General features: G+C 40.8%; 4 protein-coding genes and 1 pseudogene across 7 annotated transcripts; 3 read left to right on the top strand and 2 right to left on the bottom strand.

Moving 5' to 3' along the window:
• Positions 1 to 17,664: 17,664 nt before the first annotated feature.
• On the top strand, positions 17,665 to 71,480 carry LOC115103062 (sickle tail protein-like). The gene is given in 21 exon segments (XM_029623665.2): positions 17,665 to 18,247; positions 42,199 to 42,503; positions 45,606 to 45,801; positions 46,016 to 46,214; positions 46,839 to 46,935; positions 52,695 to 53,500; positions 54,768 to 54,895; positions 55,057 to 55,226; positions 56,030 to 56,214; positions 57,841 to 57,977; positions 58,257 to 58,404; positions 58,496 to 58,545; positions 58,548 to 59,026; positions 59,268 to 59,559; positions 59,765 to 60,021; positions 60,287 to 60,457; positions 65,102 to 65,221; positions 68,155 to 68,238; positions 68,833 to 70,464; positions 71,098 to 71,235; positions 71,392 to 71,480. Coding segments are annotated over 21 exon segments (5,829 nt in total). The 5' UTR covers positions 17,665 to 18,021; the 3' UTR covers positions 71,401 to 71,480.
• On the top strand, positions 71,246 to 73,510 carry LOC135563035 (sickle tail protein-like; annotated as a pseudogene).
• Positions 73,511 to 78,600: 5,090 nt separating this feature from the next.
• On the bottom strand, positions 78,601 to 88,775 carry LOC115103061 (PAX-interacting protein 1-like). Its single transcript, XM_065005726.1, has 20 exons — positions 88,551 to 88,775; positions 87,537 to 87,671; positions 87,372 to 87,415; positions 87,190 to 87,253; positions 86,958 to 87,068; positions 85,787 to 86,416; positions 84,834 to 85,626; positions 84,533 to 84,627; positions 84,312 to 84,407; positions 83,865 to 84,002; positions 83,530 to 83,651; positions 83,143 to 83,327; positions 82,901 to 83,012; positions 81,302 to 81,404; positions 80,948 to 81,116; positions 80,416 to 80,516; positions 80,091 to 80,225; positions 79,906 to 79,981; positions 79,732 to 79,791; positions 78,601 to 78,990 (listed from the first exon to the last, which is right to left on the bottom strand). The coding sequence occupies exons 1-20, from the start codon at positions 88,629 to 88,631 to the stop codon at positions 78,974 to 78,976; spliced, it is 3,267 nt and encodes a 1,088-aa protein (XP_064861798.1). The 5' UTR covers positions 88,632 to 88,775; the 3' UTR covers positions 78,601 to 78,973.
• A 2,859-nt stretch (positions 88,776 to 91,634) lies between these two features.
• LOC115103058 (homeobox protein engrailed-2b-like) lies at positions 91,635 to 102,031 on the top strand. Of its 2 annotated transcripts, none has more exons than XR_010460068.1 (2): positions 91,635 to 91,889; positions 101,339 to 101,426. XR_010460068.1 is itself a non-coding variant. In XM_029623657.2 (2 exons), the coding sequence occupies exons 1-2, from the start codon at positions 98,911 to 98,913 to the stop codon at positions 101,665 to 101,667; spliced, it is 798 nt and encodes a 265-aa protein (XP_029479517.1). In that variant the 3' UTR covers positions 101,668 to 102,031. The 2 variants fall into 2 exon arrangements, 1 of the variants encoding a protein (XP_029479517.1); XM_029623657.2 differs by lacking the exon at positions 91,635 to 91,889 and adding an exon at positions 98,911 to 99,379 and having other exon boundaries at positions 101,339 to 102,031.
• A 1,970-nt stretch (positions 102,032 to 104,001) lies between these two features.
• LOC115103060 (protein canopy-1-like) lies at positions 104,002 to 122,490 on the bottom strand. Of its 3 annotated transcripts, XM_029623659.2 has the most exons (8): positions 122,382 to 122,490; positions 122,171 to 122,273; positions 117,584 to 117,686; positions 114,708 to 114,823; positions 110,907 to 111,116; positions 109,927 to 110,023; positions 108,033 to 108,099; positions 104,002 to 105,891 (listed from the first exon to the last, which is right to left on the bottom strand). In XM_029623659.2, exons 3-8 carry the CDS (start codon positions 117,675 to 117,677, stop codon positions 105,867 to 105,869), a joined length of 609 nt encoding a protein of 202 aa, XP_029479519.2. In that variant the 5' UTR covers positions 117,678 to 117,686; positions 122,171 to 122,273; positions 122,382 to 122,490; the 3' UTR covers positions 104,002 to 105,866. The 3 variants fall into 3 exon arrangements, with proteins under 3 accessions (XP_029479519.2, XP_064861797.1, XP_029479520.1); XM_065005725.1 differs by lacking the exon at positions 108,033 to 108,099 and having other exon boundaries at positions 122,382 to 122,482; XM_029623660.2 differs by having other exon boundaries at positions 104,002 to 109,037; positions 122,382 to 122,480.
• Positions 122,491 to 144,179: the final 21,689 nt, after the last annotated feature.

The raw sequence follows: 144,179 nt of genomic DNA, 5'->3' as shown, positions 1-144,179 counted from the left end.
AACAACGACCCTAAGCACACAGCCAAGACAATGCAGAAGTGGCTTCGGGAGATGTCTCTGAATGTCCTTGAGGGGCCCTGCCAGAGCATGGATGAGAACCTAATCGAACATCTCTGGAGAGATCTGTAAATAGCTGTGCAGCGACGCTCCAAATCCAACCTGACAGTGCTTGAGAGGATCTGCAGAGAAGGATGGGAGAAACTCACACCCAAGAACAGTCGAAGGCTGTAATCTCTGCCAAATGTGCTTCAACAAGGTACTGAGTAAAGGGTCTGTATGTGTACGTAAATATGATATTTCAGTTTTTAGCTTTGTCATTATGGGGTATTGTGTGTAGATTGATGAAATGTTTTAATCCTTTTTAGAATAAGGCTATAACATAACAAAATGTGAAAAAAGTCAAAGGGTCTGATTAGTTTCCGAATGCACTGAACAAAAATATAAACGCAACATGTTGGTCCCATGAGCTGAAATGAAATGTTCCATACATTTTCCATATGCACAAAAAGCTTATTTCTCTCAAATGGTTAGCACAAGTTTGTTTACATCCCTGTTAGTGAGCATTTCTCATTTGCCCAGATAATCCATCCACCTGACAGGTGTGGCATTTCAAGAAGCTGATGAAAGATTTTGACAGTACTGTACATCCAACCGGCCTCACATCTGTAGACCACGTGTAATCACATTTACATTTACATTTAAGTCATTTAGCAGACGCTCTTATCCAGAGCGACTTACAAATTGGTGCGTTCACCTTAAGACATCCAGTGGAACAGCCACTTTACAATAGTGCATCTAAATCTTTTAAGGGGGGGGTGAGAAGGATTACTTTATCCTATCCTAGGTATTCCTGAAAGAGGTGGGGTTTCAGGTGGGGTTTCAGGTGTCTCCGCCAGCCCAGGACCTCCACATCCGGCTTCTTCACCTGCGGGATCATCTGAGACCAGCCACCTGGACAGCTGATGAATCTGATGACTATTTCTCTCTGTAATAAAGACCTTTGTGGGGAAAAACTCATTTTGATTGGCTGGGCCTGGCTCCCAGTGGGCGGGCCTATACCCTGCCTAGTCATGTGAAACCCATAGATTAGGACCTAATGAATTTATTTCAATTGACTGATTTCCTTATATGAACTGTAACTCGGCAAAATTGTTGAAATTGTTGGCTGTTGCGTTTATATTTGTGTTCAGTATATTTTCTTCAGAACATGGTCATTATTTATATAACAAAATACATTTGAAAAATGAATCAATATCTCTCACGTCCTTATGATGATTCACCAAACTCTTCACTGCTGTCGTTGATTCTGGTATAGCCTACAAGGACTCTGCCTCTTGCTGAAGCCTGGGCTCATTGTGTGCCTGTATGAACGTCATTTTCAAAACAATCTCTTTTTTCAGGCTATCTATATCGTAACAAGCAAAGGGGGAGACATGAGACATGTAGACATGTTGAGCAGGAGTACATTCAAGCACAATTCATCAACTGAACTGCATCTAGCATTATTGTTCTTCTTTACTGTAAACTAAATGTTGTTTAGTCGACATATCGTATAAATTGAATAGGCCTCCCCAAATAATGAAATGTTCTTACGTATTATAGCCTTTAACTTTAAAATACAAAATGCACATCAAGACTGTGCTCTTGTCAAACTAAAGGGACATGCATCTAACTGAGCTGCTAGCATAGTCAGACTAAATCAGCTACTGGCTGAAACCTGGTCTTAGAGCATTTCGTATTATTCTGTACGTAAATCCAAGATACCCAGCTGGCTAACATTAGCTAGACTAGGGGTTAGGGTTGGCGCTTAGGGTTAAGGTTAGAAGTTAGGTTAAAGGGTTAAGGTTAGGGGAAGGGTTAGCTAAAAGGGCTAGGGGAAAGGGTAAGGGTTAACTAACATGCTAAGTAGTTGCAAGGTACTAAAAAATTGTTAGGAGGTGCAAAGTTACTAATTAGATACAGTTGTCTGTGATGAGATTCAAAAACGCAACCTTTGGGTTGCTAGATTCTGTGATATATGCCCACCCATCCACCACGACCAACCACCCTCTTCATTTTTGCTTTAAATAATGTTCTGTCTGATGTAACCATACCAAATGTAACATATCAACTAATTTGAGTGTGTCAGGATTTGGCCAGGATTGTTCCGGTTTTGGCCACTAGATGCCCCCATTGTGCTTTTTGACCCTTTTGTTTTCCCTTGTTTCCAGTTATTATTTGCACCTGTGCCTCGTTTCCCTTGAATGTATTTAAACCCTTAGTTTTCCTCAGTTCTTTGCTCTGTGTTTGAATGTTAGCACCCAGCCCCAGTGATGCTGTGAACATTTGTTGCGCCAATTGGACTCTCTTGTGGTACTCTGGTTTTGTTCTTATTTATTTTTGATTATCTTTTGAGGCTTTTTCCTGCTGTACCTACCACCTTGTGGATTTAACTTTTGACTTGGAGGATTACCTTTTTCTCTTGGAATTACTTTTGACGTTGTGGATTTATATTTTTGCCTGAACTTTCCTTTTTACTTTATTAAAACACTGTCTCAAGTACTGCTGTGTCTGCCTCATCTTATGGGTTCTGCCGACTATTAGTGGCACAGTTTGCTAAGTGACTGTTTCTCACACCGGAGACCCGAGTTCATAACCGGGTCTTAACAAAGTGTCCCAGTTACATCTAGTCTAGTGTGCCAATCAATTTGCTTAACTCTGCAGGCAAGGTTAGTCATTGCTGCTCCCTTTCTAACACTCTCGTCCCCACAACAAAGCCTCCATGTGCCCTCTCTGCGGGGACTGGGCCAGATATAAGACCCATGCATTTAGGCCTAAAGTTATAGGATTTTTTAACTAATGAGATGAAAGGGGATACTGAGTGAATTTAATCACTGCAAATGTAGAGGAATGCACAAGTTTCAGTCAGTCATTTCACATTATTTGGTGCGGGTCTTATTGTAGTGTTTTGTATCTAAGACAAAAAGCACAAGATTAATAATTGGAGTTGTTTGAAAAGAGAAACTTTTAAATTGTATAAATCTATTTTGTAATATAACATGTGAATGTAGCTATTGTATGGAGAAACAAAAAGTTATGTTATTATGCAAGCAATGTACAAAGTAAGCTACCTTTATGGAGGGCTCTCGAGTGGCACAGCGGTCTAAGGCACTGCATCTCAGTGCAATAGGCGTCACTACAGTCCCTGGTTTGATTGCAGGCTGTATCACATCTGGCTGTGATTGGGAGTTCCACAGGGCAGCGCACAATTGGCCCTGTGCGGTCTGGGTTTGGCCGGGGTAGGCCATCATTGTAAATAAGAATTTGTTCTTTTTAAAAAACATGTTTTAAATTTAACCTTTATTTAACTAGGCAAGTCAGTTAAGAACAAATTCTTATTTACAATGATGGCCTAGGAACAGTGGGTTAACTGCCTTGTTCGGGGGCAGAATGACAGATTTTTACCTTGTCAGCTCAGGAATTTGATCTAGCAACCTTTCGGTTACTGGCCCAACGCTCTATATATTATTTTTTTTTCATATCAACCAACTGCTCTTAACAGCATGGCATTATAAAAATAGTCATATTTGAAACTGCAACTTTCAGATGATGTGCATATGTATGATGACTGCATTGATTCAGACAGGCTTCACTGTTAGGTATTTGAGCTTGTCATATTGTATTTGGATGATTGAAATCGGGCCAAAATGGGCCAATTACATTGTGCACATTTTACATTTAATGGATTTAAGATTAGTGAAAAAGGTTTATCTCAAAAGGGATCGCTTTACATCTGTGTTGTTCTTTGATGCCTCTAATCACAAAGCTGATTGTTTTCCCACAATGTGAAAACTATTCAAATAGTCTGTCTAAATAGCATAATCTCTTAGTCTGATTGAGCAACATAATCCCTAAATCTGAAATGTATTCCCCTGGTAAAGCCCCATCATAGCCAGTCACGGAGGCAGCAGACTCTAGGTATGTTCCGTCCCCTCCCCCCTTTGCACAGCGTTGCTTTCTGTACTTCTGAGTCTGCCCTGAGGGCCAAGGCAATATGTCACTTTAATTAATAAAAAAAACTGTTTAGTCCAATAAACGGAAGGTGATGATATTTTAATTTTTTTCTGTCTTCACTAGTGAATATAATCCTATTTGTGTGAGATATTCTGTATGCCGTGCCTCACTCACAGCTGTGTGGTTCCGGAATGGAGACACGCTGAAGATCAATACCACACACATCAATAGGGATCTATCCTAACTGCCGTGGAGATTCAGAGTAGTGTGTATACAGAAATCATCTTGTTCATTCATGGTTGTTTGCGTATTTGGAAGTTGTACTAACTTAAACAGAACTTAAACTATTGTTTTTTCAGACAGTTGGTTTTGAGGGGCAACTTGTCAGAGTCCATTTGTCCTGACCATACTGGGTGAGAACAATAGGACATCTGCGGCCAAGAACAATGTCACATTTTTAAGGAAGAGAAACACAGGGGTCACCGTTCAGTAACACTGGTTAACGACTACGACTGGAAATATGAGTGTCTCATTCTAGCATTTGTCACCATACATTGGAGATTAAAAAAGTAATAATTATTTCAAGCAAGACTTTGTGCTAAAAAAAATCATTTTGATCAAATGATGAATTTTGGAACACATTTGTCAATGTTTGAAAATAATGGATGTAAAAAAACGTGACCTAAACCTCACAGGTTAGATAGTGCATTTATCAATATATCTCATTGCTCTATCAAATACATGTTGAACAGCCTTCATCCCATCAGCTCCTTCAGTAATGCTGGCGATTTCTATTGATGAAGCACACAGGTTACCCATAGTGCATTTAGTGGAGAGAGCTGTACCAGTCATTTGATTTGTTGACTGTCACAAATTAGTGCACCAGTGGAACAGGGCTAGAGCTGAAGGGCCCTTGTGGAGTATTTTGGAAGTGTGTTTCTTCAATAGAGAAAACGCAAGACATTGTGAACACTTTGTCTCTAATTTATATAATTGTTTCTAATGTCATTCCGAGGCATGTAAGAAAAGCATGTTCACTGCAGTTTAAATGCTTTAATTGCAATTGAAAGTTTAAAGACGTAAAGATGTTGTTTGGCCTTTGCATAGGCCCTGTTGCAATGCCATTAATAGACTATGTGTTATAGTCAAGTATATTCATAGGCCAGAAGTGTCAGCAACTTAACACATTATACACAAAATAAACAACATTGTCAGTCGGCATACATTTCAGTTGTATTGGTTGATTAAGCAGGGGAGAAAGAATGTACTGTGGTCTTTCCATTGTGTTGTTGTTTACCTTTACATTTTCATGGAATTTAAATCGGTTAGGCCTATGTCACGAATGACTGATATTTTGTGAGATTCTCAATTGGCAAAGTCTGTCCTCTCCTCGACTCCTACATCCTCCTCTCCGAGACCCGGAAAAAGCGGAGAAGTGATCACCTAAACCCTCGTGGACAGATTAACTTTTACTTCTGGTTAATCGAGATTAGTTGTCGCCATATGTAGGAGAGTGTCAATTTGAACAGAGGAATTTGCTCCTCTCCCCCGGCAGAGGATGCTCGGGTATATCCTCGCAGCATTTTGAAAAAGGTCAAGGGTAATCGGAAGCGAGGAGAGGAGAGGAAACGAATGTTCTTGTATGAAATGAAAGAGGACGAACCTGAGGACGCAAGGAATTGAGGACAATTTCCCACAATGATGTCATGGTGCAGAGTTGTAGGATACACATTGCCCTCTGGTGGTAATAGGATAGTGCCTCTTTGGGGAATTAGATCATGCAGTGATAAACTGCCCATCTATCACATTCATATTTTAGGGAAAGGCCACATTAGTCAATCTGTTGATGCAGGCTAATTGCAGTAATGTTACATTGTGTATCTAATTTTACAACCCTGAGCTGGAGGCCTATGTAACACATTTGTAATAGTAATAACCAGAGGCTATTTTAGTGTGTAAATCTTGGTAGGTTAAATCATACATTTGGGGGGGATGTATGACAGCAAAGCCACTGCACAACACAACACTAAACAATACATTAATTGCACTATAACGGTGACAAAAGGTGCCCACATACTGTTACGGCCTAAAGCTGTCCCAACAGCAGAGTCCCAACAGCAGTCCCAATACCTTACCACTGCTACACCTGCTATCAGAGAACATTGTCTCGCAGCGAAACAGTTCATCCAGACTCATTTACTGCCTTAAAAAAAACATATAATTTGCTTAAACAAATGTGGTTCCTACTGACAATTGAGATGTACAAACTACGGCATGTTTTTAAAAAAAAATGTTACCTTCATTTAACCAGGTAGGCCAGTTGAGAACAAGTTCTCATTCACAACTGCGACCTGGCCAAGATAAAGCAAAGCAGTTCGACAAAAAAAAAACACAGAGTTACACATAAACAAACGTACAGTCAATAACACAATAGAAAAATCTATGTACAGTGTGTGCAAATGTAGAAGAGTAGGGAGGTAGGCAATAAATAGGTCATAGAGGCAAAATAATTACAATTTAGCATTAAGGGGACGACAAGCGGATAAGAGGCAATCCGTAATTTCGATTAAAGACATTAATAGGTGAGCTAGGACAGATGTATTCAATGTACTATTTGTTCAGCACTTTTGAGATGTACAGTGACAGAATTCAGAACATGGGCCATTCTTACAGTATTCTCCCTGTACACCAAGTCAGAACCATAGGATAAATAAAGGGGTCATATAAGCAGACAATGAAAGCTCTTACAATATTCAATGATTACATTTCTCTAAAACAGGATATAGGCTACATGTGCACTACCAACTTCAGAAGAGTAGGCTTCTAAATAGACCAAATGACTAGGGGGAGGCTCATGGGCTACTAACAGCTTACTACACAACATACACTTAATATTACTTTCTTAGCTACATATACATATCTCCCTGGCATATTACATCATTTATGCAGCAGCATACAATACATTTTTTTGACGCACCTTGTTGTACTGTACTCACTTGAACAGGAAGGTCCTTCGTGGGAAAGAATGTGTCATCAAACTTTTTAATCAAATCTGGCATTCTCTGGATTTATGGTGCATTCAAGACAACTGGGAGCTCTAAAAAAAAAACGAGGTTGAATCATGATGACGTCAGTAATCTTCAGGTCGTAGCTCTAGAAAGAGGCCTGAGTTCCCGACTTAAAATTCTGAGTTGGATGACCGTTCAAGACAATTTTTCCCAGTCGGAAATCGTTTCTTCCCAGAGTTCCCAGTTGTCTTGAACTCACTGAAGTCAGATTTCCCAGTTCCGGGTTAACAGTTGTTTTGAGAATGGCATACATCTTGCTGGATTGACAGCATGGCCAATGTTGAATGTTAATCATTTTAAGCTTGGAAAAGAGACCCTTAAATCCAGACTTGGGACCACACACCCACTCCACTGAATATCAGGTTAGTGAATGCTTTGCGATGCTTGCAGTTAGCCACTGATTCCTTCCAAATCACGCATTGATGAATTTGTGGTTTACAACTTGTTACATAATGTTTATGTCCAATGGCCAATGAGCACTGATACATTTTATCAATGATTTATCTTCATTATTTATCTTCATATGACAAGGATTTAAAAGGATTTGACAGTAGATTAGATTAGATTGTCAACTTCATTCATGATTATGACTGCTAACTGAAGATTTTGAAAGTCCAATCAAAGCTACTGCAGATATAACGTGATTTGACGTAATTTTATCTGTGGCCAATGATCTTGAGCCTTCTTGGATGGGCACTTCTAATGTAACTCTTTGGCAGCAACCAAGGGGCTTGAATTTTCGAGCTCTACCCTTAGATTTGGCGTTGGTGTAGTGTCCCCATGAGTGACAGAACACTGAGCCAATTACAGCACAACTAGAGAACATTACCTAACCCCTACGCTCTGGATTTTCCACTGGCTGCCCCTCTGCCACAGAAAGCACTGAGCTAGGCTGAAACACCTGCCCTGAATGACGACAATGGTAATAACCACAATAGTTCAAATGGCATTTGTAATGCAGTACCCCAGTAAATAATATTATTAGTACTTTGGGGTAATCAGGTCAGCAAAGCTGTTGTTTTTTAATCACCCAACCAAGGCAGCGTTGGGCACTCAGGCAATTATTCAACAGGCTTTTGCCATAATGTAGACTCCATATAATCTGCAAGCAGCATACACATAGCATGCGTATTGAATTTTGATTCACAAAAAAAGACAACATTCTAAGAAATGTAAAGTTATATTATAATATTTTTCATTTATTGCTAAAGGATTTAATCAGAATCAAGCGTCGTCTTGCTTTCAGCCCACAAAATCTGGAACGTCCAAAATATCACCTCACATTGCTGTAGCTTCTAAAATAGAATAGAGAGTAAAAGTTATAGCTCACGTGGGGGAAGCCAAGGCCTGATGAATTCACTAAATACCCTGGCCACAAAATAGATTAAGCCTGGCAGCACATGACGCAATCATTCAGAGGCAGCCAGAGCCCACAGCAGGCGACTTGTTAAGGGGACAGACAGAGTCAGCAAATTAACCCCATGGGATCACAACATGGTCCACACACAGAGAGAGCCAGATTGGACAGGAAAAAAATCTAAACAAAGCTCTTATAGGCCAACCCACCCAGGACAGCCAACAACAATAACATCACGCAGAGGAAACTTGAATATTTGGAACAAATGGCGTCCCGTACTGAAATAATCCGAACTGCGACGCCTACATATGCAAATAAATAAAGTCATTAATTACTCAGAGGTTTAGCAGCATCTGACACTTTGAGGTTTAATCAGACATATGATTTGTTTGTGGGAGCAGAGAAGTGTTGTAATACAAAAGGTTTTAAACCGATTTTAGGGGCCAGAACACTAATTGTATATTATTCAGATTACAGATATTTTACTTCCATAATATTATCATCTGTTCCCACCAACATCATCTCTGATCTCTTATGTGATGACATCACACGCATAGAAATAGCATCTCTAATGGTCACAAGCCTTTTGAGGAGAGGAGCCTCAGCCATATTATATCCCGTCCTAGTCGAGACCATTACAATGTGCCTCAATAACAGTAAAAACTAGAATGGCTCCTTTATGATTATGACACACAACCACTTTATGCCCAGTCTGTGGAGATAATGACTGTCATATTTCATGCCAACCGTGTGTGAATTGGCAACACTTTTATATCAGGGCCTAATGGAGAGGAAACACCTGAAGGCCTACAAGGATATTTTAGTAATTTTCCTCCATGTTCTCTGTCATTTCTCTGTGATAGTAAACTCTCCATAAGTTTCTGTGGCCAAGAGTGGCAATAAAATCAATAAACCATAAGTCACTTGGCAAACCTCTCTTATTCACCTCTCATTGGATGTTCTATATCAGTTCAGTCACACTGCCAAAGGACACAAGATTGTCCTTTCACGTGCCTCTTCTGCTGCTTTCAGGGAAGCACAACTAAATGAACATGACAAAATCACATTTCCTGATAACTCACTCAGAGAAGCAGGAATAAAGGGCCCTCTCTGAGCCCTGCTGAAATGAGCTGCAAGATTTGATTCATTCAGAAACATGAAGCAAACATTGCTTGTTTTTTAATGTTGAATGTCATGTGATGTTCTGGTCCTTAAAATGTTATGTTACATTGACTGATGAAGCATAGTATATGACTTACTCTACAGTAAAAAAAATGTTTAAAGTTTAACGAATCAGTGTCTGAAAATGTTCCCAAATATGATATCCATGTATGGCCACACGAGGGCGTCAGAGAGAGCTCCGAGGAGACACTTGTTCCTTCACCTTGTTCCAAACATTTAAATAAGTCATCATTCAGTATCAATAACAGCACCAAAGTACAGCTACAATTATCTGGTTATACACAATACATTTGGGATATTAAAGAAGAATACAGTATTGACATTCAATACATCGAAAAATTCACCCTATAGCCTGTGCTGTGAAAAGCACAGAAAAGCACCTGTCATTGGCTATTAGCTACATAATCAGTTATGTCTACCTCATCGCTGTACCCCACACATACAATTATCTGTAAGGTTCCTCAGTCGAGGAGTACATTTCAAACACAGATTCAAAAACAAAAACCAGGGAGGTATTCCAATGCCTCGCAAAGAAGGGCACGTATTGGTAGATGGGTAAAAATACAAAAAAGCAGACATTGAATATCCCTTTAAGCATGGTGCAATTATTAATTACACTTTAGATGGTGTATCAATACACCCAGCCAATGGTGACTATAAAACAGTTACAGAGTGACTGTGATAGGAGAAAACTGAGGATGGATCAACAACATTCTAGTTACTCCACAATAATAACCTAAATGACAGAGTGAAAAGAAGGAAGCCTGTACAGAATAATAACATTCTAAAACATGCATCCTGTTTGCAATAAAGCACTAAAGTAAAACTGCAAAAAAAATGATGAAGAAATGTACTTCCTATCTTGAATAAACATCGTTATGTTTGGCGCATATCCACATCACAGAGAACCACCCTTCATGTTCCAAGCATTGTGGTGGCTGTATCATTTTATGAGTATGCTTGTCATTGGCAAGGACTAGGGATTGTAAATAAAAATAAATGGAATATAGCACAGCAAAATCCTAGAGGAAAACCTGGTTCAGCCTGCTTTCCAACAGACACGGGGAGACCAATTCACCTTTCAGCAGGACAATAACCTAAAACACAAGGACAAATCTACACTGGAGTTGCTTACCAAGACGACATTGGATATTCCTGAGTGGCCTAGTTACAGTTTTGACTTAAATTTTCTTGAAAAGCTATGGCAAGACTTGAATGATCTAGCAATGATCAACAATCAACTTGACAGAGCTTGAAGAATTTTAAAAAGAATAACGTAAAAATATTATACAATCCAGGTGTGCTAGGCTTTTACACTTCCCCAGCTGTAATCTCTGCCAAATGTGATTCTAACATGTATGGACTCTACTTATGTAATCAAGATATATAAGTGTTTTCTTTTGGGGATTTGTTTACAAATGTTAGAATTTTTCTTCCACTTTGACAATACAGAGTATTTTGTGTAAATCGCTGACAAAAAAAATGACAATACATTTTGATCCCACCTTGTAACACGACATAATGTGGAATAAGTCAAGGTGTGTGAATACTTTCTGAGAGCACTGCATATTTCGCAATGTTTGACCATTTTCTTTTCAGGACAACCAGGGATACAAGTAGAACACAAAACAATTTGACATAAACAGTTGCATTCATGAGTTTTATTGACAATCAAAAAAATAAGGTCCATCAAAGAAAAGCCTGATAAAAAATGAATTTATAAGAATGATGTAAGTACAGGAATTGTTTGCTCGGTGGGAAATGAATATCCAACTAGTCAGTGACAACTGTGTGGAGTTTGGAGTTTGTCACAGAAACTATGTGAGCTTATTATAGTATTATAAACACTACTGTATGTCCTAGGATTTCCAATGATCTTCTATGTTGAGGAACCCATTACCTTCTAACGACTCTTTGTAGCTTGTGAGAGTCGTAGAAAACAATCTTGTAGCTCAAACAATTCGGAATCTACAGATGTTTTTGTAGAAAAGATCCGGCCAGCCGAACCACTTTGGGATCCGCCCTTGTCTCACAAACACCTCTCTAGCTCAGTCCCCGTTAATCAGTGGTGTATATCTTCAAGCATTTCCTCTAAGTTACTGGTGTTTCTCTGCAAGGCTTTAATCTGGAATTGATCAATTTACCCCACTGTAAAACAGTGCCCTCTCAAGTGCCCACTAAATACTGGTCATACTGCTTGTGCCAGGTCATATTCCCATAACCCTGAAGCATAGCTAGGAACCTCTGTGTGCTTCCTTGCCTGCGTATGTGTGCTATTTCTCAGGGCTAGGGAAACCCCCTTGGCCAGGCCCTTTCTCAGGACATGAAGGGACAGAGCAGAGCAGAGCTTCTTAAAATAAACCCCTATTAAAGCCATTTTTTTATGCTTCAGAGAATCATGACAGCAGAAACTGTCTCCCCCTGGAACATGTGGTGGGAGACATTTTTGAAGCCTGCAACAGAGCAGAGCAGACAGTGATCTTAATCATTATGATTTTTTTTTTATTTTTTTTTATTTCACCTTTATTTAACCAGGTAAAATAGAACAAGTTCTCATTTACTATGGCCAAGATAAAGCCAGTTCGACACATACAACGACACAGAGTTTTAAAACAAACATACAGTCAATAATACAGTAAAAAAAAACAAGAATCAATGACAGCAGCAAAAAAACTGTCTAGCAAGTAAAACACCTGGAAGAACAAATGTGGCAAAGGAGCAAAATAAATAAATAAATTAAATACAGGGAAAGAGGTAGTTGTTTGGCTAAATTATAGGTGGGCTATGTACAGGTGCAGTAATCTGTAAGATGCTCTGACAGTTGGTGTTTAAAATGAGGGAGACCACACTCCCATATATGAATTGGTTTTGGGGGTGACTAGAGAGATACCTGCTGGAGCGTGTGCTACAGGACAGTGATCTTAATCATGGAGCCAGTATGATGACCAGGGTCGCAATGGTGGGTAGTATATGGGTGACCAGGGTTACCAAATGGACACGCAGGGCATGTGCCCCAGGCCCCCTGGGCCCCCAACGCAACAAATAATATATATTGTATATTTTGGGAGGGTTGGGGCCCCCAGATAGCATATGATAGCACAATGTGAATGATATGAACAAAAACATGAGATGAGCTATAAAACAGAAGAAGAAAATCCCTGCCTCATGGCAAAACGTGTAGAATTCCAGGAAATTAGCTTTGTAACTGCAAAACACGTATCTTAGCCATATCTTAGTCTGGAATGCAGTAAATTAGCTGATTTCCCCCCAAATAAAAAATAAATCCCCCAAAATGGTTGCGGTTCTCCGGCCATGAGGATGATGACAGTTAATGATGCATCTAATCTACACACTCCTAATCCTCTGTATGCATGTACTGTCTGTACAGTTAATGATGCATCTAATCTACACACTCCTAATCCTCTGTATGCATATACTGTCTGTACAGTTAATGATGCATCTAATCTACACACTCCTAATCCTCTGTATGCATATACTGTCTGTACAGTTAATGATGCATCTAATCTACACACTCCTAATCCTCTGTATGCATGTACTGTCTGTACAGTTAATGATGCATCTAATCTACACACTCCTAATCCTCTGTATGCATGTACTGTCTGTACAGTTAATGATGCATCTAATCTACACACTCCTAATCCTCTGTATGCATGTACTGTCTGTACAGTTAATGATGCATCTAATCTACACACTCCTATGCCTCTGTATGCATGTACTGTCTGTACAGTTAATGATGCATCTAATCTACACACTCCTAATCCTCTGTATGCATATACTGTCTGTACAGTTAATGATGCATCTAATCTACACACTCCTAATCCTCTGTATGCATGTACTGTCTGTACAGTTAATGATGCATCTAATCTACACACTCCTATGCCTCTGTATGCATGTACTGTCTGTACAGTTAATGATGCATCTAATCTACACACTCCTAATCCTCTGTATGCATATACTGTCTGTACAGTTAATGATGCATCTAATCTACACACTCCTATGCCTCTGTATGCATGTACTGTCTGTACAGTTAATGATGCATCTAATCTACACACTCCTAATCCTCTGTATGCATGTACTGTCTGTACAGTTAATGATGCATCTAATCTACACACTCCTATGCCTCTGTATGCATATACTGTCTGTACAGTTAATGATGCATCTAATCTACACACTCCTAATCCTCTGTATGCATGTACTGTCTGTACAGTTAATGATGCATCTAATCTACACACTCCTAATCCTCTGTATGCATGTACTGTCTGTACAGTTAATGATGCATCTAATCTACACACTCCTAATCCTCTGTATGCATGTACTGTCTGTACAGTTAATGATGCATCTAATCTACACACTCCTATGCCTCTGTATGCATGTACTGTCTGTACAGTTAATGATGCATCTAATCTACACACTCATATGCCTCTGTATGCATATACTGTCTGTACAGTTAATGATGCATCTAATCTACACACTCCTAATCCTCTGTATGCATGTACTGTCTGTACAGTTAATGATGCATCTAATCTACACACTCCTATGCCTCTGTATGCATGTACTGTCTGTACAGTTAATGATGCATCTAATCTACACACTCCTAATCCTCTGTATGCATGTACTGTCTGTACAGTTAATGATGCATCTAATCTACACACTCCTATGCCTCTGTATGCATGTACTGTCTGTACAGTTAATGATGCATCTAATCTACACACTCCTAATCCTCTGTATGCATGTACTGTCTGTACAGTTAATGATGCATCTAATCTACACACTCCTAATCCTCTGTATGCATGTACTGTCTGTACAGTTTAGAACATAGTGTTTTAGCACGTTGTGGCCTATAATGTCATGTATACCGACGCTTTTTAGCAGACGCTTTTATACAAAGCGACTTACAGTCATGCGGGCATTAATGTTTCATGTATAGGCGGCCATGGGGAATCGAATCCACTAAGTGCCATGCTCTACTGACTAAGCTACATTTAAATTGGTCTCCGGAAATTTGCATGATGGCTCTTTTTGGGGGCATTGATTTGAACAATAAACATGTTCTACATTTGAAATGTTCTGTAAGTAAAATAATATACTTAGCTGTCTTATTAGATTGTGAATGTCCTTTTGTGAATAAACATTTTATTTATTTATTTGGATGTGTTTTAGATAGTTTGGGGGTCTACTCTAAATCAAATCAAATCAAAATCAAATGTTATTTGTCACATACACATGGTTAGCAGATGTATATACTGCACTCAATACCATCTACTGTATCTTGCCTATGCCGCTCTGTACCATCACTCACTCATATATCTTCATGTACATATTCTTATCCCCTTACACTTGTGTCTATAAGGTAGTAGTTTTGGAATTGTTAGCTAGATTACTTGTTGGTTATTACTGCATTGTCGGACCTAGAAGCACAAGCATTTCGCTACACTCGTATTAACATCTGCTAACCATGTGTATGTGACAAATACATTTGATTTGATTTGATTTATCAGTGAAATAATCTGTCTGTAAACAATTGTTGGAAAACTTACTTATGTCATGCACAAAGTAGATGTCCTAACCGACTTGCCAAAACTATAGTTTGTTTTAACAAGAAATGTACGGAGTGGTGAAATGTTGGCCTTGAGATAGAAGCTGTTTTTCAGTCTCTCGGTCCCTGCTTTGATGCACCTGTATTGACCTCGCCTTCTGGATGATAGCGGGGTGAACAGGCAGTGGCTCGGGTGGTTGTTGTCCTTGATGATCTTTATGGCCTTCCTGTGACATCGGGTGGTGTAGGTGTCCTGGAGGGCAGGTAGTTTGCCCCCGGTGATGCGTTGTGCAGACCTCACTACCCTCTGGAGAGCCTTACGGTTGTGGGCTGAGCAGTTGCCGTACCAGGCGGTGATACAGCCCGACAGGATGCTCTCGATTGTGCATCTGTAGAAGTTTGTGAGTGCTTTTGGTGACAAGCCGAATTTCTTCAGCCTCCTGAGGTCCTCTATTGACGACAAGAACAGTCTCCAAGGCATTGTTAAGCCTACGACTTCAAGGTAAGAATTTCAGCAAGCCAAAGTTTCACCCTACAGAAATTATTATGACAGGACTTCTTCTCAACGTTTCAGTGCCATACAAATGTTAAGTCACCAATATTCAGGGACTTCTGTGATCAGTGCAAAAACTCCTCATTAACAAATACCATGGAACCCCTCAGGGCTGTTCCCATGATGATGAAGTTTTACCATCCTGTGTCAGTATCATGGTGAGGGAACAGTCCAATGGAAGAGTCTTCATCCTCCATCACTACAGAGAGAATCGGTCCCTTATACTATAGGATTGAACTGGGTCATTTAACTGTGAGGCGGCCAGGACTTAATAGAGGATTGTAATACAGATCATTTAGTTTAACTCCTGGAGGTCTAGTAGGATAGGGAGAGTGGAGATCAGTGGTTTAGTGAGAAGCTGAACCACATTCCATTACCCCACATTTAACTGTTGGAGAACCTGTACTGTGGGTTTCTATGGCTATGAGAATGAGGTTAGTTCCAACCAGCACCACAGACAGATGAATTTTAACACAATACCCTATGTGTACTCTTTTATTAGAAGGGATTATATACAAACTTAATCTATTATTATGTAAAAAAAACAACCCCAGCCAGCCTTTAAGGAGAAATCATTACATACGTAAGATTCTAAATATGGCCACAAAGAAAGGCTTAGGGAAAGGGTGTTTAGTTGACATGATGGCTTTCATTTGGGATTTCCTGGCTCTGTTTATCTGACTGACACATCTCACATCCTAATCCTCTTGAGGCAATGGAGGCTATGAGCGTTGGCGTCTGAGAGCATCGGATACTGGGAGGATCACTGGGTCAGTAATACTTCCTGAATTCTCCCGACTCTTCAAAATGAGGCAGGAGAAAGGAAAGGGAAAGGGGGATACCTAGTCAGTTGTACAACTGAATGCATTCAACTGAAATGCGTCTTCCACATTTAACCCAACCCCTCTGAATCAGGAGAGTGTCTGGCACGTTTCAGTGTCTGGGTAAGTGTGTTCTGCTGGGTGTGACTCTCTGTAGAAGCTTTCATGTCATGTTATTCAGATGGATTTTGACATGCACGTGCTATGCTACAGTATGGTGTTTTATTTGATCCATACCCATTTTATTTACCCTGTTTCTGTCATTGTAATATATTATATTTATTTGTATCCACCTATATTTTAGTTGTTACTATTTTCTGCCATGGCATTTTCTAACACATCCAATCTCTCCTGTCATCTAAACACACATCAACTGTTTGATTTTGTCCAAAGAATCCATGAATTATTCAGAGATATTCTAACAATGAACCAAATCCCTGTTGCATCTAGGTAGCCTACCATTATCTTAAATTACAACTAGGCTTATCTGTTAGTTTGTCTGTCCGTACACCTGTATATCTGTAATATCTGATGCTGTGAACTTGGATGTGTCATAAAGGTTTTGTATCATTTCGGCCAGTCGTTTTGAAAGTAGAGCTCACGAGACAAAACAGCTCCCCAAAAATTGTGCACGTCTCAAAATCCATCTGAATATCATGACATGAAAGCTTCTATAGAGAGTCACACTCAGCAGAACAAACGTTTTCCACTCAATCTCTTTAATACACCGCTTCACTAATCAGCAGCTGGGGAGGGCATGCAGATTTCCAAGAGGCAGCCTATCAGAGAGCAGAGCTCACTCCTCTACAGAATATATCTGCCTCTCTGTTAGTGAGGCTGTAGCTGCCTGCCTGCGCTGGAATCCATGCCTTCCCAGCAGAAGCATTATAACTGTCAACTGTAATCATCTGTGCTGTTTGCAGCCTTGTGAATTAATATGGTGTAGGCTAAACATTCTGCTCTGAGATTACCTTCATATTGATGATGGGTTTAACTTTTACCCCTGGCAGCCGTCTGACTAGATTAGGGGTCATTTGTCAACAGTGTGGGATCATTTAAGGATCGTTTACTATACGCATGTGAAGAGATTAACAGAGAGAGAGAGAGAGAGAGAGAGTGAGAGAGAGAGAGAGAGAGAGAGAGAGAGAGAGAGAGAGAGAGAGAGAGAGAGAGAGAGAGAGAGAGGGCTTGTGACTCTCCCAATGCAGACCTTACTGCAAGGCACAGAACAGCGCGGCAGAGTGCACACGTGGAATCGACTCTCAGCTGATGACCTACAGTCTATCTAACTAAGGAGCTGGGCTTTGTCTTAAAATACATTTTTCTTGTAGGCGACAGACAGCTCAGCTTTCGTGTCCAGTTAATACTTGACACTCACCCAGAGAGTTTGATTACCAACTGGATTGACTGACTGACAGAAGTGTGTGAGAGAGAGAGGAGAAAGCCGGAGGGATATACAAGACGCCCTGGAGTATCTGACCGGTGGAAAGATGACATCCAAGTCATCCAGGCAGGGCAGACCCTCCTCGGCAGGGTCCAAGCAGCCCTCTCAGAGGAAGGAGTGCCCGGCAGGTAATCGCTCCTGTATGCTGCGGGTCGGGGAGAGGCTTATGAGGGCTGGGAGTGAGGGGAACCTACATGCTGTGAGACCCAAACCCGCCCAGCAGACACCACTGGAGGGGGGACACCAAAAGTCCGGCTCCATCACAGCCAAAGGTAGGAAGGTCCAATGCAGCTGATTTTATTTCAACAACAAAACATTTTTGGCTAACAATTAAATTCCTTACTGTGATTATTTTCAATTAAAGTTTCAATTAAAACAAAAATATCTTCTTAGTAAAAAGCATTTTCTCAAGCAAGAATTTTGTTCAACTGTCTGGGAGCGGTCTGTGTGGGGAGGGGAAAACTTATTGCAGAAAAGGTTTGGAACTATCTTACTTATTGTTCTATTAACTCATTTACCACCTGGTGATGTCACCGTGGAGGTTAAAACTCCATCCCACCAAAAATGGAGAGAAAAAAGTCTGGAGTCACTTAGAAATGTCCTTGTTTTTCAAAGAAAAGCAAACATTTTGTCCATTAAAATAACATCAAATTGTTCAGAAATACAGTGTAGACATTGTTAATGTTGTTAATGACTATTATAGCTGGAAACGTCAGATCTTTAATGGAATATCTACATAGGCGTACAGAGGCCCATTATCCGCAACCATCACTCCTGTATTCCAATGGCGCATTGTGTTAGCTAATCCAAGTTTATAATTTTAAAAGGCTAACTGATCACTAGAAACCCCTTATGCAATTATGTTAGCACAGCTGAAAACTCTGGAGCTGATTAAAGAAGCTGTCACGTCCTGACCATAGAGAGCCCTTATTTTCTACGGTAGAATAGGTCAGGGCGTGACTAGGGGGTTTTCTAGTTATTATTTTCTATGTGGGGTTCTAGTTTAGTTTTTCTATGTTGGTGTTTGGTATAATTCCCAAATAGAGGCAGCTGGCTATCGTTGTCTCTAATTGGGGATCATATTTAAGCAGCCTTTTTTCCACCTGTGTTTTATGGGATATTGTTTTGAGTTAGTGTATGTTACACCTCTTTGTTACGGTTTGTTGTTTGTTTTGTTCTTTCTTTGTTGTTTTCTGCGTTTCTAATAAATAATATTTGGAAACCATATCGCGCTGCAGCTTGGTCTGATAATTATTCAGACGACTGTGACAGAAGCAATAAAACTGGCCTTCTTAAGACTAGTTTAGTATCTGGAGCATCAGCATTTGTGGGTTTGATTACAGGCTCAAAATGGCCAGAAACAAGAATTTTCTTCTGAAACTCGTCAGTCTATTCTTGTTCTGAGAAATTAAGGCTATTCCACGCGAGAAATTGCCAAGAAACTGAAGATCTTGTACAATGCTGTGTACTACTCCTTTCACAGAACAGCGCAAATTGGCTCTAACCAGAATAGAAAGACGAGTGGGAGGCCCCGGTGCACAACTGAGCAAGAGGACAAGTACATTAGAGTGTCTATATTGAGAAACAGACGCCTTACAAGTCCTCAACTTCATTAAATAGTACTCGCAAAACACCAGTCTCAACGTCAACAGTGAAGAGGTGACTCCGGGATGCTGGCCTCCTAGGCAGAGTTGCAAAGAAAAAGCCATATCTCAGACTGGCCAATAAAAAGAAAATATTAAGATTGACAAAAGAACACAGACACTGGACAGAGGAACTCTGCCTTGAAGGCCAGCAATCTCTTCACTGTTGACGTTGAGACTGGTGTTTTGCAGGTACTATTTAATGAAGCTGCCAGTTGAGGACTTGTGAGGCGTCTATTTCTCAAACTAGACACTCTAATGTACTTGTCCTATTGCTCAGTTGTGCACCGTGGCATCCCACTCCTCCTTCTATTCTGGATAGAGCCAGTTTGCAAACCAACAAATGCTGATGCTCCAGATACTCAACTAGTCTAAAGAAGGCCAGTTTTATTATTTCTTTAATCAACACAACAGTTTTCAGCTGTGCTAACATAATTGGAAAAGGGTTTTCTAATGATCAATTAGCCTTTTAAAATTATAAACTTGTATTAGCTAAAACAACGTGCCATTGGAACACAGGAGTGATGGTTGTTGATAATGGGCCTCTGTACACCTATGTAGATATTCCATAAACAATCAGCCGTTTCCAGCTACAATAATCATTTACAACATTAACAATGTATACCAAACATATACCGGACAAACACCCCTTTTTGCCCTCAGCCTCAATTCGTCAGGGCAAGGACTCTACATGGTGTCGAAAGCGTTCCACAGGAATGCTGACCCATTTTGACTCCAATACTTCCCACAGTTGTGTCAGGTTGGCTGAATGTCTTTGGGTGGTGGACCATTCTTGATACACACAGGAAACTGTTGAGTGTGAAAAATCCTACAGCTTTCTGGTTCTTGACACAAACTAGAGCACCTGGCACCTACTGCCATACTCTGTTCAAAGGCACTTACATTTTTTGTCTTGTCCGTTTACCCTCTGATTGGCACACATACACAATCCATGTCTCAATTGTCTCAAGGCTTAAAAAAACATATTTAACCTGTCTCCTCCTCTTCATCTACGTTGATTGTAGTGGATTTAACAAGTGACGTCAATGAGGGATCATAACTTTCCCTTGTATTCACCTGGTCAGTCCATGTCATGGAAAAAGCAGGTGTTCTTAATGTTTTGTAATACTCAGCATGTAGTCTAAGGCGGTCACTGCTGTACTGCAAGCCTTTAGTGGCAATTTACTAACTCTTTGTTTTCTGTTGATGTACTTTATCAATCATAGGATGCTGTATCGGAGTTCTGTAGAACTTTCTCTGCACCACAAATGAATAATAGATCTGATGATGTACAGCCAGTGTTACAGTGCTACGGTAGCCGACAGTACAGTCGTGGCCAAAAGTTTTGAGAATGACACAAATATGAATTTTCACAAAGACAGTTTGTATGATGGCAATTTGCATATACTCCAGAATTTTATGAAGAGTGATCAGATGAATTGCAAAGTCCCTTTTTGCCATGCAAATGAACTGAATCCCCAAAAAACATTTCCACTGCATTTCAGCCCTGTCACAGAAGGACCAGCTGACATCATGTCAGTGATTCTCTCGTTAATACAGGTGTGAGTGTTGATGAGGACAAGGCTGGAGATCACACTGTCATGCTGATCGAGTTCGAATAACAGACTGGAAGCTACAAAAGGAGAGTGGTGCTTGGAATCATTGTTCTTCCTCTGTCAACGATGGTTGCCTGCAAGGAAACACATGCCGTCATCATTTCTTTGCACAAAAAGGGCTTCACAGCAAGGATATTGCTGCCAGTAAGATTGCACCTAAATCAACCATTTATTGGATCATCAAGAACTACAAGGAGAGCGGTTCAATTGTTGTGATGAAGGCTTCAGGGTGCCCAAGAAAGTCCAGCAAGTGCCAGGACCGTCTCCTAAAGTTGATTCAGCTGCGGGATCTGGGCACCACCAGTACAGAGCTTGCTCAGCAATGGCAGCAGGCAGGTGTGAGTGCGTCTGCACGCACAGTGAGGCGAAGACTTTTGGAGGATGACCTGGTGTCAAGAAGGGCAGAAAAGAAGCCACTTCTCTCCAGGAAAAGCATCAGGGACAGACTGATATTCTGCAAAAGGTACAGGGATTGGACTGCTGAGGACTGGGGTAAAGTCATTTTCTCTGATGAATCCCCTTTCTGATTGTTGGGGCATCCGGAAAAAAGCTTGTCCGGAGAAGACAAGGTGAGCGCTACCATCAGTCATGTGTCATGCCAACAGTAAAGCATCCTGAGAACATTCATGTGTGGGGTTACTTCTCAGCCAAAGGAGTGGGCTCACTCACAATGAATAAAGCATGGTACCAACACATCCTCCGGGAACAACTTCTCCCAACCATCCAGGAACAGTTTGGTGACGAACAATGCCTTTTCCAGCATGATGGAGCACCTTGCCATAAGGCAAAAGTGATAACTAAGTGGCTCGGGGAACAAAACATCGATATTTTGGGTCCATGGCCAGGAAACTCCCCAGACCTTAATCCCATTGAGAACTTGTGGTCAATCCTCAAGAGGTGGGTGGACAAACAAAAACCCACATATTCTGACAAACTCCAAGCATTGATTATGCAAGAATGGGCTGCCATCAGTCAGGATGTGGCCCAGAAGTTAATTGACAGCATGCCAGGGTGGATTGCAGAGGTCTTGAAAAGGAAGGGTCAACACTGCAAATATTGACTCTTTAAATCAACTTAATGTAATTGTCAATTAAAGCCTTTGACACTTATGAAATTCTTCGTAATTATGCTTCTGTATTCCATAGTAACATCTAACAAAAATATCTAAAGACACTGAAGCAGTAGACTTTGTGAAAATTCATATTTGTGTCATTCTCAAAACTGTACATGACTCTGTGCCGTAGCAGTCATACACCCCGCCCCTCCCCCGTTTCATTCACACACCCACACACAGACACACACACCCACCCACCCACCCACACCACACACACACACACACACACACACACACACACACACACACACACACACACACACACACACACACAATTACTGTACTGTATGCAGGGGGCTTAGATCACCCTGTCAGAGGGTCATTTTGTATTGTCATGCATTCCTGGGTGAAGCACATGAGTCTGACCACATTGTTCTGCCTAGGCCCCCTCAGCGGCCAGTGGATTAAGCCCTCGGGTCAATCCTTGTAGCTCTCATTGTGCTGATTAGTTACATTTGCCCTCTTATCATCACATTCCCTTTCAGTAGAGTTGAGCTAATCTCCTGCCCCTGTTCAAAAGCAACTGCTGCAGCAGACCGTCTGGTTGCAAATTGAATTTGACTTTGCCAACTCTGCAGCTGGAATCAGTCACAAAGAGAAAAAACATTTCTCACACTATCCAGGGTACAAATGAGGGAGTGAGAGAATTCAACTCACAGCTATAAAGTAAAGTATAAAAGTATAAAAGTATTTTTGCTTTCCACTTTCCTTTTTATTTTCCTTTTCTTTGCATCTTTTCATTGGGATGTTTTTAGTCAAGTGGGATGTTCCAGAAACATCCTAACAAAGTCATAGGAAAACTCGCTCACTGTCATAATTCAGCATTTAAGAAACTTCCTCTTGGAGTTCTGAAAATATTGCTAGACTTCCAAGCCCAGTTCTCAGTGTATTTTACAAGTAAATTTAATTCTGGCTTCATGCATGCACGGAGAGGCTGGTTCCCTAGGTCGTTTGAGCCGACGAATAATGGCTGGCATACATGTCCTATAACTAACAGATTACATTTGTTGTGGCTGTCTATCTATCGTCAGCTGCTGCCAGTGGCAGACTTAACACCAGCGGCTCCATGAATTCGGAGAAAGATCTGAACACTAATCCTCTGTTCTCCACTCGGGACATGATACAAGACTGTTGTGCTGAACCACGCTTAAACCATTGCTATTCAAACTTTTTCAGTGGGGACTCAATTTTTTCCGCCAGAATTTCTGGGAACACCATTTTTCCCCCAATAATTTCACCTCGCTGCAAATCTAATGACACAACCTTAAAATCTGTAATTTTTCATTTTTACATCAATCATTTTTACTCAGTGAAATTGTATATTTCCAATTATATTTCTCTAAACATTTGTATATTGACTCATACAATAATCTATATGTACTTCTATATTGTATTTTTTAAAAACATTTTGGCAACCCCAATGCCATTCCACCGCCAGGGGTAGAGACCACTGCCTTAAACCATCCTATTTTTGAAATGTCTTCCCTTTCTCCTTACTTTGTGATGAACTATCTTTCTCACACTGAGCCCTCGGCTTCAATATTCTCACACATCTTCTCGCACTTGCTGTGAAATGCAAATGACATACAGTAGAGTTAAAATAGGATACAATAGAATAGTACTGGTCTTCTATTGTGAGTGATAAGGTATTTTGCTATTTAGTTTGGAGTAAATAACCTGTTGCGTTTCTTGTGTGTATGATTAATTGTCACAGATTTTTGATGTTTCACGGTTATTAGAGTTAGCATAGAGTGTAATTGTATCTCTAAACGGTGGCTTGAGGCTCGTACCTGCCCATTTCTAATTGTTTGTCCGGCCTCAACACTCCCAGTAATCTGTGAATGGTGTATATAATCATAGCTGTCGTTTTCACTTTTAATGTACTTTTTTTTGCGCCTCACAAAGACTTGCAGTGGACACTGTCTGGTGGAAATCATTCCTGCAGTTTAAGCGTCTGTTTCTGATGTCAGAAAGGGGGGTTTAAGTGAATCTCTAAACCACAAGATCACCCAAAACTGTAGTATTAAAGCAAAAACAGATCTCAAAACTCTTTCACAGGTTTCAGCTTCAAAGTGATGCCTATTTATTTCGATAAAGTTGATGTTGTCCATATCAACACCTTGTTTCCAAAGATAGAGATCTGTTTTTAAGTATTGACGTGTGTTGAAAGTTTATGCTTTTAAACAGCAACATTCAGTAGGCTAGATTAAATTGATGGCCACATCTGATGGTATCACTATCAGATTAATGATCCACATAATGTGCAAACCTTGTGAAATTGTACCCAAATGCTCTCTGTCAATGGAAACATGAAGAACGTTTTTTATGATGTGGGGTAGAAATGGATTCAGGATGTGAATAATATTTTCTGCAAGACATTACATTGTATACCTTATTGCCTTCAAAATGACTTATCTGTGCCTAATTAGACATAACAGACTTTTTTTTATTTGGACTAAGTCACTTCATTTTCAGTTATGTAACCCTTGTGAGTGTGCTTCCAAAATTGTTAAAAATGTTCATTGCAGGCAGCAGCCTAGCTAGCAGTCCCTGATTTGCTCTGACAGCTGCGTGATTTGAGATCAGACGGAATTCCGCCCCATCCTATCCCGTCAGTCCCAACCCCCACCTCCCACTGCTACAGCCTCTATACTACAGGTCCAATGACATTTGTCTTTTTATATAGTCACAAACTGTGATGCGTGAAACACAGTCATACACTGGCTGATGAACACAACACAAAATCTGAAACAGCTGCTCAGTCCATTTAGACTTCATGTTGAGCCCTTGTTGAGAATGATTTAGGTGATACTGGCATGACATGGCTTTGGTGTAGTCTTGGGATGAGATGCATACAGTTGGCATCGTGGACGCCAGTGTCCCCGTAAACAATATGAATCATTCCTGCTCTCCCATTTCCTGCTCTCCCATTTCCTGCTCTCCCACATCCCCATCCTCAATTCTCCAAACGACGCACTTATCACTGGAACTATGTCTCCTCTCTTCCAAGTTGATGGTTGACTCAGATTGATTTGCAGTAGCTACCCATCTAACCTGCAGATATGTACCTATTTAACTTGAAAATAACCCTTTTGAATGAAAGTTGTCTTTGGCGTTTGCTTATCTTTCCTCTGGTAGATTGACAGGCCAATAGAGGAGCATAGACACAGCCTTTCATTATCTGTAGCTATATGTTATGGCTAAAGTAAAGTTCTGTTGCGCGCCACATGCTTGACAGCCCCCACCAAGCCAGTTATTGAAAACACTCCCCCGCACATTAGTACATTAGTACTGAGTACTGATAATATGAGATGTAAATCATGCAACAAGGGTGTCTAAGCTAGGGGGAGAAGACGTAAGCGCATTCTGTATGAGCTGATGCTAATAACCCATTAGATTAGTGTACCCTAAAGCCATGTTGGGGCAAGTTCACACAAGGTTACTGAAACTATTGTAATTAACCTAATCCTTCTTGATAGCATGCCAAATGACCTTATATGCAAGAAAAGCACAGCAAAAGAAGAGCAGTCATTTGGAAACGGTTGTTGGCAAAGTTAATAAAAGTGGATATTGAGCATAATAGGGCATGTCTTATTATTAAACAGTACATAACCAGGTTAGACTTTCATTCTATTTATAGTACCCTGAACCAAGCAACAGGTTGCTGTCATGTGAGGCAGCTATTATTGTGAAAGTCTGTCTGTGATATTAGGTGTTTTATTGCTACAGGATGCCATCAGTGTTATATATAGGCCTAGTAGGCTATACCAGGCAGCACATTAACACCACCCTCTCAACATCTTTCAAAACTGACTGAAGGGTCAAGTTAATGACTTTGAACAGGTTTTGATTTCAAGTGGGTGAGGCGTACCTCCCCACATCTTTACATGAGATGGATACAGGGTTTAGGTTTTTTGATTAAGTTGCTGGGCAATCTAGATAATTAAAAGATAAGTGAATTTTCAGTGTCAGCTCTTAACAGGCACGCCACCGTCCTTCGGGAGTTTCAAAAGGTGGGGGGGGGGGGAGCGACATAACTTCTGTTATTGAGTCAGTGATCAGGAGGGCTGTAATTCTTGACTGAGCGAGGTGGTGTCCCAAATGGCACCCTATTCCCTACATAGTGCACTACTTTGACTAGTAAATGAGGAGTCTGAATAGGATGGCATTGTAGCCTTGGGAGCAGATAGAAATGGAGTGTAAAACATTATTACAGTATGGCTTTGCTCTCCCAGGACTCCTTCACAATCATCTCATACGTTTTTTGAGGTCATATGAACGTTGTCACATACCATTTCATAGCATATTTTCAAGGCTGAATTTCTCAGCCTTCCGACTCCGTGAAGTGCATCATATAAAAAAACATCAACAATATGTGGTCTTCCTCCTCTAGACCGGACACTTTTATCACCACCTCCAACTCTGATTGTCGTTATACCCTCTAATGTTTAGAGTGCTTTTTCATTTTTACCTTGGATTTATTTTGTTTGGAAGTCCACATTTGTGAGTAAAGTGTCCATGTGTTATTGTCTTGGAATATGACATGCTACTCAACACATTGAGAGTTACTTTTACGAAAATCTGTGTACTTCTGGCCCACCAATAGGGGTCTTTTGCCAGAGCAAACCATCTCATATTGTGCAGGGACAGCCACGGGCTCTGGGGGCCCCCACCCAATGGTTTGCCAGTGCTGTGATAAAATATTGCGTTAAAATAATGAATTTGAATAATTTATCTGTACTGTATGTTTGTTAGCTAGCTAGCCAGGCAGTTTTAGAGGAAAAATTCCATACCTTTTTCTAATTAACTGCCAATGTGCCAACATTCTATTCAAACAATGCTGTCCATCCACAGTCATACACTGGCTGAAATCAGGACTTAGACAAGTTGTAAAAGCAACTAAAACTGATATTGTATCATATAATAGCATTCTCAGCCTTCCAAGAAAACAAAAATGTTGACATTATGGTCTGTTTGCATATATTTTAGAGGCTATAGAGAAAATGTGTATAAAACCTACATAAACTGTATTTATGATTATATGACAATATTTTAGGTTACAATAAATGTATTTCATCAGTTCTGATATATCACATGCCTTTGTTGTATTTTCCTGCGTAAGTAGAATCAGGGTTATGCCTCTACTGCCATTCATTCCAATTAGACTGATTTGGATTTCTCCCTGACCAATATGGCTCCCATTTTCACCCCATTCTGGAACTTCGAGGCAAAAATCTGAGGGGGCACAAACTACATGAGGATGGTCTGTAGGGGGGCTAGACTTCTAACCCCTGAAACAGCCTTTTAAATGCAATATAGAACCATAATCATTATGTTTAATCAATTATACGTAAAAAAATGTACAGTATCTTTTTCTGCGTATCTAAGCATACATCTTGAGCTGTCTGTATCCTCTTGACTGGTGGTTCTTTTTTTTAAAGAAACTAAATATGCTTCTCTGCATCTCTGCTCAAATCTGGGTAAAAGATTGAAAGGACTGTGAGTCTTATTCAGTATATCTAGTTATTGCTTGCTTATCTATGGTCTATTAACCTTGCCAGCAGGCATGCCAGCTAGCTGCTCTAACTTGATGGATAGCCTGAAATGACTTATTTTATTTATGTGTTACATTTTTTATTTTACCCTTATTTAACCAGCTAAGTTAACTGAGAAAACATTCTCATTTACAGCAACAACCTGGGGAAGTTACAAGGGGAAGGAGAGATGATAAATGAGCCAATTGGAAACTGAGGATGATTAGGTGGCCATAATGGTATGAGGGCCAGATTGGGAATTTAGCCAGGACAGTGGAGTAAACATCTCTACTTGTACGGTTTGTACCATCTTTAGTGACCACAGAGAGTCAGGACACCCATTTAACATCCCATCCAAAACACATATTACAGGCTTCTTTGTAGCTTGTTATGAGATTCTGAACCTATCTGGGCTAGCTACAGATAACTTCATAACATTGCTAGGTGGCTAGTAGTATTACAGAGAAACAACAAAAACTGAAATTAAATTAAAACAAATAAAATAAAATAAAATAAAAACAAATATTTGTTAAGCATGAACTGCCTCTGTGCCCCCTATGGGCATGACACCTCTGCCTCGGGGGTTTATGACATAGCCCCTCTAGTATGTTCAAGCCTAATAGGGGCCCCACAAAAAAAAACTGCAGTACGCCACTGGCATTGAGATGCACATCTCAGAATGTTCATGGTTGTGCCACACGACCCTAAGATAAGGATACAAAAACCCATCCAGAAAAAAATCCTCCTTATAACCATAGTGGCATTTTCCAGCATTGTACAAAGCGATATGTAGTTGAAGCTGAAGCATTCGCTTGCTGGCAGTGTAGAGTGTAGTCAGTGAACCAATGCATCATGGCAGACCAGAGATCCACCTTCGGGGCTGAAGTGAACTAGATCAATCAGCTCAGCTTTGTCAAAAGGAGAGCGAAAGACTAGGCTTCCTCTCTTCTTCGCAGCTCTATCTGCTGCTTCCCTTACTCTCTCTCTCTCTCTCTCTCTCTCTCTCTCTCTCTCCCTCCCTCCCTCTCTGTCTCTGCCTATCTCCACTTGTGCGGACTGTCACACAGTGGACCTTAAGTGACACATTCACTTGGCAGGCTTTTCATGTTGAATCAATTCAACTGCTGAACAAAATGTGTCAGGTTTTTTTATATATTTTTTAGTTTTTTTTAGTTACCATATACAGAATGTGTTAGCTGAAATGTCAGATGTTCTGCTATAGGAGAATTAAATATTATTTATGAACATATAGGCTACATTTCCAATCATCATGATGATGTGATTATAGTAATTTGCGCTTTTTAAATAACCTAATACAGTACACACGTATATAAGCTTGTGCACCATGCAAAAGCATTACTATTTGAAATTATAATTTTATAATGTCAAATTTTGTTCTGTTCTTATGAACAGTCAAATATTAAATGTGACACGTCAAATATCATAGCCTGATGCTCAGTGGTGGAAAAAGTACCCAATTGTCACACTTGAGTAAAAGCAAAGATACCTTACTAGAAAATGACTCAAGTAAAAGTGAAAGTCACCCAGTAAAATACTACTTGAGTAAAAGTCGAAAAGTATTTGGTTTTAAATATACTTAAGTATCAAACGTAAATGTAATTGCTAAAATATTCGGGAAGTATTCAGATCCCTTGACTTTTTACACATTTTGTTACATTACAGCCTTACTGTAAAACATTTTTTTTTTAAATGCATCAATCTACACACAATAACCCATAATGACAAAGCGAAAACAGGTTTTTAGACATTTTTACAAATGTATTAAAATAAAAAACAGAAATAACTTATTTACATAAGTATTCAGACCCTTTGCTATGTGACACGTAATTGAGCTCAGGTGCATTCTGTTTCCATTGATCATCCTTGAAATGTTTCTACAACTTGATTGGAGTCCACCTGTGGTCAATTCAATTGATTGGACATGATTTGGAAAGGCACACACAGTTGACAGTGCATGTCAGAGCAAAAAGCAAGCCATGAGGTTGAAGGAATTGTACGTAGAGTTCCGAGACAGGATTGTGTCAAGGCAAAGATCTGGGGAAGGGTACCAAAACATTTCTGCAGCATTAAAGGTCCCCAAGAACACAGTGGCCTCCATCATTCTTAAATGGAAGAGGTTTACAACCACCAAGACTCTTCCTAGAGCTGGCCACACAGCCAAACTGAGCAATTGGGGGAGAAGGTCCTTGGTCAGAGAGGTGACCAAGAACCGTATGATCACTCTGACAGAGCTCCAGAATTCATCTGTGGAGATGGAATTACCTTCCAGACGGACAACCATCACTGCAGCACTCCACCAATCAGGCCTTTATGGTGGCCAGATGGAAGCCACTCCTCAGTAAAGGCACAGTCCGCATGGAGTTAGCTAAAAGGCACCTAAAGGGCTCTTAGACAATGAGAAGCAAGATTCTCTGGTCTGATGAAACCAAGATTGAACTCTTTGGCCTGAATGCCAAGTGTCAATTCTGGAGGAAACCTGGCACCATCCCTACGGTGAAGCATGGTGGTGGCAGCATCATGCTGTGGGGATGTTTTTCAACGGCAGGGACTGTGAGACTAGTTAGGATCGAGGGAAAGATGAGCGGAGCAAAGTACAGAGAGATCCTTGATGAAAACCTGCTCCAGAGCACTCAGACTAGGGCGAAGGTTCACCTTCCAACAGGACAACGACCCTAAGCACACAGACAAGACAATGCAGGAGTGGCTTCGGGACAAGTCTCTGAATGTCCTTGTGTGGCCCAGCCAGAGCTCAGACTTGAACCCGATCAAACATCTCTCGAGAGATCTGAAAATAGCTGTGCAGCAACAGTCCACATCCAACCTGACAGAGCTTGAGAGGATCTGAAGAGAAGAATGGGAGAAACTCCCCAAATACAGGTGTGGCAAGCTTGTAGCGTCATACCCAAGAAGAGTCGAAGCTGTAATCACTGACAAAGGTGCTTCAACAAAGTACTGAGTTAAGTGTCTGAGGACTTGTGTAAATGTGATATTTTATATTTTATTTTTCAATTTAAAGTTTTATTAAGTTCTTGTTTTTCAATCAACCAACAAAACACATTCCACATTCCCAGATGTGACAGGCTTTAAAAAAATAAAAAGTCAAAAAATAACAATACATTTGAAAAAATTAAAATTAAATTAAAATGAATGATAAAGTCAAATAAAGCATTTATTTTTCTTAATCTATATATTTTCCTTGGTACATATATATATATATATACATACATACATACGTACATACATACACACATATACATACACACACACACATACGTACTCAAAAACTAAATTAAAATGAAAACACAAAAAAAAAACATATAACACTTGCAGCAGCACTATCAAGGTTCTTATCAGCTATTTCAAGCATTCGCTGAGACGACGGGCCAATAATTCGCTTTTAGGTTTTACAGTACCTTACACAACATGTATCTGCGCATTTCCCTAGTCACCCCGTTCACTCTGTCCAGTTTGAAAAATAGTTGAATAGTGGAGACCAGAGTCTATCAAACTTGGGCTGTCTCTAGTGGAGGTCATAAGTGAGCTTTTCAAGAGGAAGAAAGTCAACAATCTGGTCAATCCACATTTTAAATGTAGGGGGGTTATTAGAGGCCCACAATAGAAGAATACATTTCTTAGCAAAGTATGTAATAGTCATAAGCAAATTTTCTCTGTCAGGATCAAGAACAAAGTCCTGCTGGGCATTAAGAAGATAGATACACGGGGTCATATCAAACTGTACCTCTAGTATTTTCTGTGCAGCAGTATGTACAGATTGCCAGAACCTCCCTACAGCTCCAAAATACATGCATATAGGTTCCACTTTCAGAGGTACATCTTTTACAGTTAGGAGACATATCTGTTTTCATTCTATGGAGTCTCAAAGGAGTATAATAAAATTTGGACAAACATTTGTAATTAGATTCTTTCATTTTTACACTGGTAGAGGAGCAGTATACCCTGTCGCAAACCTCCGCCTATAACTCATCACTGATAGTCAGACCAAGGTCCTTTTCCCAGATTATTTTCAAAGGAGTAAAGGAGGAGCTTCCTTTCTCAGAAAGGAGTCTATAGATGTAAGATATTTTGCCTTTAATGGATTGTGCTGTGACAAGAAGGGTTTCAACTTCATTCAACTGAGTTCTAAACGTCCTCTTGGAGGTAAATGAGGAAATTACATATTTAAATATTTAATAAATGATATTTAAAAAAATGGGATCTTGGCACATCGAATTCACTGCAGAGCTCTTGAAAGGATTTCAGTGTAGTGGTTTTCTGATGAAATAGGTCTGAAAAGCGAAATCTTGTGCTGCAGGCCACCTGCAGAAACACCCATAATACTTGGATTGCTCCTTATCAGCTCTGCCAGAGGCTCCGCCCCCAACAAGTAGAGCAGCGGGGACAGCGAGCACCCTTGTCTTGTGCCCCGTTCCAGAGGGAATCTGTCAGAATTCAGTCCATTAGTAGTCACCATGTCATTTGGATGAGAGTATAGTGATTTGATCCATTTAATACAATTTGGACCCATATTGAACTTTTCTAAGACTGAAAACAGAAAGCTCCACTCCATCCTGTCAAACGCCTTCTCAGCATCCAGTGAAGCCAGCAGGACAGGGGTCTTTTGTGCGTTTGCTTGATCAATAATATCAAAAAGACGGCGAATGTTATCAGAAGAGTATCTGTCTCTAATAAATCCAGTTTGGTCCGCTTTTATTATTTTGGGAAGAAGAGTGTTTAGTCTTTTGGCGAGCAATTTGGTAATTATTTTATAGTCGAAATCCAACAAGCTTATGGGCCGGAAGGACGAGCAGGATAGGGGGTCCTTGTCCTTTTTTAGCAACACTGTAATGCGAGCTGTGTGCATTGAGTCTGGGAGAACTCCGTTTTTGCAAAAATCCTCCAGCATTGGCATGAAGATAGGGCTGAACTGGGGCCAAAAAGCTTTGTAGAACTCTCTGGGGAATCCATCTGGGCCTGGGGATTTTATATTTTTTATATATTAGCGACATTTTCTGATAACCTGTTTTTGCTTTGTCATGAAAAAGTAAAAGTCAAGAGGTCTGAATCATTTCTGAATGCACTGTATACTTAAGAATCCAAAGTAAAAGTACAAATAATTTCAAATTCCTTCTATATTAAGCAAATCAGATGGCAAGATATTCTTGTTTTTTGAATTTACGAATAGCCAGGGACAAACTTCAACACTCAGATATAGTTTACAATCAAAGCATTTGTGTTTACTGAGTCCGCCAGATCAGAGGAAGTAAGGATGACTAGGGATGTTCTCTTGATACGTGTGTGAATGAGACAATTTTCTTGTCTTGCTAAGCATTCAAAATGTAACGAATACTTTGGATGTCATGGAAAATGTATGGTGTAAAAAGTTATTATTTATTATTTTCTTTAGGAATGTAGTGAAGTAAAAATAAAGTTAAAATTTAAATAGTAAAGTCAAGTACAGAACAATTATGTAAAAACATATATATACATGACAAAGAGAAATAGACGGTAAATTAATATTATAAGATATATTTGTTAAATCTTTGACCATCTGGAACATGTTATGTTGTATTCAATCAATCCCTATACCAGTCTGCTGTTCCCACATGCTTCAAGAGGGCCACCATTGTTCCTGTTCCCAAGAAAGCTAAGGTAACTGAGCTAAACGACTACCGCCCGTAGCACTCACTTCCGTCATCATGAAGTGCTTTGAGAGACTAGTCAAGGACCATATCACCTCCACCCTACCTGACACCCTAGACCCACTCCAATTTGCTTACCGCCCAAATAGGTCCACAGACGATGCAATCTCAACCACACTGCACACTGCCCTAACCCACCTGGACAAGAGGAATACCTATGTGAGAATGCTGTTCATCGACTACAGCTCGGCATTCAACACCATAGTACCCTCCAAGCTCGTCATCAAGCTCGAGACCCTGGGTCTCGACCCCGCCCTGTGCAACTGGGTACTGGACTTCCTGACGGGCCGCCCCCAGGTGGTGAGGGTAGGCAACAACATCTCCTCCCCGCTGATCCTCAACACAGGGGCCCCACAAGGGTGCGTTCTGAGCCCTCTCCTGTACTCCCTGTTCACCCACGACTGCGTGGCCACGCACGCCTCCAACTCAATCATCAAGTTTGCGGACGACACAACAGTGGTAGGCTTGATTACCAACAACGACGAGACGGCCTACAGGGAGGAGGTGAGGGCCCTCGGAGTGTGGTGTCAGGAAAATAACCTCACACTCAACGTCAACAAAACTAAGGAGATGATTGTGGACTTCAGGAAACAGCAGAGGGAACACCCCCTATCCACATCGATGGAACAGTAGTGGAGAGGGTAGCAAGTTTTAAGTTCCTCGGCATACACATCACAGACAAACTGAATTGGTCCACTCACACTGACAGCGTCGTGAAGAAGGCGCAGCAGCGCCTCTTCAACCTCAGGAGGCTGAAGAAATTCGGCTTGTCACCAAAAGCACTCACAAACTTCTACAGATGCACAATCGAGAGCATCCTGGCGGGCTGTATCACCGCCTGGTACGGCAACTGCTCCGCCCTCAACCGTAAGGCTCTCCAGAGGGTAGTGAGGTCTGCACAACGCATCACCGGGGGCAAACTACCTGCCCTCCAGGACACCTACACCACCCGATGTTACAGGAAGGCCATAAAGATCATCAAGGACATCAACCACCCGAACCACTGCCTGTTCACCCCGCTATCATCCAGAAGGCGAGGTCAGTACAGGTGCATCAAAGCTGGGACTGAGAGACTGAAAACAGCTTCTATCTCAAGGCTATCAGACTGTTAAACAGCCACCATTGAGTGGCTGCTGCCAACACACTGTCATTGACACTGACCCAACTCCAGCCACTTTAATAATGGGAATTGATGGGAAATGATGTAAATATATCACTAGCCACTTTAAACAATGCTACCTTATATAATGTTACTTACCCTACATTATTCATCTCATATGCATACGTATATACTGTACTCTACATCATCGACTGCATCCTTATGTAATACATGTATCACTAGCCACTTTAACTATGCCACTTTGTTTACTTTGTCTACATACTCATCTCATATGTATATACTGTACTCGATACCATCTACTGTATGCTGCTCTGTACCATCACTCACTCATATATCCTTATGTACATATTCTTTATCCCCTTACACTGTGTATAAGACAGTAGTTTTAGAATTGTTAGTTAGATTACTTGTTGGTTATCACTGCATTGTCGGAACTAGAAGCACAAGCATTTCGCTACACTTGCATTAACATCTGCTAACCATGTGTATGTGACAAATAAAATTTGATTTGATTTGATTTGATTTGTAAATATATGTACAGTTGTAGTTGGAAGTTTACATACACCTTAGCAAAATACATTTAAACTCAGTTTTTCACAATTCCTGACATTTAATCCAAGTAAAAATTCCCTGTCTTAGGTCAGTTAGGATCACCACTTTATTTAAAGAATGTGAAATGTCAGAATAATAGTAGAGAGAATGATTTATTTCAGCTTTTATTTCTTCCATCACATTCCCAGAGGGTTAGGAGTTTACATACACTCAATTAGTATTTGTTAGCATTGCCTCCAAATTGTTTAACTTGAGTCAAACATTTCGGGTAGCTTTCCACAAGCTTCCCACAATAAGTTGGGTGAATTTTGGCCCATTCCTCCTGACAGAGCTGGTGTAACTGAGTCAGGTTTGTAGGCCTCCTTGCTCGCACACAGTTTTTCAGTTCTGCCCACAAATTTTCTATGGGATTGAGGTCAGGGCCTTGTGATGGACACTCCAATACATTGAATTTGTTGTCCTTAAGCCATTTTGCCACAACTTTGGAAGTATGCTTCTGGGGTCATTGTCCATTTGGAAGAGCCATTTGCGACCAAGCTTTAACTTCCTGACTGATGTCTTGAGATGTTGCTTCAATATATCTGCATAATTTAAAATTCCTCATGATGCCATCTGTTTTGTGAAGGGCACCAGTCTCTCCTGCAGCAATGCACCCCCACAACATGATGCTACCACCCCAGTGCTTCACGGTTGGGATGGTGTTCTTCGGCTTGCAAGCCTTGCCCTTTTTTCTCCAAACATAACAATGGTCATTATGGCCAAACATTTCTATTTTTGTTTCATCAGACCAGAGGACATTTCTCCAAAAAGTGCGATCTTTGTCCTCATGTACAGATGCAAACCGTAGTCTGGGTTTTTTATGGTGGTTTTGGAGCAGTGTCTTCTTCAATGCTGAGCGACCATTTCGGTTAGGTCGATATAGGACTCGTTTTACTGTGGATATAGCTACTTTTGTACCTGTTTCCTCCAGCATCTTCACAAGGTCCTTTGCTATTGTTCTGGGATTGATTTGCACTTTTCGCACCAAAGTACATTCATCTCTAGGAGACAGAACACGTCTCCTTCCTGAGTGGTATGACGGCTGCATGGTCCCATGGTGTTTATGCTTGCGTACTTTTGTTTGTACATATGAATGTGGTACCTTCAGGCGTTTGGAAATTGGTCCCAAGGATGAACCAGAGTGTGGAGGTCTACAATGTGTTGGCTTTTGATTTTTCCATGATGTCAAGCAAAGAGGCACTGATTTTGAAGGTAGGCCTTGAAATACATCCACAGGTACACCTCTAATTGACTCAAATGATGTCAATTAGCCTATCAGAAGCTTCTAAAGCCATGACATCATTTTCTGGAAGGCACAGTCAACTTAGTGTATGTACACTTCTGACCCACTGGAATTGTGATACAGTGAATTATAAGTGAAATCTGTCTGTAAACAATTGTTGGAAAATTACTTGTGCCTGGCGCAAAGTAGATGTCCTAACTGACTTGCCAAAACTATAGATTGTTAACAAGAAATGTGTGGAGTGGTTGAAAACGAGTTTTAATGACTCCAACCTAAGTGTATGTAAACTTCCGACTTCAACTCTATATTAATTGGTTCAGCCAAGTATTCCCCAACACGCAGGCAAGGGCTGGAAAAAAAGGTGTCTGGAAAAAGTGAGGACAGCTTTACAATGGAGCTTCCTCAGGAACACACACAGACACGTTTTAACCATAACTTTCCATGTATGAACTTACACAAAAGAAAGACCTGAACACTGTGTGCTCTGTCAATGTAGAGTTCATATTGTTTAAGAGAATAGGGCACAAAGTAATGGAGTATCATGACATTAAACATCACTGGAGAGGGAGAAGAGGTAAGGCCGTAGCGTCATATAATCGTGGTGAAGACTAAATGTTCTTTTCATGATTTTACTTTCTCTGCTGATTCGTCTCTTGCTGCGTGTGGACTGTGCAATATTCTTCTGGTGGATGTGTTTTGATACTGTCACTGTCATGTTAGGGAATAATTATCCAAGGTGGCATTGAGGAATCCCCAGTAAACTAAACCTGAACAAAAGCAGCAGCCAGAGGTTGCTATAGTTATAGAGATACTTAATAATATTCCCAGTATTAGCTGACTAACACCCAGTTTTAGCCTAATTAAACACTCTCAAGTGGGGACCGCTAAGCTTAAATATTTGAAACAGGATAAAAGACAAGGGGGAGGACAAGGTTCTCGAGTGGTATTACTATACAAAACGCTATTACATAAGTGGATTACAAACCCATTTCTCGTAAACTCATCAATTAGTCAGCAACTTTGATAAGCAGAGAAGATGTCTGAACTCTGAAGTGTTTAAGTCTTACAACAAACACTAAGCATATTTCCTGACAACTATGACTACATCATGATGAACTGTAGGTCTGGGCTATAATCCAGAATAACATACTATACACTATAGTGTCAGATTATATTAGGCTATGTGTGGACTTTCTGTATCGTATTTTGTTTCTTCAAGCAGCTGCACATCGAAGTAATAACATCATGTGAGCTGAGATTTGATACAGCACACACCCCTAGTGAATAACAGGTGAATAACTTGATACCAACTGACCTAGGGTCTATTTTGGGTTTAGGAGCTACTGTGCACTCAAATGATACAGCAGAAAAAAAATATTCCTGCCTATTTAACTGGTTATGATAAATCAACAATGAATACATTTCAAATCCAAGATAGAAGCACTTGGGTGAAATTCTCAACAGCTGTGTACATGTGCATCCCTGCCTTCCCCACCCTCCTCCTGAGGAGGCTTCACAGCACATTGCACATGCCAGAATGGGTTCCCTCTCGCCCTTGGCTCCTCTTACCTAATTCCAGTAAGGTAAATAGTCCAGCTTCACTACAACAGGACTCGTACGTGTACATGGGTCTCTGACATGTCACTGTCTCTGCCTCCTGTCTCATGCTTTCTTCCTTTATAACCTGAGTATAATAGGACGTCTTGCTGATTTAAACTCACACACAGTTGATATCTAACTGGGTTGAAATTAGAAAAGCTGTTGTAGAGAGGACCTGAATTAGCTATATTCTGGTTACAAGCCCAGCTTTCCTCTGGAATCAAAGAAGGACCCTCCTTGAACTTAGTCTGTGTCACACCCTTTGTTGATGTATTTTTCCTCCATGCTGGGTAGAGGACATCCTCTGGGCTATGCTGCTTGTATCCCCTTTGTTTAAAATCTGAAAAGGTTAGGGGACCATTTCCGGACTTGCTCCGGACATGGCTGATTACTGCTTTAGGGCTGCCTGTGTTAGATTGGAAAGATAGCAATCATATCCCAGCAAACATCACATGCATATGGGAGTCTGTTTTCCAGCAGAGCCTTAACCAACGAGGGATGGCTTTCTCGTTGGATAGGCATTGTTTAGAGCAGGAAGGAAATATATGTTGAACATAACCTATAAGAGTCTTCTCTTGGTGATGCTTTTGTCCCATCATTGAATTCTTTCCTATATAAGATTTGCAATTATACTACAACAGGTATGTTCTTACGACACTGCAGCTTTGTGTAAATCTATGCCACTTGTTTCCTGTGACATCATCTCCCGTACAACCCGCGCACGCACACTCCGCCCTTCTAGCAGAATTCTAAAAGTCATTTCTGCTTAACCAAAATGGCCTTCATCAAAGGCATACCTTTAGGTCCACTTAAAATGTCAACTTCAATGTTTCACAGCATTCTTTGCCTGAAGTTGTGCTAAATACTACACAATAATGTGGACAGGGCATTAGTCATTAGTCAGGATGAAGTAAACACAGCTTTTGCATGTTCTGATTAAAGCATTTAAGGCATTGTAAGTATATTTATAATTTTGTCAAACTGCTCACCTACACAGCCTGCAATCTGTACGGAACATAATGTTATCTACCTTACAACAACCTCTCTAGAGACGTTCCAAAGTCGAATGCCTGATGTAGGGCAAGTGTTCCGTTTTTACTCAATCATAAGAAGGATATTTGCTATTGATAAGTAGACCTATTGCATTCACATTTTGTCAACTCACAACCAATGAACGTGGCATATTGACCATTGCATATCATAATACTGTGGAGTGCTGTGGAGTGCTGCAGAGATTTTTGTGGAGTGCTGCAGAGATGGTTGTCCTTCTGGAAGGTTCTCCAATATCCACAGAGAAAATCTAGAGCTCTGCCAGAGTGACCATCGGGTTCTTGGTCACCTCCCTGATCAAGGCCCTTCACCCCCGATTGCTCAGTTTGTCTAGGCGGCCAGCTCTAGGATGAGTCTTGGTGGTTCCAAACTTCTTCCATTTAAGAATTATGGAGGCCACTGTGTTCTTGGGGATCTTCAAAGCTGCAGAAATGTTTTGGTACCCTTCCCCAGATCTTTGCCTCAACACAATCCTGTCTCGGAGCTCTACGGACAATTCCTTCGACCTCATGGCATGGTTTTTGCTCTGACATGCACTGTCAACTGTGGGACCTTATATAGACAGGTGTGTGTCTTTCCAAATCATGCCCATTCAATTGCATTTACCACAGGTGGAATCCAATCAAGTTGTAGAAGCATCTTAAGAATAATCTATGGAAATAGGATGCACCTAAGATACATTTTTGAGTCTCATAGCAAAAGGTCTGAATACTTATGTAAATAAGGTATTTCTGTTTTTTCTGAGCGAGTGGTCGATATAACTACTTATTCAGCACTTTTGAAATGTACAGCGACAAAATTGATAACACACTGTATTCTCCCTGTACACCAAGTCAAAACCGTAGGATAAATTCTGAGGGGGAAAGGGACCAAATTCTTAGGTTAAGACACATGGGCTGCTAACAGCTTGCTACACAAATTACACTTAGTCTTTCTTTATTAGCTACTGATCACCCTGGCATAATTCATTTAGCAGAATACAACACATATTTTTGGACTCACCGTTGTTGTGCTGTGCTCAGTTGAAAGTGGTGCGGCGGTCCTTCTTGTGTGCAACTTTGTCATCAAAGTTTTAGATTATCTGGTGCTTTCAAGACAACTGGGAACTCGGAAAAAAACAAAGTTGAACCATGTCGTCAGTGATCTTCAGATCGGAGCTCTAGAAAGAGAACAGAGTTCCCGACTTGGAATTCCGAGACGGAATTTTCCCAGTCCAAGTTTTTTTTTTTTTTTCACAGTTGTCTTGAAAGCACTGAAGTCTAAGATTTCCCAGTTCAGAGTTTCCAGTTGTTTTGAATGCTGCGTGTGAATTTTTAAGCTTGGAAAAGAGACCCTTTCAGACACGTTTTAAATCCTTAAACCCAGACTTGGACCACATACCCTCTCCATCAAATAGCAAGCAGGGGAAGCAATATAGTGATTGCTTGCAGGTAGCCATTGTTTCCTTCCAAACCCTTCATTGTTGAATTTGCTATTTCCGACTTGTTGTGTAATGTTTATGTCCAATTGACAATAAGCACCGATACATTTTACTCATAACTTCTCTTCATCTGACAAGGATTGAAAATGATTTGCCAGTAGATTGTCAATGTGATTCATGATGATAATTGCTTGTTTAGCTTGCTAGCTAAGATTGTGAAAGTATGATGTTGACATGATCAGTCCAATCAAAGCTATGGTAGATATAATGTGATTTGAGGTAATATTATCTGTGGCCAATGACCTTGAGCCTTCCTGGATGGGCACTTCTAATGTAAATCTATGGCAGCACCCAAGAGTGCTTGAACTGCCCAGCTTGCCCTGTAGTTTCTGCGGTGACGTTTTGTCCCCATGAGTGACAGAACACTGAGCCAATCACGGCGCAACTAAAGAAGATTATCAATGCCTCTGCTATGTATTTTGGCTGGCTGCCCTTTTACCACAAAAAACACTGAGCTAGGCTAAAACACCTGCATTTTGGAGCTACCTTACTCACGAAAGACCACATTTGTATGCGGCTTCATTAACTCAAGGATTTTATTTTTGTTTTACATTGTTTGCAAACTGATATGTGACACAAATGAATGCCTTGCAAAACAGGTGGGGCTCTGCCTACAGACAGTCTGACTCCAGACTAAATCAACACTGAGTGATATAATGAATAAAGTGGATTAGCACTGCTCTCTCATTGGGTCTGCCTGCTTTGAGATTCTAAGCCCTCATATTCAAGATGTTTAGGTGATAACACCTTTCATAAAATCAAACTCCATGGTAGCCTTATCATTCTTAAGCCATACATAGTCAAATGTTTTCTTTTTCTATCCACATTTCTGGATTCTGGATTTACAACATACGTAGTAAGGCACATGCCTGAGTTCAGAGTTGTGTGTTGTGCATCTTCAGGCTTCTTGCTGATGGAGGTAATTTAGGTAATATATATACATACCAATGCTGAAGTGGTCTGTACTGCATCTTTGAATACAGTATACAGGGACAGTTAATGTTGCTTTTGTATTTGTGTGCTCGCTGCATGAATAAATAAATGTGCTGAGTTTTGAACTCATGACCGGAGATGAGTGCAGCTTAGACTGTCACCCATTGAATTGTTCAGGACAAAACAACTTTCTGAAGGTTCATGGAACAAGACAGCTATGATTACTCATCACGTTAAATACTGTTGTACACATCATGCATGATCATCAAAATCAAATCAAAGTTAATTGGTTGGTTACACAGATTTGCAGGTGTTATAGCAAGTGCAGTGAAATGCTTATGCTACTAGCTCCAACAGTAGAATGGCTCACAAATACACAAATAATCAAAAATCGAAACAGGAAATCAAGAAATCACAGAATGAGTCCAATTAACAATCCAGGGGTAGATATATTAGTGAGCATGTGTCAGAATCCATGTAAGAATGGTTGATGTTGTTTTTTTAAACTTCATAACAACATAATGTGTTTGGTGTGTTTGAATCCAGATATCTTCATATTTAATATCTGTTTTACCAATAGAGTCAGGAAACAACAACCCAAGACTGTCATCACCTGAGGATGTAAAGCGCCTCCACAGACATCAGAACCTAGAGAACCAGAACCACCACTCTGAGCCACACTCCCCTAGCACTGTCCCCAGGAGGTACACCATCGGAGGGCAAGGGCACCGCAGCACCAGGGACCCCCTGACCATGCAGCACGCTGACATAGAGAGGAAGAAAGAGGTGTTCCTGGAGCACCTGAAGCAGAGGTATCCGCACCATGCTGCTGTCATCATGGGCCATCAGGACCACCTCATGGGCCATCAGGACCGCCTCAGAGATGTAAGTGAATATGTAAAAAAAAAAAAAAAATGTTGGTTCGTATTTCCCTGCATGTAAATTATGTAAATAGACAGGTGAATAAATATTCTCAGTACTGACATCATAAACAGCATAAAGAATGGACCATAGGATTAGCCTTTTGTCCATCCTACCTGAAATAGCAGGCGCTCTGTCTGTATACATAACCGTTGCCGCGTCAGGGGGGAGGTGCCGTGCGCGCGCTTATGCTAGAAGTGTGGACATGCACTCTCTCCCATGTGGTAAAAATAAACTTTGACTGTTCTGCAAGTTTGACGGGTAAGTCCAGACCCGCATGTGGGCTAGGTGGGGTTTGTTTCCATGGCCACTTCATGGAAGTGCAAGTTCAAGGAGAGCTCATTTTACAAACGAACGCCGTTTTGTTGGAGTCATTGCGAAAGAAGCCTCCTATTTTGTTCGGAATTAAGTAGAAGGGCGCATCGCATGTAGCGCGCTCTCACCTTGACGCATTTCAAATCAGAGTCGACATTTTAAAGATGGATGTTAATCGTTTCCGAATGAGGCTTTGATATTTACGTTCAGGTAATTTATCATTGAAAGTACATAAAGACTACTTTACCTACTTTACTATTAGTTGTGCAATTATAGTAGGTATAGTGCATATGTTTTTACAGTAGGCTAGTGATAACTTGTTGGTGGTTTGCAGATTAACGTAAAACTTGTTCGATATGAGGATAGCAGATACCCGCAATGGCCTGCCCTACACATTTCCTAGTCAGTGTAGCCTATGCTACCAGTAACGTAGATCTATTCTTTTGTATTTTGTATTTTCCCCCCATTTCGATTTAGTCTAGCGCCTGTATTGTATAACTGCCTTAATTTTGCTGGACCCCAGGAAGAGTAGCAGCAGCTAATGGGGATCCATAATAAATACAAATACACCCCAAGCACATCACTGTATATTTGCATTAATTGTTTCAGCTGCTGATTGGCTGCCCGCCATTGTTTCGTTAAAAGCTGAGGGATGGGGCTGTACAAATGTAACCGCTCTTACATTAATAGACAGAGCTATGGATGCAAGGACTGACCATCCGTGATATACTAATGATAGTTTTAACCATGTTTTGAGTCTCGTTTGTCTATATTTACTTTGTTTACAAACATTGGAGTAAAACAGGTACCGGAGTTGAACTAAGCTCATAAGGCATTTATAAATGATGTTCAAGAGTCAATGGGTACATATTATAAAGTCCAAAAATTGAGCAGTGTAACCATAGCCCTCTTCTTATGTGGTAAAGTCAACATTGCTGTGGGACTAAAATGCTCATCCATCCACCTGTTACCTACCCAGTGTGATCATTCTAGTGGTTTGCACTAAAAGGGAGGGGTTGAGGATAAAACATTTTTACAATTGAGTTCAAGGACCTGGCATCTCACCAAAGCAGATGGATCATGGTCTGGTCTCTCAGAAGCCCGTGCTTCTGCCAGCGATTAGAGGAGATCAAAGTGGGCCATTTGAGCAAACTAATGCTTGGACCCAGCTTTCTTCCCTTAGTGGGCTCACTGTGCTGCGCTCTCCCCTCACTTCACTATTAGTAACATCTTGAATAGTAACTGAGTGCTACCTTATGGTGGAAAGGTATGCAATTGTAGATGGAGTCCATATGTTTTGGGGGCACACTTGGAAGTGTTTTTGTTCTAATGAACTCTTGACAGGCTGAGTCCATCTTGGTCTGAGAGGCTTGTAAGCTGAACAAAGTGGAGCCTTTGTTTTCAGCCCTCAGAAATGGCAAGGTCCTTCTAGAGGGGACCTTTTACCATTTTTAATAATCAGATCGGTGAGTCCCACTTTAGTGACACTGGCTTTAACATGTACTAGCTACAATGTGCTACATTTACTTTGTTGCATTATTGTACAAGCTGTAAGCACTATCACAATGTGAACCTGTCATTACACTGTAGTTACACTGTACCTGTCTGTAGTTATTATGTGTGGTACATGGTTTTACTCCCATTTTTTTATTTTTTTATTTTAAAAAATGGAACCTTTATAGGCAAGTCAGTCAAGAACAAATTCTGTAATTCTGTAATCTAATGCTTATTATGCCAGTCAAAGTGAAGTGGACACTCTCATTTTTGATGATTTATCTATAGCCTTTGATAGAGTTCTAGCCCCAGACCCATTGACCGCTCTGTTTGGTACAGTTGATGGGAATAACCACGAAGAGAAAGCTGTCTCTCTGTGTACTCTATTAGCCAAAAGGCTCATATTGCAATTTTGGAAACTGGAGACTGTACCCATCTTTGAAATGTGGTTACGGGATTTAGGGAATGTAATACATATGGAAAAGATTCGATACAATACCTCCAATAGAAGTCCAATGTTTTACAAAATATGGCAGCCGATACTGGATAAATGGTCTAGTCCCGCTTCATAACTGGGTTGAGGATCTGCTGCTACTCTGTGCTGTACTCCACTCAATATCTATTTTTGGCTTAACTACACTGCTTGTAATGACTATATGCTGTCTTCTTATACATGTACCACCTAATAGGATTTTGTTTTATTTTGTGTATGTGTGAGTTAAGTTTTGTTTTGTCCTCTAAATTGGCCATCCCATTCAACAGTACAATGAATGTCATTGTTAGTATTGCTGTCTTTTTTATTTGATTTTTTATTGTAAAATAATAAACATATTATATAAAAATAAAGTGAAGTGGACAGGGCGCTCTGATCCATAGAGCTGCCTGAGGTGGTTATTCACCAGTGTGTCACCATAGCCCAGTCAGTGCCAAGCATAAAATGTAAATGCAGTGAGTGACTCAGTGTGTGTATCAGGTTACAGATGTCCCCAAAAGTCCCCCTACAGATGCAGGATGCATCAGGGACACATTCAAATCACACGTGATTATATCTGTTTTTTTTTTTTGTTGTTGCAAGAATTAAACATTTGTAGTTGACTTAAAGACTTACTGTGTGTGTGTCTGTGCATGTTTCACAGTCATGCAGTGGAAGTAGACATTGCTTAAGGTTGAATACACCACATCTTTGACTACAGGATTTTAGTGAGTGTGTGCTGGTGACTGTTCCTCAATTTTTCATTTCTCCTTCTGCCTCTCCAGGTCAGGAGCCCCCCGCATTCTGTCAGCCCCCCGCCCGGTGTAGGGGAGCAACTGGAGCACCTCTCCGTGGTCTCTCTGGAGTCTAAGGAGACCATGTCAGAGGGAGATGGTCCTGCTGCCTTCACCCGGGGCTGTCGGGCACGGGCCAGCCTGCCGGTGGTCCACTCTGCCAACCAGACCAGGGACAGATCACTAGGTAGGTACTATGGAGCTGTCAGGACTTTTCTTTCTTGCAAGCTCTGTGCTCTCAGTGTGTGATGTCATGCTTTCTCTATCACTCAATTTCTCACACAATCACTCTCCTTGAGCACTCACATGTTCCCCCCTCTCTCTCTCTCTCTCTCTCTCTCTCTCTCTCTCTCTCTCTCACTCTCACTCTCACTCTCACTCTCTCACCCTCACCTCTCCAGGTGTGCTGTACCTGCAGTACGCAGAGGAGACCAAGCAGATCCGGATGCCCAATGAAATCACCAGTGGAGACACCGTCAGGGCTCTGTTTGTGAGTGCCTTCCCCCATCAGCTCACCATAAAGATGCTGGAGTCTCCCAGTGTGGCCGTCTACATCAAGGATGACACAAGAAATATATACTACGAGCTAACTGATGTCAGGTGAGTTCATCTAGCTATATTTATGACTTTACTTTTTTTAATGACTTTTCCCCTCCAATAAGCATGTTATGCTAGTCTATAGTGCAACACTGGAAGGATTACAGGGTACAGTATTATGATACTACCTAATGCTACTCTATGTTGAGGTTGGGCAAAAAAGGGATTGTCAAGCTTTGTGTAGAGCACCATGTATACTACTATATAGTAATAGAGTAAATTATGTCCTATCTATGCTGTTAAAACAATCCATCTTTTAGTATGGATCTTAAAATTACAGGGGAGGCTTGCAATTCATTTTGTCTCTACTTTGGCATTTCAGCGTCCAAAGCGCTGCATGAATAATACTCCACCTCCTGCTCTTTCAGTTGAGGCAGGGAGGCATTAAACGTGGTATTGTTGAGGAAATTAGAGAGGAGGCCAATGTCTGAGCGTGTGCTGCTGATAACAGGGTGTCTGTCTTGACCACACCCTAATCTGCACAGACACTACAGTAGACTGATGAATATAGTACCGGAAGGGTTTCCAGTTATACAGTGGAGTGGAGTTCACTGTTAGGCTGTTAGATGGCGACGACCTGTGTTTACTTCAACCAGTGTAACTTTGACGTGTCTTTCTTCTTTCCAGAAATATCACACCTGGCTGCTGTCTGAAGGTGTACCACAAAGACCCTGCACACGCCTTCAATCGCAGCAACGCAAGGTCCAACAATGCCGACGGCGGGGTTAGTGAAGCCTGACCTTGCACGGCAACACAGCCAAGCGCACAAACTCCCCTAAGTCGCCTAAATCTAGCTGTCTATATATTTGTCACCAAGGAAGCTTCCGCTCCTAAATCCCTAACCAGGGGACAGTGGTGGAAAAAGTACCCAATTGTCATACTTGAGTAAAAGTAAAGATACCTTAATAGAAAATGACTAAGTCACCCAGTAAAATACTACTTGAGTAAAAGTCTAAAAGTATTGGAGGACAAGTACATTAGAGTGCCTAGTTTGAGAAACAGACGCCTTACAAGTCCTCAACTGGCAGCTTCATTAAGTAGTATCTGCAAAACACCAGTCTCAACGTCAACAGTGAAGAGGCGACTCCGGGATGCTGGCCTTCTAGGCAGAGTTGCAAAGAAAAAGCCATATCTCAGACTGGCCAATAAAAATAAAAGATTAAGATGGGCAAAAGAACACAGACACTGGACAGAGGAACACTGCCTAGAAGGCCAGCATCCCGCAGTCGCCTCTTCACTGTTGACATTGAGACTGGTGTTTTGTGGGTACTATTTAAGGAAGCTGCCAGTTGAGGACTTGTGAGGCTTCTGTTTCTCAAACTAGACACTCTAATGTACTTGTCCTCTTGCTCAGTTGTGCACTGGGGCCTCCCACTCGTCTTTCTATTCTGGTTAGGGCCAGTTCGCGCTGTTCTGTGAAGGGAGTAGTACACAGCGTTGTACGAGATCTTCAGTTTCTTGGCAATTTCTCACATGGAATAGCCTTAATTTCTCAGAACAAGAATAGACTGATGAGTTTCAGAAGAAAGGTCTTTGTTTCTGGCCATTTTGAGCCTGTAATCAAACACACAAATTCTGATGCTCCAGATACTCAACTGGTCTAAAGAAGTCCAGTTTTATTGCTTCTTTAATTAAGCAGAACAGTTTTCAGCTGTTCTAATATAATTGTAAAAGGGTTTTCTAATGATCAGTTAGGCTTTAAAATGATAAACTTGGATTAGCAACGTGCCGTTGGAACACAGGAGTGATGGTTGCTGATAATGGGCCTCTGTACGCCTATGTAGATATTCCATAAAAAATCTGCTGTTTCCAGCTATAATAGTCATTTACAACATTAACAATGTCTACACTGTATTTATGATCAATTTGATGTTATTTTAATGGACAAAAAATGTGTAAGTGACCCCAAACTTTTGAACGGTAGTGTACGTATCAAAAGTAAAAGTCTAAATCATTTCAAATTCCTTATTTTAAGCAAATCAGATGGCACCATTTTATTTTTTATTATGGATAGGCAATGGCACACTCCAACACTCAGACATTATTTACAAACGAAGCGTGTGTTTAAACACATGCAGAGGAAGTATGACCAGGGATGTTCTCTTAATAAGGGCATTAATTGGACTATTTTCCTGTCCTTCTAAAGCATTCAAATTATAACAAGTACTTTTGGGTGTCAGGGAAAATGTATGGAGAAAAATGTACATTCATTTATATAGGAATGTATTGAAGTAGAAGTAAAAGTTGTCAGAAATATAACTAGTAAAGTACAGACACCCCAAAGAACTACTTAAGTAGTACTTCAAAGTAATTCTTCTTTGCACCTCTGCAGGGGCCCGTAGCTCATCATGTTGAGACACAGGGATAAAAGCAGCCTTGTTTATTCTCGACTGTAGCAGAAGCAGGATCAGAAGCAGGGTTTTTCTTCTGTGTTTTGGTATACCCTGATAAGCAGTTATGAATCCCCTCTGCATTGGTTTCCTGCTGATGTTGAGATTCCTAGTCAGAGGAACCAATATCCTGGAGCCTCTAGAATCCACTGGGCAGACGATCTTGATTAAATCGGATCCTGTTTAGGAAATGTCAGTCTTTTTACTATTAGCATTTTTTTTCGTTTTACTCTGAGGTAACACGATCAAGCTTTCTGTTTTCAGGAACTCCTCTCTCACATGACAGGAATCCCCTGTAGTACCAGTCAGTATACCATGATCCTGATAATATGATAAACTTACTCTTCTCGTAACTGTCTTTTATCCAATAATCACATTAGCCATGTTATAGGATCACTACATTGGACTGAATTGAAACCATGCTACATGTACTAATGTAATATCTACTACGTTGATCCTTTCGAGGCAAGCTCCCATTTTGGATTAGAAATGACAAGTATTTACAGTAGAATTGTCTGTACTTCTATTACAGCAACAAAATGTCAACATTAGGATATTATTGACCACCACTGATTTAGTTCATGTCATATAGAAAGAAAGCCAGAGTTAAGTAATACCATAGCCACATAAGATGTGTCTCAACAAACTGTTGAAAGTCATATGATATTGTATCTTGATTCTTTCTCCAGATAGTGGCTGTCTACAATATAGTGACATAGTCCATATGTACATATTACCCAATTACCTCGACTAACCGGTGCCCCTGCACATTGACTCTGTACCGGTACCCCCTGTATATAGCCTCGCTATTGTTACCTTACTGCTGCTCTTGAATTATTTGTTACTTTTATTTAATTGTTTTTTTAGGTATTTTTCTTAAAACTGCATTGTTGGTTAAGGGCTTGTGAGTAAGCATTCCACTGTAGTATTCGGTGTATGTGACAAATACAATTTGATTTGATTCGATTTGAAGCTGTGTTTGGATATGTCTGACAAAGAGTACCGTGTGTTATTCATATCCTGCTGCGTTACACAATGGCATATTTGCATCATATTTCTCAGCAGCTGTCAGGGACTGGGCACTGGATGGGGCCGTAGAGGCTTGAGAAGAGTCTTTCTTTTCCAACTATCAGCTTTATCACAGAGCCAGGGTGCCATGAGGGATTGGGAGGCATGTAATCCTACTGGGAAAGCGCTCAAATTCCTTCGGTGGGTGTTGTTTTCAGCACGTTGTTTTGTGGTCTGATGAGAAGTAATGCCTAGGGATCCGATGTCCTGTTGCTCTGTTGTTTCCAGAGCGTCCTGTTAGATTGATGGATAGACGTACCGCGTCGAACCTCCACCAGAGGAAGAGCCTGCCTGATCATCCTCAGATTGATCCTCCGATCTACTTGATTTAACGCGCACCTTAAATCAGGCTCACCTCACTGTATGATCAGAGTATTTATGTGAGTTTAGTGGTAGCGCAGATCTTCCTCTCCTATGAGAGATCACCTCAGATATAGATAGACAGAGACCGTTAGGCCCCATGGATGAAAGATGATCTCACTTTTGCACTGGTCTGGAATGCATCGCAGCTTGAAAATGTGGCTTTGTTTAAGTTTATTACTGTACCCACTGGTGGTCAGCCCAGCATGTTGTTCCATAGATGGGGTATTTCTGAGCAGATAACATTGATAATGCCTTGCTCTAAAAATATTGTTGTTGTTTTATCACAGGACGAGCAAAGGTTAATGGGGGAAACAAGATAGAACATATTTCCATTGTAGCAGGCCTACAGGGTTTTTCAGCTGTCCCCGTAGGAGAACCCTTAGAAGAACCCTTTTTTAGTTCCAGGTAGAACCCTTTTGGTTCCAGGTAGAACCCTTTCCACAGAGGGTTCTACATGGAACCCAAAAGAGTTCTACCTGGAACCAAACAGGGTTCTCCTATGGGGACAACCGCAGAACCCTTTTGGAAACCTTTTTTTATAAGAGTATGTTAATTGTCTATGTATGTGTGCTTTGTTGTGGAAATATTGTGGTATCAATGTTAAGCTCAAAAGGTCATGAAGATAATTCTGCCAGAATTATGCACAAAATACTATAACTATAGCAAACATAGCAGATGGCTTGTTGTGTATGAATGAGCTGCTCTCTTATTTGCATAAAAATACAATCGGTTTAATACTCTATTTCACTTTATTTGCGGTCGTTGTAAATGAGGTCACCTCTTTGACTCTAGGGTTAATACTGGAATATTCAAATTGCAGTTGTATCTGTTATGACACGCCGCCTTATGAAGGGGGAATAAACAATCCCTATGAAATAGCAGAGAGCCAAGTTAGCCCACACCTCTCTTGCATCATGCAACCATTGTAGAACTCTCTTATCTCTGTTTCAAATCTGCTGAACTGCTGAAGGTAAAGCATGTAGCACGAGGACTAAGAAGAGTGTGAGTACTATAAGAAGTATATTCTTGAGACTACAGTCAACTATCAGACTACTGTACTTTTGCTTAGATTTGCTATAGTACATGATCTGAAGTGTATGTACACTCTTTAAAAAAGGTGCTATCTAGAACCTAAAAGGGTTTTTCGGCTGTCCCCATATGAGAACCCTTTGAAGAACCATTTTTGGTTCCAGGTATAACCCTTTTGGTTCCAGGTTTAACCCTTTCCACAGAGGGTTCTATATACATACAACCTAAAATAGTTATACCTGGAACCAAAAAGGTATCTACTGAAGAACCCTTTTGAAACCCTTTTTCTAAGAGTGTACAAAAAAAATTATTCCTCAATTATTAGCCTACATTTGCTTAGATTAGCTGCAGTAAGTACTCCCGGGTGGCGCAGTGGTCTTAGGCACTGCATCGCAGTGCTAGCTGTGCCACCAGAGATTCTGGGTTCTAGCCCAGGCTCTGTTGCAGCCGGCCGCGGCTGGGAGGTCCATGGGGCGACGCACAATTGGCCTAGCGTCGTCTGGGTTAGGGAGGGTTTGGCCGGTAGGGATATCCTTGTCTCATTGCGCACTAGTGACTCCTGTGGCGGGCTGGGCACAGTGCACACTGACCAGGTTGGTGTGGCTGGCTTCCGAGTTGGATGCGCGCTGTGTTAAGAAGCAGTGCAGCTTGGTTGGGTTGTGTTTCGGAGGAAGCATGGCTCTCGACCTTTGTCTCTCCTGAGCCCGTACTGGAGTTGTACCGATAAGACAGTAACTACTAACAATTGGATACCATGAAATTGGAGGTAAAAAAATAAAAGATTAGCTGCAGAGAGCTCTACAGTGCAACCATTTTACTCGCATATGTGCCTATTTAAAAATCACCCAGATGATAATTGTTACAATGATTACTTCACTGTACCGCAGCCCGTGAGTGCCATGGAGAATACACTGAGCGCAGATTCATGATTGCCATGCTTGCACCATTACTACAAAGATTACTGTGTGCTCTTACATTTTTCAACTTTGGCACACACTTGCTCCTTGTAAAAAAGGTCATCGTAAAGCCGTGCTGTATGTTTAAACATCAAGATTAATTGACTGTTTCACGGAAACGAGTCCATTTTATTTGACAGTATATGATGATGTAAACAATCTTTTTGGATTGTTGTTGTGAAAAGGTTCGGAAGTGAGTACAGACAAAGAGGCAGATCAAGGAGAATTATATGTCAATGCAATGGTCATGTTAGGAGTTCCTCATACTGCATATTGATCTTGTCCTGCATTCATAGTGAACACAACAAACGCTCTGTGTCTGCTCTGTACATGGCGAGGCATGACAGTGTTGTTTAGCTATGGTACCATTCAACCTTTGTGGATGTGATTTTCCTCTCTGTTTCTCTCACACTCTGTATATGGCCTTTGTCAGAACAGATCCTCGTTCTGTCTGCGATTTGTCATTTTGAAGGTAATATTTTGACATGTATGACAGTCAGGGAGGGACAACAGAAGATGTTTTTTATAGATGAATTGTTGAGGACACAGACATACCGCTAACCTAATGACTGAGAATCTCTCTGCATAGCTCATCAAGTTTTGTATTAGCAGGCTTTTCTAGTCTCTTTCCATTGACTTTAAGATGATATGTTCTCTGAATTTCCTCCTGTCTACAGATACCAAGAGAGATACTGTATGGAAGTCATAGCCCTGTCCACACTTTACAATCCACCCGCATTCCTGTCCACGCCATTCAGGGGTCCATGTCTCCCCCCATGGCCCGCTCCATGCCCTCCTCCCCCTCCAGGATCCCCTATGGTCGCCAGGCTGGGGGAGGGGTGCCAGGCAGTGCCACCCTCCCCAGGGCCAGCATGTCCAGCGGGCCACCCAGCAGGTCCGTCACCCCCTGCCCCAGCGCCATCCTGGAGAGAAGAGATGTCAAACCTGATGAGGACCTGAGCAGTAAGAGTATGGCGCTGGTGCGTGCCGACGGGTTGTATGTCAACGTCACTGACCCCTACGCTGTCCAGGAGGGCCGGCTGAGTATCGCCTCCTCACAGGGGGGCAGCCACATGGGGGACGTGGTCGACATGGGTGGTGGCCTCCTCCGGGCTTCGGGCAAGTCCACAGCCTCCTATTCAGAGAACCCAGAGCAGCAGCACTCCCTCTACAGGCAGAAGTGCCGGAGATATGGTGAAAACCAGGGACTACCGCCGTTCGGCACCAAAACGCCACCACCTTCCCCTCACAGAGTGAATGAGGTCAGGATGATTGACAACCATGGCCCTGTGGCCCCGGAGAGAGGGTCTCCTATTCGCCGGTCCCTGCGAAGGGAGAGTAATGGTAATACTGTGGAGGTGGTGAACAGGACCAGGGGTGGTGTGTCCTCTGTGTCCTCTCCTGTGTTCCTGGAGTTCCCCCCAGGGCACCATGGTGACAAATTGTTCCAGGGTCCCCTCACCCCCAATGACCCTCAGACCAGGTGAGACAAAAAACAGAGAGAAGGGCTGGGCAGTCTGAGGCAAACTACCACTTGAACTTGGGGTTTTATGAACATAGCACATAGCACAGTACTACATAACACAATATTGTTATACACTAGCACAGTATTATGAACTACATAGCACAGTATTATGAAACTACATAGCACTGTATTGTGAACTACATAGCACAGTATTATGAACTACATAGCACAGTATTATGAACTACATAGCACAGTAATGAACTACATAGCACAGTATTATGAACTACATAGCACAGTATTATAAACTACATAGCGCTGTATTGTGAACTACATAGCACAGTATTATGAACTACATAGCACAGTATTATGAACTACATAGCACAGTATTATGAACTACATAGCGCTGTATTGTGAACTACATAGCACAGTATTATGAACTACATAGCACAGTATTATGAACTACATAGCACAGTATTATGAACTACATAGCACAGTATTATGAACTACATAGCGCTGTATTGTGAACTACATTGCACAGTATTGTGAACTACATAGCACAGTATTGTGAACTAATGACACAACACAGTATTATGAACTACATAGCACTGTATTGTGAACTAACTACACAACACAGTATTATGAACTACATAGCACTGTATTGTGAACTAACTACACAACACAGTATTATGAACTACATAGCACTGTATTGTGAACTAACTACACAACACAGTATTATGAACTACATAGCACTGTATTGTGAACTAACTACACAACACAGTATTATGAACTACATAGCACTGTATTGTGAACTAACTACACAACACAGTATTATGAACTACATAGCACTGTATTGTGAACTAACTACACAACACAGTATTATGAACTACATAGCACTGTATTGTGAACTAACTACACAACACAGTATTATGAACTACATAGCACTGTATTGTGAACTAACTACACAACACAGTATTATGAACTACATAGCACTGTATTGTGAACTAACTACACAACACAGTATTATGAACTACATAGCACTGTATTGTGAACTACGTAGGTAGCACCGTATTGTGAACTACGTAGTTGCCTAGTTGAATAAAGGTTAAATAAATATTTAAAAATGTATAATAATTACATAGCACAGTATTGTGAACTACGTAGTTGCCTAGTTGAATAAAGGTTAAATAAATATTTAAAAATGTATAAAAATTACATAGCACAGTATTGTGAACTACGTAGGTAGCACCGTATTGTTTTGGGCCAAACATGTATTGTTTTTTGGCAGTGAGCGAATGAAGGCCATGGAACAACAGATCGCCAGTCTTGCTGGCCTTGTTCAGCATGCACTTTTTATTGGGCCAGCTGAGAGAAATGGGAGGACTGCTTCTCCTTTCCATGTAAACAACAGTGCAGGTAACTGTTATTACACAACTATATTAGTGTTACAAAGTCAGTGTTGTATTCGTTTTTTTGTTGTTCCATACATGGTTAATGAAAGTTATTTTGTATCTTCCCTATTTTAATCCCACATTACAGTTACTCATAGAGTTGTGTCTAACTGATCTGATATGTAGGAGTGTCACCAGTTCCTGCAGCCAGAAGCCCTGCCCTACTGGCAGACGCCGCCAGTGCTCTAGTCTCTCAGGCCCATCCCCCTGACCCCGCCCTGCAGGTCACACTGACCACTGTCAGGAGGAACGTCACTGATCTGCGACAGCAGCTGCACCATCTCAGACAGCTACAGGTAGTCAAGCCACCTGCACATTACATTAATCCGTTATCTGCATAGATACAATGTACAGGTAACTCTGCCAAAATAAAGGGAACTCCAAAATAAAGTGCCTTGATGAAGTGACAGAACAGCTTCAATGCACCTTAGCATAGATTCTACAAGTATCTGGAACTCTATTGGAGGGATGTGACTCCATTATTCCACCATCATTTGGTGTTTTTTTGATGGTGGTTGAAAACACTGTCTCAGGCGCCAGTCCAGAATCTCCTATAAGTGTTCAATTGGGTTGAGATCTGGTGACTGAGACGGCGATGGAATATGGTTAACATCCTTTTCATGTTCATCAAACCATTCAGTGACCACTCGTGCCCTGTGGATGAAGTCCTTGTCATTGTATAGCCATGGTAGCCAAAATAATGGCCTGCCCAGCATTTTTATACATGACCCTGAGCACGATGGGATAGTAATTGCTTAATTAACTCAGGAACCACACCTGTTTGGAAGAACCTGCTTTGTTTACTCAAGTGTTTCCATTATTTTGTCAGTTACCTGGACATGTACACAGCATATTTTTACGAGGTGTATTTTTGTATGTGATCAACAGATTTGGGTACTCAAGCCACACATCACGATCATCCAAATCTGCATATATACAGTACATCTTAATTAGGTTTTTATGTCGTCCTCCAAAAACAAGTTCAGCCATTACATTCATCACATTCATCCATCAAATAGCTGTATATAAGTCATTAGATATACTGTTTGTAATACCACTGAGAGTCCTGAGACCAGTGGGTGTGATGATCCATCCACAGATGCAGAACCAAGACAGTGTGAGGGTGATGCTGAAGAGAGCGGAGCAGGAGCTGACTGGGGTTATGTCTGAGACCTTACAGAGACAGCAGCATGAGACAGAGCCTGCCCAGAGACAGAGGACCACAGTGGATGAGGAGAGATACAAGTACCTGGCCATGGAGGAGAGAGTACTAGCCCAGCTCAGGTAAGGGTTTGGAAGTATTGTAGAGCCCCACAAACTGATTGACAGGATAGACATTTAATGAGGGCATTGACTTTATTTTGCCTATCTTACTTTTGCATACTCTTTGGTGCTAGTCAAAAAGAGTAAATAATATGATCTTAGTTTCCAAGTTCGAGTTTCAAGTGTTATTAGTCGTATGAACAGGATACACATGGTATACACCGACCAACCAAATGCTACCTTGCATACTTACATATTATGATTTTAAGGCATTGGATTAGAATTCTAATTTGATGTGCTATGGTAGCCTTTCAACATTCACAATTGGAACAATAAACAGTAATCAGACGATAGTAATCCGCTCCAGATGCCATATTAGTTTTTTTATGTGGCAAAACTGCAGCTGCTGAAACTAACATTGTGAACTAACTGCGTTATCTCATGTTGAAATGTGAAGTAATATAATTACGCAATTAGTTTCAGCTAAAGTGGGATTAATAAATAAACTGTGGTTATGCAATCGGTTTCCAGTGATATAACAAATGTTATGCAAAAATGAGTCATCCTCCTATAGCTCCTCCCACCAGCCTCCTCTGACCCGGAATGTGTACATACAGTATCCCAGCTATGGAATGAGTCATTGGTGTTCTGCCCAAAATTTCTAATAATGTTGCACAATGTTTAAATATGCAAGTGAGGCTGTTTCCCTTGTGATCTGGGGGGGCTGTGTTACAGACTGTGATAGGAGAGATAAATAATGGAGTCAATGTCAGCTCATTGGACTAAATTAATCTTGGAGATAGGCTCACTGGGGGCGTTAGAAAAAACCTGTTCAATAACTGTTATCATATACTGTATGTAGCTGTTATGTAATCTTGAGAGCACTGTTTGGATGGGAAAACAGATATTGGGAAACAGCTATTTGTCATACTTTCTCACGCTTACCATAGTTATTTTGGATAGTGAGTCCCTTTTAGGTCCAGACATGCATGTACTTGCTGTGTGACTTTGGATGAAGCATTGTTGCTTCAGAAGAATCCAACCGCTATGGTCATTTTACATTCGACCATTTCAGCAGGAATTGAATTGACTAAAATAAGTTTACATTAGTCATGGTCATTGTTCTGCATCTGGTTGTTAAACACCTGTTTTGAGTATTTTGATTGCAGCAGCTGACACAGAGACTGCGCTTGTCAGACTGTTGTCAACAAACAGCTTCTGACTGAGCATGTCAAACAGGTTTCTACTCTGTCAGCAACACTGTATCTTTATGTTTGAACTTCCCTCCTGGCATAACATCAGGGCTAGTTTAAAACTGTATCGAAGGGTAATGGGAAGCTTAGGTTTTTAAACATGATTTTATCTATAACATTATACTGCAAAAGTTTGAAATCAATTGCATGTCACGAACTTAATGTTTTCTGCCATCTTGTCTATTGCTGGTTATTACATTAGGAGAAATCACCATGCAAAAACTACGGAGGCTATGAGAAGTGAAAAACTGAACATTTTATTTGTTGCGCAGTGAACACAATCACAACATAGGGCCAGGCCAATCTCCGATGTCTTTCCTTGTCATTCCAAGCATGACAATTGTTTTTACTGTAATGTAATGGCCAGATGTGTAACCTAACCTATGTCTCTCAGGGAGCTGGAGGAGTACGTAGACTGTCTGAGAAGAGACGTGTCCTCTTGCCCAGGTCAGCTGTCAGTCACCCTCAGGGATGTGGAGGAGGGAGCTGTCAACCTCAGGAGGGTGGGAGAGGTCTTGGCTGGGCTTAAAGGTGAGCACTGTCTGGGGCTGCAGCTAGAGGTTAGCACATCACTGACCACAGGTAGAAGATGTTGTGCAAGCAATTCAGAGTTACCAATAGCAGGAGTTATTCCACAGCCACAGTAGCAGCATTAATCAAATCCAATAGTTATTCACAGCCAGTTATGTCATGTTTTAAGGTAAGGGTTAGCTGATGCCTCTTTGAATGTGTGACAACATTTGGATTGATGGCCCAACTACCTCCCCCTCTCCCTCCCTCCCTCCCTCCCTCCCTCCCTCCCTTCGTCAGGTGAGTTTCCTAGCCTCCAGGGGAAGATGCAGACAGTTCTGCGTGGGGAGGTAGAGGCAGTGCACTTTCTGAAGGAGGAGCCTCACAAGATGGACAGCATGCTTAAGAGGGTCAAAGCCTTGACAGAAGCTCTCAGCGGTCTCAGAAGGTACATGCTGCCCCTGTATATCCTCCATAACATGTAAGAGGATGATTGATGATCTGAGTAGTCGAATAAAGTCATGTTGCGTTCCCTTCAGATGTGTCACAGAGAATCATCCTCACGATCCCGAGCCTGGAGCAGCCAAAGCATTCATAGAGGGGCTGTAGAGCCTGCCATTGCCCAGTCCGATCCCCCACTGAGGAATCGCCCCACCGTGGAGTCCCCCAATCCCCAGCCCAGGTCCTCTGTCAGACCGCCCCTACCCCAGCTCCAGGGCCAGAACCCCGCAGTCAGGCCAGACATGGCCCCCACGTCTCCTGTCGTCATCCACCGTGTGAAGAGCTCTCCCGTCGATATGCAACCGTGTCAGCACTCAGTGGCCCTGCCGCACCACCACCACCCCAGCCCCCCGCTGACCCCCACCCATGGCCGAGACTCCCCCACCGTGGCCAAGGTCAGTCCCCGCAGTCGGGAGAACAGCCCAGCCCTGCAGAAGAGAATGATCACCTGGTGCGGAGATGGACCGGCCCCCACGGCTAGCAGCACTGAGACCACCACACAACCACCTGGCTCAGCGGAGAACCAAACCAACAGGGGCAGCATCAAAAACAAAGTCATGGACATTGAGGTAGTCATCCGTCTGTTATATATTTTCAGCAATTATCTAATTGACTTCAATGAGACAAGGTGTCTTAGGTTGAACTGGAGAGTGTCTATAAACCACAGTGGTCTGTTACTTACTGTGTAATATAATCATAGAGCATAGTATAACTGATTAATCATAGGCTTCTGCCAGTTCTCTCAGAAATTAATCTCAGCAAATTTCAGATTGGTATGAGATGTCTGGGCCTCTCTCTCCCACCATATAGGCTGCAGAGAGAGAGGGGGACCTGGATGAGGGGAGGCCACCACAGAGATCAGCCACCTCTGCTGGGAGTCAGTTTGAGCAGATTCTCCAGGAGGCCCAGGCCAGCCTAATGATGGCCATCCCTGACTTAGAGTTGTCCGAGACGGGGAGGAGTGAGTCTCAGTCTCCCAATCCACACCTAGCTCCAGACCAGCCATCTCTCCCCCAGACCCTCCCAGACTCAAAGATGCCCCTCAACACTCCACTGCTAGACGAGATGGATGTTCCTGAACCTACTGAGGCATCTCTTCCAGGTAAGAAACTTTGGAAGTTAATAGATCCATTAAAATGTTGGAAACTATGGAAGGACATGTGTTCTGTTTTATTTGGGTTCAGTTTAGGATTAGTATCTTGACTAAATGCGAAGATATATCAATATTATTTTCTGTTTTGTAAAGTACAGTACATTCTATACAGTGTACAGTACATTGTCTGTGTCTGTGTGTCGTCGTCTGAAAGAACCCACTCAGCCAGCTAATGTGGCTTCTGAGATGACTGTTCAGGGCAGCCCTGAGCGACCACACAGGCCTATGGTTGAGAAGCCTCGCAGGCCCAGTGTGGAAAGAGAGATGAGAAACAGCCCAGAGAAAGCAGGGAAGTCCCCTCCACCGCCCCCACCACGGAGGTTCTTCACCTCACCATCAAGCCCAGGGCTGACCACAGGGAGGTCTGGAGAAGTCCTCTTTACTACCAGGAACGAAGCTGCCACCACACGGGTGTGTGACTAATTTGTTTGGCAGTTTCCCTAGTCAAGCTGTATTCCAAGACATTTGTCTTCAAAAGGATAACCTCAGTGTCTAGAAATAAGCATTCAACATGTGACCCAACATTCATATACATAATATTTGTAACACTGCAAGTCAAATGGAATCTTTAGTAGTGTATGCAGACTATGCACATATGACCTAGTGGGGGATAGAGTGTCAATTTATTCAAGACAGTTTTCAAGTTTCCAAGTCAGTGTTTTACTATCCCCTTCAGGACGATGAAGAGGAGGTGTTCCTTCAACCCAGTCCCAAACCCACCAGACAGCCCCCAGAGGTCAAGCCCAAGCCCCAAACCACATCTGTTATCACAGCCTCAGCTGAGCCAGAGGAAGAGGAGGATGAAGAAGAGGATGAGGAGGAGGATACATTCATGAAGGAACTACAGGTAAATAAACACTCTGTCAGATACAGAGTGACATTTCCTGACATTTAATCCTAGTAAAAATTCCCGGTCTTAGGATCACCACTTTATTTTACGAATGTGAAATGTCGGAATAATAGTAGAGATAATTATTTATTTCAGCTTTTATTTCTTTCATCACATTCTCAGTGGGTCAGAAGTTTATATACACTCAATTAGTATTTGGTAGCATTGCCTTCAAAATGTTTAACTTGGATCAAACGTTTCGGGTAGCCTTCCACAAGCTTCCCATAATAAGTTGGGTGAATTTTGGCCCATTCCTCCAGACAGAGCTGATGTAACTGAGTCAGGTTGGCAGGCCTCCTTGCTCGCACACGCTTTTTCAGTTCTGCCCACAAATTGTCTATAGGATTGAGGTCAGGGCTTTGTGATGACCACTCCAATACATTGACTTTGTTGTCCTTAAGCCATTTTGCCACAACTTTGGAAGTATGCTTGGGGTCATTGTGCATTTGAAAGAGCAATTTGCGACCAAGCTTTAACTTCCTGACTGATGTCTTGAGATGTTGCTTCAATACATCCACATAATTCCCCTGCCTCATGATGCCATCTGTTTTGTGAAGTGCACCACTCCCTCCTGCAGCAAAGCACCCCCACAACATGATGCTGCCACCCCCGCCCCGTGCTTCACGTTTGGGATGGTGTTCTTTGGCTTGCAAGCCTCCCCCTTTTTCCTCCAAACATAAGGATGGTCATTATGGCCAAACAGTTCTATTTTTGTTTCATCAGACCAGATTATATTTCTCCAAAAAGTACAATCTTTGTCCCCATGTGCAGCTGGAAACGGTAACCTGGCTTTTTTATGGCAGTTTTGGAGCAGTGGCTTCTTCCTCGCTGAGCGGCCTTTCAGGTTATGTCGATATAGGACTTATTTTACTATGGATATAGATACTTTTGTACCTGTTTCCTCCAGCATCTTCACAAGGTCCTTTGTTGTTGTTTTGGGATTGATTTGCACTTTTCGCACCAAAGTACATTCTTCCTGAGCGGTAAGATGGCTGCGTGGTCCAATGTGGTTTATACTTCCGTACTATTGTTTGTACAGATGAACGTGGTACATTCAGGCATTTGGAAATTGCTCCCAAGGATGAACCAGTCTTGTGGAGGTCTACCATTTTTTTCTGAGGTCTTGGCTGATTTCTTTTGATTTTCCCATGATGTCAAGCAAAGAGGCACTGAGTTTGAAGGTAGGCCTTGAAATACATCCACAGGTACACCTCCAATTGACTCAAATTATGTCAATTAGCCTATCTAAAGCTTCTAAAGCCATGACATCATTTTTGGGAATTTTCCAAGCTGTTTAAAGGCACAGTCAACTTAGTTTATTAAACCTCTGACCCACTGGAATTGTGATATAAGGTGAATGCACCAATTTGTAAGTCGCTCTGGATAAGAGCGTCTGCTAAATGACTTAAATGTAAAATGTAATACAGTGAGTTATAAGTGAAATAATCTGTCTGTAAACAATTTTTGGAAAAATTACTTGTGTCATTCATGCACAAAGTAGATGTCCTAACCGACTTGCCAAAACTATAGTTTGTTAACAAGAAATGTGTGGAGTGTTTGAAAAACTAGTTTTAATGACTCCAACCTAAGTGTATGTCAACTTCCGACTTCAACTGTACATACCACAAATACACTACATGACCATGAGTATGTGGACACCTGCTCGTCGAATATCTCATTCCAAATCCATGGGCATTAATATGGAGTTTGTCCCTCCTTTGCTGCTATAACAGCCTCCACTCTTCTGGGAAGGCTTTCCAGTAGATGTTGGAACATTGCTGCAGGGACTTGCTTCCATTCGGGGACTTGCTTCCATTCAGCCACAAGAGCATTGGGGAGGTCGGGCACTGATGTTGGGCATTTAGGCCTGGCTCGCAGTCAGCGTTCCAACTCATCCCAAAGGTGTCCGATGGGCTTAAGGTTAGGGCTCTCTGCAAGCTAGTCAAGCTCTTCCACACCGATCTCAACAAAGGGGCATTGTCATGCTGAAACAGGAAAGGTCCTTCCCCAAACTGTTGCCAAAAAGTTGGAAGCACAGCATCGTCTAGAATGTTATTGTATACTGTAGTGTTAAGATTTCCCTTCACTGGAACTAAGGGGCCTAGCCCGAACCATGAAAAATAGCCCCAGACCATTATTCCTCTTCCACCCAACTTTACAGTTGGCACTATGCATTTGGACGGGTAGTGTTCTCCTGGCATCCGCCACACCCAGATTTGTCTGTTGGACTGCCAGATGGTGAAGCGTGATTCATCACTCCAGAGAACGTATTTCCACTGCTCCAGAGTACAATGGCGGCGAGCTTTACACCACTCCAGCCGACACTTGATATTGCGCATGGTGATCTTAGGCTGCCCGGCCAAGGAAACCCATTTCATGAACCTCCTGACAAATAGTTATTGTGCTGACGTTGCTTCCAGAGGTAGTTTGGAACTCTGTAGTGAGTGTTGCAACTGAGGACATACAATTTTTATGCACTACATATTTCAGCACGGTCCCATTCTGTGAGCTTGTGTGGCCTACCATTTTTCGGGCTGAGCCATTGATGCTCCTAGATGTTCCCACTTCATAATAACAGTACTTACAGTTGACTGGGGCAGCTCTAGCAGGGCAGAAATTTAACAAACTGACTTGTTGGAAAGGTGGCATCCTATGACGATTCCATGTTGAAAGTCACTGAGCTCTTCAGTACGGGTCATTCTACTGACAATGTTTGTCTATGGATTTCATACACTTGTCAGATATGGGTGTGGCTGAAATAGCAGACGCTGTCGTACAATCCACTAATTTGAAGTGTTGTCCACATACTTTTGTCTATATAGTGTATGTACAAAGCATTTGTCCATTTTGGACCTTTTTAACATAAACATTAACACTAGTGTACATGCATTACTACACTGAACAAAAATAGAAATACAACAATTTGCATGTAGCAATCTTTCCTTCTATATTTCTTTATCCTTTATTTAACTAGGCAAGCCAGTCTATAACCAATTCTTATTTACAATGACGGCCTAGGGACAGTGGGTTAACTGCCTTGTTCAGGGGCAGAATGACAGATTTTTTCTTTGTCAGTTCAGGAATTCGATCTAGCAACTTTTCGGTTACTGGCCCAATGTTCTTAACCACTAGGCTACCTGCCGCCCCAGTTACAGTTCATATAAGGTACTGAGTCAATTTAAATAAATTCATTAGGCCCTGACCTATGGATTTCACATGACCGGGAATACAGATCTGTATCTGTTGCTCACAGATACTTCATGCAGAGCGACACATCTCCTTTGCATGAAGTTGATCAGGCTGTTGATTGTGGCCTGTGGAATGTTGTCCCACTGCTCTTCGATCCCTGTGCGTAGTTGCTGGATATTGGTGGGAACTGGAACACGCTGTCGTACATGTCGATCCAGAACATCCCAAACATGCTCAATGGTGAGTATTGGGGCCATGGAAGAACTGGGACATTTTCAGCTTCCAGAAATTGTGTACAGATCCTTTCCACATGGGGCCGTGCATTATCATGCTGAAACATGAGGTGATGACAGCGGGATGGCACGACAATGGGCCTCAGGATCTCGTCACAGTATCTCTGTGCATTCAATTTGCCATCGATAAAATGCAATTGTGTTCGTGGTCCGTAGCTTATGACTGCCCATACCATAACACCACCATGGGACACTGTTCACAATGTTGACATCAGCAAACCGCTCGCCCACATGACGCCATACGTCTGCCATCTGCCCGGTACAGTTGAAACTGCAATTCATCCATAAAGAGCACACTTCTTCAGCGTGCTAATGGCCATCGAAGGTGAGCATTTTCCCACTGAAGTTGGTTACGACGCCAAACTGCAGTGAGGTCAAAACCCTGGTGAGGATGACGAGCACACAGATGAGCTTTCCTGAGCCGGTTTCTGACAGTTTGTGCAGAAAGTCTTTGGTTGTGCAAACCCACAGTTTCATCAGCTGTCTGGGTTAGCGACAATCCCACAGGTGTAGAAGCCGGATGTGGAAGTCCTGGGCTGGCGTGGTTACACGTGGTCTGCGGTTGTGAGGCCGGTTGGACGTACAGCCACATTTTCTAAAACGACGTTGGAGGCTGGCTTATAGTAGATAAATTAACACTAAATTCATGTCAAATGCACACTCCCTCAAGACTTGAGACATCTGTGGCATTGTGTTGTGTGACAAAACTACACGTTTAAAATGTGCCTTTTATTGTCCTCAGCACAAGGTGCACTTGTGTAATGATCATTCTGTTTAATCAGCTTCTTGACATGCCACACCTGTCAGGTGGATGGATTATTTTAGCGAAGGAGAAATGCTCACTAACAAGGATGTAAACAAATTTGAGCACAACATTTGAGATAAATTAGCTTTTCGTGCATATGAAAAATTCCTGGGATCTTTAATTTCAGCTCATGAAACATGGGACCAACACTTTACATGTATGTCACCTTCTGTTGTTCAATGGAGGAATGTCTGTGTGAACAAGAATAGCCAAATACATCAGATAGTGTGATATTTAACTCAGCATTTGTTGGACAGAGCCCTTGTCATGCAATCTGGAATCTGTGATCTAATCAGTGCACTTTGACCTCCTCAGGTGTTTCAGAAGTGCACTCTTAGAGATGTAGGCACAAAGTGCGTTGTAGACTTCACAAGCACTGCATCACAAGTCAGACAGATAGAACCAGAGCTCTCCCTTTCACCCAAAGTCCCTAAGGTAACAGATGCCTTATTACTAACCCCTTGTGTGTGGTGTGCCTATGGTCTGACCTGAGGCCTGCACTCATTGCTTATATAGTGCATTCGGAAAGTATTCAGAAGTCTTGATTACGCTACAGCCTTATTCTAAAATTGAGTCAATTGTTATTTTTCCTCATCAATCTACACACAATTCCCCATAATCACAAAGCAAAAACATTGTGTTTTTTATTTTAGCAAAACTGAAATATCACATTTACATAAGTATTCAGACCCTTTACTCAGTACTTTGTTGAAGCATCTTTGGCAGTGATTACAACCTCAAGTCTTCTTGGGTACTGAGGAGTAGCTTCCATCTGGCCACTCTACCATAAAGGCCTGATTTGTTGAGTGATATAGAGATGGTTGTCCTTCTGGAAGATTCTCCCATCTCCAAAGAAGAATTCTGGAGCTCTATCAGAGTGACCATCGGGTTTTTGGTCACCTCCCTGACCAAAATCAAATCAAATGTATTTATATAGCCCTTCGTACATCAGCTGATATCTCAAAGTGCTGTGAGAAACCCAGCCTAAAACCCCAAACAGCAAGCAATGTAGGTGTAGAAGCACGGTGGCTAGGAAAAACACCCAAGAAAGGCCAAAACCTAGGAAGAAACCTAGAAAGGAACCAGGCTATGAGAGTTGGCCAGTCCTCTTCTGGCTGTGCCGGGTGGAGATTATAACAGAACATGGCCAAGATGTTCAAATGTTCATAAATTACCAGCAAATAATAATAATCACAGGCAGAACAGTTTAAACTGGAGCAGCAGCACGGCCAGGTGGACTGAGGACAGCAAGGAGTCATCATGCCAGGTAGTCCTGAGGCATGGTCATAGGGCTCAGGTCCTCCGAGAGAAAGAAAGAAAGAAAGAAAGGGAGAGAGAAAGATAGAATACTTAGAGAGCATACTTAAATTCACGCAGGACACCGGATAAGACAGGAGAAGTACTCCAGATATAACAAACTGACTCTAGCCCCCCGACACATAAACTACTGCAGCATAAATACTGGAGGCTGAGACAGGAGGGGTCAGGAGACACTGTGGCCCCATCCGATGATACCCCTGGACAGGGACAAACAGGAAGGATATAACCCCACCCACTTTGCCAAAGCACAGCCCCAACACCACTAGAGGGATATCTTCAACCACCAACTTACCATCCTGGGACAAGGCCGAGTATAGCCCACAAAGATCTCCGCCACGGCACAACCCAAGGGGGGCGCCAACCCAGACAGGAAGATCACATCAGTGACTCAACCCACTCAAGTGACGCACCCCTCCTAGGGACGGCATGAAAGAGCACCAATAAGCCAGTGACTCGGCCCCTGTAATAGGGTTAGAGGCAGAGAATCCCAGTGGAAAGAGGGGTACCGGCCAGGCAGAGACAGCAAGGGCTCCAGAGCCTTTCCGTTCACCTTCACACTCCTGGGCCAGACTACACTCAATCATATGACCCACTGAAGAGATGAGTCTTCAGTGAAGACTTAAAGGTTGAGACCGAGTCTGCGTCTCTCACATGGGTAGGCAGACCATTCCATAAAAATGGAGCTCTATAGGAGAAAGCCCTGCCTCCAGCTGTTTGCTTAGAAATTCTAGGGACAATTAGGAGGCCTGCGTCCTGTGACCGTAGCGTACGTGTAGGTATGTACGGCAGGACCAAATCAGATAGATAGGTAGGAGCAAGCCCATGTAATGCTTTGTAGGTTAGCAGTAAAACCTTGAAATCAGCCCTTGCCTTAACAGGAAGCCAGTGTAGGGAGGCTAGCACTGGAGTAATATGATACAAAAAAGTGGTTCTATTCAGGATTCTAGCAGCCGTATTTAGCACTAACTGAAGTTTATTTAGTGCTTTATCCAGGTAGCCGGAAAGTAGAGCATTGCAGTAGTCTAACCTAGACCAAGGCTAGACCAAGGCTCTTCTCTCCCGATTGCTCAGTTTGGCCAGGCGGACAGCTCTAGGAAGAGTCTTGGTGGTTCCGAACTTCTTCCATTTAAGAATGATGGAGGCCCCTGGGTTATTGGGGACTTTCAATGCTGCAGAAATGTTCTGGTACCCTTCCCCAGATCTGTGCCTCGACACAACCCTGTCTCAGAGCTCTACGGACAATTCCTTCGACCTCATGGCTTGGTTTTTGCTCTGACATGCACTGTCAACTGTAGACAGGTGTGTGCCTTTCCAAATATTGTCCAATCAATTGAATGTACCACAGGTGGACTCCAATCAAGTTGTAGAAACATCTCAAGGATGTTGAATTGAAATGGGATGCACCAGAGCTCAATTTCGATTGTCTAAGCAAAAGGTCTGAATACTTATGTAAATAAGGTTGGATTTTTAATTCAATGCTTATCTAGGCCTCTAACACTAATTTGATCTGGGGCCTGACTGTTTGTGCTTTCAGCTTCATCAGCCTCTGAATCTGGTCTAAGCTTGGATCTAGAGCTTGCTTGTGATTGAATGTGCTTCTGAATACTGGTCTGACTGCCACTCAGTGCTGTGTTTTGCTATTGCTGCTGGAATGGCCTGGGGGGCGGAGGTTTGGTGTTTCTCATGTTTTCTTCTCATGAAAATGTTATCACTGCTTTTCAAAGAATTGACTGATGTCTCATATAAAAGATGTATGGTGTCTCTTGGTGTTGGAAAATATTTGCTCTTGATTTCCAGTTCCCTTCCACTTTGAGATTACGGACTAATCATTCACACTGTGCAGTGTTCTTGCCTGGCTTTGTGAATGAATCTGCATCTAATATTTTGTTCCCTTATCACATTCGTATCACATTGTGCTTGACTCTATTTCCCTTAGTGTTCTACGCATGCTCTCTTTGCTGCCATGGCTGGTCTCGTCACTGAAATGAAAGTGTAAACTGAATTCAAAGAGCTTTTGTGCAATGATGTTATCCCCTAAACTGTCCTAGGAGAGTCAGGAGAACCAGGGTAAAGACAAATGTGTGCTCAACACCGATGAAAACAGATTTGACACTGTACCAAAGAGTCCCAGGGTAAGTCTTTCATCCCCATATTACCCATGTTCCTCAGTCTGAATACAGTATATACAGGTAACTGCCAAAATAAAGGAAACACCAACATCAAGTGTCTTAATAGGGCATGGGACCACGAGTTGCCAGAACAGCTTCAATGTGCCTTGGCATAGTTTATACAAGTGTCTGGAACTATATTGGAGGGATGCGACACCATTTTTCCATGAGAAATTCCATCATTTGGTGTTTTGTTTATAGTGGTTGTGGAAAACATTGCCGCGGGAACCGCTCCATCTCCCATAAATGTTGAATTGGGTTGAGATTTGGTGACTGAGACACACAAAATGTCTTTAAACCCTCTATGCTCCTTTGAGACCCCTCTTTTAAAGTCACTGAGATCTCTTCTTCTAGCCATGGTAGCCAAAATAATGGTCAACTGACCCTAAGCATGATGGGATGTTTTATTTCTTTAATTAACTCAGGAACCACACCTATGTGGAAGCACCTGCTTTCAATATACGTTGTATTCCTAAATTACTCAGTGTTTCCTTTATTTTGGCAGTTACCTGTATATATTTTTTAATGTTAACAGATATTTCCCTCCTTTTTTCCCAGGTCATGTATTATGTTATGGGACAGATATCCAATGAAAAGCCTCCATCGGGAAGAACAGACCAATTGGAAGGGAGAGAGGGAACAGTGTCCCCCTCACAGGTGGCAAACACAAATATGCTTGACTCCCAGCAGCTAGAGTTACTAACAGCAGATGAGTCACCTCTAGTGGTTGAGTGCGAAGATTGTCCTCCTGAAACACAAAAGATAGCAGTTGGAGAAGATAGTGAGAAGGCGAGCCTCGTAGATGAGAATGACCTGAAGGATCCTGTTGAGAGTCAGAAAGAGGAGGTGGCTGAACCTGTGTGTTCTACAATACCTGCAGAGAAGAAGGACTTACCTGCACCAACCGAATTCAGCATTCATCCTGCTAACAGTATACCATCATCTCCACCAGTACCAGTAAATCAGTCTATGACTATTATAGCTCAGGAGGGTTCAGGTAGTCCAGTGTCTCCTCCACCAGTAGAGAGTGTGAACCTGGATGACAGCCAGAGCCAGCAGGTAGTATTTAGGTCATCCAGAGGCAGAGCACCACGGTATGTAGAGGAGAGCAGCAGCCTGAGCCCTGACCTCCCCGACGAGGAGGGCTCTCCTCCCCCTGAGAACATCTCCTTCATGATGATTACCAGCAACAGAGTGCAGGCTCTGTCCACCAGGCAGTACCAGGAGATAGTAAGTAGGACCAACGGGTCCGAGGTTCAGACCGTCAAGGTGGGGAACGACACCACCACCAGCGTTAGCCAGGAGGAGCACTGTGGCTTCGATAGGAAGCCTGTGATCATCATATTCGACGAGCCCATGGACATCCGGTCGGCCTACAAGCGTATGTCCACCATCTTTGAGTGTGAGGAGGAGCTGGATGTGATGCTGCACCAGAAGAGCATCGAAGAGGAGAACGAGGAAGCAGAGAAGAATGTACCTCAGGTAAAGCCTAACACTGATCTCCAACAGGCAAACAAGACAGCAGTGACAGAAAACACTGCAAACGGTCACAGTAATACTCCTGCTGTGGTTGCGCAACAGACAAGTACATCAGAGTGCTCATCGCCAGAACAGTCTAAAACAGAGTCCTCAAATGGCAGCAAACCAGAGTCCAAAAATAAGTTCAAATTCAAGTTCCCAACAAAAAAGCTGGCGGCCATCAGCCAAGCGATTCGCACTGGGACCAAAACAGGCAAGAAGACGCTCCAGGTGGTGGTCTATGAGGACGGGGAGGACGGACACATGAAGGAGACCAAGAGGTTTGAGATCAACAGCAGCAAACCCCAAACTGACTCCAGTCACCTCACCACTGTGAATAACGTAATGTCATCAAGCACTCTCACCTGGTCAAACTCTAAACACAGAACAGAGGCGATCTGTAAGAACACCTACGAGTCCAGAAACAGTTTAGATGAGACCATTATAAAGCGGGAGATCATCGTGGATAATATAAGCCCCTCTGCGCTTAAGATAGACTCCTGTGAAGAGTCTCCATCCACTATGAAACTCAAACAAGAGAGGGAGGGCAGTCCCTCCAAGAGGTCTGCCCCTCCTCAGGTCTCTAAGTCCCTTAATCCTCAGAGTAAGAAGTCCAAACCACAACTTCCACAGCTTCCCAGACCGTCCATCACGAGCAGCTCCAAGAAACAGGTCTCTCTTAAAGTTGCTTCCCTCTAACTGCACTGGTGGCTGGGTCCCTGGTAGATGTCCAACCTCTAACCAATAAAGATTAACATGTTTTTCAGGTGTTGTTGGGGATACAACTAGGATCTACCTCTGCTTATAAGCTGTCTTTGTGGTGTCAGCTGACATGATTGTTGTCCCTTGGGATCTGGATTGCTTTGATGTGTTTTTGTGAACTTTGAACAGTTAACTTTGTCTGGGTCAAAGTGACAGGCTTTAAAATGACTGGCTTTATACTGTACTTGTGGTTCTGTTGTGCATGCTCTGCTCTCAGAGTTGGTGCAGGTTGGTCAGTGGTTCCCAAACTTGGAAAAAAGTTGTGCACTCATAAATTGACCCACCAGCTCCATACATATACAAAATAAAATACAGGTGAACACAAAATCCACCATTACAGATAATGTCTCAGGCTATGCCCTAGAGCTACCCCTGCTTGTACCCCAGTTTGGGAAACACAAACCTACTGTAAGCATGATGGAATCTTATTTCTGGATACAGGTTTTTCTTTGTTGTTGCTTCGGCTCTTAGGTGTTTTCACAATTCGTCCCTAAAATACAGTATCATTTTTGTGTTTCTTTTTGTCTGTTTGAATATTTACAGAATACCAGTGGCTCTCCTTCTTCAAGTCAGATGTCACGTTCTGCATCTGCTAAGTCCTGGCAGCAACCAGCCGGGTCAGCTGACAAACCAGGGGGAAAAGCTCAGAAGCTCCAGGGCAATCAGAAGCAGTTTCGACAGGTAGTTTTACTATAAGATGGCCTGTGTCAGGAAGTATTGGAGCAACCACTTTCATGATGTAGAGAAGTGTGTTCATGTAAAGCATTGGAAACTGTACAATTATGAGATGTTTGTTGAATCCATGCGTTCTCTGTCTTGTTCTCCTATGTCTTCAAGACCTTTTGACTTACCATATGTACCCTCTTCACCTCTATATGCTCCATGAGCATGCTCAGCATGTAACTTTCAGTCCCTTGGAGATGGAGACAAGGATAGAAGATTGCCAAGGATATATTTACTTCACTTTTTGAAGATCTCCTTGAATTAAGCATTTTCATTTTTTGCAAACAAATGCGATTCTCTAAACTTAAACTAAAGCAACTCAAATGATCCATGTAAATTCACCCTCTGTCAGCTATCCAAGTATTCTTTAACCCTCTTCATCTCACCCTGAGTAGCATGATATTTATGTCATAAACATTGCGTGTGCTTGATGAGTAAGTGCATTTAATTGGTTAATTAGTGGGCATCATTAACCCTTTAGATCATTTCCTGACTTCATCTGTTTTACTGTGGTTGTTTATATTTTCAATTAATCATCTATTTTTTGTGTATTTTAGTGGCATCTGTTTGCTTTGTAACATTGTTTATTTATCTTTGTATAATAACACTTCTTTTGCCTTTCTTGACATTCCATGTCTCCTGCCATCTTTGTTTCGCAGGCCATCAGAAGTACTAAGAAAGCAGGTGGGGATAGTAACCATTCTTTCCTTGCTTTACCTGCTTCTAAGATCCCAGCCTTTTGTCATAGCTCTGGAAAAAACACGTCATCCCTAGATCCTAACTCAGTGCCTAACCCTATTAAATCACCTTCATCCTTCCCATCCTCCTCACACAAGTCTTTCATCCCGTCTCTTAATCTGAGTCGTCTCGTCCCACCTAGCCCGTCTCTCAATGACAGACGTCAAAATCTTTCCCTCTCGTCTCAAACCCAAAATGGCCGACCCAGCCATTTCTCTTACTGCTCATCTTCCTCTTCCAACTCCCCCTCTTCCAACTCATCCTCTTTGTCCCCCACATCCACGTCCTCCACCTCATCCTCCCCTCCCTCCTCTCCCCGACTGCCATGAGTCAAGGTGCAAGGAGTATCCACCACATTGCACATATACCCAGCTTCACCGGTCACAAGATGCAATGTGGACACAGCAGCAAAACCACACAAACACCAGCAGCTTCTTTATCTAAGGACATATCATGATATTTTTATATCTATAAATTACAGTGGAGGGAAATGCTGTTTTCATGGCAACATAATACAATTGCAGGGCAGTCTTGTTTCTCTCTATCCCTTCCATACGTTTTTGATAATGAACAGTTTGAAAAAGAAAATACATTGACCTAGTTTTCATTCAACACTCACTTTGAGCAAGAGGACCTTTTTATTTCTGCCTCGGCTTTTGTATGATGATAACCATATTAACTGATGATAACCATATTAACAAGGTTACAAATGATCAACACAAAAAGGTGCAAACATTCTAGAATTAATGCTAATGCAGTTTAGTGGTGCTGGAAATCTGGATTTTATTTTTATTGTTGTGAGAAATCTTTGGTTTAATTGATGGTGTTGAATATAATGTATATTTTATAAGAATTTGAGTGACAGATAATATGCAGATTTGATCTAAAATAACAATGTATTATATAAGGAAATCAAATGATTTTGGGGATAGATATAGTATATTTCATCTAGCATCTGTCATTCACTTGTCATCTGTCAGAGAATCTCTTCTATGCAATAATCTTAGATGTGTAGAGTGTGAGTGGAACTTGGTGATTTCTTAAGCTTCCTATGCACTGCCAAATTGTTTGAGCTAACAAGATAGCTACTGTACAATCAAAATTATGTTTAGAGGACTTTTATGGCAGTAGATGTGGTAAATGCCAAAGTATTTGGTTTTACAGACCATGTATCTAAGACATGCACTGTGTGGATGTTGTAATGTTTTCCTTTGGGATGGCACCTACTTATTTTAACCAAATAGCTTACTGTGATACTCTTATATTCATATCAGTAACTGGTGTTTACATTCATACTTAGTGACAGAAGTTTACATACAAGTACATTATAGAGATTTGACATATTTATCTGTAATATTAGAGAACTATTGTGTTTGCACAACTCCTATTTTAGTGTTCTCTGATTTTGTAAAGCTGTAAACCATGTTGTAAAAATGTATTGTGGAATGAAATACTTGTGAGGTTGAAAAACGAATAAAGGGCTTTCTGTTAGTGATTTGCTGTAGGCTTCTATTTGTTCATGTTATATTCATTTGTATAATTGTATGAAAATATGTTTACTGGCGTAGGTATTGATGCAAAATAAGTTTGCACTTCCTATTATTGCCCAACAGAGGGCAATGTACACATGCAATTTTACACAGGAAAGAGGGCAGCCAGACAGCTTTTGCGTAGCAGTATTTTTCAAATGTTCAGAATAATTTACATCAAATAACTATACGTAAATGTAATACAGATTTCAAACATCTGAAGCAATAATTTGCTTCAAGTCCAAAATAAATGTGTGAAATTCTAAAAGAGCTGAAACAATAGATCTTAAATATGGTCTCTGATTAGGTCATGGATATTGCTCTGACAAAGAAATAAACAGTACATAAAAACACATTTAGACTTGACAAATATCTGAGAGAATGTCATTAACACATTTATCACAGAGGGAAAGAAACATAATGAGATATCTCATCCTTTTAATTAGTAAATTATTAGTAATTAGTTTCATTAAATGATAATTAGCTCATATGTAAATTCCAGACATAATGAATCCCAATGCCCATCTACTGTAATTAGCATATCATCATTCTGCATCATATTTAACACAGGAAAGTTGAAGAGAGTCCAGATTGTGAGATGCAACTCAGAGGGAGGGATGGCTGGTAATTAAAAATAACTCATTTTAGCATCATAGGGTTAATTATTATATCTCCCAATGCATTATGGTAGAGCTACATCAACAGCACAAGTCTAGGAGGACATCCACAAACCAACAAGGAACTTTCTGTCAGTTAATCAAAGATGTGGCTCCCTAATTTGCATTTCTAATTGGAATTACTGTAATGAGGATGTGAATTAGTATGCTTGCCAAATTAGCCAAGTAGTTTTCTGTAAGTAAAGTGGCTTGTAATACTAGAATTGTGAATTAGTTTGCCATGTTGTTAGATCTTCAGCAATGGTAGAAGGCATGATAGAGGAGAAGTCAAGCTGTTAACCCAGTAAGAATCTGTATTTACAAATACCAACATATCCAGTACTGCCAAGAATGACAATTAGCCTATTAAATCACACCATAGAGCAGTGGACACCAACCCTGGTCCTGGCGTGTACAGGCTTTAATTCCAATCATCAAGGGCTTGATCATTAGTGGAATGAAGGAAAATGTTAAAGTATTGCTCTTTGGCAGGAACAGAAGTCTACATATGACCCTGTAGCTCCCCAGGAAAAAGTGTTGTTGACCAGTGTTGTGTAAAGAAATGTTTCCAATGGTCGGTCACAGTCAATGGCCACCATCTATTATTGTGGCTTAACATAGATTAGGGTAGAATGTGTTCAAATCTATTGTCTTCATTTTTAACACTGTTGCCCTAAATCAATAGAAGTGCATCACGTGAGTGGTGGCCTTTTTTGGTATAAATCCATATCGCGGAAGTTCAGCATTACGGCGTGATTGAAATTTAAAGGCAATATTCCCGCGTTAACAGAGACTGAATAAACGGTGCATATCTTGGCTCAATCGGAAATGACATATACATTTCTATAGCACAATCTGAAAGGTTTAAGCGATGCAGATTAAATAGAGCCTTTAGATATTCATTATGCAGATACTTTTGCAATACGTTTCTTAAAAAGGAAGCAAATGTGACAAATATTTCCAATATAAACTCTCGTTTTAGTTGCAAAACACAACTGTTTGGACTAATGATTACACACCAGTACTGCAGAGAGCAAACAAATAATCATTTGGGGGGGGGGGGGGTGACAGTAAGTGACACTAAGTTGTAGTGGGACACTTAAGTAGATGAAGTGGGGCACTATTTTCTCGTTAGAAATACATTAGTGTCCCACTTCACCTGGCACATTAGAGTATCAATGAGATTTTGTAGAGGTTTATAGATAACACACAGTGTTTTTACAATTTTGGGGACATTCCAAGCTCCTGATGAAAATATAACTAAAGGAGTCTGCACAGGTTTTACTTGATCCTGAAACACCTCTATTATTCCCTAAATGCTATCCCCTTTCACAAATTGAGCATATTTTCTATCCTAAGTTTCTTACATTCAGTGTCCTTCCTTTCCTACCCTTGTTATTTCCTTCCACTGTCATCCTATACGGTTTATCTGTTATTTAGACTCAATTTTGAAATGTTATGAACAACTAAAACAACATAATTCAATGTACAGTACTTTAGAATATCTAATGAAGGAAATTACATTTAAATTGATTAAAGGTTTATTTTGTGAATTTTTATAGCTTGAAAGGTCCCTGTCCCACTATTGTAACACCATTCAGGGGAAGCGAGACAGTACTATCAATCTAAATGTCATAAAATATAAAAGCTGTTTACATTAATGGTTATCATATTTCAAAACAGTCTACTATTCATTCTAGTAAAAGCTAGATTGTTAAATTATAATTGACAGAATGACAGCCTTAACATTCTAGTGCAAGGTTTCATAGTATGTCGGTTTTTCATGATTTTCAACAGGTCACCCCATCTAAGAAACCTGTACACACACATACACTACAGTAAGGTCATACTAACCAAACCAATTTTTTTCATTCCAGAACACATGCAGCAACAACCCAATAACATTTGTTGTGGTTAGTTATCAAAATGACCATAGTACAGTACCCTCATACACAGATGTGCCACGACACCTAATGACTTAAATCAATAATGAAAGTGTGTGCAATATACTTTAAGTCCAGAGGCTTTATGCAATTCATTTCAGGAGGGCACTGATGGTAAGCTCTGGCTTATAGAGACATGTATTTTAGTTCAATAATAGCTACTAACTATTCATCAAACTGTAGGTACCCTCTGTCTTTGTTCTTTAATTCAATGGACTTTCCTCTTGTAGCCTAATTCCGTTATTACTGATTTGGTACATCCTTTGTTCGATTAGAGCTAGGTTTATTTTTAGATTACTATGAATCCCTGTACAGTGCAAGATTTCTTCAAACCCAAGGGTCTCAAGAAAGAGGGTCTCCTGTCCATAGTTACACATGGGTCCAGACAACAGGCATATCAAGGTTATTATTATACAAGTATGAAAAAATGAAGGTTATTCAAAAGAAAACTATATAGTCAGTAGAAGATAATACCATTGTGTACAGTACAGGATATCTAATATGACACAAACCATATTTATAAACCAAAAACTAAAATAAACAATGCACCAATAATTACTTGGTTCCAGATTCCCAAACTTCAACTTCTATGGAAAAAAATGTACTATACATGCTCAGCTCCCCAAAAGCGTTTCTGGCACACGACCTTGGCTGAGGCACTAATTCAATTGAGTGTTTTTGAGGGCATCACCTCAGGCTATTCACTCACCAGAGGGGCCAAGAGATAACTCCAGGCACTTGTCTGACAGCAAGCAATTTTCTATCACCATTAACTACTTTAATACTTCATTAACAATTAATTAAATCAAGTCTTTGAGGAATTATGTCTTAAAAGTAAGATCAAGAATAAAGACCATGTTCATTTTCAGAATTACCTGTATTCACCAAGTACTGTACATTTACGCATACCCAGAATTTGCTTCATTGTGAAGGTGCTGCCAGCAATAGACAATATACAAACAAAATAGACACAAGTCCACATAAACATCATACAGCATATACAGTATCGGTACAGTAAACATAACACTGGAGTTTAGGCTGATCGCAGTGGGAATATATATCTATATAAACAGAGGGATTTTACACAGTGCATATACAGCGTTGTGAGGAAGACCAGAGGTGTACATAATGAAAATGAAGTATAGTGCAGATTGGTATTTGAGGTCATTGATGACAAGGTGCAGTAATCGTCCCAATGCAGTCACTTAATCCCCATGAGCCTGGTTGATGAGGGCCACAGCAAGGAAGAAACTGTTCAGGGGGAGGGCGGTATTGGTCATGATTGGCCTAACCTGTCTGCCAGAGTGAAGTCTTTGAAAGATGGGGGGTCTGGAATGGGCAGGGTAGGAAATGATCGTACCTGCAAGCTTCCTAGTCCTGGAGCTCTGCAGGTCCTTGATGGTGGGCAGGTGACAGCCTACGAACTTCTCCGCAGACCGAACAATGCGCTGCAGTTTGCACTTGCAGCAGCCAGACCCAAACCAGATGGTGATAGAAGAGATGAGGATTGACAATGATGGACGTATAGATCCGAACCAGAATTGTCCAAGAGTGAGTTTCCTCAGCTGTCGCAGACAGTACATCCTCGGTCGAGCCTTCTTGGTCACCACTGTGATGTTGTCCTCCCAGTTGAGGCCGAGAGATGATGGTCCCCAGGAATTTAAATATGACTTGGCTGTGCTGACAGCTGAGCAATCAATCTCGAAAGGGGAGATGGTGGGGGGGCATTTCCTGAAGTGTACCACCATCTCCACGGTTTTGACTATGTCGAGTTCTAGGTCGTTGCGACTGCACCAGGCCACCAACCTTTCTACTTGGATGACCAGGTTTACGTCATCAGCAAACTTAAGTGTTTTGACAGATGGGTCGTTGGAGGTGCAGTCATTGGAGTAGAGGGTGGAGAGCATGCAACCCTGTGCTGATAGGGATTCTGAAATATGTTGTCCCATCTTAACGTGCAGTGTCCTGTTGGTCAGGAAGTCAGTGATCCACGAGCAATTAGGAGTCCGATACATTCAGCTGGGGGAGTTTGTGCTGTAGCAAGTCCAGAATGACTGTGTTGAAGGCTGAGCTAAAGTCCACAAACAATATCCTCTTGCATGTCCTTGGGACAGCGTCGTCTACAGACAGATCTATTGGCTCTGTAGACGAAGGAGGGTGTCGATGGTGGTTTTGAGATGGGACAGGAAGAGATGCTCAAAGGTTTTCATGATGACCGAGGTGAGCGATGCAGCACTGTAGTCATTCAGGCTGACTGAATATGTCAGTGAAAACAGGGAAAGCTGGTCAGGTCAGTGCAGTGGTTTTGGTAGTCAGTGCTGTATGGTTCAATACATGAAACGAACAAACTCTGCTTCTAGTTTTGCGATTGTAAATTTGCCACTGACATAAGAGTTTCAGCACTGTTCCATGAATATCTAAAGAGGTATATTTGTGAGAAAGCAAAGAAATCTAAGATTCATTTTGACAACAAACTTCTGATTTTATTCCAAAAGTGTTGAATAATTGCTAGAAACCTTAATACAATTTTAAAAAATTAAAACCAATCCATAATTTAAACATTCAGTACACAAAAATAACATCAATTTATGTATGCATTATTAGCGATTGTTACAAAAACCTACAAAACAACGATTATCTATTCACAGGGTACAAAATCTTGCAAAATATCAAGAGCAGTGTGACTGTACAGCAGTGTGACTGTACATTGCAACTTGTTTCAGTCGTCTTCATTGTTTCCTCCAGTACAGGACCTCAGTCAATGGAAAAATGCACTTCACTAAAACCCTCATCTTCACCGGACTTCTTCTAGTCTTCTTGGTCTTTGCCATCATGTGAATTTATTTGTGAGATTGTTAAGGAAAGTGGTGAGCAGGGCTTTAAATCTAGAATCCTTAATGGCTACATGCATTTTTTGACTTGTAAATTAAAGATATATATCGATTGATTCTTGAAGAATAGAACTTAGAAATGCCTCATGAGGTTAGTTCAACTGTCGTACCTCATCAGAAAGCAAAATATAAACTTGTTTTACTAAAATACTAAAATCACAGGGAATTCAGTAAAACATTTGTTAAATTTAAGAAATCCGTTCCCAAGTATTCCCACACACAAAAAAAAGGCGTATGTGATCATGCCAATATAATCAAAGTATGACATTATTGTAATTTGAAAAAACACTCTTTCTGGGATTAGTTGTTGTCAATTTGCAGTCTACAAATGATAATTTTTTTCTGTCCCCCCAGACAAAAATCGTCCCGCAGCTGAATCTAGTGGCCTACCCCTGCCGTATAGCCTCAAAAATGGTTAAAATTATCATTTTGACCTCATGGAGGGTCAGTCCTGAAATTGAAGGTGGTAACATTTTACCAGGCCCATCACTCAGCAGAGGTGGGGTGGCCACTTTGTTATGGTTTCAATTAATCACAATAAGAATCATTACAATCAATTGACACTCTTGTTTTTGGCTGTGCTTGGTGGAATCCGAAAGGCAATCCCCTGTAAAGCATGAAAAACACAGAATCTCACTGCTGATAGGTACTTATCACAGTGGGAGACCGTTCCTTCTCTTGCATTTAAAAGGATATGATTCATAATCCAAGTTCTGTGTCAATACTCCAGTCAATATAAACTCAGCATTGTGAACGTCTGTAAGGAAGAAACAGGGGAGACAAGAGGCAGGTTTAGCCTCGAGTCAAAACAGGATGCCATAACAATCAGCCATATTCATAGCACATGTCCACATTGACAGGTTCCTCTTACCAATGTTCTTCAAGAAGTACTCTCTACATAGATGAAGATCATTCTCACAGGATATCAGAATGATCTCAGGAAGGTTCTGAAAATAACAGAAAACATTCCATGAGTTCAGTAATAGAAGATCACCTCCGTCATTCTTCAAGTACACAGTTATAACAGTTCTGTGACTACATGGAGATGACCAGTACCTTATTCTGCTTGTGCTCCATTATTTTGCGGAAGGAGGGCTGCTTGGGAAGCACCTTGCCTCCTGCGCTCTCTATGATGGCTTTCATAGTGGTAAGGCTGGGACAGATCCCAGGGGTAATATAGAAATACTTGCCCTAGGGAGGGAGAAGAAAACAGAAGACATGTTTAATTGGGAATCTAATGCATCCAATCAGACAAATGGACTCTTATCACAATCTGACTCAACAGAACAATTAAATATTTCCAAATATCCACACATGGGTGTCCACTAACCAGGCAGATGGATATTGGGGATAGATTCCACAAGTGTATGGGATCACTAACCTTGAAGAGTGGTGCAGCGTGGGCCCTCTTCAGTGACTCTTCCAGACTGAAGCCGAACAGCACCTCTGCCTCTGCATCTTTTAGCATGTAGTTCTGCTCATCTGAATTAACAAACACACACATACTCTAAAGCCAAACAGACTCCCTCTAAGAACATACACACAAAAAGGATGACCTCACAACAGTATCCCGCAACATGGAACTCCCTCCCACAGATCCCTTATTTAATAACTGAATGCCAACTTAAAGCAAGAATCCTTAGTTGCTACATACATTTTTTGGACTTTATGATATGTACCCATTGATTCTTGAATAACATAACTTATAAATGCCTTATGAGCTTAGGTCAATTATCATATAGCCTTAAAACATGGTTAAAACTACATTATTTGTCCTTGCATCAATAGCTCAGTCTGCGAATTTGAGAGTGGTTACATTTCTTCAGGCATATCCCTCAGCTTTTTTTTACTAAAGCAGAGGCGGGGTGACCACTTTGTCATTGTTTCGATTAAGGATTCTCGCTTTAAAGTACCAACAAACTTCTGGCTCTTCCAGCTCTCTTCTAACCACTCAGGGGTGACGATGTGCTCGACAATGGACATCGCCGTGAGGAACTTCACAGTCCTCGTCACCTTGTTGGCCACCAGATGGGTGCACTTTTGAGCACTCTTTGCGATCTCCCCCCCAAGGTTGTGCAGCCTCTGAACAGACAGAAAGGGACATCGGATGCATTGTTAGAGGCAGAGTGCTGCAAATCGGATGTGAGCCTGTAAAAACTTTTACCTAAATATCGGTGATTGATATTCTTGCCAACAGTAATTCACAACAAAGGCTGTTTCCTGCAGACTCTTGCTCAGCTGTGCACAAACATAGAAATAACAATTACCTTCATGAATTGTTGGACCTGTGTTGGCTCAAAGCCAGTGAAGAAAATGTACGGTGTGGATTCTGGTGGAAGCTTCTTGGTTGGGGCTTCGATCTCCTCAAGTCTACAATTGAGAGAATATTTGGGTCATTGGGAGATAAACTTTGAGTTGTATCTGTCATGACTGTCCTGTGAGGATCCGAATGGGTCAGATCAGCTTGGCAATAGCTGACAGTAACCAGACCTTCTCCCACCCACAGAGGGGGGAGGAGGGAGCTGCCGCCGGGTTGACAGCTCACACCCAGTCTTAAATTAAAGGAGAGGAGATCTAGAGTCTCCCTCGCCAGTATTAACCAAAGTATTGTCTTTGTTAACAGACTTTCCCCGACGAAACTAACACGTTCAAAAAGTGAATAGTGGAAAAATATTTGTAACATAAGAATGTGGGGAATGGTCAGTGGTGATCTATAGAAAACTAATGTCATATGGGTTGATATTTTGTGATGTCATTAAAATGTTATAAAGGAAATAACAGTACATGTACGAAGTCTCCATCCTCTACGTTGTATATGAAATAAGACCCGAATGCAATTTTAGGAGTCATGAGATCATTTTTCTCCTGTAAAATTTTGCACAGCCACGCCCCGAGTGAGGTCAGAAAGCGTCAGCCTGACAGAACCGTCCCCTTCGACTAGAGTACATAAAAGGATTGGTAAGGAAATTAACATTTAGGCAAGAGAGGCGTGTAGCTGCAGCACACGTCCAAAGTGGTCGAACTCTGAATATCAACACGATTTGGAGAAGAAAACTCCCCTCTCAGACAATTACTGGTACAGCTAATTAGCTGTCCTAAGAAAGGTATCTAGAAAAGCTCATTTAAGTGGGACCACTCTACTACTCTTCTCAAATCACTGTAGTACACTACTCTCATCACCCAATGGGAACCCGTCGACACGGCTGGCTAGCCTACCTTCCAAGGGGCATCTTCCAGAGTGAACAACAGTAGGAGGAGGAGACCCCTTTTGGACAATCAGAGCCTTACAAGCGTGCCGCTGAAAGGCCCATCACCCTTCCTAGGGAGGGCTGGTTCCGACAGAGATCCACAGCGAACGAAGGCATTCACACGTAAATACATTCATGATTTCTTACTCCAAACGGACGGCAGTTCGTGTACAAAGTATATGATTACTGTGAGAAAAGTTTCTTAAATGTATCAACGGTAAGAGTTAATTTTTTCTCTCTCGCTCTCCATGTCGTTGTGTAACAAGCCGTCATATGTTGTGTCAGTCCGCTAGGGACCTTTTCCTAATGTATTAAGTGTGTAAGTTATCCTGTGTAATCATTTAGTTAATTTGGGAGATGGTGACCCTTTAAACAACCACTCTCGTGGTGCCCCAAATTCCTAATGAGTTAATTGTTACATGATTAATTTAAATCGGATAACAATTAAAAGTTAGTTGATTAAATAGATAAGTCATAAGATCAATGAAAGTCACATATCCCTATATACAAAGATGTATTTTTAGAAACAAATATTATTACAAACAAATTCTGCAGATTGTCTAACTCATCTTTATACCATGCTACACACCACTGAAAACTAGGGTGATGGAGTCTCACCGTGGTTTCTTATTTGGATGCTGGGAGTTCGACTCAGACGGTTTCTGCTTTTGTTGCAACTGCAATGCCGCCAACGCGTCAGGCGAAACCTTCACAGGAGCCCGCCAAGCACCTAAAATTAAGTCCAAAAGGAGAAAAAGTAATTATATTCACACCTATGTTTAACAGATGGCTGTCCAGCTTAACAAAAACTTCCATTTCAAGTCCCCTTGCCCCCACTGTAAGACTTCTGAACCCTGTACCCAGTAGGTTCTGAACCAGATGCTGGTTGGGGATGAGTGGTTCCTGCAGGTTGAAGTTGGAGTATCTGCTGTGCTGGACCTGCCGGAGGACTTCAAAGTTGCCCAGGAGAATGTCACAGAGCCACTGGGCGTTGACGCAGGGGATCCTCCACTCCTTGGCCTTCTCATACTTCAGACCACTGGGCCTAATGAGACAGGGAGGGAGAAAGGGTTAATAGATGGGTTTAATACAGTAGAGTAAAACGGACATGATACAAGCATTAACACACACATTAATTAAACCTGACACCCATCCACACAAACATGAATACGTCAATGACTTGATTGTGCCAACAACATTTACATGCCATTCATAATAGGTGAGAACATATCAAGGTCATCTCTTACTCTTTACAGATGAGCACAGTGTTACTACGACAGAGGTAGCCTGTGTATCTGGCTCCTGCCAGGTAGGCCATCAGCTTCAGGTCGTCGCGTTCTGAGTCCACAAAGCCAGTTACGGAGATGATCTGAGGAGAGAATGATAGCAATGTCAATGACTTAGTATAGAAGCTAAGCTATAAGCGCCATTTATGAGTCATAGGCTTGCAAGTCAAGTCATTACCTCATGACACACCAAAGCATAATGTATCCTTGTACCATTGTTTCAAACTAAAAACATACGACCGCAACCCATGTTAGATGTTTTTAATGGGGTGCGATAAAAAGGAAGTGATGCATACGTGTTGTGAGCAGGGCTTGGCTCCTGGTGGGAAGGCGAAGGGGAGGTGTAGGGTTCTGTGAGGAGGAACCATCTTCTTTTTCTTCAGGATGGTGTTCAGCCAGTGGGCAGTGACACAGCGCCTCCCCTCTCGTAGGGCCTGAGGTACAGCAACAAGAGAGATTACATTTAAAAACTAATCTAACTGACATACACACAAACAGATTTTGGCCTTCAAGCAGGCCTTTTAATTTTTTATTTAACTAGGCAAGTCAGTTAAGAACAAATTCTTATTTACAATGACGGCCTACCCCGGACGACGCTGTGCCAATTGTTTGCCGCGCTATGGGACTCCCTATCACAGCCGGATGGGATAGTGACGCCTCTTGCACTGAGATGCAATGCCTTAGACCGCTGCGCCACTCGGGAGCCCTTTAGCTGAGATGAAAAACGATTTAGTGATGCTTACCTGGACATACATGCTGCTGACTTGAGTTTCACAGAGCAGGTGAGTGCAGCGGTTGCTGAGAGAGGAGTCCACAATTCCACCATAGGCCTGGATAATCTGTGATTGACAAAATACAACTCAGAAATGCAAGGGGCAAAATAGTAGTTGAACAAATGCAGTTATAATGCTGTTTGCTCAGATACAAGATAAGGCCGTGAAAAGACTGAAAGTCTCTCTCTTACTCTCTTCCACGTGGCTAGGAGCTGCTTGTCTGCCATCTGCTCTGGGTAGTCAGCGATAGCAAACACACAGCCCACCAAGAAGCCATCTTCTGGAACTACAGCAGCAAATAGAAAGATGATTGGTTAGTCAAAAAAATCATAATCACAACCATGAAAAACACAATGATGATCATTGGCTGTATTTCATCCGATCACAATTGTTTCATGTATTTTTATGTATTTTTCTAATAGATTTTTTTTGTAATGAACTGAAACAGAAGGTGACACTGACTGATATCTATGTCAGTAAGAGTGAACTTACTCTCTTGGCCTGGCTCGTGGCCAAACAACTGGTGCACTTGAGGAAGCTGAGGCTGTAGTGACCCTTGCTGCTGCTGGCTCGGATGCTGCTGCAGCGACTGCTGCTGGCTCTGGAGATGCTGCTGCTGTTGTTGAAGCTGCTGCATGTGCTGCTGCTGCATCTGTTGCTGCAGGAAATGCTGCTGCTGTTGGAGGTGTTGTTGATGGAGTTGCTGCTGCTGGTTCTGCTGCTGTTGGAGCTGTAACTGGAGCCTGTGCTGCTGGAACTGCTGTAACTGCTGTTGTAAAGCATGCTGCTGCTGCTGTTGTTGGAGCTGCTGCTGCTGTATGGGCGGCCGGGGGAGCTGCTGTGGTCGCAGTTGTTGCTGCGAGAATGCACGTGGCGGTTGCTGTTGTTGCTGGGGGAAGATCTGTTGTTGGTGGATCTGCTGTTGGTGCGGCTGCTTCTGCTGGATGAACTGATGGGCCGGTTGTTGTGATAACTGAGGAGGGAAACCTTGCTGAGGAACCTGCGGTTGCTGTTGCTGCTGGTGGTGCAACTGCATGAGTTGCTGTGGTGGAATATGCTGCAGCATGGGGTGCGGTTGCTGTGGCAGCTGCTGAGGTGGGTGTTGTTGTGGCTGTTGGGGGACCTGGTGGGGCTGCTGCTGCAGTAACTGCTGCTGTGCTTCGACTGTGAGCTGCTGCTGACCTTGGGGCTTCACTTGGTTGAACAGGAGCGGGTTGGGTTGGGTGTTGGGCTGGCCCTGGTTCGTTTGCTGCTGATCCAATGTCTTCGTTGAGGCAGAGAGACTCTGTAGGATCCGTGGTAAGAAACCAAACAATTTACATTTCAGCACTGCTTTTAGAAATGGACTAGGAAATATTGACATCAAAGTATTTTATACCACTAAAGCAAAAAGAAACCAAGCAAGAAATAAAGCTTTTGAGCACATTAAAGGACATTATTCTTACATGTGCAACGTTGGAGGGTCTGGTGGTCTGCTGGATGTCAGAGTTGTTGGTAATGTTCCGTAGCGTCCTGGCCGCTGGGCTCCAGCCTGCCATGCCCTCTGGCCTCTCTGCCCCCGGCTGGGCACCACTGGGTCCCAGGGCAGCCCGGGTGTCTGGTGGCCCTGCACTGCCTGGCACAGGGGGCACGCTGGCACAGAGGTTGATCAGGCCAGAGTCCTTCCCTGGCTGCAGTCTGCGTTTGGGACCCGGGGGTGGCCCGGTAATCTCTACTGGGGTCCAGTTCAGGTTCCGTTCCTCCTTCTCCGTGGAAGAGTCATCCGAGTCATCGAACATGAGCTCGTCTCGTCGCTCGGCTTTGGGCGAGGTCCCTCCTCGGCCACTAGCAGGGGAGTCGTCTCTTGAGGAGGAGCTGGATCTCCGGGACCTGGGGCCTGGGCGCCTGCGGCCTGGAGGGCTGTAACTGCCCTCGGAGAGCGACTCATACTCACTCTCCTCATCCACCTCCTGGTAGGTCAACCGGGGGTGGTACAGAGCCTCGTCCTTCCGGCTCTTGTCCAACGCCGAGTGTGTGATCCACTCCGGCGTGACGATTTTGATGCTGTTGTGCTTCAGGGCGACCTCATACTTTTCCTGGAACACACAATTTACACCATGGATCTACAGACATACACTTCCGGTGTACAATATTTTACTGTGTAACTTACTGCAAAATTGGTGTTGTGGTGTCATCTGACCAACACAGTATTGCTATCAATATTGCAGATGTCAAGATGAATCGTTTTATTAGAATACAACCTGAAGTAATAAAGATGTGTTGTGTCCAGTGGTTAAGCAAGGACTAGACAACCCACAGACAAGCTCTACCTCCTGGTGCCTGAGCACAAAGAGAGCAGTAAAACAAGCCAAAGCAAGGCTAATAAAATATCCAACACAAGGGAGGCTTCAGCAGGTGCCTCAAAATATCCTAAAAATAGCAACATGCAGACATTCTTTCTCAAAAGACTGTTCAATTCACCAATTTGTCCATGTGCTCAATGTTTTCACCCCTATATTTGCCTTTGAGTCAGGGGAGCATTGGAATTATTTTACATGAAAAAAAAAACACTTATTCCATAACACAAGAATGACAAAGCAACTTTTTATGGCTCTTATAGAATTGAAAAATAATTACCCCTTTTGGCTCTGGAACAATCAAGTGAGTGCATTTCTTGTTTAGGTAGAGTTGACAGTCACCGCCATAAAAAGTGATCAAGGCCCAAAGAGTGTTGAGATCTTCTCGTAGCTAAACAAAGAAATACATGAGAAAGATGTTAACATTCTATAAAATACTCATCCTATACATCCATAAACCATTTCATAGATATGTGCATAATAGTTAAAAGGTAATATGTAAAGGCACATACCTTTGGCAGACATGCCGTGACACCGAAGAATATTTGTCCCGACTCTGGGGAGAACCCTGTAACTCTGTATTATCTTTTGTCAAGGAAGTCATTCAACTCAAGTGTTAGGCTATTCGTTCAGCTTAAGTGTCAGAATATCAAATCAGAAACACAAATCAATTGCTCGTAAAAAGAAAGGTTACGGTAGCAGGTCTCCACATCTTACGGACAAAGTCACCCAAGACGGCTGAAAAACAAAGAAAACAGAGTTTAATGGTTGAACTGTTCCTCTTCCCTTCGCACCAACAAGGCTACAGGTTTGTTAGTGAATTGACTATATAAAAGGGATCTGCAATTCACACCCATACCTTGACAACTGGAAGGTCAAAGACTTCTCGTGACTCCCCAACCTCTGGGTTATCCCCATCCTCTGCTATGATGTGTGTAGCCAAGGCATTGTATGAGACCTCTTTTCCTTTTCCCGCTTTTAGGAGCTGGACAACCTATAGTGCACATGAAATCACACCAATGAAACAAAACAAAACACCTGGGGTCGATTGCACCAGTTATAGGCACATCATATGTCCATGTGTAAAATCCTGTCTCAAACCAAAGTGTGATAATGTAAGCCAGTAGGTTTCCAAGATGTTATTCATAAATCATGGGGTGGCCTGAAATGGACATTATCAATAGAAGATACTGTTGATTGCAGCTGTGTTAGTACATGACAAAAAAAACAATTGCAAACAAAAGCGCAATCGAGAAACAATTACATTTTTCAAGACGTAATTCATTTTTAATATACCCTATGTACACGATTGATCAAATTACAGGAGTTACTAGAGAGTAAATTTAAGCCATTATTTGGCAGGAATTTAGAACTTGTAGCTCTACAATGGCGGGCATGTCCTCGCACATGCGCAATGTCAGGCGCACAATTCAGCAAGCGGACGATGGGCTCTCACCTCAATATATTGTCAATCCATCTCGTTCTATGGTAATCCATACACATACAATTCAAACATTAGGACATTTATGTGTTTTTGTCTTGCTAGCTAGCTTCATTGAATTGGATAACAAAGTCCCTAGAATGCCAGGGTAATGGTTAGCAAGCTAGGTAGCTATCAAAACTAGCTCGCTAGCATCCAGCTGGCTATGGTAGTTCGGTAATCTCATCTGGATCAATGACAACTACATATCTATTTGTAAATCGCAATAAATGCATTAATTCAAACGGCACATCCGCAAACTATTCGGGTTACAAATGATCAATTTGAGGTGAAATTGGAACAGTAGACTGGTCGTTAGCTTTTCGTTAAGCTAAACGGCTATCGGTAAACATTGGTTGGCTAACGTTAACTAGCTAACGTTGAGCTCTTCACCTTTTGGTCAATGTCCCCGACCACGTAGAATTTAACATCTTTGAAGAGCTCTTCTGGGACCTTCGGTTCTTCGCCCGACATTACTATCCATAAAATGCTAATCGGTATATGTAAAACAAGATAACTAGCAAGTTAAAGGACATGAAAAAGTTATTCCACTGCAAATGTTCATCTCAAGGCAACACTAGCGCCAAATCTCACTGTGCGCGCGCCATGGACCGGAGGATGTGACGATGAGGGGAGTGGGACAGAATAACATTCTTGATTCAAAAGGGGCGCACAGGGACAACAATTAAGTTACTTTAAAACAGTTACAGAGTTGAATGGCTGTGATAGGAGAAAATTGAGGATGGATCAACAACGTTGTACTTACTCCACAATAATTGACAGAGTGAAAACAAGTAAGCTTCTGCAGAATACAAAAATTCCAAAACATGCATCCTGTTTGTAAGTAAGGCACTAAAGTAAAACAGCAAAACAAATTGGCAAAAAAATAACCTTTATGTCCTGAATACAAAGCATGTATGGGGCCAATCCAACACATCACTGAGTACCACACTTCACATTTTCAAGCGTGGGGGTGACTGCATGATGTTATGGGTATGCTTGTCACCGGCATGGACGAAGGGGTGTTTTATGATTTTAAAAAATAAACGAAAGAGAGCTAAGCACATGCAAAATCCTAGAGGAACACATGCTTCAGTCTGGTTTCCAACAGATACTGGGAGACAAATTCACCTTTCAGCAGGACAATAACCCAAAGCACAAGGCAACACTGGAGTTGCTTACCAAGATGACATTGAATCGCTTGAAAATCGATGGCAAATATTAGAGGCTTACCCAGAAAGTCACATAGCTGTCATCGCTGCCAAAGGTGATTACAACATGTATTGACTCAGGGGGTGAAACACTTATCTGATGAAGTGTTTTATTTAAAAAAACTTTTTTTTAACAAAAATCGTTGACACAAAACGACAATTAAATCCATTTTAATCTCACTTTGTAACACAATACTAAGTAACATAGTAACATAATGTGGAAAAAGAAAAAGGCAGGCAGCTCCTAGACAGCGCTTGATGCAGATGTAGTGACAATGGCCTTTTATTTAGCCTAGCTGTTGCAGAGCAGGAAAAGAGCCATATTATCAGACTGTAGCAGTCACAATTTATGATATAATGAGGCAAGTCATGCAAACAAAGACAGATCATAAGTGTGGACATGCAGAATGTTTTAAAGGCCTTCCCCTCATGAATAAAATGTATATAAACGTCCTATATTCATCTTTAAGGGTAATAATGTGTATGTTAGATTGTGACTGCTATCAGGCTAACATCTACTATAGGCAATGATGTAGTGCAAAACAATAGGTGGGTAAACTGTTGGGCAACAAAAAAGGTGGGTAAACTGTGTTTACTTGCATTTACCCTGCACTATTTTTTTTTTATTTGACCTTTATTTGACTAGGCAAGTCAGTTAAGAACAAATTCTTATTTTCAATGAAGGCCTAGGAACAGTGGGTTAACTGCCTGTTCAGGGGCAGAACGACAGATTTGTACCTTGTCAGCTCAGGGATTCGAACTTTCGGTTACTAGTCCAACGCTCTAACCACTAGGCTACCCTGCCGCACCACTGACTGTAGGACTGATAAAGACAGTTATTTTCTATAAAAAAGGTGAGTAAACTGTGTTTACTTGCGTTTACCCTCCACTACACCACTGACTGTAGGACTGATAAAGACAGTTCTTTTCTATAAAAAAGGTGAGTAAACTGTGTTTACTTGCGTTTACCCTCCACTACACCACTGACTGTAGGACTGATAAAGACAGTTATTTTCTATAAAAAGGTGAGTAAACTGTGTTTACTTGCGTTTACCCTCCACTACACCACTGACTGTAGGACTGATAAAGACAGTTATTTTCTATAAAAAAGGTGAGTAAACTGTGTTTACTTGCGTTTACCCTCCACTACACCACTGACTGTAGGACTGATAAAGACAGTTATTTTCTATAAAAAGGTGAGTAAACTGTGTTTACTTGCGTTTACCCTCCACTACACCACTGACTGTAGGACTGATAAAGACAGTTCTTTTCTATAAAAAAGTTGAGTAAACTGTATTTACTTGCATTTACCCTCCACTACACCACTGACTGTAGGACTAATAAAGACAGTTATTTTCTATAAAAAAGGTGAGTAAACTGTGTTTACTTGCATTTACCCTCCACTACACCACTGACTGTAGGACTGATAAAGACGGTTATTTTCTATATTCTTGAGACCGTAACATGGTTTCCCTATATTTCAAACACGTGTAATTCACATTTTCAGATATGTCTTCTACTCTGGAAATAATTCCTCCACACAGTTCTTAGCTAATTGGCCTAATTACTTCATTAATTAGAAGGTGTCAAATTGAAGTCCTGTCAAACTGGCCACAGTGGGTGTGTATGAAATAGCCTATAGTTAAATAGCCATAGTGAATTATGGACATCCGTGTGAAAAGACCTTGACAAACTCTGAAATGCATCCAATTAAATCTGTAATGGGATCACTTAATTGACAGCTACATTACATGTGAAAATGTGACCTTGTGACCTCAGAGTTAGAATTTGACATCCTTTATCTGAAGTGTTTGACAAGGTGAAGCAGTTTGATTAATGTACATTTTACCCATGCGAGCATATTGTCTTTCTCCTTTACAGGTATAGCATGCTCAAGAGGATTATATTAATCAAGCATGACTATTGAGGTAAGTACCTGTTCAATTGCAAGCACATCCTGTCAGTTCATAAATTAAGTGTAGTGAGCATTATGGCTCTATGATTTCATGACAGGGAGTCCATCTTGAAGCAACAGCTAACATGCTGTTCCGTGGTCCTTGGAAACATTTTGGACAGTGAAAATGTTTCATATATTTTCGACATCAGAAACATCTGATCATTCATAGAGCACATAAACAAACCCAATTGTTGGGCCACTGATTCTCTGGTTCCATAGATGACTTTCTATGAGGTAAATTTGGGTGAACTATCCATTTAAATAATCCATCTTCTTTGTATTCACAGAATGTTTTTCCCAAGACTACAACAAGCTGCCACTAAGCATCACAAGTAGACCTTGAAGTCTATATTTTATTTGAGTTTTTAATTTTAATTACACTGATACGTCTATTTTCTCACTAACAGGTCTGCCACCAGGCTCACCAGCAGCAACCATCCAGTATCAGTCCCTTCCCTTCTGAGGCAGCTTCTTATACAGTCCTGGTGGGGTACTGACAGTCAGCCTTCCGCCCAGAAATTTCTGGGAGCAGGGCCAACATTTCCTCTCTGGATCAACTCCATGGTAACGGTTCTGTTTCTTATATGAGCTGTGCCTCGGGTCATGAAGATACGTGTGTATTCCATCCATGAATCATGGATCACATGTGGCCTATGTTGATCATTTTGTAATGACAATTATTAATTTTATGGACCTATTTACATAACAGATTGTTTGGACAATTACCATAAACCAGGTTTTTAGTTTAGTTAACATGGTAAAAAAAAAAGTATCTGATATGCCAAAATGTTCTTAGATTACAGTTGGAAAATCAACTGAAAGAAATGTTATAAAATCCCATGTGTACCCCAAATATCTTAACCCAAATGCACCACTAGATGGCACTGTTTACGCTTTCTGCTTATATGCCGGCTGGTTATCAGAATAACTCTGGATAATGGAAAGCAGAGACCCCTGGTGGAAAGAGATATTATTACTTATTTTGCCCGTGAAAAGAAATTCAATAACTACTTTCTTTTTGAAATCACAGAAAATCACTCACACAAACGCATGTGCATTGTGCACACACTTCAAGGCACTTTCAAACATTTTCTAGGGCCAATAGGTCAAACCATCAACTTTTATGGTACAGCATAGGCTACCTAACGTTCATTTCAATATGGGGGTAACAAATTAAATTATGGAAATATTCTCTAAAGAAATAGTGAAATATTATCAGGACTATTACATTTTGATAACTTCTGTTAATTGAAATCCTGAAAATGACCTGCTGGAGCAAAAAGGAAAGTGCCAACATGTCTAATAAAATATCCCTGGGGTCCATATACACTAGTACTTACACAGGGATTCAATCAGTGGTATCAGATTAATAAAAGGGAGCAACACATTTTTTAATTGGGGCATTGTTCCCTGATAATCTATCAGAACAATACTATTTGGTCGATGAAATAACACATCACTAAGGTACTGTCAAGGAGATAGCTCCTAAATGTTATTCTACATTAGGTCAAGGTCTTAAGTTATCAATGCATATTATGAGAAGTAATTGAAAACAAACATATGTTATTTCATGGTCAATTATAATGCTGGATATTCAAGCCAGTTACACCAAGCACAACACAGTGGTCTCAGTCTTTCAAAAGTTCAATATTTCTAAGTCAATGCATTTCGTGACTTGTGTCTTTGAACGGAGTACAGTATAGGCTATTGTTGACCTCCATGCTGACAAATGATTAAAGTCCTCACGACATAGATTATTTGTTAAATAATATTTAACATCAAGCAAATGCATTTACTGCACTTCGAATTGACCAATTTTGGCACCAAGTTTCAAACATTTCTGCTTTCCACCCTTTTTCATATTTCCTTGTCTCTAGCTCTGAGAGAGTGTGAAGCTCTTCATGAAGTATTCTTGACAAAATGCATTATAATGGGAGGCCAGGTATTTTATCAAATCAAATGTCTCATATGAGACATAAAAAGATGTCACATAACAGTTGTGCGTATTGTAAATTCACTATTGAATGTACGTGCGTATTTCTACAGGGCTAAATTAGTGTCAAATGTGAGTTTACGGGTTAAATCATCTTAGAATATTAGAATGTATTATTGTTTAACTTTCAATTATGATCAATGACTCAAACTTAATATACTGTATCATAGACTACTGAAGACAAGTAAAAGTCCACTAAATTCGTATTATGCACATGAGAACACAATCCTTGTCTGTAAATGGATCAAGACACTTTTGCTTAGCATTATCAAGTGGTCCTAAATTGCACGGCTGGTGTCAGTTAAATTCCGTTAAATTAAAGATCCAAATCATTATATAGGCCTATAAGAATTGATCAAGTTCTCTATTTCACTGAATTACGCCATAATGTCTTTACTGAACTGACCGAAATTAAAATGCAATGGACCAAAACCCTCTTTTGTCGCTGTAGCCTGGTAGTTGCTGCAACCACGGTACCCCAAAAAAGCAGAGGAAAGGACTGGAGTGGAGTTGACTGGAGAAACCCAGACTGGCTCAGTTTCAAACGCCTATTCAGATGAGATTTGTCCACACCAGGGTGATCAGGGTGATGAACCAGTAACCAGTAATTAAACCCCACAAGGAATCGTCCCCTTTGCCCTTTCAACGTCTCGTCACTGGTCAAGGAGACTTGGCCACTTTAAAGGAAAGTGCGGACAGTGGGACAGATCAATAATCTAGGCCCTCAAACTCAACTCCGGACCTCGAAACCAGCTCCACTGCATTTTTTCATTGTTCCCCTTTAATCAAGGATTTGTTTAGACCTGGGACACCAGATGTGTGCAATTAATTATCAGGTAGAACAGAAAACCAGCAAGCTCCGTACCTCTTAGGGTAAGAGTTGAGTACCTCTGATCTAGGCTATAAGTAGATAACCAGCATGTCCTAAACTAGTTTCACTCTATTTCTCCAATAAGTTACATGTTTATGGACAAATACACGTGTAAATGACACGTAGCCTATACCTATATTAAAAGTACATCCTTGACAACAAGCAATTGAGTTTTGTAACTGATTTATTTTACCGTTATTCACGATTCATTTCCCTAGGATATGACATTATGTGATGTAACATCGTTGTACATTAATGCGTTATATAGGGGATAATCAACGAGGGGCTATGAGTTCTATGGAAAATAACATTGAACGACGTGTACGGTGTGTTCCACGACGCGCACCCCCACCACAACGGGTGAACGTTTTGTTTTTTTCCTTAGCACTACGCAGCTGATTCAAATAATCAAAGCTTGATGATGAGTTGGCTATTTGATTCAGCTGTGTAGTGCTAGGGCAAAAAAACAAAACGTGCACGGGAGGGGCCTAGGACCGACTTTGGGAAACCTTGGTCAACTGATAAAATGTGTCGGGAAGATTTAGTTATTAGGCGTATACAGTATGTTAAACAGATCTACATAATCTAAACTAAAGGAAAACACTATGAAAGTTGGATATGTCCTGGCCAGAAAAACCTTATCAGAGTTGAGAACAGTGTGCCGCACAATTTTCACCAACAGCTTTCCAGACTAAATAGGAAGTGGTCAGTAGCCTAACCTTTATCCGCATCCTCGGGGACCCCCTTAGTGTTTTCTCCCTCCGTTTGTTTTTCAAAGGCCAACAGGAAGCAGCAGTATCCCACATGACCCCTGCATTGTTACAGAGCAGATATCACAGCCATTCAATAGAGCACATCTGTGTGCTGCTGATCCGAGACTATGATCTGTGAGCTGCAGCCAACGCTTTAGCGTTCATTCACAAATCCCTCTGACCCTCTAGCGTATAACCCTTTCTGACGGGGAAGATAAAACAAATAGAAAGATACATTTACCCGAATAGAATGTTTTGGCTGGGCTAGGAGAGCTAGGATGGAAGTAACGAAAATGGGCATCAGGTAGGCTTAATAAATATGGCTGGAGATTATTCCGTTCAAATGGGCTAGACTAGAATTATTAGACTCATAAGGCAATATTTTCCCAACTGTTTAGGCTAAGTCATGATGCAGATTTTTTTTATTTATTGAGTTGAATAATCATAATAGCCTATACAGAAAAGTGTTTAAGGAAAAGGTGCATAGAGGTTGGTTGAACTGCGATGTTTTAAATATGAGCAGTTAATTATCATTTTGAAAAAATTATGAGTTGGCCTAAGACCAACTCTGTAAAGGGACGGATTGCACATTTGCAATCAATAGCCTACGCCTAATTGTATTTCTGTTTTACAGACAGATTTGCAGATTGTGAGAGTTGAGGATGTCACCATGAAGAACAGAAATGTCCATGAAATCTATTTCAATGGCTAATATTCACATCTCTGCCCATTTGTTCATCTTTGCACTTCAATTGCAATATTAGGTTATATAAGATAAGGTTTTGCTCAATTACACAAGGCATAGTCACCATTTCAGTAGGCTATCGAATCTGCATGAGCTTAATATAAAATAAACATTACACCCGTGTTGGGGTTTATTAATTAGCTAAAGTTACTGCTCAAAAGTGAAGTAAGTATTTGGACTTTTGACTGTAAATCCTCGGGAAAGCGGTTAAATAAAAGATAATTGAAGGGAGGATCTACTTTCTATCACCTGCCCTGATTTAAATGACGGAAAAGTAGGCTAGGCCTATAGAATGTCCTTCTAGGATCCTTGTTTTGCCTGAGAAGTTCAAAGCAGGTTAAACGACATTTCGAATAATGGAGTAGCCATAATACAGGCTCAACAAAACCCATCTGACATCTGCTTGGACCTCTGACAACTTCAAGCTGTCTTTTCGATTACAGGCTCCGACTTCACCAATGAGTTCTGGTAAATGTGCAAATAAGCATTGTAGAACAACGTAAATCATTTCAAATAACGTCAACACGTCTGCGGCACATCAGTTTCAATTGGAACACGAATGCAGTATTCCCCAAAAAGCTTTTCAGCCAATTGGAATTTCCGTGTTTGCTTCGTCACATGTAGCCTATACCTCACCGTCCATTATAAAAGTGAGCGTTTCAAAGGCTGTTCATAAGCAAAGCACGTTGTCCTTTTAAGTGCTATTAAATGTTGCATTTAATGTTTGGTGCAGGTGCACTTTTTTTTTGTTTTACCTTAATCAATATGGCATCAATATGATATGCAAACATAGTCATAATAGCCTGTATCACGACAGAAATACCCTAAACAAAACTAATCACAAACATATATTGAGACACTAGGTCTACAAAACAATAGGCCAATATTTTGCTGAATTACATATTTTTTTTTTGGGGGGGGTAGAAATTATTCAAAACCTTTTATGATTTAATACAGCCATATAACGCAAAGATTTGACACTATTTCGTGAACACATTTTTTTCCCACCTGTTTTTGATAGACCTATATGCAAAGGTATTCTATTCGTGATGTATAAACCCGTAACCTCTACATCCATCTATTAAGACAATGAAAAGGGGAAAATAGATCAGCTCAATCCAACTCAATATTCTCAAACAGCAGCCAGTTTTGGACATTTCATATTTTAAAAGTAGCAGTCGAAAACATATATTTTCTTATTAGTTGGACTTACAAGCACTCCCATCAAAACACGACAGCCTTAGGTCATCATTATCAATAGGCTATTCTCGTGCATTATTTTTGTACAGTAATCTTTTGCGGATCGTTGATAACATTTGGAGTAACTTCTGTCTTCTACATCCCCCAAATATAGGCCAACAAACACAAAATATGGATTCAGGTATATGACCTCTTCCAACAATAGGCTACATCGAGTTTTTTGGTGATGCTAATAGGAAATAGTTATCAAAAATAGAAAATAACGATGTGCTCAATAAGGCTCTATTAGTAGAACCTACTGCACACCTATAGTGCACCAATTTTGAAGCGCAAGATGCGCTCTTGTTAACAGGAGTTAATTTCGCTCGGCATATGTCGAAATGACCCACTTCGATTGTAGGCATATATGACAGTTAGACAGTATATAGACCCACTATACAGTCAAAAATGCCATGTGGGACTTTTGCAAATAATCATAAGATATAGTTATTTGGCCATAAAGGATTTAGGTTTGTCTTTAAAAAATAATAACAGACACTGCTGAAACAAATTTGCATCCCACATAATTAAGAGAGAACGAGTTGACCAATGTGGGCTAACCTAGGCTATGCTGCTCTGCAAAATACCTCACCACAAACCTTGAATGAGCATTCATGATTATTCATTAGCCTATAGGCTATCCTGTTTGGGCTAATGGCTGCATTTTACCTAAAGACTGCACCTGAGGACATCACACATGGCTTAGGCCACTGAGAGAAGACTAGGCTTCAATTCTTAACCGCAACATGTGAAATCACAGCATTGTGTTGCATCGCCAATATTTAAAGCGCCACGGTCCTTTTTAAGCGCAACCCAATTTTGGTTCATGAATGGACTTAAAGACCAAACAGATAGTCAGCGTCCACTAAGGGCAACAATCTTTATGTAGAATTGTAGCCAATCAGTTAATTAGATAACCAGACACCAACGACGGATGACTGTTATGCACCATCTTTGATTAGGCTACTTTGACACCATAGGCGAATATGAAATTCCCCATGTAATTTGAAATATAGGACTACTTCAAGTGCAATAGCCGAAAAAACGAGTAGCCTCGCAAGTGAACCATCATGTGCACCTAGTCGGGAAACACCGCTGGGAACTTATTCGGTAATGTTGGGGACTGCTAAAGCGTTTAGCGAGTGCTGGCTCATCCCTATATGTTTGGTAATCGTCTCCATCAATATGATGCAACTATTTTCAATTCGAAAACATAGGCCTATTTGAGGTTTTCACACCCCACCCCCATTCGGGGATACCCCTTTTCATGAGCATGCCTAGTGCTCTTTGAACCGAGAAACCAACGAAATGATTTCTCTATAGCCTTACAAAAAACTCTGCAGAAAATACTTTGGTTTTGATTATAAAAAATTTTACCTGGGATGGCTGACTGAATCGGAAATAGTGTCCTACTTGTTTATGTTTTTTTAATACTAGAGTTTTGGGAATTGGAGTATGGGTGCTGTCAAGTGTAGAGTCATCGGTCATGTGGTAACATTTCAGGAACTCTATTGGTCCAAGGCACGTGTCTTGGATACCGGACGGCAACGTCACTGGGGGGACTCGTAGCCTATTAAAAATAAGAACCAAAATCCATAGTGGAAGTATTTCAGGAGCAGTTAGCACCTCTATCTACTCGTAGTTTAGAAGTTGAAGCATTAATGTTGGATTTGTCCTAAAAGGGAACCACTACAACTCAGCATTTTATATGGTAGGCTACTTTCTCAACAAATATCAACCATAGCCATGCGGAGAAATACATTTTAAAGTATGTTTTTTCTTTGTGAAAAAGGCAAGAGGCGGGTTTTCAGTAGGCCTACTACCACAACTAGATACTGAAACAAACTGAACTAGTTTTTATTTCCTATTCCGTTTTATTGAAAAACGCATTGGACGAGGAATAAACTAAACCTCATAAATTCATATTTATACTTTTGTGTGGGAGAGCGAGAAAAGTGCCACAATTGGACATTGAGTATTTCACTATGGAAGAAAATTCTAATGGCAATAGAGAGCATCAAGATTCGGGCGAAGAGTCCAACAGAGCTATTCTTCCTCTTCTCCAAGCACCTGGGAACCAGCAACCGCACCGGATCACCAACTTTTATATTGATAATATTTTACGACCAGACTTTGGACGGAGGAAAGATGGGACTTTTAATTATGATGAGAATCACCTCAATGGACGAGAGAATAGTCCTGGCCTTCTCCCAAAATCTGGGCAGTTCGGTGGGACGGTGTCAGGGGAAGGAACATCGAATTCTCGTTCAGTCAGTGAGCCAAAAAAAGCAGATATTGTTGCAGATACGCTTCTCAAGCCCGGAGAAGAAATTGGAGATCAGTGCCTGAGCTCCGACTCGGAAAGTTCTCATGCCAATTCTGCACCTTCGTCGAAACCTATGCTCTGGCCAGCCTGGGTGTATTGTACAAGATATTCGGACCGACCATCATCAGGTAACGTCTAGTATTTTTATTGCCTTAGTATTTAGTCCGAATATGAATACCACGAGCCATTGGATGGCTTGAGTGCAATATAAACGGACTTGGTGAACTAAATATGTCGAAAAATAAACCTGAAACCACATCCTGCAGCCACTTAATACAAGGATTTAAAGTATCCCTTTGTGTAACATATTTTCAAGGCTTTGTCCTGAACTTTTAGGAAATTAATCAAATAATATTCTACATCTTTTTTTACCTGCCAATTAATGAAAAATATTCCGAATTTATCCATAACTACAGAATACCTCGATTATCCTAGGAATTCTGATTGGATAATATTAGCGGTTACACCCCAAATAGCCTATATATCAGGCTACTACAAGTACATTTTATTTTTACTGTTAGCCTATTATAAGTCTATTGTCACCATACAAATATTTGGCTAGTCATGCAATTATTATCAAGCTGACAATTCCAGTTGAGTTATAAAGAGAGAAAAAAAGAAAATGAAGAAGAAAAAATAGAAGTAAATCATTTTTGGAGAAAAAAGGTTTGAATCTATCGAAATATTAAAAATATCGAAGTAGTAAACTTTCAAAGTAACTTTTAAAGCAGTAGTGAAACGTTTACACCATTGTTCCTCAGTAGTCTTTAGAAAAATATAATTTGAATTTTGTTTACAGTGGAGCGAGGCAAAAAGTGTATTCCGTCCACATGCAATATAATATGAGTGCAATCAGACAATTAGAGTGCAAAGTTTGGAGAAAGGAACTGGGGAAAATATTAGGAATAAAACTTTAGCTACTTTTACTTCTCTCCTCTAATATATTTAGCCTGTAGTTGTCATAATATTCTCAAACTATTCTCATATTAGATCTAGGCCTAGCTGCTGGTTGTGATTATTAATGTCAATCTTCCATTATGGCCTATAGCCGAATGTTTGTTTTATTTATTTTTTCTTCAACTTCAGAAGTGTATCAGAGCAACTATTATAGTTGGCCATTTTCATTTAGTTGGCCATTTTCATTTAATTTCTAGTTACTAGTTAACATCGTTTATTAAACTTAGGAATTGTCATATTGGACTATTAATTTAGCTTTAGAAGCACTTACAAAGTTAATATTGTTAATATCCCTATGTCGTATAACATGTTGCCTATAGTCCCTATATTATGCATAATGGAATGAATACATTAACTTCTCCGAACAATTCAAAAATAATAGGCAAACAAAAGAAAGTTTCATTATGCTACTAAACAAAACACGTTCCCACTGTTTAAACTTAGTCTTAAATAGCATAGGCGTGCATTTCACGAAGTAAACGGAATAAAAACCATTCCAGAAAACGGAGGGTATTTTGCAGTACGAAAAAAAATATGCTTCGATGGAAGATGGGCCAATTGATCATAATAATTTTCAAATGCTATATTGTGAAGCCAATAAACGTGTAGCTGCGAATCGATCTCTTATTTGGTGTAGAACTAGCCTACTCAAAACAGCAGCGTTTCAATAAATGTTTACAATATTCATTACACATTTATGAAAATGCAAGCTTATAAATGTAGTTCCTATGGTAACAGTGAGAAAGGGGCGCCTATACCGCCTCCCTAACCCCACCCCAATCAACACCATCATCGTCTACTATGCACACAAAACCCCGCACCCTTTTAGAATAGGCTACACTACATTATAATGACATTTAGGCCTATAGTTTATTGTGCCTATATTGGAAATGTGGCTCATATTAATACCAACACAATACTTATTCTACTAGCCTGCTACTAAAGGCCCATATGGCTTACCAGGCCTCCTTGGCTACTAGGCCTACAACTAGGCCTATTCTTGCATGTTACTAGGTTCTGATGATCATCATATTAATTAGTCTGACATTAGTGATCATGTTATTGAGGACGATGAAGGTATACTTTTTTTCGTTTCAAAGTTTGGTCATTGAATGTATTCTAATCTACAGGGCCAAGATCTCGAAAACCAAAGAAGTCGACCACGACAACGACACCAAGCAAGGATGACAAGCGTCCAAGAACGGCCTTCACAGCAGAACAGCTCCAGAGACTAAAAACGGAGTTTCAGACTAATCGGTACCTGACCGAACAGAGAAGACAAAGTCTGGCACAAGAACTCGGCCTCAACGAATCTCAAATTAAAATCTGGTTTCAAAACAAGAGGGCCAAAATAAAGAAGGCTACTGGAAATAAAAACTCGTTAGCCTTGCACCTGATGGCACAAGGACTATACAATCATGCCACATCATCTAAGGATGAAAAATCAGACAGCGATTGAAGAAAAATAAACAATGCAATAAATAACTTTAAAGGGCCAGTGTACATAATACCAGCAGATATTTAAACATGAATGAGACAGGATTTTGCAATTTTCTGTAGCCTATATACAGTATATAGGGACTAAACCATTTTGTGTTGTAACACTTGCCATGTACTCCATGAAACTTTAGAATGCTTCATCATCATTAAAGTTTGTTGGGTTTTTGTTGGGTTTTTAGCAAGTTGTTCTTTTTTTTTGTTGGTAGGCGTACTTGACTTTGTGGACACGTTTAACGAAATAATGAATACAGGCTGAAGTCCAAAGATTTTTTCTGCTGCATTTTGCAAACTGTGAATTTAAATTGTGTTTATCTATGATTTTAATTTTTATCACACTGTTTCGTTGTATTTTGATGTTTATGTGGAAAATACATTTGAGGTTCCTTTGTTTTGTGTAAAAAATACAGCCTTTCTGAGTTGATATGGAGGGACCATACGCATTGAATTATGCGTATTATCTGATAAGAATGTCTTTTTATATTCGAATTCTGCATTAGCTAGGCTATAGTTCTCGTGAGCATTACATTTGAATTATTTCAGCAAAATAATTCCGCTTTGGGTAGACCTAGACTACTTATAGGCTATTGATATGAGACAGATTTGATAAAAATATATTCAACAGGCATATACGTTACTTTAAACTTGACCCAAACTATATAAATGAGTTGAGGCTTAAAAGGAATGTAACCGAACTTAACTTTCACTAAAGGACCTCTGTTGAAATAGATAGCATATTGTAAGAAAAACAAAACAGTATTATATAAACCGAAATATGTGTCTGGTATGCAAGCGCATAACATAAACTTCCATTGGTTAACAATGCTACGATGCAACCAAAAGTTTAAGTCATGCGCGCTTAGCTCATATCCAATGGGTTTTAAATAGGGAGGAGTGGTGGATGGCAACAACTGGAATTGAACAGATATCCATTTTGAAATTATCATGGAAATACAATCGTTTTGGGTCAGTTCCACTACCAACAAAATACATTTTTACCCCGGCTCAAATCAGGATTTCAGTGCCAAGTGAAGCCTACACGGACTGTATGTCTTCATTTCAATCATTATAGTTTTATTAACAACTTCAGGGATGAAGTAACGTCAACGGGAGTCATATATAGTTTTACTGTACAAATAATGTAGGCAATAGATACGGTAAAGAGGTCAATCGAACTCGACCAAATCAATGGAATTGCCATGGAAACGATTAGGGGAAAGGGCCATGGGGTCAAGATCCCGAGTCTCATTGTCCCCCAGCAAAAGTAGCCTACATTTAGGCTATTGTTTATATATGTATTTCACACTATGTTGAGGTAAAACTCGGAGTATAATGCGTGTATGGATGTCAACCACAAACACATGTTCATGTAATCGTTACCAATCAACTGCATTACAGTTACAAACGAATTTGACTACCACCACCGATTTCTGTACGCTAGCTATGCTAACCAGTTTATACGAGCATGAGTTAGCATTTAGCAGTCACTTCTTCTAAACCTGAAAAGGGACAACTTCTACATGTTATGCAGCGAAAACAGCCAAATATATCCAAAATCGGACTTAAGTAACCACATTGTGGGCCTGTTACAATATATGACGGATTTAAAGAAAATCCACTTTGTTAGAGCAGATCTGTTGAATGTGCGCCAATCTGGTCTGCGTTCCATTGAATCCTTTACCGCACCTATCTATATCAAATAGTCCATGCGTTCTATAGTATGAAATCCATATTATTTGCAAATAACATAACATTCATATTTATGAACAATACTCATAGTCTACGTGGTCATGTTTCTCGAAAAGAGACTTCTGGAATGTTTACATAACTTATTTATCTTGCAATATCTTGTTTTTGTGAATGAAACGTTTAGAGGCCTTTGCATGAAAGCTGCAATCTGTCACCTGTATATCATGTGAGACAAACGTTGCTGTATCCATACCAAATTGTGGTCTTATGATGTGAATTTATCTTTCATTGTCAATATTAAAGTGTGTGTAAATTAAAATCCAAACTTAAAACACACTTTGCCTTAAAAGTTCCGTAAATGAACTTTTCTTATGAGTACTGTGCTACAAAGAACTAACACATTACATGTTTCTATCAGGAATGGGCTATTACCATTAGAGATGGTATACAACGTGAATTTACAACATCATTTTGAAACCTGTATAAAGAAGGACAAAGTTTTGGTTGTGTTTCCCCCCCAGTATTCTTTGATATCAGACAAATGTAAATAATTTGTATCATAACTGTGTATTTAACTGTAAGTAAATAAACCACAAGAATACTAACACAATTTTAAATCCTTTATTTTCTTTTGTGCTTATAAACAATAAACAACATAATCAGTACTCTAAAAATACAGGCTGACTAATAGCCTACTGTTAATTCATAAACATCCACTCTGGGAATAATTTCTGAGGCATAAATGTGATATGGCCAAGTCACATGTGTGTTGAAACAACGTAATATCAATTAGCATAACAATTACTGGCCTGTCTTGAAGGTTAATGAGACAGCAAGGGAAATTTCATTCTGCTAAACAGTACAGAACAAAATGTGGGCAATAGGGCAACTTCAAAAAATATTTTCCTCTAATAAGCAGTTGGTAAGTTTTTGGAATAAACTATGATGCGAGTTCACTGTTGGGCTAGTTGGATGGGCTAGCTCTCAATAGACATATGTGGACTTGTTTTCTCATAAAGAGTAAACAGCATTGTGTAATTGGCTATTTGCAGGTGGTCCTCAGCTAAATAAACCTTGAAAGAATACATGATTTCATGCATCAAAATTATGGTTATACTTTATTTCACAGTCTGCAATTAAAGTGGTGTTTACATAGACATTAAATGCTAGTAATGGCCTACTGTAATAGGGCTACTTGCAGAGTTCAAGTTCCTTAAAAAAAAAGTTTAATTGTTCAAAATGAACAGAATTCAAACATGGTATATAGAGAAAGTATCTTGTCCCCAATGACAATGGAAAATATGACTGTTAGTTTCACCAGGCAAACATTCTAAAATGTATTTACTAAATGAAAACTACTACCAAAATGTTGACCACAAAAAAAGTTACACATGAACTTGCACAAGGCGCACCATGCTGTTATAGACAGCCTAAGTGATATGCAGCATAGTATACCTCATTTTAGTCGGGTGACCACCCCACAAGTCATAGCGAAGTCAAAATACAGATTTCCATTTCTCAAGTCAACGGTGCACTATGCTGAATGCAAGCCACCTATACTTAGTAGTCATGAATAGAGCTTAGGAGCCTAACATGAAGACTCAGCATCTCAACAGCAAAATGTAGTACAGTTGTACACATTATTTCTGTATCCCGAAATTGCTTAAATGTGCCAAAACTCTTTAAGGATCTCAAAGTGTTGTAGGAATCCCACGACAGCATCTTCACTCAGTTGCTCTGTCAGACATGTCCACAGCAGATAACAAAGTGGGAATTTAAAGCTTATGGAAACATTCAAACTAGTAGGTTCAATAGGATACATATCCTCATTAAATGAACATTGAGACTTTCCTGTGTTGTTTGGAAACAGAGAAGTTAATAACCCAGAATGTTGAGAGCTATCCCATCCCTAGTTTCTGCCTGTAACGGAGTCTCTTATCAACAAGATCAATTTCCCCTAACATACATCAACCAAGTAAGGTTGGTCAAATCCAGATCACAATGACACCTTTTCAATATGATCATAATACACTATACTCATGTTGATTTCAAAACTGCCATACATAACCAAGCAATTCAAATGCAATCAAATATGACTGAACTTCAGTCACCAATACAGGTTACAACACTCTGCGGTCTCAGTATTACCTGATGCTTTAAAAAAAAATTAGAAAAGGATCCAAACACAAAAGGGAGAATTATCTGTGCGGACCATTCGCAGTATTGACCTGCTCCTCAATGCCCCAGAACCTCATCTGCATTTCTATTCTTTCCCAGCTTGTATGTGGAAGTAACACCCAACGGTCACTGACTTGATGAGCTCTCTGGGTTGAGAAAAGCTGGTGCCTCTCAGACGCTGAGCTGAGCAACTTGGTTGGTTCCTCAATGGAGTCTGTGGCCGGGAGCCCGATGAAGGTCAAAGCCTTCGGTCACAGCTGCAGGAGGCTCATTTCCTTTAACCCATCACTTCTTCTACACATCAGAATTCAAAATGTCCCTAAAAAGGAGTCTCATAAAATTATGTAAATATCAAAATGTTGTAAAAAAATCCATCCTCAATAAGCTTGTACCTCAACTCTCGATAACAGTGATGAATGATGTCTATTGAGCACCTCAAAAATATGATGGGGAACAAATTACGCTAGCCCCTCCCCACCCCAGTCCAAAATTTTAGAATTTAGCAGTACATTTTTTACTTAAATCTAGAGCCATAATCATTATGCTTAATTCTACAGATGTAGATGTTTGATGACTATTTTGATGCTGAGAATTTTCTTGTACATCAGTAAATGCAAAATTGTAGTGTATTCAAAGTTTAAAAAGGCTTCTAAAGTGTGTAATTTCCACTTTAAAAGTGTCAGAATTGATTTGCCCTAACAAAAAATACATCAACCCTTACAAAAAAATCTCCATTAATTTTCATCCACATTTCCTGTCGCTGCAGGATTCTTTTTTGTTGTTGTAGCAAACTGGCTAAAATTAAGATCTGTCCTGACTGGTAGTTAATTTTTTTTGTAGAATTAAATATGCTTCTCTGCATCTCTGCACTAATGTGGGTAAAATATTGAAAGGAATGTGAGTCATGCCAGCTAAGATAGTTCCTTTGCAGTATGCTGGGGCACGTACCACGAAACAAGTGAGCTATTCTAACAGCATTGATAGCCTGAAATGGCTTCTTGGTAGCTAGTCATGAGTTTGGGAACCTAGATGTCTTAGGTAAAGCCAACTTCATAAAACAGCTAGTTGGCTAGTAGTATTACAACAGGACCAATCTGAGGGAGCACGTGCCCCCTATGGGCATGACACCTCTGCATCTGAGCATCAACAACACAACTGAGCATCAACAACACACAAGTGGTCAAATCATTTCTGAATTAGATAGTCTTCCTGGACCATTGAAATTACATTTGAGAAATAGTTTATCATAGTCCTTATAACCTGTGTGAGGGTTGCATTTCCTCTGAGAAACCCACTCCAGGAGTCCACTCATCATACTGCAAAGGAACTAACATGCATAGGAACTGAGCATTTAGTGGTCCAGTTTGTCCAGCCATTTTGAGCCCCTTGCCAACAGCACCTTGGTAACCCTTGATCTGTCATGAAGTTAAGCTCAAGCCCTAGACAGCTATACACATAAAGCTGACACTTTCTTAAACCAGAATAAACTCCCAAAACACAATTTCTAGGAAATTGCAACAAGTTGAAGACTTCTGTTTAGGGAGATTGGGAACCTATATGTGCTAGCTAAAGCCAACTTCATAAAATTGCTAGGTGGTTAGTAGTATTAGAGAATAATCTTTTGAAATATTTTTTTTTTTCTTCAACAGGACAAATCTGTGCATCAAGTACACAACAAGTCCATGGAGAATTCTTCATGTTGATGAAAGTTAAAGTTTGGATAGTAAGTTCTAACACATTTTCATTGCCTGCCTCGACCTGAAAATGATTTGACCACTCCAGCCACCACTAGTCACAAGACCTTAAAAAAAGGTCCACATTCAAATGCACAAAGACAACTAAATAAATAGCTTGCCCTACGTGTTAGTTATCATAAGTTCACATATCCTGTGCCATAAAATTTAACCTCTTCCAATTGGCAGAGGCAAAGGGCAGTCTGATTCAAAAAGAACATACATATCAGAAAAGTATTGGATGCCTCGTGTGTCTCTCAAACAAAAGACCCATCCTGTCCCTTCCCCCCACTGAGTTATTCATCCATAGTTTTTAAACGCTTCCTAGTCAAACTTGAATATGGAATGAAGAGCTAGGGCTTTGTGGCGGAAATATAATTAAGCTGGTGAAAGATGTATATGGTGAAGAATAGGGATGACATCAGGCCAATTTCACACTTGGCACTCGGATGGCCGGGCCCAAGCTAGGCTCTTGCCACGCAACACAGATCAAAGCACACTGCCACTACCAAAAAGGCAAAAGAGGACTTAAGTATGCTAATCTCCAGGACAAATATATTTTAATCTTGTTAGAATACAAGTTAATGCCGCAGCTCAGTGACTGAACTTTGTAGAGACAAAGGGAAAGATTCACTTTCACAACATTTCTGAATGAGATGGTCTTCCTGGACCATTGAAATTACATTTGAGAAATTGTACAAATAGTTTATCATATAGTTCCCATTACCTGTGTGAGGGTTGCATTTCATCTGAGAAACCCCCTTCAACAGTCCACTCAGCATACTGCAAAGGAACTAACATGCATAAAAAATGAGCATTTAGTGGTCCAGTTTGTCCTGCCACTTTGAGCCCCTTGCCAACAGCACCTTGGTAGCCCTTGATCTATCATGAAGTTAAGCTCAAGCCCTAGACACCCAGAGACGCTATACACACAAAGAAAAGTTTACACTTTCTTAAACCAGAACAAACTCCCAACACACAATTTAAAGGAAAATGCAACAAGTTGAAGACTTTTGTTTTGAAAGAACTAGAAGTGCAGTATGGGGGAAATGCTGTAATTCCTGATGGTAATGAAAATTATATATTGTATCTTGTTTGTATTCAACTAGTCTGGTTCATAGGGTTTCATTTGTCACATGTAGCCAGTGAAAGCTTGACCCATGCATTTGTTCTTTGGCCAAAGGTCTGACATGTTTTTCGAAAACAAAGAAGTATAGATACATTTTGTGTAAAACTGTACCAAAATGATAAATTATTTCCCTTGAAATTAACATATTTAGATCATAAACCCCCCCAAATTGTCATTATATGATGAAGCTGTGAGGGTCATTATATGAAAATTGAACATTGTCCATGAAGTTGAGCTTTTTCCTGGCATATATAGCACAAAGAAATCTCCTCTGGAGGAAGTGTTCAATCTGTAGGTGAATTTACAACCGGTGTGCTCTGAGATATGAGTGTTATCACAATTGGGACGATAATTTACTTGATTTAGGCACTTAGACTAATTTGTGTTATAGGGAGGTGGTTATATCAGGCCCATGTATAACTATTAAGGCTCTCATGTAGGTTTTTCCCCCCACTGCAAGAATGCAACTTGATTGATACAATATCCTTCAAGCATTATTTCTTCATTTGAAATATATATATCTAAACTGGTCCAATCACCCGCAGCAGAGACGCATGTAAAACTATAGTTCGTCACTCTGGAATTTTGTGCCTTTACAGTGATCTGAAAATGAAATATTGACAAATATTAGACCGCCATCTTGTCAGTTGGCCTGCTGAAAATAACTATCAATATTTGCAGACATCCAGTATGTGACACACCATTTACTGCAATGAAACTCGCAGAAAAACAAACTACATCATATTGACAAACATACGAGGTGGTTTCTATTCGGATGATAAATTCCAAATAACTCATACTTCGCGTAGCACATTCAAACTATCGACCTACAACCGCAATCTTGTTAAACAAAAATGGCTATTTTGCTCATCTAATAGAGTATCAGTGTCATATAAATTCACAACATCATCCTCTGCGACTCTATACCGATTCAAAAATAAAATGTTAAAAATGTTACGCTGCTCTGTTTCAGAACCGTCAGTTAACAGGGTTGAAACAAAATGGCGGATCAAAGACGATAGTTACGTAAGGGGGAAATCATGACACTACAAATAGAGCTGTTTTAAATGGTAATTGTCTGTATGTATCCATTTTCATATTCTATTTTAGGATGCATAATAAACAAGTGGTCATGTTTGTATTCCCTGGTAGGCACACACGGTACTCATCTAAACATGTTATGGGTAGCGCCAGGAAAAATTACGATATTAAAATGTTACGATATCCAAATTGAGAATTCTCAGGGCATCTGTACTCTATTCTTTACAAATCAAAGCTCTCCAAAGCCCAAACACCCAGATACTATTTTCTATGAACAAATAATCATTGTAAGTCATTTAAATAAATTCATATAAAAAAGCTAATCAAAACCCAATGGTGTTATACATTTGGGTAATAATGTGAGTAATAACAGTTCTAGTTAGCATCTATGCAGAAAGGGGCAAATAGGAGGCCTGGTGAGTGAGAAACCACAACATGTCTGAAACCGTACCTGATACTTCATTGCATAACTTGTCGACCACATGGTCTGTCTCTTTGGCAAAAAGAGAGATGATATCATCTTCAAATTCCTCCACAATGCTTTCACACTGTAACAGAAGAGAGGGGATAGGTTACCACACAACAGACAGCACACCAGGTCCTCTGCACATGAGAGGTTCACAAGCATGTAGTTTCACACAATAGTGGGCACAGCAGTGAGTGAGACTGCCATTTTTCCTCTCGCCATGCTGTTCAGCCATCTTGGATGACTCATGTAACATAGATAGGCAACACGATTCCAAGTTAGCGATTCCACACACACATCTTTGCGCATCATAAGATTACTTGCTTGTGGTGCCTAACTTGATCTTAAATATGTGCAATTTACATGCAAGAGCTCAAGATAATTGTAAAGGAACAAAGGAAAATACGTTAACCCCTGGCACGTCTCCCGAATGAAAAACTTCAACACTGAATGTTACTGTAATAACTGTAAAACAAATTATAATCATAATAATGACCATTTAAAATGCAAGCTTTAATACACATATTTCCAGATATTTATTGTCTTTCTATATTATAGACTACGGTACATGCAATATACCTTAACTAAAGTAAAGTGGAAAAACAATATCAACGTACAGTTTAAAAAGTTACGGGCCCAATTATTAAGAACGGAACTGGATTTTCAGATAAAATGAAGCTGTGATATCAACGACCAAGGCATAACATTGACTTCTGTGCTTTCAAAATTAAAATGGAAGTTTACCTCAGTTAACCAAACATAAGAGGCAGTTACCCACCGCTACCAATATTTCAATAGACTTTTGAAAGGCTAATACTTGAAAAAGTATGCGGACATGCAGAACATAGGAAATCATTTAGCTACATCACATACTAATCTGAATGTTATATGAAACCATGTATGAAAGCATGACTGAAAATAAAAATAAATACATTAATATGTGAGTAAATTATTGCCAAACTAACCGCAAATTTTAGGGCATTGGATCCCTCTGGGCCATCAAACTTGAAATTGTTAAAATCAGGAAAATCCCCGGCATCAGAACTTCTTGGAGCAAATCTTTTGTATTGCTTTTTCTTGGTGTCTGGGTCCACATGAAGAGCATAGTCACTCATGCTACCACAAACTCCATCCAGAAGCTCACTCAAGTTGGTCTCAGATCTAGCAAGAGGTACCTGGTGGATAAAAAGACACAAAAGTATATATATATAAAAAAAATGTATCAGGTTTAATCTAAATTTAACTTATTTGAGTCCAGTTCTATGACGTTGCTTAGGATCCGTCTGGGTCATGTTGGTGACCCCTAACTACTATTCCCATCACACAAACAACCCCTACTTCCCCTATGCTGGAACTATGACATTTAACCTGTAGAAGTATACCCCTTCCCCTTGGAAACAGAACAAAACATGCAGTAGTGTCTAGACAGGTCAAGGTGCACTATGCTCCCGCCCCTGTGGCCTCCCCAGAAGGAGAGAGGGGAAAGGGTGACTGGGTGCAGTGAAAGTGCCGGGGAGGGGGGCTGAGTTAAGGAGCAGGGGGAGGCCAAAACAGCAGCCAAGTGCAGGGTAAACAGTTCAGTCTCATCCTTTGGTCTCTTTTGGCGGTTCATCTCCTCCACCCTCCAATGATCAAAGCAGGAAGTTTTCCTTGTCAATCCCGGTCAAAAGATGCTGGGTGAGGGGAAGGGGGGGCATATTGCAGATGAACTGGATTTTGTGCAATGTAGATATATCCCTGACCCTATTGTCCCCTTTCATCCTCAGTATGGACCCTTCCGGACCCACTGATTACATTACAGAAGCATTTCCCCCCTCCTCCTTTTTTATATCTGACTCTTAGTGACACAAAGGGGCTTCCATGGCTCACTGCCATCTGCTCACAAATCAGATAAAAAGGTTTCAGGGAACTGCCTGAGCCCTGCCACACATCTCTCCTTTTTCAATGTAAAGGACAGGAAGCTAGTTGAATGTAGAGATAAATAGTTAATATTGAGGATGGTCTATCAAAGAAAACAAAGGCTTGACGACTTCAACATTAATGTTGAACTGTTAACTAATAGGTTATTGCAAAACAAAAAACAAATAAAGTGGAATTTCAAGTGTGCACTGCATTCAACCATAACATCAATTATTGGGCTAAAGATGCTAACATGCAATTTTGATATTCTTAGTTTCTATATTTTTATTTTACACCATTAGTGAATTTTATGAAAATGTATGATGAGATCTTGACTTAGTTGTTAAAGAAACATCTACCTTAAATGTAAAAAATATATATAAACAAAAATAAAAACGTCCAGTATTAAAAAATCCAACCTAAAGCAGAACCTTATCAAGCAATCCTGAAAATGTTGTGGAATTAAATTCCTTCCTTACCAGTATGAGGGATTTGAAAGGGACCAGTCAATCACACATTTCCTGAAGAATGAGGAGGGGACTAGGCAGGCCTGGCAGAGAAAAGGCTTCTCAGGGATGCTATCTTCCATTGAATTCCCATTTGAAAACCAGCCATTATTGTAACACTGAGGAAAGGGGCTTTCAATTTCTTGTGAGAATAATATGGACCAATGAAAAACACAAATTCATAAAAACTAGAATCTATTAATGCCACCATTTACAACAATGTGTAATGTTGTTAGAGTCTTCAGAAAAGCGATTGCCACAGTATGTACCTTTATCATGACAATCCAGAAATGGAATTTAATGAAGAGTGACAACAATTTCTCTCTATGGTCCAACCAGAATAATTAAAAGCCATTAATTGAGAATGAATAAATGAATGAAGAAAACAAATAAATAAATATATATGTGTGTACAGAAAAAGGTAAGACAAAGGTAAGACATTAACAAATTCCATCAACTTATTCAATTAAGTTCAATGTCTTTGGCTTAATGATTCATTGTTGTAGGTTTAACATTGTGGTGTGAACCTTGCCTTCAGGGAGCCCCACTGGTTGCTGGAGAGCAAAGGAGACTTAAGACCAGCTAATCTCGTATGATGGAATCTAAGCTTGGACACCCCTCCCTCCTTGATTCAGACAGGGTCAAAAGCCAGTGGGGTGGGGGAGGGTTTCTTTGATTTATGCTCAGAAGTCAAAACAAGCCATTGATTAGCGCAACAGGTAAGCCTACACTTCAATAGGGCCGTTAGTACAGAAGTTGATCAGCCATCACTGTCTGTTGGCCGTTTCACTTAAAGGGCTAATCATCAGTTGAAACAATAACAAAGCGTTTCCCCACCACTGATTAAGTAAAAAACTAAGAGATGGGGCTGGAGAAATGTAATCACTCAAATTCATATAACAGAGCTATGGATGCAAGGTCTGACCATCCATGATACCAACATTATAGTTTTAACCATGTTGAGGATAAACAGTGTTTGCTTATATTTACTTTGTTTCTAAACATTGGAGTAAAACATGCTTTTATTTGGGCTTCTGATGAGTTACGGCAGTTTAACTAAGCTCATGAGGCATTTTTATGTTATATTTTTCAAGAATCAAATGGGTACATATCATTAATTTATAAGTCCAAAAGTGGACGTAGCAACTGCTGATTGCCCCTTTAAAAGTCAGTATGGTTACTGTTCAGAGCACTGTAATACCAAACTACTTAAGTCATTACTTAACTCTTCTCTTACGAACATTCATTTGCGCTATATCATTGCATTCATACACTCTCTCTCTACTAACAACAAGAGGGGTAATGCAGAGGCACACCCCCACAGCTTGAGGGCAAACAAAATGGAATATGAACAAGACTCACATGGGTATACAAACTGTAATTTGCATTTTTCAAATGAACCCTCTTTTAGAAAACACTTAATGAGAGTCTGTGAATATGACATACACAGTTGATCCATAGATTGAGCATAATGAACAGGAAGGAATGCGACAACTTGATGGCAAGAGAAGACCAAGACAACTCAAATGTTTATAATAGTATGTTTGATTACATTCAAACCAATATGAATGAGAGAACTGGAGTTGTCATATTAGGAAATATGTCATAATCCCTTTTACTTGAAAGTTAACTTAAGGGGAAGAGGAAAACATGAAGCAGCCCGAGGTAAATAAACAGCATGTTATTAGCTATCAATTACCATCAAAAGGGGATTAACCCCTGAGATCAATAGGTGAGCTGACCAGCTAATGACAGTCCCTGGACACTAGGGATATGACACTGGAACACCACCAGGCCTGACCTCTTCACACTACAACAATGCTTGGTTAGGAAAAGAGGAGAAGACCGTGGTTTTGAATTTCCAGAGGGTTAACCAATAAGCAAAGCTTCTGATTTCGGAAATGTAGGTGAAACACGGTGATAAAGCATTTACCAATGCTTACAATGACACAAACTGACATGAAGTTACATACTGATGTTACTTTTCTTATTTTCTTCTGCCGGGATATTTCACAATACACTAAATTCCATTTCTCAAGGTACGAGATTCAGGAAATCGAGCCACGTACCTACCAGACAATTACCGCTGTGCAGCGAACATTCATGTGAGCTCACGAGATCAGGTGGCTTGCGAGGCTACAGGAAACCAGGAACTACTATAAAACCACTAGGCCTAGCCTAAGTTTTGTCAAGTATTTTAGGTATAAATTTGCATTCTATATAAATGATGCATCTATCCCATCTCTAAATTCATAAAATATTTTATTTCCAGGAAGTTCAATCAATAGCCGTGTGTGTACTATGAGATGTTTGGCTTCAGCGGAGTGCACTTTGGCAACAAGCTTTTACTTAGGTAGCTACCTTTTTATCAGTCAGGCTCCCATCAGGCTTGAGTCTGAAGGCTCCCACATTGATGGTCTTCTTCGGATCAATCTGACTGATTGAATAATTGAGCTCATCAACAATAGCCCTGCATGCTAAAAGAAACAGATATAGGTTAGTACAATATAAGTTAGGGATATATACAGTTGAAGTCAGAAGTTTACATACACTTAGGTTGGAGTCATTAAAACTCCTTTTTCAATCCACAAATTTCCTGTTAACAAACTATGGTTTTGGCAAGTCGGTTAGGACATCTACTTTGTGCATGACACAAGTAATTTTACAAATAAATTGTTTACAGACAGATTATTTCACTTATAACTCACTGTATCACAATTCCAGTGGGTCAGAAGTTTACGTACACTAAGTTGACTGTGCCTTTAAAAAGCTTGGAAAATTCCAGTAAATGATGTCAAGGCCTTAGAAGCTTCTGATAGGCTAATTGACATAATTTGAGTCAATTGGAGGTGTACCTGTGGATGTATTTCAAAGCCTATCTATATCCACAGTAAAACCAGTCCTATATCGACATAACCCGAAAGGCCGCTCAGCAAGGAAGAAGCCACTGCTCCAAAACCGCCATAAAAAAAGCCAGACTACATTGTGCAACTGCACATGGGGACAAAGATCGTACTTCTTGAAGAAATGTCCTCTGGTCTGATGAAAGAAAAATAGAACTGTTTGGCCAAAATGACCATCATTATGTTTGGATGAAAAAGGAGGAGGCTTGCAGGCCAAAGAACACCATCCCAACCGTGGAGCACGGAGGTGGCAGCATCATTTTGTGGGGGTGCTTTGCTGCAGGAGGGAGTGGTGCACTTCACAAAATAGGTGAGATCACGAGGAAGGAAAATTATGTGGATATATTGAAGCAACATCTCAAGACATCAGTCAGGAAGTTAAAGCTTGGTCGCAAATGAGTCTTCCAAATGGACAGTGACCCCAAGTATACTTCCAAAGTTCTGGCAAAATGGCTAAGGACAACAAAGTCAAGGTATTGGAGTGGCCATCACAAAGCCCTGACTTCAACACTATAGAAAATATGTGGATAGAACTGAAAAAGTGTGTGTGAGCAAGGAGGCCTACAAAACCTGACTCAGTTACAACAGCTCTGTCAGGAGGAATGGGCCAAAATTTACCCAACTTATTGTGGGAAGCTTGTGGAAGGCTACCCGAAACATTTGACTCAAGTTAAACAATTTAAAGGCAATGCTACCAAATACTAATTGAGTGTATGTAAACTTCTGACCCACTGGGAATGTGATGAAAGAAATAAAAGCTGAAATAAATCAATCACTCTCTACTATTATTCTAACATTTCAAATTCTGTAAATAAAGTGGTGATCCTAACTGAACTAAAACAGGGAATTTTTACTAGGATTAGATGTCAGGAATTGTGAAAAACTGAGTTTAAATGTATTTGGCTAAGGTGTATGTAAACTTCCGACTTCAACTGTAGATCCATAGTATGCCCACAGGTAAAGAAAAGTAAAACTGTTCAAATGAAATAAGCTTGACAGATGGATGATTAACAGAATGACAGCAACATTGAGATACTACTAGAAACACAAGTAAATAAGCAATTATATAGCTCAAAATATGATAACAGTTTAATAAAATGTTACTAAAATGCTACTTGTGTTACTTTTTCATTTAACAAAAGTCTTAATACTCACAAAAGCATCAAAGGAAATGCAAAAACATGACTAGAGCCATGCAATACTATTTTGTATACTGATATCTCCTTATGTGTCCACATTCCACACTCTCTATTCAGCTATCCATTACATTTTTTTCAAGACCATTTCAATGATTAAATGTTACGATCAAGCAAAGCTCAATTCAATGAGTATGTATGAAAACTGCTGTAAAAAGTGTTAAAGACTCGTCTTTTGACGAGGTCCAAATAAAATGTATATAAATTATATCAACACCAAAGTACATTAACCTTTTAACCCTGAGAATGGTAAGTTAGATAGCATCCAGACACTCTAATTAAAAACCGAGGCTTTGGTCGTTGTGGTTAAAAAAAAAAAATCTGATCTACAATTGGGGGTAATGCTTCACTAAGAATTGTACAGGATTTTCATGCCAGATGTCAGACTGTATGACTGGAGGGCTTCTAACAGTTCTTAAAATGTCATCGATACTATGACGCACAGTAGGCTACACTAATGGCGTACCGTGCTGAGACTTTGTATTGATAGCTTGACAAGTGTTACATAGTCATGCAAGGATGACTCCAAGGTTTGGTAAGACTGTAGTGTTGGTGTCGCTGTAGTGTTCAAAGAAAGAAAATGGCCATGTGATGAGCTGCCTTTCACCAAGTTCAATTTGGCTTTGTAAAATAAAATGACTAAAACTATGTATTAACTGAAAAAGTTGAATTATGATTAAAGGTTTCCATAGTGATCCTTTTTTATTTTTAGATAAAGATCATTGTAACTTGTCTCTGTCATTCGTACACTTTTGAAATTGAACAGAAATATTTACAAACTGCACCAAAAAAACACTTCAAAATATTTTGACAAATAAAATGATTGTCCAGAATTGTACGTGTAAATTGTGTTTAGCAAAGGTTAAAAACGAAACGGTTGATAATCAAGAAAAGTATCAAATCTAGAATAGGAAACTGCTGCCCTGGCAGGTCAAATGATATGAAACGAGCTTACAAGACTTTAGTTTGCGTGACTCAACTTTCACAAAAGTTTATATTTTATGACAATACTTGTTCACTATGCAAATCTATAGTCTGCATTTACTATCAATAACTATTGCATTACATGTACATCCTGAAAACCCCATATCTAATAGGTAAAAAAGGACCAACTGGACGAATAAACATCACAATTTACCTGAACAATACAGCACCTTGTCTTTTTTCCCTTCTGTAGTTTCGATTAAGATACTCATTGCCATCAAGGCAATTTTTATAATCCATGATGCCATATTTGTTGCCTGAGGGAAAGAGATATGTATAAAGCAAGCAAGAAAAGCCAATTCATTATACGAATACAAAAAAGGTATTTGCCATTCAGCCTCCCACAGTCTATATAGCAAGTCATATTCTGAAATCAGGTTGGGAGGCAAATAACTGTAAAAGTTGCCTTTCTTAAGAAAGAAAATGTTTTTTAAAAAAGGAAGAAAAGATTTTCACAAACTGTCTAGACATAAAAAAAAGAATGTGTAGCGCTTCAATGTGTTACTCCATCTGTGAAGGGGTATAATTGTACAGAGGCCGAGTATATGTAGGTTTAACATGGCCACAAAACTGACTGCCTCTCCACAAGTGTGTCAGAGGTTGGCCACAACTTGGCCAAGTTGTGTCATCTTTAGACAAAATATTCAAACAGAACTTAGTCTACAACTTCAAGCTGGTAGTGAAAAGCCGGCTATTGAAAAATAGCGGCACCGGAATAGAGTGGCCATGGATGTAAACAAATACTGAATACCAAATAAAATAAAATGGTTATTTGTCACATGCACCGAATACAACAGGTGTAGGTAGACCTTACCGTGAAATGCTTACTTACAAGCCCTTAACCAACAATGCAGTTAAGAAAATAGAGTTAAGAAAATATTTAAAAAATAAACTAAAGTAAAACATTTGTTTTTATAAATAATAAAAAGTAACACAATAAAATAACAAAAAAGAGGCTATATACAGGGGGTACCGGTACAAATCAAATCGGTCACATATACGTGTTTTGCAGGCTGTATCACATCTGGCCGTGATTGGGTGTCCCATAGTGCGGCGCACAATTGGCCCAGCGTCATCCGGGTTTGGCCGCGGTAGGCCGTCATTGTAAAGAAGAATTTGTTCTTAACTGACTTGCCTAGTTAAATAAAGGTTACACACATTGCGGGTGTAGCGAAATGGTGGTGCTTCTAGTTCTGACAGTGCAGCAATATCTAACAAATAATATCCAACAATTCTAAAACATATACCCAATACACACAAATCTAAGTAAGGAATGGAATTAAGAATATATAAATATATGGACGAGCAATGTCAGAGCGGCATAGATGAAGATACAGTAGAATAGTATAGAATACAGTATATACATAGGAGATGAGTAATGCAAGATATGCAAACATCATTGTAACATTATAAAAGTGACTTGTGTTCCATTTATTAAAGTGGCCAATCATTTAAAATCTGTGTATGCAGGCAGCAGCCTCTCTGTGCTAGTGATGGCTATTTAACAGTCTGATGGCCTTGAGATAAACAGCTTCTTTCAGTCTCTCGGCCCCAGCTTTGATGCACCTGTACTGACCTCGCCTTTGGAATGATGGTGAACAGGCAGTGGCTCGGTGGTTGTCGTCCTTGATGATCTTTTTGGCCTTCCTGTGACATCGGGTGCTGTAGGTGTCCTGGAGGGCAGGTAGTTGGCCCCCAGTGATGCGTTGTGCAGACCGCACCACCCTCTGGAGAGCCCTGTGGTTGTGGGCGGTGCAGTTGCTGTACCAGGCGGTGATACAGCCCGACAAGATGCTCTCAATTGTGCATCTGTAAAAGTTTGTGAGGGTTTTAAGTGAAAAGACAAATGTATTCAGCCTCCCGGGGTTGAAGAGGTGCTGTTGTGCCTTCTTCACCACATTGTCTGTGTGGGTGGACCATTTCAGTTTGTCAGTGATGTGTACGCCGAACAACTTAAAACTTCCCACCTTCTCCACCGCTGTCCTGTCGATGTGGATGGATGGATGCTCCCTCTGCTGTTTGCTTTAGTCCACGATCATCTCCTTTGTTTTGTTGACGTTGAGTGATAAGTTATTTTCCTGGCACCACACTCCCAGGGCCTCGTTGTTGTTGTTGGTAATCAAGCTTACTACTCTTGTGACGTCTGCAAACTTGTTGATTGCGTTGGAGGCGTGCTTGGCCACGCAGGCATGGGTGAACAGGGAGTACAGGAGGGGGTGGAGTACGCACCCTTGTGGGGCTCCAGGTTTGAGGATCAACATGCGGGGATACAGGTTAGTTGAGGTAATTTGTACATGTAGGTAGGGGTAAAGTGACTATGCATAGATAATAAACAGCGAGTACCAACAGCGTAAAAAAAAGGAAAGGCAAATAGTCCAGGTGGCCATTTGATTAATTGTAGAAGCTGTTTTGGACCTTTTGGACCTAGACTTGGTGCTCCGGTACCGCTTGCTGTGTGGTAGCAGAAAGAACAGTCTATAACTTGTGTGACTGGAGTCTTTGGCAATTCTTAGGGCCTTCCTCTGACACCGCCTAGTATATAGGTCCTGGATGGCAGGAAGCTTGGCCCCAGTGATGTACTGGGCTGTACGCACTACCCTCTGTAACGCCTTACAGTCGGATGCCGAGCAGTTGCCATACCAGGCAGTGATGCAACCGGTCAGGATGCTCTCGATGGTGCAGCTGTAGAAATTTGAGGATCTCGGGACACATGCCAAATCATTTCAGTTTCCTGAATGGGAAAATGCGTTGTCGTGCTCTCTTCACAAATTTCTTGGTGTGTTTGGACTAGAGGTCGACCGATTAATCGGAATGACCGATTAATTAGGGCCAATTTCAAGTTTTCATAACAACCGGAAATTGGTATTTTTGGGTGCCGATTTGCCGATAAAAAAAAGAAAGTTTAATACCTTTATTTAACTAGGCAAGTTAGTTAAGAACACAGTCTTATTTTCAATGACGGCCTAGGAACGGTGGGTTAACTGCCTCGTTCAGGGGCAGAACGACAGATTTTCACCTTTTCAGCTCAGGGGATCCAATCTTGCAACCATACAGTTAATTAACCCAACGCAATAATGACCTGCCTCTCTCTCGTTGCACTCCACAAGGAGACTGCCTGTTACGCAAATGCAGTAAGCCAAGGTAAGTTGCTAGCTAGTCTTAAACTTATCTTGTAAAAAACAATCAATCATAATCACTAGTTAACTACACATGGTTGATGATATTACTAGATATTATCTAGCGTGTCCTGCGTTGCATATAATCTGACTGAGCATACAAGTATCTAAGTATCTGACTGAGCGGTGGTAGGCAGAAGTAGGCGCGTAAACATTCATTCAAACAGCACTTTCGTGCGTTTTGCCAGCCGCTCTTCGTTGTGCATCAAGCATTGCGCTGTTTATGACTTCAAGCCTATCAACTCCCGAGCTGAGGCTGGTGTAACCGAGGTGAAATGTCTCGCTAGTTAGCGCGCGCTAATAGCATTTCAAACATCACTCGCTCTGAGCCTTCTAGTAGTTGTTCCCCTTGCTCTTCATGGGTAACGCTGCTTCGATGGTGGCTGTTGTCGTTGTGTTGCTGGTTCGAGCCCAGGGAGGAGCGAGGAGAGGGATGAAACTACACTGTTACACTGGCAATACTAAAGTGCCTATAAGAACATCTAATAGTCAAAGGTTAATGAAATACAAATGGTATAGAGGGTAATAGTCCTATAATTCCTATAATAACTACAATATAAAACTTCTTACCTGGGAATATTGAAGACTCATGTTAAAAGGAACCACCAGCTTTCATATGTTCTCATGTTCTGAGCAAGGAACTGAAATGTTAGCTTTCTTACATGGCACATATTGCACTTTTACTCTCTTCTCCAAAACTTTGTTTTTGCATTATTTAAACCAAATTGAACATGTTTCATTATTTACTTGAGGCTAAATAGATTTTATTGATGTATTATATTAAGTTAAAATAAGTCTTCATTCAGTATTGTTGTAATTGTCATTATTACAAATAAATAAATAAAAATTGGCTGTCGTCTTTTTTGGTCCTCCAATAATCGCTAGGTATCGGCGTTGAAAAATCACAATCGGCCGATTATTTATTATTTTATTTATTTATTTGTAATAATGACAACGTTTGAATGAATGTTTACGTGCCTGCTTCTGCCTACCACCGCTCAGTCAGATACTTAGACGCTTGTATGCTCGGTCAGATTATATGCAACGCAGGACACGCTAGATAATATCTTGTAATATCATCAACCATGTGTCGTTATGTGACCTGTCCCCAAATTAATATAGTTGGTTCAGAGTTAGTTTTGATATTTCAACCTGCGTGTCCTGATCGCGTCTGGTGTTGGTCAAAATAAACATGCGCGCGATGGCGGACGCACGCCCGCGAGCGGTCACGCAGACGCGCGCGAGCATTGTGGATGCAATGATTAAATAACATTAATGTGTACATTTATTTTGCGACGCAAGCGGTGTGGTCCATACATACTGATCAACATGTCACTGGCGTCCAGTCGGCGTTTCGAAAGCGTCAAAATACGTTGACTGCGTTGAATGCAGCATAGAGAAACAAAATAAAGTTGTCGGGCAGCCTTTTTTCATGTAGCCTACGTAGGGCAAAAACATTATGAAGACAGACCAAATGCTATCCTGACATGAACTAACAATTCCATCAGTCAGAAGCATAATAGGCGACTAGCTTGCAATAGACCCTTGGCTAGACGTGAACTTACCTGTTTCAACCGTCAGGTGAGTGAGAATGGGGAACAACTTTTCAGCACGGTGGGCTATATCGGTGAATTCGGACTTCAGACCCCTGAGACAACGTTGTGGATTCTGATTGAACATAAAACAAACGGCTAAAGTGAAGTTCTTTTTCTGCTCTTCATCTGTTTTGAATGAAACATGATCATCTACCATAGTCTACTGACAGTGCATACTTACATGCTTGTTCCAGGAGTTGCCACGTTCAGCTAGGAAACAACAATGACATCTGAGTGAGCCAATAGTATTGTGTAAACTCAGCACATTATAGCCAATGACTGAACGCTGCCTCTTGAATGAACATGCTGAGAACACCGGCGTCTAGTTGCTCTGAGGTGTGTTCCAGATCGACCAAACAATCGCATGCTTTTGAGATAACTTTAAATTGATGCTTGTGAGTGAGTGAGTCATTAGCTAGTGATGCGCGGGTTGACTCATAACCCGCAGTCTTCGCGGTTATAACTGACCGGGCAGAAAAAGTCGACGTGAATCCAAGGAGGCAAAAAGGACAGTCTCTGAATTTAATTCAATAAGAGAAAATCTGCGAAAGGAGATTTGAAAATAAAGAGAAGGTTGGGCCAGAAAAGTAATGTTAAGGAACGACTTGGTGAAGTGGTAAACAATGTTGACAGTCATATGATGTTGACTTCAAATAGGCCTATGGCGTGTCAATTGAACTGTAGCCTACTGTCCAGATGGGTTAAATGGAAACTGAAATCTGGACACTGACTGTTAGGTCTAACACCTCTCACATAGCCTCAAATAACCCCTGCAGAATTAAAAATGTCTTCCAGTAAAATGATACAGAAAATGTAGACACAATTTGGACTTGGGAACAGGAGAGGAGAAATATTATTTATTTATTTCAGCATCTTGAGAGAATGGGAATGCACAGTTAGATATTATCTGTAGAGGTGCAATCTTTATCAGCATCATAAAAGCTGATAGTATTTCAACCACATAAAATATGCATCCAAGCTGAACTGAAATCTTATCTGAAACACGTTGGGTCATTTTCCACAGCATTCTATTTTCTTACAATCGGATGTCATTTTGAAATTTTGCAAAGAAAATCTTTCCAGTTTATTTGTTGTTGAGTTTTTGCATTTTCTCCCCTAAACGTCTTTGCTTCACGAAAGATGACGGAGAACTTTACCTATGTCAACTAGATTGAAGCATTCATTCTATCAATTTATGACATTCTGGTGAGCAAGGGTTTATTTAGTCTTCTAGGGAAACATATAATGACATGAGAAGCTGCATGTAGGCCTATATATTTATAGACAAGTTGACTAACAAATAGCCTACCAAAATGTTGGAAAATATAAGCAGAAACATATCTAAATCAGGCAACAACAAAAAATCCCACACCCCTTGTCAAAGATTTGACTGTAGCCTATAGTGCATTATCTTTATTTGTGGGTTAGGCTCGGGTGCAGGCCTCAGATTTTCACTTCATCACATAGCCTGTTAGGGCGGTTGCAGATGGGTTATTAACAATTGCGGGCAGGTGCAGGTAAACAAACCTAACTTGTAGCAGTGTCATGGGTGACCTGCCTGACAATTTTTGGGGGGGAAACAGCTAACTTCCTACAATTCTACACATTTTGCCATGGGGCAAATAGAAAAATGTAAAATTATATATCTAATCTCATGCTATTCTACACATTTTGCAATACGGCTGAGAGAATTGAGCATTTTTAAAGATCATTTCCTGCAATTCTACAGATTGCCATGGTGCAGAGAGAAAAATGTGCAAAATTCTGTAATTCTAAATATTGTTGTCATGCTTATTACCTGTTCATATGCTATCTGGGGAGGGGGGGATCTCCAGAGAGCCCATGCCCCCCCCTACGGGGGTGTGTTGTATATCAGTGAGTAGCTCCTCAGTCAATAACAATAACAGAATTTCAACAATGTGCTATAATGTTGTTGTTTACATCTTTTAAACGAATAATTAACCGTTTATAAACTTTTTATTAACCCTTTATCATTCATCTTACGGGTAGTGGTCAATACCGTAACCCTCATTTATTGTATAATAACCATGGGTGTGCTGGTATCATTCTTCCTTGCAGGCTTTTAGGATAACCCTTTCACCCTAGTCCATTCTATTAGAAATGAACAATTAGTTATGTTAGCTTAGCTTAATTCTGGGCCCGTGATAAAGGAGATTTTCATTGCTTGTGTTGATTTAGGCATCATTGTTTTGCATTCATGGACAAAGTGATGATATCATGGTGCTTCTTTTCTATACATAAAAATGTTTTTTTGTCTCTTAATTTTGGTGGTTAGTAATTCAAAGTAGTCAAGCACTATCAGCAAACTAGAGGTGTGCTAGAATGACTGTTGGTTTCACATTGTGCCTCCAGCTAGTGACAGGTGGTCCCTTCACAGGGGAATTCAACCTGGTTTTCTGACCAGTAACAGCATATTATCCACAAATCCCCTTCTCTTATGAATGGGGAGTATGTGTACACTGAGAAGTCTCAATAGAAATGAAACATTGTGATAGACATGATAGAGTTGGTTCTTTATTCTGAAAGAGAATAGTATTATTACTCAACTATTAGTTGAAATAGACACTTTTGATATATTTATATCCATCAATGTGAAGCTTTCTACAGAGCCCCCATAGAATGGATCTTGAATTACATTTCAGCATGTACTGTATATAGTGTGTAAAAATGGCTGATTGTGATACAATTCTGATGGTAAATTATTATCTACTTGGTCTTCAGTAAGGAATGATAGTGTTATACTGATAGTAGGTCTTGCTCCCCAGAACTGTGCTGGTATGTCGTATGAAGAGCTGAATGATGACCTTTAGCACAATGGGCAGGAGGCCCAAACTAAGAGGTTGGATGAACTTTTCCCCCATCTGCAGCCGTCAGTGGTAAAGGTAAGCATTTAGTTGAAAGGTTGCTTTTTGATGTCCCAGAGAGCTTCTGGATGAGAACAAGGTCAGAGTAAACATACAATACGATGTGTTATCTACTCCTGACAAATCAGCAAACAGGGATTACGTGACTGCGTTGACCAACAGCCATTGGGAAAACTTGCAACCAGCTTGGCACCGCAGGAGCATGCCAGTGCTCAGTTTTCACATGGATTGATAGTATTTTGGGGGGAAGTTAGTGTACGTCAGTGACGAGTTGAATTACAGCATAATGAACAGGTAGGTGTCAGTGATATCCTCCCTCTTCTAGCCATGGCCTAACAGTAGGCCTATAGCCCACCTTTGGTCTTCGTAGGACCCGAATAGGAACCTTTGGGGTACACATATTACTAGATGTCTATGTGAACTGGGGACTAACGATGGGAATATTCTGGAAAATACTGAATATTGAGATGTGAGGACGATGAGGCAGAGGGGGTGGAGACCAAACTACTCACACTGAAGGACAAAATGTCCAGGCCAGGGTGAAACCCATCATATATGTATTAACCCTAGATGACTGATAAGGTGTGCTGTTTTGAAGCCACCGCACATTTTTTTTGTATTGGCTATAAAAAAAAATGCAATTCTGAACACATTTCCATTTGTTGGCCATCTCAATTGGTGTACTTTTTTTTCAACTAAATTTGTTTTATCTTAGTGTGACTTGGAGTCTGCCAATCATATTAATCAAAACAGGATGTAAACAAGCTCAGCGAAGAAGGAATGAAGTACTTTCAGGTAAGGCATTTTAGGATCATATTCCATCATTTTAGTATTGAAATATGACAGAAAAGTTGTGTGTACATTCTATGTAAGCAAGCTTTTAATGCAGTGTATTCAAGAGTGTGACCGAGGAGATACAGGAGGGCAGGGAAAGATGAGTGCCTCCCTCACATGTTAAATGCCGACTTCCAGCTGCTGAGGAATTCACCAGGGTTAGAGCACAATTTGTTACATAACGTTATAGAATGTAACATTTTGGTAACGATATGTTTGTTTGCTATTAGTAATAGTAAGTTAATGGTAGGCCGTGGTACCAATAGTATGTAATGTAACCTTATATTCTATGTCAGAATGCTATTTTCTCTGGAGGCCGACATGTTAAATACATTGTCACGTCACTTTTTATTCTTCAAGGTTCTCTGTATGTACAGTTGAAGTCGGAAGTTTACATACACCTTAGCCAAATACATTTAAACTCCGTTTTTCACAATTCCTGACATTTAATCCCGTCTTACGTCAGTTAGGATCACCACTTTATTTAAAGAATGTGAAATGTCAGAATAATAGTAGAGAGAATGATTTATTTCAGCTTTTATTTCTTTCATCACATTCCCATTTGGTCAGAAGTTTACATACACTCAATTTGTATTTGGTAGCATCGCCTTTAAATTGTTTAACCTGGGTCAAGCATTTCGTGTAGACTTCCACAAGCTTCCCACAATAAGTTGTGTGAATTTTGGCCCATTCCTCCTGACAGACCTGGTGTAACTGAATCAGGTTTGCTCGCACATGCTTTTTCAGTTCTGCACACACATTTTCTATGGGATTTAGGTCAGGGCTTTGTGATGGCCACTCCAATACCTGGACTTTGTTGTCCATAAGCCATTTTGCCACAACTTTGGAAGTATGCTTGGGGTCATTGTCCATTTGGAAGACCCATTTGCGACCAAGCTTTAACTTCCTGACAGATGTCTTGAGATGTTGCTTCAATATATTCACATCATTTTCCTACCTCATGATCTCATCTATTTTGTGAAGTGCACCACTCACTCCTGCAGCAATGCACCCCCACAACATGATGCTGCCACCCCAGTGCTTCATGGTTGGGATGGTGTTCTTCGGCTAGCAAGCCTCCCCCTTTTCCCTCCAAACATAATGATGGTCATTATGGCCAAACATTTCATTTTTTGTTTCATCAGACCAGAGGACATTTCTCCAAAAAGTATGATCTTTGTCCCCATGTGCAGTTGCAAACTGTAGACTGGCTTTTTTTATGGCGGTTTTGGAGTAGTGGCTTCTTCCTTGCTGAGTGGCCTTTCAGGTTATGTTGATATAGGACTCGTTTTACTGTGGATATAGATACTTTGTACATGTTACCTCCAGTATCTTCACAAGGTCTCTTGCTGTTATTCTGGGATTAATTTGCACTTTTCGCATGAAAGTACGTTCATCTCTAGCAGACAGAACGCGTCTACTTCCTGAGCGGTATGATGGCTGCGTGGTCCCATGGTGTTTATACTTGCGTACTATTATTTGTACAGATGAACGTGGTACTTTCAGGCTTGAAATATATCCACAGGTACACCTCCAATTGACTCAAATGATGCCAATTAGCTTATCAGAAGCTTCTAAAGCCATAACATCATTTTCTGAAAATGTCCAAGCTGTTTAAAGGCACAGTCAATTTATTGAATGTAAACTTCTGACCTACTGGAATTGTGATACAGTGAATTAGAAGTGAAATAATCTGCCTGTAAACAATTGTTGGAAAAATTACTTGTGTCATGCAAAAAGTACTTGTCCTAACCGACTTGCCAAAACTATAGTTTGTTAACAAGAAATTTGTGGAGTGGTTGAAAAATGAGTTTTAATGACTCCAACTCCAAGTGTACACTACCGTTCAAAAGTTTGGTGTCACTAAGAAATGTCCTTGTTTTTGAATGAAAAACACATTTTTTGTCGATTAAAATAACATCAAATTGATCAGAAATACAGTGTAGACATTGTGAATGTTGTAAATTACTATTGTAGCTGGAAACGGCAGATTTTGTATGGAATATCTACATAGGTGTACAGAGGCCCATTATCAGCAACCATCACTCCTGTGTTCAAATGGCATGTTTTGTTAGCTAATCCAAGTTTATCATTTTAAAAGGCAAATTGATCATTAGAAAACCCTTTTGCAATTATGTTAGTACAGCTGAAAACTGTTGTCTGATTAAAAAGAAGCAATAAAACTGGCCTTTTTTGACTAGTTGAGTATCTGGAGTATCAGCATTTGTGGGTTCAAGTACAGGCTCAAAAATGGCCAAAAACAAAGAACTTTCTTCTGAAACTCGTCAACTCTTTTGAAACTCGTCAGTCTATTCTTGTTCTGAGAAATTAAAGCTATTCCATGGGAGAAATTGCCAAGGAACTGTTCCGTGAAGACTCCCTTCACGGAACAGCGCAAACTGGCGCTAACCAGAATAGAAAGAGGAGTGGGAGGCCCAGTGCACAACTGAGCAAGAGGACAAGTACATTCAAGTGTCTAGTTTGAGAAACAGATGCCTCACAAGTCCTCAACTGGCAGCTTCATTAAATTGTACCTGCAAAACACCAGTCTCAACGTCAACAGTTTATTTTTTTTATTTCACCATATTTAACCAGGTAGGCTAGTTGAGAACAAGTTCTCATTTGCAACTGCGACCTGGCCAAGATAAAGCATAGCAATTCAACACATACAATAACACAAAGTTACACATGGAATAAACAAAACATAGTCAATAATACAGTAGAACAAAAGAAAACAAAAAGTCTATATACAGTGAGTGCAAATGAGGTGAGGTAAGATAAGCAATAAATAGGCCATGGTGACGAGGTAATTACAATATAGCAATCAAACACTGGAATGGTAGATGTGCAGAAGATGAATGTGCAAGTAGAGATACTGGGGTGCAAAGGAGCAAGATAAATAAATAAATACAGTATGGGGAGGAGGTAGGTAGCTAGATGGGCTGTTTACAGATGGGCTATGTACAGGTGCAGTGATCTGTGAGCTGCTCTGACAGCTGTTGCTTAAAGCTAGTGAGGGAGATATGAGTCTCCAGATTTCGAGATGTTTGCAGTTCGTTCCAGTCATTGGCAGCAGCGAACTGGAAGGATAGACAACCAAAGGAGGAATTGGCTTTGGGGGTGACCAGTGAGATGTACCTGCTGGAGCGCTTGCTACTAGTGGGTGCTGCTATGGTGACCAGTGAGCTGAGATAAGGCGGGGATTTACCTAGCAGAGACTTGTAGATAACCTGTAGCCAGTGGGTTTGGCGACGAGTATGAAGCGAGGGCCAACCAACGAGAGCATACAGGTAGCAATGGTGGTGTCACCTTCTGACCTTAGTTCCTTTTTTATGTCTTTGTGTTAAGTTGGTCAGGGCGTGAGTTGGGGTGGGTAGTCTATGTTATTTTTTCTATGTAGTTATATTTCTATGTGTTTGGCCTAGTAAGGTTCTCAATCAGAGGCTGGTGTCGTTCGTTGTCTCTGATTGAGAATCATACTTAGGTAGCCTGTTTTCCCCATTTTGGATGTGGGTGTTTAATTTCTGTTTAGTGTCTGTTCACCTGGCAGAACTGTTTCGTTTTCGCGTCATTGTTATTTTGTGTAATGTTCAGTTCTTCAATTAAAATATGACGAACACTTACCATGCTGCATTTTGGTCCTCCTCTCCTTCCACCAATGAGAATCATTACAGGTGGGTAGTGTATGTGGCTTTGGTGACAAAACGGATGGCACTGTGATAGACTGCATCCAGTTTGTTGAGTAGAGTGTTGGAGGCTATTTTACAGATGACATCACCGACGTGGAGGATCGGTAGGATGGTCAGTTTTACGAGGTTATGTTTGGCAGCATGAGTGAAGGATGCTTTGTTGCGATATAGGAAGCCAATTCTAGATTTAATTTTGGATTGGAGATGCTTAATGTGAGTCTGGAAGGAGATTTTACAGTCTAACCAGACACCTAGGTATTTGTAGTTGTCCACGTATTCTAAGTCCGAGCCGTCCAGAGTAGTGATGCTGGACGGGCGAGCAGGTGCGGTCAGTGATTGGTTGAATAGCATGCATTTAGTTTTACTTGCGTTGAAGAGCAGTTGGAGGCCACGGAAGGAGAGTTGTATGTCATTGAAGCTCGTCTGGAGGTTAGTTAACAGTGTCCAAAGAGGGGCCAGAAGTATACAGAATGGTGTCGGCTGCGTAGAGGTGTATCAGAGAATCACCAGCAGCAAGAACAACATCATTGATGTATACAGAGAAGAGAGTCGGCCCAAGGATTGAACCCTGTGGCACCCCATAGAGACTGCCAGAGGTCCGGACAACAGGTCCTCCGATTCTGAGACACTAAACAGTGAAGGGGCGACTCCGGGATGCTGGCCTTCTAGGCAGAGTTCTTCTGTCCTGTGTCTGTGTTCTTTTGCCCATCTTAATCTTTTCTTTTTATTGGCCAGTCTGAGATATGGATTTTTCTGTGCAACTCTGCCTAGAAGGCCAGCGTCCCGGAGTCGCCTCTTCACTATTGAAGTTGAGACTGTTTTTTTGCGGGTACTATTTAATGAAGCTGCCAGTTGAGGACTTGTGAGGTGTCTGTTTCCAGATACTACAGTCATTTACAACATTAACAAGGTCTATGCTGTATTTCTGATCAATTTGATGATATTTTAATGGACTTTAAAAAAATATATATATATTTATTTTTTTATATATTTTTTTTCAAAAACAAGGAGATTTCATGACCCCAAACTTTTGAACGGTGGTGTCTGTGTGTGGATATTCCTGGAAGGTACGGCTTGTTTCAAGTGCAGACCTGTAAGGGCCCAGTTCCATGTGAAGGCTGGGGCTTTGGAGAACATGATCAGATAGAAGAGACATCATCCACAATTTTGTAAGTAGTGTAAAATGTATAATTCTTCACTTGCCTTACCTATGGTTGACCAGACATAAATTATAGTGGGAAAAGTAACATATAATTTAACAAAAGTTTGTCAACATAATTTTCCTATTCAAGAGCAGATCAACTTTGTCACTGTTATGTGATAAAGGCTACACACTTAGATGTGCAGTTTGCACAGTTCACACAAAGACACAGATCTGTACATGGTAGCTTGTTCGATTTGCAGGTCCATCTCCCTTTTACACATTGAGTTTTCTTTTTCTAGGATAAAGTAATCCTTCTCACCCCCCCCCCCCCTTAAAAGATTTAGATGCACTATTGTAAAGTGGCTGTTCCACTGGATGTCTTAAGGTGAACGCACCAATTTGTAAGTCGCTCTGGATAAGAGCGTCTGCTAAATGACTTAAATGTAATGTAATGTAAGTCTCCCTTAATTTTCAAGCCATGGCCCGTTGGTGGAGATGTCTGGCTGGCTTTACAGGCTTCTACTGTAGGCTTCTCCTGCTTGGTAGTTTGTCCATGGGATGTGTTTATGCGAGGAGTCTTTGTTTGGTTGTAGTCTTCTGTCTGAGCATAAGGAAGTGGATGGCTGCAAACTTTCTACTTTTAAACTCGGACAAAACAGAGATTCTTGTTCTAGGTCCCAAAAAACAAAGAGATCTTCTGTTGAATCTGACAATTAATTTTAATGGTTGTACAGTCATCTCAAATAAAACTGTGAAGGACCTCGGCGTTACTCTGGACCCTGATCTCTCTTTTGACGAACATATTAAGACTGTTTCAAGGACAGCTTTTTTTCCATCTACGTAACATTGCAAAAATCAGAAACTTTCTGTTCAAAAATGATGCAGAAAAATGTATCCATGCGTTTGTTACTTCTAGGTTAAACTACTGCAATGCTCTACTTTCCGGCTACCTGGATAAAGCACTAAATAAACTTCAGTTAGTGCTAAATACGGCTGCTAGAATCCTGACTAGAACTGGCTTACTGGTGCTCTTTCATGCCGTCCCTACGAGGGGTGCGTCACTTGTGTGGGTTGAGTCACTGATGTGATCTTCCTGTCTGGGTTGGAGCCCCCCCTTGGGTTGTGCCGTGGCGGAGATCTTTGTGGGCTATACTCGGCCTTGTCTCAGGATGGTAAGTTGGTGGTTGAAGATATCCCTCTAGTGGTGTGGGGTTGTGCTTTGGCAAAGTGGATGGGGTTATATCTTTCCTGTTTGGCCCTGTCCGGGGGTATCATTGGATGGGGCCACAGTGTCTCCTGACCCCTCCTGTGTCAGCCTCCATAATTTATGCTGCAGTAGTTTGTGTCGGGGGGGCTAGGGTCAGTTTGTTATATCTGGAGTACTTCCCCTGTCCTATCCGGTGTTCTGTGTGAATTTAAGTATGCTCTCTCTAATTCTCTCTCTTTCTCTCTTGGAGGACCTGACCCCTAGGACCATGCCTCAGGACTACCTGGCATGATCACTCCTTGCTGTCCCCAGTCCACCTGGCTGTGCTGCTGCTCCAGTTTCAACTGTTCTGCCTGTGATTATTATTATTTGACCATGCTGGTCATTTTTGAACATCTTGGCCATTTTCTGTTATAATCTCCACCCAGTACATCCAGAAGAGGACTGGCCACCCCACATAGCCTGGTTCCTCTAGTTTTTTTCCTAGGTTTTGGCCTTTCTAGGGAGTTTTTCCTAGCCACCGTGCTTCTACATCTGCATTGCTTGCTGTTTGGGGTTTTACGCTGGGTTTCTGTTCAGCACTTTGAGATATCAGCTGATGTACGAAGGGCTATATAAATAGATTTGATTTGAGCGCTTTCTGTTCCTGAACATCTGAACAACTTTCTTGAACACGTGAAAGCTTCTATGGATTATAGGTCTGGTGGCTGTTGGAAAGCTGTTCCCAACTGTATGAAGGTAGAGCAATGTTCATGGCTAGAGTCGTGTATTTGCTGCCTTCACTTTGCCAATGCCATGCAGAGTGCTAGAGCGCAGACTGTGTCACAGCCGGAGAAGCAGTGGAGATCGATCAGAGCATTATAGACTTCTTCTTCCAGGTGGCCGTTTGTCCTTTGGACATGTATAGTGCGTGTGTTATCCCCTTTCCCTGTGTGGAGTACAGGTTTTCTCCAACCTTGCAAACATTGACTGCCAGTACAAACACATCAGTGTCAGGACTCTTGATCACTACATGTGTGCTGTACTATGATGCATGCTCGCAATCCAGTAATAGCCAAGTGACGGCCTCCTGTTGTATTGTGAACAGTGCTGGCAGTGGTAAAACCACAAGATCTGTGCCGCTGCTGTTCATTCTGAGCGCATGGCACTCAGATCCATGTCCATCTATTAGGGTAATGTCCTCAATCAGATCTTTCCTGGTCTTGGATCATGTCACAAAGATAAACTGTTGCAGACATTCTTTGTTATCGCCACACAACAAGAATTTGGACCATTGTTTGGGGGTTTTCTGGTCGTCCAAATATATTTTAGTCACCTGACACCCTTTTGTTGCTCAACGACTTCCTTCAGCGTTCCTGATGCCCATTGTTTTGTATGTGTCTGGGACAAAATGCACCACTTTAGATTAGCTGGCTTTGTCTGTAGTTATCAGGAACTTTAGTGCCCTGTTGGCAAACATCCCAAATGTATCTTGCTGTGTCATAACTTGAACAAGTGTAGTTGCATCCCACACCCAGGTTGAGCCATCAGGGATGCTTTCAACTGTGGCTGGTGGGTTTACTGATCCCTCTAGAAAGTACATGAACTTTGCTTTATCGGTTTTCACGAGGGAGCCATGCATGTTGGCAATTGCTGCAGGCAAGGGCCCCAGACTATTAGATGAGCATTTCACTGTTGATCTTTCTCACTGTGCCTACCACAATGAGCCTTGCAAAAAGATCTTGAGGAACAGTGCCCGGGAAGAACAGTGCCTGAGACCATTCAATAAACCAATCAGCTAAGCTGATCCTGTCATGTGTCGAACAGCCATGGCTAATGAGGAATGCTTGGGCATGAGCCATCTCCCTTTCATTGTGAGGTTCATAAAATCCTGGCAAGTTGTATACAATCTTCTGACTCTCCTCCTCTAACATTCACACGTGCATTGTCAGTAGAGGGGTCTATTTTCATGCCTGTTGTCCAGGAAATGAAATTGAAAAGCTCATTTGGGACCATATTTGAGGCAGAGAGAGAGAGATGAGGACTGTCAGTTCTTGTAGTAATGCTGCCACAGTTGTATAATGCTAATTTAGTCATTGAGCGCTTAATCGACAATGTTTTTTAACTTAGAAACTAGTCAAAGTAAGGAATATAACAGCTATTGAATATCTTCATTTGTTCTTTGTTCATAATAAAATAAGATTAGCAATTTACACTGCAGGATGAAGACATTACCGAACATATTTTTTATAAAATTAATCTGGCTCTTGTACAATACAACAGTAACACATGCAAATGTAAAAAAAAATATTGCTTGCTTTTTCCATGATGTAGTGAACTAGAGTTCTGATTGGATCATCGAATAGTGGTGGCATTTAGCAGTACCGGGATTTTGCCTGACCAGACAGCTAAGATATGTTTTTAAATAAATGTGCACAAACTAGAGGTGCCAACATATTTTACAAGTCTTGTAGAAATTATTTAATGTCATATACAAAAAATCAGATCCTCTCTCCGCAGATCGATCGACTTCACTTATTTTGGCCTCGGCCCACCACTGAACTCCTCCATTGTGAAAAAATATATTTTGGAAGCTATAGAAGATATTTATTAATGTCTACATTCGTTTTTGACAGGTCTATTTTATTTCAGACACCTAACTACATGCTTTTACATTATGTTAAGTGAACTGAACATAAAAAAAACATATACAAAAATATTCCTTAAAGTTTTTTTTAAGTCTACAATAAATAAATACTTAAATACATTTTGCTGAAATACTGTAGAATTCCATTCATTCCTATGGAGGACTGCTCTTTCTGTGGAGTACCAATATGGCCTCCAGTGGCTTCAAAGCCTCGCATTGGCCAGTACATAGCATCAGCAATCCAGGGTTTATACACATCGTTGGGTGAAATCCACATAGATGACATCAAAATCAATGACTCAAGGTAATGAATTTCAAGTAAGTATTCATTTCTTTTGTATCATGAAAGATAACATTGCATTGGATTTTTAAAGAAGGTAAGATTTCAGATCTATTCTAGTCCCAGGGGAGGGAGAGCTGGAGGAAGGATGGGCTGGGTTTGGGGAGGGGGACGATCACATCTATTATTACTATCTAGCAGTTTATTTGTCTATCTGTGCCCTGACTGACAAAGTTTGTCCTGACAGCTTGTTTGGCAGGAGCTGACGTTCCTCTGTCGTCCTTCTTGCTGCTTTCTGCACTGACCTTGGGAGCTGTGGCCCTTTGGAGAGAGATTCATTGTGCTGCAGAGATTCACTGCCAATTACAAGTGACAGGTAATACAATGGCCTCTGTCTACACTAAGACTAGATCTGATAAAGATCTTCACTGGATAAAAGAGTATCGACCTCTTTAGATGGATGTAATGAGGATAATTGTTGCTCCTCTGACTTTGTTTTTACATTCTCATGAGACCCTAGATTACCCCGCTGGTGTTGGAGTGATACCTCTGCACCATGGTCGATGTTCTGTTACTCGCATACGATGTGGTGCAAGGACACTGTGGAAAACCCTCTCTTTATCTACACCATGGATAAAGATGTGTTGCTTCCTATAACACCAAGATAAGATGTCACTTTTTTAATTCACAGGATATTGCTGCAAAGTGTTGTAATGCTTTTTGAATCCTTGCATGCAACCAGATAATAAGGTATGACTTATATTATCACTTTATATTTAACTGTCCTGACCATAGACTGTATCTTGACATTCTGTAGAATTGAATTATACACAGTGTCTATGATGTTACCCCTAGTTTGAGTGATTCGTTTTTTTTTTTAATGAAACTGACAACTCGTGGTCACCAGTCAATCTTTAAAAATATTTTGTTACTCAAAGATGGACCTCTTTTAGTGACCGACTCTAGAGTCCTGATAGACATGTACAGATCGCTTCTGCAGTGAGTATGGTCGTGCAGCAGGCTCTATGCTAAGCTAGGTTGCCATCATTTGTAGCAGGGAGCCACATTGTTTGTGTCTGGAGTGGGGAACAAAAGGGCAGGGAGAGGGGGTGGGTGAGAGGGGTTGGTGGCTTATCGAGGGAGGGGGTAGTAGGGAGATTGGTCGCTTTACAAATGTGACAGGCACACTGCTGTAGTTGATGCACTCTGTCATCTTCACTTTTAGGAATGCCATTAATTTTTACACTTCTGTTAATAAGTATTTCAAAAAAGTGGGCTGACTGTTTTTATCATTCACATATCTTTTTAAATGAAACCCAGATGTGCCATTTTTGTCTGAAAAACAGGGGCACCTCTGGATGTAGGCAGCAGAGATATAGTGTTGACTCATGATTACAACCCATTTTAAGAGGAGCCAAATTCACTTTGTGACAGGTTTTTTTTTTATTGGTTGGAAGCATTTCAAGCCTACTGATTTGAAGATGTTATTACGTAGGGTGGTGGAATTAATCTTGACATTTAGTATCAGAGAAATACTTGTTGATTCACAGCATTAAAGGAGATTGCCTGTCAGTTGAAATAATATGGTATGTTTTTGCTATGTATTCAAGCTTCCATCTACGATTCTGGACCTATTCCCATTTGAGACAGGTTATTTTCATGAATTGTGTTATTGATTTGAACTGTATTACCAGTACTTCTAGGGAATATTTTTTCCTCAGATGCTGATTTCTGAAATGTTGTAAGCACTTCTCTTTTTCCATGTTTTTCTTACAGTATTTTAAGAATGACTATTGGTGTGTGAAGCTGCAGGAACCCATATGGCAGTGTTCCCCAGTAGGCTGCCCCCCCAAAAAAATTGTTTTACTTTTTTATTTTGTTTTCGATGTTGGACATAAAAGACTGTAAAATCACTAGGAAATCATCCTAAAGGGATTTTAAATGAGGAAATCTGTTTTCAAGTATTTCCACACACAAATAGAGGGGGCATAGTATGTGATTATGCCATATTATGTGATTGTATCCCAATATAATCAAGGTTTGAAATTACTCTGTTTTTGTCAAATACTTTCTCAGTTTGGGCTTCTTGTGATCATTTTGCAGTGTACAAATGATTTACAACTATGTTCCAGCCTCCGACCATCCGCTCAGCCTGCGGATGAATGTAATTGCCCTATGGGATGCCCTTCAATTTTTATTTCAACCATGTTTATATAGTGGCAATGTTTGCCATCCTCTCAGACATCTTTTTTTTTTCAGGTAGCTTCTACCCTTCTATTGACATGTCCTTGTGGGTGTAGTATGAGTTTGCTTTAGAAAAAGACAATTAAACCAAGTAATTTCCTTCTCTTATCCATGTTGATACGTGGATTATATTAGATGATTTGGCAATCGTCCATTGTGTGAGTGCATGACATGAAAGGAAATGTGTGCTTTGCCTGTGATTTACCATATTGTTCCTTGTTTTTAGGTTTTTAATTAAATATCTGTTAGAGCTAGCAATATGCCCGTTTGCAAACTTTCATGGGGTTTAATTAAAACCGTTGTCTACCATAACCGGCTTAAACATGTATACGATTATGATACATTTAATTCCCATTCCATAGTCCCTTTAGTCATACTCTGAGTTTTCAGGTGGTGTGTAAAAGAGGTAGTCTTGCAAAAGCAGAGTCAAGTGGAGGAGGAGCAGCATGGATGAACAGTCAACATCTTTATTCACTGGTGAGTAATACTGTACACTCATTTACTGTGGCATTTCTCAGAGTCTGACGGCTACTTGTATGTGAAGTATTCAGGTACATGTACAATATATGGAGCATGTCAGGGTTGTTGGCTTTCTTCAGTGCTCCAGGTGATGTTCACTAAAGGGATGTTACAGGATATTCAACTGTAGGCCTGCAGTCATTGATCTTTACACCACTGCTGTACAAGGTATAGCTTCCACAGACAGTGACATGTTCATTATAATGTTGGCCAAAAACAAATAAAATACAGCATACAGTTTCACAAAGAATGAATATGCTGCTCCATTCCAAAATGAAGCTTTGCGATGTATTTCACTAGTTGCCCATTCTAAACAGCTGTGTAATATCTGTCCCTCCCTCTACAGTTTGTGTCGACACTGATGGTCCACTGATGAGTCCTTATAATCAGTATTGTCCTGCTCCTGGGTTCAGTTCAGGGCTAATATCCAATCACAGCTTTAATATATACACACACAGCCGAGGGACTCGTCAGACCAAAATATACCCCCGCTCATTCACCCCTCGACTGGCTAAAGTTAAGCATGGGGCTGTGTTCTCCTCCTATCTGCCCTGTTTTTTTTTACATATCTGATGTCCTATGTGTTCCTCGATTTAATGTGTATGATCTGAGTGTGATCGTAACGACGAGGAATAACACTTGTGCTGTTATTTCACCAGCAAACACAGCACACAGGCACAGCACACAGGCATCAACTATTTATGTGAAACGCGTTTTGGGAAGAGGTTGTGTGGGATAGGGTTTAAAAGTGAACAAAGAATATGAAACGGCTAAAAATGAACACAAGGGGACAATATTGAAAAGATATGGGATTGTAATGTTGAGATATTTAATAAATATAATTAAGTGCTTTCTCCCCAACACCTAGTTGGCAACAGCTCTGTTACGAAACAGTGTTACATTTACAAACCTATAATGTATAAAGACCATTTATACAATCACCATTTTCATCACATGTTACAGTACCCTCTGCCTCAGAGGACTGCACGTCCTTGGCTTACCTCTACCTCTCAGGGGAAATGGAAGATGTGTATCTAGGCCTATAGGTACTACAGCCCATATACTTTCCAGAGAGAGAGAGAGAGTGTTCTGTTCATTGTATCTGTAAAGATCTCCTTCCTCTCATTGCTGTGCCCTTGATGTGCTCACAAAGCAAACCCAGGCCTGCTGTGGGTCCCCAGAGACACCCAGAGAGTAGCAGCTGCTCACTCTTTCTCCAAACCAACATGGGCAGCACACACATGGGGTGACGGATGAGGGGGTACTATTTAACGCTCTGCCATGGCTAAACACGGTTGGAGAATCGGTAAACATTGATAAGCATCCTTGCACAACTGGAAATGTTGGATATGAGCATCAGGGATTTAATGATTTATTTCATTTAGAGGGCAAGGGGCGGGGCTTAGTTTTGCTGTGAAGGATGAAGGATGCACAGTCATGGGTCTAGCATATCAAGGCATACGCCAATGACGTAAACTAAAAAGAGGTTCTAAAAAAGTAGTTGTTTTGTATCACTCTCTTTTGGTTCCCTGCCTAAAAGCTTTTCCATGTATGTACAAAAAGTGGTGCAATCAAAGTCGGACAAAAATAAAAATATATATATATTTTTGAGCATTCACTGGTTCAGTAAATTAATTAAAACCGTATAAAGAGTCTAAATGGGCTGTGGGGATCTAATGTCTAGCCACCTCCAGCGTGCAGTAGGCTAGGCTGCATTTCCCTGGTATCAGGTGGCTCTGATTGACACATTGTGGGGCAAGCTTATTAATGCCAAAGGGGATGGAGAAAATGTGATTCCAGCCTGTGTCACAGCCAGGCTATGTATGCCAAGCCAAGTCCAGGCACGTATATTTACACATATCAGGGAAAAGGGGATGCTTCCTCATTTTGAGCGTTTTATTCCCCCCATGAATGTGAGGGAAGCTGGTAATACATAGACTGTATGTTGATTCCACAGTAGTGAAAGGAAGGCAAGGCAGGCATTTGTTGCTGTCTAATCAGATTGTGAAATTAATCATGCAGACAGTATCAAGGTCAATTGCAGTTCATTTCTCTCCAATTAATTGTAATGCAAGCCAATTTCAAGATGTGAAAGATTTGAGAGCACTAACAGAAACTGTCATCTCCATACAAATTGCTTGTGTTTCCACTCTGCCCATCCCACACCTCATCCCAAAGAGTCCCATTGAACAGTTTATATTTTTGTAAATGGGGGGGGATTAGCCATCAGTAGAACATGCTTGGTTATCACATTTTCACAATGCTATCGCATTGTTGTGGTTCTTTTAATTTAAATCCTACTGTAGGTTTGGAGCTGACTTTTTTCGAGGGGATAATTAAAACCATAATTGCGAGGTGCTCCTCCTGTCTGTCTGTCTGCATAGATATATGATTAACTGAGTCTCTGTTAATGGGGACAAGGTTGGACACTGAAGGCTAGATTTGTTCAGTCAGTGGAGTTGTATTATTCAATCACCATCTCAGATCACCTCCCTCACCTGTCTGCTGGAAGGACATTAAGATGAATAAGGGCCGTTCTGTTTGGTATTTTTTAGCATGTCAGATGATCTGCTTTGCCTTTGCTGTCGTTGAACCAAACTGGTGGTCAATCAGAAATGATATTTTTTATCAGTCACTTAACGCTCCTTTCTGATAAACAAACACTCCAGTGATGAATCTGTGTGAGCATTTGAGGGCATCACTGTATTATAGTGTTGTCTCCCTTTGTGGAGACATACTTACAATGATCTCCTGCTGAGTGTTGTCCTGCACCTAAGGTGCAACAGAAGTAGAGATGTCACATCAGATCAGCGGAAGTGTTGCAATACAGCGCCTCATGTTCACTTCCCTCTTTTTATCTTGTCTGGCATTCAGAGTGCCAAGGTTCCCAGGACAGCATATGTTTGATCAGCAGATCCCAGCTCCACTCATGAATAGTAATGTCCCCCTCCCTGGCCAGGGTCCCAAAGATTTTAGCCAGCCTGGGACTGGAGTTTTACGGGGGGGGGGGGCTGCCGAGGAGGTCCGTCATTGCCAAGCCCGCTGTCTGATGCATGGAGTCCCAGTCTGGGTGGGACTGGGTTGGCCAACCCCAGGCATTGTCTCCCCCCTAGACACAGTAGGATGACCCCCAGCCAGGCCTTGTTTAATGTCCCACAGCACAGGGTCATGGCAGAGGTACTGAATGACCAATAACTCTGTGTTATCTCCTGTACTTAATGTTGTCAATACTTTATGTTGCTTACGTATTGAGGTAGTAGTCATTGACACATCGAAATGACACCACTGTGACAGTTATGTAGGGATTAGGGATCACCATTTTGAGGTTCTCAACTGAGGTTCAAACTATTTTCAATCGTTACCTTCTGGATATTGTGCGTTAAGATGCATTTTTCCGTCTTTACACTTGTTTTCGGTTTAATTCTCTGTTCAGATAAACCATTATTTAATCAAATGTAACAGTCTTTAAAATGTCATGGTGTCTTTGTATCACAGCTATAATAAATGCCTCATAGCTGGGTAAGAGCTATACTGCCCTCTAGTGCTGCCTTGAAACAAATGTATTGTATATGCTATTTTACTGAGAGAAAGGTGTTACAGTAGTAACTTTTAGATAAAGTACAGCTTTTCATCTTGCCCACCACCGAAAGTTTAGCTATCTCCTTTTCTAAATCTTGCTATCTTTGAATAAATGTTAGTATTGTACCCTGAAGGGTTGAGCTCACCACAACAACAGCTGCAGCATTTGTTTGCCTTGGCTCTGGCGAAGGTGAGAGCCAGTTATGTTTATACTCCACCATGCAGACTCCCTCCTGCCTGAAAGGCTAGGCCCGTTGCCAGGCCAGACCACAGTCCTTGCCAGGGGAATGCCCATTACTGGAGAGCAGCCCTCCACCCACACCATAGCCCTCTGCCAAGGCGCTAGCTGTCAGTACCCAAAGTGCCAGAGTGGAATTGGGTTCAAAAAGTCAAGGAGGAGGAGTGCCTTTCCGCTTACCAACCACAAGCAAGACTACCCGTCTGTGCCAACCTCTGTGTCCCGTGAGAATAGCATCTTTATATTTGTTTCTGTTCAGTGTGAAACTATGAATTGTAATGCAGTGATAGGTCAATCCTAATAACCTTTATTTTTCATTATCTTACCAAAGAACTGGATAAAGTTACAGATATTTAGGTCATAAGAAAACACATTTGTTTTTCTCAAAATACCTTTGTCAGCTAATAGCAAGGTAGACTCTGTACCTCTCATTCGAAGATGTGAAGAAGAGGGCTTCTTCCTACAACGTAAACCATTGAGAGATGCATGTATTCTCAGCACATAGATCCTACAGCTCAAGGTCAAAAGGATTCAATGAGGGCTTATCATTAGAGCCAATTATTAGGTCTGACAATGCGTTTCAAACAAATCAATAGCCCTGGTCAGAGCTCTTTCAGAGTGCTTGTCTTCCAATCAATCTCACTCAGTGCCAGACACATCTTTTCTCCCATGTTGATGATGGATATTGATGCAACCCTTCTAGCCCATAGTAATCTGTATATATACATGTATGTTTTCAGTCTGTGAAGGAAATGCATCCAGCAATATAACAGAATTGTTACCATTTTATCTGGCATACTACTGTTTTTAGGGAGAAGGTTTTAGAAGAAGATTTATTTCAGAGTATCTCCTACATCAGCGTCCAAGCCAGCACCACAGAGGGTGGATGAGTGGGTACCTGAGAAGGGCTCTGGCACGGTAGTATGTCCCAGGCCAGCTTTGCAGTGCCCTCTGGCATCATCATGGATATTGTACAGGGCTCAACCCAACCCTGAGGCTGGCTGAGGGAGCACCTTGATTAATGCATTTCTAATGGTCCAAACTAGATTAGATTAAATGAGGTAAAGATGACTCTACGGTAGTGTATCAGAGTGGGAGAAAGAGGAAAGGGATGGGCATTGCATTTAATGCACACATGTTAGGTATGTAATATGGGAATTTGCTCTTCCCAATCCTAACATTTAGAACAATTATCTCTTATAGGTGGGAGATTTTCTAGGTGGGAGATATATGCATGTTGAATTCATTCTTCGGTTTAATGCAATCATTCTCAAATGAGCCGCCACTCTTGTCATATAGCCTGGAGAATAAAGGCTACATGCATTTTACTGGCGATGAAGATAACACAGTGCCAGTCTTCAGATTGGTAGAGGTGGATGTCTTGTCAAAGGGGTTTCCTTTGACAAGAAGGTGTAGGCTTGCTGAAAGGCAGATTTGTGAGATGCTGCTACCTTGGGACATTGTTCTCCTGTCAGTCTTGGCAGCCTAACAATGTAATCTCTCTCTTCTCTGCTCTCTTCTTCTCCTCTCTCCTGAGGAGCAAATATCCTTCAGGTAAACAGCAATACATGTCACACCCTGAAGATGCACAATTAATATTTTGTGTGTGCCATTGTGGAGGCTTTGGATTGAGAGGCTTAGCTGCAGATAAAGGAAATACATTTTTCATCAGGAATAATATGACGCTTAGAGAAAGCACAAGGAGTAGGTGAAGAGGACAGGGAATTTGTCACGTGTTGTCACTTCGGGATAATACTGCTTAGCGTTTGATCGGAGTAATCAGGGGGTGTGATGTCTAAGGACGGGGGACTAAACCAGTATTCACTGGGCTGATGGGAGCCGGTTGAATGCTGCCGTTTCGCTGGGCTCAATGGAATTCGCAGGAGTTTTGATCAGTCTGATTTGAGTTATGTCTCCGGGTCTGTTGGAGTGTTTCCAACAGCTGTAATTGTCAGTTTATCTTGAAGGTGTGGACTGCAATGTTGAACACAAGACATGAATCTAATCCTTTTTCATTGTATGATTCAATATGATAACCTGTAAAAAGGGTGTCCTCTGGGATAGTCTACTATGAAAGGAAATGATCAATCTATTCCAATGACTTTCTAGTCCTGCTTTTTCGTTAAGATGCCGGTTGCTATAGTTTGCTGTAAGCCTACTGCCCCTGCAGTGCCAACGACGAGTCTCACCTTTGCTCTTTCTCAATTTCATTATCTTAATATCTCCCTTGATGTTTTCAAATGGAGTCACTAACTTGTTGTGTGGGTTCAGTGGTACAGTGTGACACGGTGTGGTGTGGTGGGTGGATGCTTACATGGAGTCCTCTCTAATTTGATTCTGCTCCAAGGGTTCTCATTAAGGATATGTGGTGGGAGGGCTCACAGTGAGAGGAGGAGAGGCCATGCAGCTTGGGAAGGTCACAAAGACAACCGTATGTTGGGATTACTGGTTGTATGGGTGCGTCCCAAATGGCACCCCATTCCCTATTTACTGTAGCCCACTACTTTTAACCAGAGCCCCTATAGACCCTGGTTAGAAGTAGTGCATTATAAATTGACAAAGCTAATGATGATTAAAAATGTAACGTTGTCCTATTATGTGCCTGTTTTGAGTCTCTGTGCTTTCTGTATCTGCCTACTGTGACCACCTGATGGCAGAAAACACCGCAACCACAGGAGCTGTTAATGCCACACACTGAGAACCACAGAGGGCCCTCTCCATGAGGTGAGGTGAT

The sequence above is a fragment of the Oncorhynchus nerka genome, linkage group LG20, assembly GCF_034236695.1.
Source record: "Oncorhynchus nerka isolate Pitt River linkage group LG20, Oner_Uvic_2.0, whole genome shotgun sequence".
Classification (NCBI taxonomy): Eukaryota; Metazoa; Chordata; class Actinopteri; order Salmoniformes; family Salmonidae; genus Oncorhynchus; species Oncorhynchus nerka.
This window is presented reverse-complemented; position numbering and strand designations above follow the sequence as displayed.

Bases quoted from the DNA above. Each gene is read 5' to 3' on its own strand.
- LOC115103061 (XM_065005726.1), bottom strand. From the start codon at position 88,631: ATGTCGGGCGAAGAACCGAAGGTCCCAGAAGAGCTCTTCAAAGATGTT. The intron at 81,405-82,900 runs GTGAGACTCCAT...TCTCAATTGTAG, and splicing joins CATCCAAATAAGAAACCACG to ACTTGAGGAGATCGAAGCCC. The intron at 81,117-81,301 runs GTAATTGTTATT...CTGTCTGTTCAG, and splicing joins AGGTCCAACAATTCATGAAG to AGGCTGCACAACCTTGGGGG.
- LOC115103058 (XM_029623657.2), top strand. From the start codon at position 98,911: ATGGAAGAAAATTCTAATGGCAATAGAGAGCATCAAGATTCGGGCGAA. The intron at 99,380-101,338 runs GTAACGTCTAGT...TCTAATCTACAG, and splicing joins TTCGGACCGACCATCATCAG to GGCCAAGATCTCGAAAACCA.
- LOC115103060 (XM_029623659.2), bottom strand. From the start codon at position 117,677: ATGGCATCATGGATTATAAAAATTGCCTTGATGGCAATGAGTATCTTA. The intron at 114,824-117,583 runs GTAAATTGTGAT...TGTTTCTTTTAG, and splicing joins CAAGGTGCTGTATTGTTCAG to CATGCAGGGCTATTGTTGAT. The intron at 110,024-110,906 runs GTTAGTTTGGCA...CTTCTGTTACAG, and splicing joins CCAATGCCCTAAAATTTGCG to TGTGAAAGCATTGTGGAGGA.